The following is a 126,936-nucleotide window of genomic DNA, read 5'->3' as shown; positions in this document are numbered from 1 at the left end:
TTTTTTTGCTCAACGGGTTAGGCTGGAATTTCCTAACAAGGAGACCCTAACTACATCCCTTCCCCTCTTCATTCCTTCCTATTCCCCCCGGATCCCAGCCTGCCTGCGTGTCTGTGTTAGCTTCCTCGGGCTGCCGTAGCAAATTACCATAGACCGGTGGCTTCAAACAGCAGGAATCTATTCTCTCACAGTTCTGGAGGCCAGAAGTGCAAACTCCAAGGGTCGGCAGGGCCACACTCCCTCTGAAGGCTCCAGGGAGAATCCTTCCTGCCTCTTCCTGGTGGCTCCAGGCGTACCTTGGCTTGTGGCCGCATCACCCCAGTCTCTGTGTCTGTCTTCACATCACCTTCTCCCCTGTGTGCCTCTCTCTGTTCTCTCCTCTTCTTATAGGAACATGAGTTCAAATCCAGACCCGTCACTAATTACATCTGCAAAGACCCTATTTCCAAATAATGTCTCATTCACAGCTTCCAGGTGAACCTGAATTCTGAGGGGAAACAATTCAAACGCTACAATGCCCCATTCCTTGCTGTGCCCCCAGGATCCTGGTCCCACCATCCCCAGCCTTCGTCTTCATGCCCTGAGTGCCCCGGCAGTCAAGTCGGTAAGGTCCAGGGTCACTGTGCCTCAAACATCTGATCTCCTATTCCAACGGCTCCTATAAACTACTTAAAAATTCCCAGAATTTATGGGAAAGAGGTGTACATAATACTGATGCTATCCAAAGGTCTAGGAACTGACACCTGCTGCTTTCCCCCCCCCCCTTTGAAGCGGGTCTTTAATATAGCAGAAAGAGTCACTGTTTATAGTAAAGAAAAGAAGCATTTAAAAAGGTCTGCCTTTTAGGGGTTTTGTTTTGTTTTGATTTTTAATTGTGGTAAAATACACATAAAATTTACCATTTTAACCATTTTTAAGTGTCCAGTTTATGCTGGACACTGCTTTATAGCCATCACCACTATCCAAAACCGAAATTTTTTTTCATCGTCCCAAACCGAAATTCTATACCCATGAAACAATAACTTCCCATTCCCCCAACCCCACCCAACCCCTGGCAACCGCATTATACTTTCTGTTTCTATGAACTCCTCTAGGGGGCCTTATGTAAGTGGAACCATATCTCATTTGCTCTTTTGTGACTGGCTTATTTCACTTAGTATAATGTCCTCAAGGTTCATCCATGTTGTACCCTGTGTCAAAATGTCCTTTTTTTTTTTTAAGGCTGACATTCCATTGTTTGGAGAGACCACATTTTGTTTAACCATTCATCCATTGATGCACACTTGGGTTGCTTCCACCTGCTGGCTGTTGTGAATAATGCTGCAAAGAACTTGGGTGTATAAAGATCTCTTTGAGATCCTGCTTTCTGTACTTCTGGGTATATACCCAGATGTGGGACTGCTGGATCTTATAGTAATTCTATGTTTGTTTTTTTGAGAAACAACGAAACTATTTTCCACAGTGGTTGCACCATTTTACATCCCCACCAATAGTGCCCAAGGGTTCCAATTCCTCTGCACCCTCGTCATCACTTATTTTCTGCTTTTTTCACAGTGGCCATCTTCACAGGTGTGAGGGGCACCCACTTCTGTGTGCCTCGAGCTCCGGGGATGCCAGCATGGTGAGTCCTGCAGCCCAAGCTCCAGGTCCGCATGGGGCAGCCTGCACTGAGAACAAACTGGTCTCTGGATGCCCTGGGGAGCTGGCAGTGACCTCTCACCAGGATCCAGGGAAGGTGGCATTTCACAGAACCCACAGGGAACTCAGCGTTTGGAATATGCAGGGCGATGAGAGAATGGTCCCCCTGGGCAGGGGTTTAAGTAACAGACAACCCCAGGAAGTGAGGGCTGCCCAGTCGTGGAGCCAGGAGACCAGCGCCTGGGAGGAGGACATCATGATGGGGGCGGGGAACCACAGCCACTCTTCACTGGCCGCTGCTGGGTGGCAGTTTCTGCGGAGCCCCCATTATCTAGTCAGTCCTCACAACAACCCTGTAGCAGGTATTCCTGTTCTGTAGACATAGGAACAGCATTCGGAGAATTAAACCGTGAATTCTCCCCAGGAGCCTGGATTCACATCCAGCTCTAACCTTCTAAAACCTGTGCTCTTGACTACCATACCAGGCTGACCTCCGTGGGCAGGGAATTCTAGAACTTTTCATTTTAATATCTGACTAAAGGAAAGGTGAAGCCTCAGTTTCAAATCTTACAAAAGGGAAAAAAACCCTACACATAGCAAATGTGCAATTTACAGAATTACTGGCAAAAGCAATCAAGGAGACGTTGAAAGACAAAACTCCGACTGACTTCAGGGGTAACTGGAAGCTCACTGGAAGAGCTCTTAAGCCTTTTTTGGTGCAGAAGAGTCGACAGTTGTAAGCAGTGCTCGTGTCCACGGGAGGCTGTCGAGCACAGGAGTCTGGATGCCGCGTGGCCCTGGTGGGTCCCCGGCCAGAACCACAGCAGGCTGGACAGTCCAGCCGCCCATGCCCCTGCGCTTCCGGTGAAGCCCAGATTTCTGGAGGAAAGGGAGGCCCCATCTCCCCCAGGCAGAGCCCAAGAACTGCTGAATGAGCAGACAAAACATTTTTGGCAACCAAGTCTTTCCCGAGCCGTGCAAACGTTGGGCAAAATCTCAGTTTTGTGTCAATTTACCACAGGGATGAATAACACAACTTTCATCGCTGGCGTTTCCGTTCGCCTCCCCCGGCGGCCTCCAACCCACGCTCCCGGGGGGCCTCGGTGACCCACCCCCCCTCCCTGCTCTGACTCTCTGCTTCTGCATCTCTAAAGACCGAGGAGGCGCTGGATGCGCTTGAAACCCACCTGGCTAGCTCTGCGGGGGTGAGGTCTACTCTGAGGGCTCAGAACGGAGGGACGGTTCCTTTCGTCTTGGAAGGAGGGACCAGAAGCGTGATGAAGAGGAGTGGCTCCAAATACACTTTCTCGTCCGCGGCGCGGGGACGCTGCCAGACGGCGCTTTCGGCCAGGTGCTGCATTTCCCAGCAACCCTTGCGGAGGGGTGGGGCCTGTGGAATGCGGGCGGAAGTGACGTAGGTCCCCCTCAGGGAGGAAGTGGGTATCCCTGCTCTTCCATCCCTACCCTTGCTCCCCTAGAAGACACTCCAAGGCCCAGGACAGGGGACAGCAAACTTTTTCTGTAAAGACAGCAAATATTTTTGGCTGCCAGAACCATACCATTTCTGTCACAGCCACCGCAGGAAAGCCGCCAGAGGATGATGTGAATGAGTGGCTGTGACTGTGTGTCAATAAAACTTTATTCATAACAGCAGATGGTGGGCAGGATTTGGTCCTCCTGCCCCAGAGAGCAGGGGTTGGTGCTCGGCCCTCAACTCACCCACGTTCGTTGTGTTCACCTGGAGACTCAGAGCGTCTGAACTGCTCACGGGTGAAGGATGTGGACGTCACAGGGAGGATGAAGCATCATTCATTTGTTCCTGTATCAAATCTCAGGGGCTGACTTCCGTGCTGGAGACATCTGCCCCACCCTGTCGGAGATGGCCAATAAGACAGTACTTGGGAAGTAAACAAGGCAAGCGGGAGGCCTGGCAACTGATGCACAGGGAACAGGCAGGACAGTGATGCGGACAGTGCCTGGGAGGCGGTGGGGTCCAAGGTAGAGGGGGTCGGGGTGGGCCTCTCTGGGAGAGACATTTGAGCTGAAGCCCAAAGGGTCGGAGAGACCTGGCTGCAGAGAGGGAGCATCCCTCGGGGGAGAGTGACGGCAGAGGCTGAGGCAGACTTCCTGGAGCACAGGAAGGGCCAGCCCAGCAGGAAAGAGGCCTGAAGGGTGGGCAGGAGCCAGAGCGGGTCAGGCCTGGCCCCGGGCTTAATGAGGCCTTTAAACCGTCACCAGGCCACCGTGTAGAGAAAGGCTTATACCAGTGGTTCTCAACTTGAATGCGAACCAGAATGCCTGGAGGCCAGAGCGCTGGCCTCACCCCCAGAGCCTCTGATTCAGTAGGTCTGGGGCAGCCCAGGAATTTACCTTTTGAGAGTATTTCCAGTTGATGCCGATGCTGCGGGTCCAGGGACCACTCTCTGAGAATCACTGGACTTCAGGAAAGCTCGCAGTCACCAGCGAGGCCTTCCCCACCACCCAATCTAGATTGTACCCTCGCCACATTTCCTTCACAGCACGCATCACTCTCCGAATGCTCTGTGTCTCCTGTTCACCTGTTTCCCTCCTCATCTTCCTTCACTTCCTTCACGTAAACCCCTGAGAGCAGAGACCTCATCTGTCTTGTCAACAACAGTGTTTCCAACAGTAAGAGAGTGCACCGCATACCGTAGGTGCTCAGTGGGTATTTCCTGACAAGAAATGAACTGAAGGAGGGTGAGAGCATAAGCTGGTAGCGGGTATTTCTCACGTACCTGCATCCTGTGAGCAGAGGCACGAACTGCTTTTTTGTTGCAGGCTATCCGTCAAGGATGTTTGTACAGCAAACGGCCTTGGAGGAGGGGTAGGAGGCTGGAGGCGTCTCCCTGCAGAGGAAAGGGTGGTTTGGTTATTGTCCAGTAAAATAATGTCACCCCTGGGGCACAGGCTGGGTGTGTTTCTTTACTGCCGATTATAAAACATGCACGTTCCCTGAGCACAGGGCCCCCAGCTGTGGTGCAGACCCACTGCATGGCAGCACCCCCTGAGCCCTCCACGTCGCCCCTGTGGGACCCACGAAGAACCGGTGCCAACACGAAGCTTGTACTAACAGTGTCTTATATTTTCAGGAGTCTAATGCTTTGACATCCGGGGCCTTGCTGACCCCGGAGGGACTGTGCCCTCCCAGGCAGAGCCAATTCCTAGATGTGGTAAGTGACTGTCCTGTGAGTGTGGTTTCCAAATACAAACCAACCAATCCAGAATCCACACCCTGACCACCTCTTTTATGGGGCCCTCACGCACCAGGCCACTGTCCCCTGCCCTAATCACCCAGGGCCATGTACCAGACCACTAGGGTCACGCCTACACCCAGAGCCCATGGAAGTTATTCAAACCAGCCAATCCTAAGCTGCTACCTTGCCTCACTTGTTCCTGCCTGTGGAGGAAAGGCTTCTGCCCGTGGTCCCCTCACTCCCTCTGCCCCGATCAACCCCGGTGCCTCCCCGTGTGGCCCCCAAGGTGTGGTGTGTGCCCCCTCCTCTTGGGACCTGTGAGTAACAAACTGTCTTTTCAGTGGCCGTGGTTTCCCAATCTGTGGGCCTTGCTCTCTCTCAGATATTCTATTAAAAGCCTCTATTTTACAGTCTCGTGCACCTTGCTATGCGACGGGTAATAAATTCCTCTGTCCCTGACCCAGGAATCTTGCGGCATCTGGCATCTGGCATCTGGCAGCCTCCATGAAACTGACAGGCTGCCTTGTGAGCCTGGAAGTAGGCAAGATCTCAGACCCTTCACAGTCCTGACAAGACCCAGGCCTGCACTGCGTGGGTTTCCTAAGAGCTGTGGCGTTGGAAGGAAGACCTAGAAGATCTGGAGGCAAAGGAGACGGCTTCTCCAGCTCCTCCAGAAGGTGGAGGGAGGTTTGAGGCCAGAGGGGATTTTCCAGTCCCCGCTGCGGAGTTCCAGAGCAAGTCCTCTCAGGCTCTAATCCCCCAGGGGGGCTTGTGACAATGCAGCTCTGGTCCCAGAGGTCTGGGCAGAGGCGCGAGATTCTGCAAGCTCCCAGGTATGCCAAGGCTGGGACCACACTTGGAGGCAGGGCTGTACGGACACACCCAACACGAAGACCACGTTTACAGGTGCGCCTGGAGGATGCGGCGCGGAGGACTTTCTCAGGCCCACCGCCTGCACCACCCTGTCCCCTGTTGAATCCTGCTATCCCCCAGCCCACCCCAGCACACACAGCCTCAATTCCGAAGTGTGGATTAATTCAGCAACCACAGTGGGGCGCTGGAGGCTGGGACTCCCAGAGGATCTTAGGAATTTTCTGGAACAGAAGAGGGGCTTCTCAGCATGGCCCTGACCTCCATCCGCTCCTAACATCCCCAGGAGGATTCGCCTCAGGCAACCTCCAGCCTCTCAGAAATCCGGCTGCTGCATCACCCTGCACATAGATGGGGTCCAAGAAACGTTGTTTGAATTAATGAAAACAAACCTATCAATCTGTGTTTGTGTAGCTCCAGGGAACAATTGAAAGAAAAGAAAACTTCCGGTAGAAATAACCACATTTGTTTATGGCCCATTTATTCATTGATCTGCTCTTCAGGAAGCTAGGCATCTCCTATTTTTAGCACCTCCTGGGCACAAGCGTGGGTTTTTCGTTTTCCCTAGAGCTCTCTTAGAAAGTTGACAGCTCTCAGCCTGTAAACTGCAGAGTCCTGGCCTGCATTCAACAGGGGGAAACAGTAGGGCAGCAGCTCAGGATGAGGTCCACCCCAGCCCCCAGGAAATATTCACAAGGCATCTGAAAATTGTAAAGCACTGGAGAATTTAAAGAAGCTTTCATTCAATAAAAAAAATTTTTTTTTAACATTCACAAGGCGAGAAAGGCGGACAAAAGTGGCCGGGAAGTGTCACAGGGCTGTCCCCAAAGCAGCCTTCCAGCCAAAGTGCCAGCTGCTCCGCCTTTGTGGACTCTCTGCCCTCGGAAGCTTCCAGGGAGTCAAGTATAAAGGGCCCTCCTCCGCCCCGCCTGTTCTCTTTCCACTTCCAGAGAGAAGGTGTTAATTCTGGAGCCTCCTCCCTGTATTGCATCTCTGCCAAGCGCCCTGGACCAAATGGCTGTTTATAAGCCACTCCCTGAAAAATTTGGGGCGTGTGAGCCGTGATGAACCCCCATTCTTTTTCTAATACTTTTTTAATTCCTTTTTTTTTTAACTTTTCTCCTGTTTATTCTCTTCTATTATTTATTTTTTTGGCCATGCCATGCAGCATGCGGGATCTTAGTTTCCCAACCAATGCCCACTGCATTGGGAGCGTGGAGTCTTAACCACTGGACCACCAAGGAAGTCCCTGAACCCGCATTCTAAGCCTGTAAAAATATTTGAAAGAGGATGGTCATTGCAACGGGGGTGCTGGGCTACAGAGTTGTCTAACGCTGACCACACCAAGGACTTGGGCAAGTCTTTGAACTCTGTGGGTCTCAATTTCTCTGTGAATGACATGAGAATAACAATTATAGATCCCTCACCACCACCCAGTTATACTCCTGGAACTTGGAAGAGCTACTGCGTAGTCCAAGTGACTAATGTATAGCTTAATCATGCGTGATATCTTTCTAAAATATCCAAACCGGTTGCCATAATTACAGCAGCCGCCTCAAAAATGGGGACAGTGGGATAATCATAATAATTAATAACAGTAATAATACAGCACTAGAACACAGGAGATTTCCAAGGCATTCGTCTTCTTAACGCCTCTGTGAGGACGGGAGGCTGCTAATATATGAAAGCATCGTCATTGTCATCATCACACATCTTTCCAACGCACTGCATATTCTTTCCAAAATTGACAGTCATTTTACCATCTTTCCTCACTCCTGCGAGAAGGGGAAAAACTATTCTTATTTTCTCCAACTAATACTTTTTTTAGACATGAGAATCCAGCAATATTGGGGTAAGGAAATGTAGTGAATTGAATAATGTCCCCTCCCAAAATGCATGTCCAGCCAGAAGCTCTGAATGTGACCTTATATGGAAATAGGGTCTTGCAGAGACGATTAGTTAAGATGAGGTCATCCTTGAGTGGAGTGACCAATGACTGCTGTCCTAATAGGAACAGAAGGAGACACACTAATACACACAGAGGGGAAGGCCATGTGCAGAGGGAAGGGCTGCAAAGCCAGTGAACCCTAGGGACTGCCAGCAGCCACCAGACCCTGGAAGAGACAAAGAAAGATTCTTCCCTAGAGTCTTGGGAGCACAGCCCTGCAAATACCTTGATTAGAACTTCCTGCCTCCAGAACTGTGAGAAAACACATTTTGTTTGTATTTGTACATTTGCTTGTATTTGTTTTAAGCCCTCCAGACTGTGGTACTGCGTTACATCAGCCCTAGGAAACTAACAAGGAAGGGGGACCAGGACCTGGGAGCCAGAAGGCCCAGAAGGGAGCTCATGGAGGCTTTGAGGATGCTCTGGGGCTGCCACTCAGGCACCTGGAGGAGGCTCAGGGCCCCTCTGGTCCCCGCTGATCCATCCAGGAAACAAATGCTATGGGGACCAAGAAAATGCGGCCACGAAGCCAGCTTGATGCCAGTCCTCTCTGCCGGCCCATCCCGTCCGGCCAGCCCACCTTTGCACACACATCTCTGCTTGTACCTGTGGGAGGAGGAGCTTCATCTGACCAATCAGTGAAAGGCCCGTGTGTTCTCCAGCGCTCACTTCAGACCACCGCCTCCTTCCCACAGGAGATGATGGAGACGATTAGGCACGTGTCCCTTCCGCCCGTTCTTCTGCATGTATGCTCTCCCTTTCCTCTCACTCCAACAAGACTGATCAAGAGGACTTTCCACCATTGTTTTCAGATCCTGTGAGTGCCTTAATTGCCAGTCCAAGCCCTTCCTGCTGCTCCATGATCAGGTCTCCACACTGGTCCTCAGCGGCTGCACATCCTCCTCCGCCTTATCTAGGGACTCTGCTTTCTTCATGTATAAAGTATGAAAGATGGTAATGGGTCCTTCCTCACTGCTGCCTTGAAGGCAGCAAGTTCGTGGAACAGGGAACAGGGCACAGAAGGCCCTTTGCACAGTGCCTGGTGCTGCCAGCACTCAGGAAATGCTTCACATCTTTAAGATTCAGTAGGTCAAGGTCAATTGCACAGGCCAGTGGGGGGCAAAACAGCGCCTGAGCTAAGAATCGTTGTTACATTTATAAATAGCTGAAAGCAAATTAAAGAAGAAGAATATTTCGTGACATGTGAAAATTACATGAAATTCAACAGTGTCCATAGGTGAAGTCTTATTGGAGCAGGGCCACGCTTATGTGTCTCTACGTGTCTGTGGCAGTCTTCACTCGTCAGCAGCAGACTTGAATAGTTGTGACAGAGACTGTGTGACTGGCAGGGCTTAAAATATTTACTAGCTGATGCTTTACAGAAGAAGTTTGCTGGTCCCTGGCATGGACTCTGGAGCCAAATTATCTAACTTTAAATCCTAGCTCCACTGTTTCCTAGCTGTGTGATTTGGGGCAAGTTATTTCTCCTCTCTCTGCTCTCATTTCCACATCTCTAAAATGGGCAACAAGTTCTTATTTCAAAATATTATTGTGAGGGCTTCCCTGGTGGCGCAGTGGTTGAGAGTCCGCCTGCCGATGCAGGGGACACGGGTTCGTGCCCCAGTCCAGGAAGATCCCACATGCCGCAGAGCGGCTGGGCCCGTGAGCCATGGCCGCTGAGCCTGAGCTTCCGGTGCCTCCGCAACGGGAGAGGCCACAGCAGTGAGAGGCCCGCGTACCTCAAAAAAAAAAAAAAGAATATATATATATATATATATATATATATATATATATATATATATATATGTGTGTATATATATATATATATATATATATATATATATATTATTGTGAGGATTAGATGAACTACCACTCTAAGGTCTTAGAACAGTGCCTGGCACAGAGAAGTGCTATAGATGGCTTAAGTTACTTTCAGGTCTCCATTTTAACCCTCAGTCTCCCTAAATCCTATACCATCCTACACCCGAGTAAAATGAATAAAAATTCCCAAGCCTTTGTTTTACTTGACACACGGAGGTTCTTTGAACTCATCATTTTCTTCCTTTTTCTTCATTTCCTTCACTTTCCATTATTGCTCCATATGCAAACAGATCCAGGAAACCTTAGCTCAGACTTCTCAAATACCAGCTGGGTTCTGATTTGTTACATTGGAGGAAAAGAATCAGGATTCCCCAGCAGATGCACAGGAGTGTTTTGTTAGGCACACCTGCCACTTCCTTACTCTTCAGTAATAAAGGACATTCTTGCAAGCTCTACAAATCTTGACTTTATTAGCAACACAGAATGATGAGGCATGGATTTCCCGTGTGGACGGGATGTTTTCCCTCTTTCACTGTCAGTGGCTGGGTGACACGTGGAGGAGCCTGGAACAGCTGGAACAGAGGAGGTGGGCATTGATGGTCATCCCCCATCTTCCATGTAATCGGGCTGTGGCTGGACCCACGGCCGCTCCATTGGAAAGCTCCATTCCCCAACCTCCTGTGCAGGTCAGCATGGTCATGTGACCAAGTGCACCCCACTGGGATGCAAACGGAGGTGACAACACACTTCTGAGTCTGCTCCCCCACGCTCTCCACCATCCCAAGAACTGCACACACGCAGATGAGGATGGTTCTCTAAGTGGTGACGAAGCCACAAGATGGACAGAACCCAGGTCCCTGAGCAGCTCTATCACCTTGGACCTCTCATGGAAGGACTTATTTGAGTGAGAATAAATGTCTGTGTTCTTTAAGTCGCTTTGTCACAGCAGCTTAGCTTTTACCCTAACACAAAGGCCCTGCAGCCCACTACCTTCAGGCTACAGAGACAGAGGAGGAAACTGAGAGACTGGATGATCCCCCCACCTTCTCCAACCCCACACTTCGCTGCAGAACCAGGTCTGGAACCAGTCTCTTAATCTGCAGCCCTGTGCTCTGTCCACTTAACACGGGCACGATGTTTGCTCTTCGGAGATGGGACCGTGTCACCTCAGGCCTCTGAATGAATCCACCCAGTTGTTAGCACCTGGTGCCCACGTGCTGCTGGGGAACGGTGCGTCAGTCTGGGTCCAATCAAGAGAGAGAAACGACAGGGTCAGTCAGTGTAAGAATCTACAAACTACAGGTAAAGTGCAATAGCAGAATCAGGCACTATGACAGGGTTGGGTGTGAGGAACTGGCTGGAGAGAAGTAAAGAGAACTCTAAAGAATATATGAGGGGCTTCCCTGGTGGTGCAGTGGTTGAGAGTCCGCCTACCAATGCAGGGGACACAGGTTCGTGCCCCGGTCCGGGAAGATCCCACATGCCGCGGAGCGGCTGGGTCCGTGAGCCATGGCCGCTGAGCCTGCGCGTCCGGAGCCTGTGCTCCGCGACGGGAGAGGCCACAACAGTGAGAGGCCCACGTACCGCAAAAAAAAAAAAAAAAAAAAAAAAAAAAGAATATATGAATAGCAAATGTAAGGGACATTCAGGACCCCCAGGACAGGGACGGGGCACGCAAGGAAAAGCGTTCCCCTTCCCACCGCCAGGGCTGAGATCCGGGTCTCGTCGGCCAGGGCTGATGGAATGGCAGAAAAGTGGCTGTGGTTCTGTGCTGGAAGAACCTGCCAGAAACGAGCCCTCTGGGGAATCGGGGAAAGCTGTTCATGGGAGACATCTCCCTGCTCTGAAACCACCCGAGGGGCTTTGGGGGAAGCTGCCGGCCACACGGAGGATGATTAGCAGGCAACTGCCATGGACATTTAGAGCACATTTATGAATAAGGAAGGATCATCTTTTGCTCATCTTTTTTCTATTTTCTTTAGAGACTTTCAATTTTTTTTAACGAATGTGTAATTCATCTAAAAATACAGCTTAAAAATATACATCCATTTTTAATATGAGATCATTTAAAAAACCCACAAAATCAAGGCTCAGCAGTGTTCATTCATTTATAATTTGGGAGGAACTTTGGTCAGAAACTGCGTTCGTTTTCTATTGCGCATCACCCATGGTCGCAAAGTCAGTGGCTTCAAACGGTCCACGTTCATTATCTTGCTGGTTTCGAGGGTTGGGAGTCCCAGCACAGGCTGGCTGAGTCTCTGCTCACCTGGCAGAGACACCTCGTCGAGGTGTGGGCTGAGGCCGCTGTCTCGTCTGATGCGCGGGGCTCCCTTCCAAACCATCAGGATCATTGACAGAATTCAGTTCCTTGCGGTCATAGGGCTGAGGTCCCCAGTTCTTTACTGGCTGTCAGCAGGAGGTTGCTGTCAACTCCCAGAGGCCACCCTCACCTCCTGAACACCTGGCCCTCTCGTAATGACAGCTGACATCTGAAAGCCAGCAGGGGAATCTCTCTCTAGTCAGCTACCTCTGAGTCTTATATAATGTAAGAGAACCAAGGGAATAAGTATCCGATTGTATTCACAGGTCTACCCACACTCAAGGACATGAGACTATACAGAGATTATAGATTATACGGCGAGTACATACGGGGGTGGGGGTGGGAATCTTGGAAGCCGTCTCAGAATTCTGCCTGCCATGGAGACTCATAGCAAGTCTGAGAAAATCAGAAAATTATCTAGAGCAAATCTAGCTTCTCCCCATTCTAGAAACCTCTCTGATCTTCTAAATGAGCCAAGATTCCCTCACTACTCTTCAACTTCCCCTATCCTCAACCCCTCCCCACCTCTGGAATCCTTACAGGGCTTTCTTCAGCAGAAACAAAGGGGTCTACTGACCGCTTTCTTCAGGGGTCAGTAGGAAACCAAGTCCGGATCTCGCTTTGGACCATTCCAGAGCTCTGTTCCATTTCTGACACCCCCTCTGGACACAGTTGGCCAGAAAAGAGGTCATGGGGCATATCAGCTTCCCAAGGCTGTTGTATCAAATAACCATACCCTGGGGGTGCTTAAAACAACAATAATTTATTCTCTCACAGTTCTGGAAGCTGGAGGTCTAAAATCAAAGTGCTGGCAGGACCATGCTCCCTCTAAAGCCTCTGGAAGGGTTCCGTCCTCACCTCTCCCAGCTCCTGGTGACCCCAGGTGTTCTTGGCTTGTGGCTGCATCGCTCCAGTCTCTGCCTCCACCTTCACAGGTCTTTCTCTCCTGTGTCTCAAATCTCCCTCTGTCTTTCTCTTATAAAAACCCCAGTCATTGGATTTAGGGCCCACCCTAAACCAGGGATGATCTCATCTCAAGATTCTTAGCTACATGTGCAAAGGCCCTTTTGCCAAACGAGACCACATTCACACCTTCCAGGGTTAAGACATGGACATATCTTTTTGGAGGGCCACTATTCAACCGATTGCATGGGGAAACTGATTTAGAAGTCTGGCTATGTCCATTGCAAGGACCAGATATCCCCCTTGGTCTTGCTGGAGCATGGCAGGCGCCTTGATTGGTGAGTCTACTGGAGCTGAGAGCCTAGCCGAGGTGGTGTGCCCCTGGAGAGGCACAGGGCCAGGATCCGAACCGCTTGGGAAGCTGCCGCTCCGCCTGTCCTCTGCACCCCAGCCCCCAGTGCAGAGAGGCTCCACCACACTGGGGCCCGGCAGAGGGAAGGCAGGGAAGCACCAGAGCCCACTGCAGCCTCGCATGAAATGTCCAGCCTCTCTCCTCCTCAGCCGTCACACCCATAGGAGGAGGTTAATAACGGTAACACCCACTTTTTGCGGGTGTTGTTATGAAGATTACATGAGTCAGTGTAGGTAAAGTAGGCAGAATTCTAATCGGCTCCAAAATTCCCACTATACTGGTGAAACTGCCCTGCAGAGACCCCTCTCCTGGAGGGCCTGGCGTGCACTAGGTTAAACTAGCTGAAACTGCCATTCGGGGATGAAAAATGGAGTCTATCATCTGTAACTTGCAGGTTTCAATGGAATGTAAGTATCATGTAACTGTTAGCTACTATTACCACCTACAGCTCTAGACCCCCCTCCTGATGACTCTGCAACCACAGGAAAGGAGAAGGACCTCTCCCGCCCAGCTGCAGGATGAAAAGCTCATGGGAGGCTCTGATTGGCTGAGCTTGGGTCATGTGCCAACACCTTCCACGAATCACCGTAGCCTGGTGAGGTGTTATGATTGGTCTAGCATAGGTCACAGGCATGCCCCTATTGGCTGCATCCCAAGCCCCAAAACATCAATTCTTGTTAATGATTGGTGGATGGATGGATTGCATATATAATACACACACAGGATAAAAACCAAACAGCAGATAAAGTTACACCATGGAAAGTAGGCCACTTCTTCTCAGAAGTTTCTACCAATGCCTTTTGTGTGTGTTAACATTCCAGAAATAATTCATGCGTCTATAAGCAAGCATATGAATGCATAGAGATATAGATACAAATCTCTCGCATCTGTTTTTCACACGAATGATTGTGTGCTGGACGTTTTCCACTTCTTTGACCCTGAGCATTCCTCTCCTTGCTTTGCCCTTTTCCAGAGCCAGAGACACTGATTTCTGTGGCCTGGGGCCTTCCTTGCCCCTGTTTCTGGCTGTGCTTGGCCAACTTAAGGCCCTGGCAGAAGATCAGAGGGTGGGAGGCAAATAGAGAAGGGGATATTTATTCCCCCAGCTGCCACCCTGTGGGGCCCCAAGGCATGGCTACCCCTCTACTGTATCCACAGCTCCTGCCAGGAGCCCTCTCCCCAGCTCCAGCCGTCTCTCTGCGCCCCAGAGGCAGCTGTCCCTCTACCACATAAAGCCGCCACCATGGCTGGCCCAGGGCCCTGCACCCTCCCCCGTGGGTTCCCCTAAACCCTCCCGCACTGGTAAACAGTCTTCTGTGAAGCCCTCCTCTCCAACCCTCTTTGCGTGACCCTATCAGATGGCGCACTCTACACACTTTTCCAATAGAAAATCAAGAAAGGAATTCTCCCCCCATTACTGTCCCCCCCCAAGAGCCACATTCCCCTTCACCTTTTATTTAGAGTAGGGGCTCCCCAGACTCTGAAGTCAGACGGCCAGGGTTTAGTCACAGCTCTGCCATTTTCTACCTGAGTCACCCTGGGCAAGGTACTGTCTGTCCTCACCTGTAAAACACGGGCAATGCTAAGTACCCACTTCCTGCAGTTGGTGTGAGAATTCACTGAGCTGTGAAAAAAACCCGTTAGCACAGGGTCCAGCACTTAGTAGGTGCTGGTTAAATGCTTTCTCATCTAAGCCAGGTTTTACCCCAACCCAAATGTCCCCGAGGCCCCACTGGACAGCCTTTGCCAGGGTTCTTCATATCCTGTCTGGCCATCCTGGTCATGTTGATTCAAACCCGCGTTGGGTTTGGGATGGTAACGGAGTGGAACGTGTGCCCAGAGGGGAGACATTCTCCATCCCAGGTCAGTGCCTCCATCTCAGCGCAGGAAAGTAAGGGACCCCTGCCCCATCTCAATGGGGTTACATACCAGCTGTCCACGAGGCTTCTGGGAGGACCCAGCCATTCTGGGAAAATTTTTCAGTTTACTTTTCCTGTTGGGTCTTCTGACCTCATGAAAAGCCAGCACCAGGGAAATGGGGCAGATGTTAGAAATGCTGGCTGATGTGGGAAAAGTTGAGAGAGACAGGGGCCTGAGAGAGGGGGGCAGGAGGAGGACCTGGGATGACCCTGGCCTCTTACTCCTAGGGCTCAGTCCCCTAGAAAAGGGGTTAATTATATTTTTGCAGCCCACCTCATGGGCTTCTGGAGAGAATCCACTTTGATTACCAAGGAGAATGAATTCTGCAGAGTGACATAATGGAGTTGGGATTTTCCTTAGGGAGTGTCTGAACCGCTTTCATTCCAGACGCTGAGGCACAGAGCCTCAGGTAACCAGGGTTTCAAGGACCTTTGAAAACATTTAAGTCTTGAAAAAAGGTAGAGGCTGCAATTATGGAAATAGAAAAATCAAACTCAGCAAATGATTAATTTATATATTCACTCTTCATTAATTGTTAAATTGAGTATACATCAAATTCTCGCTACATTTGAAAACCATTTGTAAAGCTAGATTTTCTCACGTTACAAGAATTCACAAGTATGTCAGTGACTGCCAGGAAATAAACAGCTAATCGTAAGTTAAATGAGTGATTTGTAGTTAAATCTTTTTTTTTTTTTTGGGCCACGCTGCGCAGCTTGCAGAATCTCAGTTCTGAGACCGGGGATTGAACCCAGGCCATGGCAGTGAAAGCCCAGAGTCCTAACCACTAGGCCATCAGGGGACTCCTGAAGCTAAATCATTTTAAGAACAAAATCACTGGTCCTGCCCAACAGGCTGGGAACTCCCATCCTGCCAGGTGACGGCCTATTTCCAGAATCATCTCTACTTCCACCTTTTCTCTTTCTTATACGTCATGAAGACCACCCGAAAGAAAACCAAACCAAAGCAAACCCAGTTTCTTTAAAGGTGAAAAATACAGAAGCTGACAAATAGGTTGAAAACCAAGTAGTTCGCCAGTTGCACTACAGGGACAGGCATTTCAGTGGGACAGACAGTTTGGAAGTCCTAAGGCCAGAGTCACCTTTGGCTGATTTGAATCTGAGGCTTTTCCAATCCTGTTTTCCCCCAAGCCACTCCCTTGAAATCCAGGGAGAGCAGATTTTTTGCAAACCCACAGCTCACAAATGCCAGGGATTGTTGTTGTTTTCGGAATGCTGCGTCTCCATCATTGTCCAAGTCTCTTTTCTAAGCGACTTTAAGAGGAAACATCTTCTCTGTCTCTCGAGGGGCTGAATCCAGCATCTGCCTCCTCATCCCTCAGCCCCTCACGGTCCGGGCCCTCCTGGACCCCAGCCCAGGCTCCTTCTCTGTCTAGAGCTCCTTAGTTCAAAAATTCCAGTCGCTGGGGCCTCCCTGGTGGCGCAGTGGTTAAGAGTCCGCCTGCCGATGCAGGGGATACGGGTTCGTGCCCCGGTCTGGGAGGATCCCATATGCCGCGGAGCGGCTGGGCCCGTGAGCCATGGCCGCTGGGCCTGCGCGTCCGGAGCCTGTGCTCCGCAACGGGAGAGGCCACAACAGTGAGAGACCCACATACCGCAAAAAGAAAAAAAAAAAAAAAAATTCCAGTCGCTTGACGAGTTGATTTTATCCAACACGTAACGGTACTTGCACCAAAGCTTGTAGTTATTAATTAAACCATCTGAGTGAGTCCTCCAAAGACCATTAACAATCTGATTGAAAGCTAACCTTCCTAAGGCTGTTTTTAAAAAGAAATGACTGCAGGGCATGAAGGAGAATAACGATGATTTAGCTGTGTCACAGTTAAGAGTCCACATCAGCCCGAGGACAGGAAATGGGCTGAGGCCTGCTGTCTGGGTGCCAGGAAGCTGGGCGCCGAGGAGTAGACCATCCGGAGCGGATGCCCAGCAGCACGAGCCTGGATTAGGTGCTGGAACATGATACTTGAGGCTCTCGGCAAAAATGCGACAGAAAAGTGGCTTCCCCTTATGCTTTGTTAATTGCAAAGTTAGTTCACCCTCCACCTTGATGGGGCCCAGCCTTTCTGGGCACTTGGGACCCCAGCGGTGGCAGGCAACCGAGGGGCCCAGCCTCTGAGGGGCTGGAGCCAAGCTGAGAGTGACCCAGAGGAAGACCCTACAGCCTGATGGCGGAGGGACAGGGACACAGCACCATCGTCCGGGTGTGGGATCGGCTTCAGTATCCTTTGCTGGGACATCCTGTGGACCATCGTTAGAGGGATATCCACCTTCAACTCTGCTGATCCAGAGTCAACTCTAAAGAACATTCTGGAAACCCAGCTTGGGTCTGGCTATTGAGATGTGCCTTCACCCTCAGAAACAGAACTTGCATTTTGGTCGCAAATCTCCCCTCCCGACACCCGCTTCCCCCGCCCCGCCCCGCCCCCGCCCCCGCCCCCAGAAGATGACCTATGCGTTCAGGTGGCATCAACTAGACAAAGGCAAGTTCATATTTCTGGGTCAAGTTCTTTTTGTTTGAACTTTAGGACCCTGACAGAACCTGAACTCTGACCAAAACGATTTCGGGGACTGAACATTTTTTGAGGGAACGCCACTTCCCGTTCCACGACAAAGTCATTCTTAAGAAAGATCTGCTTCTTAAGACCAGGGACAAACCCCAGAGCCTGTTCGCCAGCAGGATGGTTTATGGGCACCCACGCTGCAGCAGGAGTCAGTACTTCATTCCGCGTGCCCCCTGCACAGATGCACGCAGAGCCTCCTCCACCACTGACATCCCCACCACGGTCCGTTTCTTCCACTGACACATCCTTATCACCCAGAGGCTACAGCTCACCTGAGAGTCAGTCAGTCTTGGTGGTGTACAGTCCATGGGTTTGGACGTGTAGCCATCATTATAGTATCATACAGAGGATTCTCACTGCCCTGCAAATCCTCTGGGCTCCACCGATTCATCGCCGCACCCCTGCTCCCCGCCCCGCCGGCAGCTACTGATGTTTTTAGTGTCTTCATAGTTTGCCTTTTCCAGAACGTCCCACATACAGCATATAGCCTTTGCAGATAGGCTTCTTTCACTTAGTGATATGCACTTAATGTTCCTTCATGTCTTTTCATGGCTTAATAGCTCATTTCTTTTTAGAGCTGAATAATATTCCATTGTCTGGATGTACCAGAGTTTATCCACTTACCCACTTCATTCTCTTTCATTACTGAAACACATGATTTTTTTTTAACATCTTTATTGGAGTATAATTGCTTTACAGTGTTGTGTTAACACATGATTTTTTGGTAAAGTGAAACAGTACCCCCTGATTTATGTTTTTTGAGTTCAGATGTCCCCATTAGCAAGTTTATTTACAGCAATATTCATCTATTCTCAGTCTTATAAAATTCCACCCAAATGTACCTTCTTGACCTAAGCCAGTTTGGCTGGTCAGCAATCTGATGAGGCTCTCTTGGTGAAGGGGTGTGGCCTCCAGCGACAAGAGGAGGTGCGGGCTCTAGGTCCCCCGGTAGCCACCCCCACTAGACAGTTACAGTGAAAGCAAGTCTCACCCCAAATTCTGCCCAATGGACAGACACTTGTTAGCAAACAGGCCCCAAAGTAGTCATGGGCCCTGCCCCTGTAAGCTTGGGAGGGGCCCACTCTTGGTCCTCAGGCCCCTAGAAGGGCACCTTGTTTAAGCAGCTCTGAGGTCAACTTGGTGACATTCTGATGGCTGTGCACCTGCCTTCCCGCTGGGCCACGCGGCAGGGTCCTCCGGGAAGCAGCAGGCCTGGCTCCTGGGGAGCAACCGCACAGGAGAGGCCCTCTAGTCTCTGACGTGGAGTCTGTTTAGAGACACACGGTCCACTCCAGAGAGCACATTTTTAGAGGGAAATGGAGAAAACGGTGTAACCTCGGGGGGCCAGCCAGAGTGGCAAGGAATCTTCTGCACTGCTGGAGGACGGTCATAGGGGTGGATCCCTGAAGAGCAGGGCAAGCGGAAGTTCATTCAACCTGACTTTTGACACGAACCCGAAAGTCCATTACAGCTTGTTGCTAGTACGACACTTTGTTCTGGGCTTCACCTCGAACATTCCCTACCCAAGACCCGGATCAGTTCTGCTTCAAGGAGCCCCAGCTCCTTTCCGTGGATAGAGGGATTTAAGGACCACACCTGGCTGTTAGGTGTACTCCCCGATGACTGGATGCATTGCTGCTTCTAGGCCTTTCCAATGGACAGGGATGGTGATTTCATACAGATGCTCCAGTTCTAACTCAGGACCACAGGATTCTGACAACCTTATATTTCTTTCTTCATTCCTCCATTCCTGGACAAAAATCCGGGTTCTTACTGACACCAAAATACTCACTTATCCCATTACTACCAACACTGATCACTGAAAACAAGTTGGGATTTCTAACTGTTTTGTAACTTTTGTTGTTACTGTATATTCTACTAGGAATGTTCAAGTGACTTGTTGTAAAGTCACTTGGAATAGTTCCTGAGGTTACACCACCGACTTGAGACACAGCCAAGTTCATTGGTTTCATTTTACTTTCAATTTTCAGGGATTTTTTAAAATGTAATTTTGTTTTATAATTATGTAAAATACGTACAGGATTCCAAAATCAACAAAAAGGGACTTTCAGAGAAGACCAGCTTCAAGCCGCCTCCATCTGTTCCCTCCCGGCCTCCCTCCTATACGTAAACATTTTTTATTTTTTGGTTCAGCTCTTTTTTTTTTTTTTTTTTTGTGGTACGCGGGCCTCTCACTGTTGTGGCCTCTCCCATTGCAGAGCACAGGCTCCGGACACGCAGGCTCAGCAGCCATGGCTCACGGGCCTAGCCGCTCTGCGGCATGTGGGATGTTCCTGGACCGGGGCACGAACCCGTGTTCGCTGCATCGGCAGGCGGACTCTCAACTACTGCGCCACCAGGGAAGCCCTGGTTCACCTTTCATAGGTTCTCTCTTTTTACCTACCTACCTGTCTATTTATATTGGTATTTAGGAAGGCTTGTATTTCTGCTGTAATGATTACCGTATGTATCTCTAGATAATATCCTTAGTCTTTCTTTTCAGTCTCTGTGTGTTGGTTCTCTACAATGATCAGTATTGAAATTGGCTAGAAAACTCTTCTTCCCTCTCCATCCCCCAGATACCTGATATGAATGTTGGTTTACTTCTGGTTAATAATTATATGACAATCAGACAATCAGCTGATTCTTTTCATATAGACCCCCCCAGTCTCCGATATTCGATAGATGTTATGTCCCTGTTCTGTCAGCACGCACAGCCATTATACACGATAGCACATCCCTTATCACCATCATTTAGTCTCAGTTCTATGGAGAAATATACATTCCGTATTCACTGGTCCTTACGTTGACCTCTCCAATCTCTTTGTCTGAAACTCTCTAGCAGCTTCCTCAGGAAGGGTTCATTGGAAAAATATTCCCTGAGGATGCCACTTTGTGGCCTTTATACCTCAACTTTCCTTGTCAGTTCCACGCCCAACTTGGATGGCAGTCTAGCAGTTTGTTCACCCAGGTACCCTGCCGACCTCCAATGGGTCCAGGGACACTCTAGGCAGCTCAGTCCCTGCAAACCCCGCAGGCAGGTCACTCTCCAGAGCTGCCCCCCGCCCCCAGTTCGGGTGGGGAGCCTCTCCCAAGTCCTCCATCCATTCGTGGTACCCCCTTTTCTGTCCCGATAGCAGGCCAACATCTCTTCTCTTTGTCACATGCAAATGTCCTGTGCTGTCTGCCTCACGTGTGCCTACTGAGGTGGCTGATTGTCTGGCTTAAAAAAACACAAAACCGGGGCTTCCCTGGTGGCACAGTGGTTGACAGTCCGCCTGCCGATGCAGGGGACGCAGGTTCGTGCCCTGGTCCGGGAAGATCCCACACGCCGCGGAGCGGCTGGGCGCGTGAGCCATGGCCGCTGAGCCTGCGCGTCTGGAGTCTGTGCTCCGCAACGGGAGAGGCCACAGCAGTGAGAGGCCCACGTACCACAAAAAAGGAAAAAAGAGAAAAAAAACCCCAAAAAACCCACAAAACCCTCTGCGCCTTTGTCGGGTCTGTGTCAGGTGCACGGGATGTCCAAACACAATCTGTGTGTCTTCCTTTGCACACCCCTTCCTTTGCACACCCCTTCCTTTGCATGCCCCTTCCTGCTGCAGTGCTTCCCCTGCACATATCTGGTCACTCCACACGACTTACCACTGCACTCATACAAAACCTAAGGTGTCTTTCCACTTATCCCCGTGCATGGAGGCTTTATGATTAGAAGGAGAAAAATACTTAAATTCTTTGGGGAAATCAAACTTTGAGAAGGTTTAAAGCAACTCAAAAATTGCAAAAGCTCTTAAAACTCCAACTCTGAAAAGTTTCTTGTAATTTTACGAATAGTCTCTCTATATCGTCTGTTCACTGCAAGGGTGACTGTAAGTCCAGGAAAAAGATCATCTCAAATACAGTAGCTTAGTGTCCAGATGAAAAATATACTTCACACCTTTCAGTGCAAAAAATGACACACTTCTTTAGATAACAACTGCATCTCCTAACTTTGGGTTTTCACAAGTCTTTGAACACCGATAAAATTTACTAGCATGGTAACAAATCTGCAGAGAGACAAGCCAAACCAGTCCCAAGCTCTCAGAAAAATAATCTGAGATGTATTCATTGACACTGTCATTTTGAAGACTTTATATCAAGAAAGCAAATAAAGGATCTCAATGCTTATCTCTGTCCAGTGGACCAAGTGCTGGTCCAAGTTGATGGTCCAGTTTGCTTCCCAGCCATGGATGCTCTTCCAGCCCGTGAGTCCTCCAGGCCCTCCTGTCACAGAGAAGACCCAGCTTCGGCGGAAGACTCTCCTCCCAGGGAGCCTTAGGTGTGGCTGCCAGGGAGCAGAGGGCATCTGCCTTCCTGATGCTCAGGAGTTTTGAAAGAAGAAGAGATACGGCTGATTTTAAACTGCCCATTCCCCTTCCTACTCTGCAGCATCCAAACACTGTTTTACTCAGATCATTTCACTGCTATGAATGTTTTGCATTTAAGGTTCTTAGGAGAACACGGTGAAGAATAACCATTAAATAGGGCCCCACGATGCACTGGTCACATTCCATTACAAGAAAAACTCACACTACATATGCATGTGGTTAATGACAAGTTGTATTTGATGCCAAAGTTTTAAAAAGCACTATTTTGACATTAAAATGTGTTCTTCTCTGTATTAATGGCCTATGTCTTCTGAGTTTTCTTTTCGAGGTTTTCTACATTTTCCTCTTTAGAACGAAGAAAATCTGAAAGTCCTATCATGCCATTCTTTCTAGAGTCTCTAAATTAGAAACAGATAAAGACACTTATTAGTAATTTCTTACTGCACACAATACAATTTTTATGGAATACAGTATAATTTATAAGTTTTACCTTAAAAAATTGATCATTTATGGTCTCAAATCAGTAATTCTTGCCTCTAAAAATAAAGCACTCTATTCTCTTTTACAAAAAATGAACATATCTTTCTAGGTGAAAAACTCAGTACTATGTTTGTAGTTTTTTCTTTATTGACAACTCAAATTTTAGTCACTAGTATAACAAAAGTATATTTCTATTTTAAGCGTTGGTCCAGTAAAACTCAAAGGACTGTCTTAAGTCTATGAAACTTTGGCACTGAAAACAGTATATCTTTTGACTTTTTATCTATAGATAAAAGATGGTGAACATTAGTAAATTTCTACTAGCAACTTAGTGGATGTAAAAACACTGAACTGTAACAATGCTGATTTCCCACGTCAGTGCGAAAATGAGAGCTGTCTTGAGGGCTCATATTTAAAAGTAAAAGGAACACAAGTTAGTGTTTCTAAAATATATTTTACCGTAAAAAGGAACCGCCTCTTACGGGCCCAGGGGAGCCACACCTGTGGGAGAGCTTCCCACTGTGGCCGCTTGGCGACGGGCCGGGGAGGATGGGGAGTGGACCAGCCTCTGCGCCGGAGCCGGGGAATCCCGTTACTGTCTGTATTTTCAACCACCAGGTTATAAACCCCGACCTCCCAGCCGGCAGTTAAATGCCCTTCTATTTACCTTCGGCCCCTCCCTGTGGAGGTCGAGCCTACCTCCCCGTTCCTGGGCGTGTGAGCTGTACCCGCGTGGGTAGCTGGAGGCCACACTTCAGCTCCTTTGTCCCCATCACTCCTCGGAAGTCACCGGTGCCAGGGGCACAGTGACCTCTGTGGCCAGCGTAAGGGACAGCTTTGGGGTCTGCCGCTCTGGACGAGGCCCCTCACTGCCCGCCCCTCCCCCAAGCCTCTCCTGGCGTCCGTTCCCCCGCTTCACTCTTCCTGCTCCAGGTCCTCCTTACTCACTGCCCCCGCCTCAAAAAGGCTGGACTCCCGCTGCCCCACCCTTGGTGCTCTCCTCACACTGGGACGCCCGGCGTCCCCCTGGGAGGACCCCAGTCCGGGTCTGAGCTCCCTGACACGCCCTGCAGCCCCCGCCCCGACCCCGCCACAGGCCCATCAACTCACAAGTCCTGCCGCCCCCAGGTCCTTCCTGGGAGAGACACAAACATCCACTCGGGCGGGGGCCACTTGGGCATCCTGGAAGGCTCCCTCCCCTCACTCCTCACCTCCAGTCAGCCACCCAAATCCAGGCAGCACTAAAAAGCCTCTCCCTTCTTTGTCAGCTCTTTTCCAGACCTTGGCAGACGCCTCCTAGCTAGTCCCCTTACACCGGCTGCTCAAGGGGTCTTCTAACCAAAATTCACCGCCACGCTCCCTAAGACCTTCTATGGCTCCCTAGTGCCACCAGACATGACCCGAACTCCTTAGAGGCTTCCGTGTCCCGCCATCTCCACCATCCGTGGGGTGCATCCACCCCTGTCCCCCCAGCACTGCTGCGCGTGCAGACACCACCCCAGGCTGCTGGACCCCCCGCATGGCTGTGCTCCACGCACAGCACGGAAGACGGCTTCACGGAGGGACCCAGGGCGGAAGGTGCGGCCTCATGGGCAGAGCCCCTTAGGGGAGGCCTCGCTGAGCTGAGGACCCTCGGCAGCCGTGCAGATGGGCGGGGTGTCTGAGACCAGGGCAGAGGCCTGGAGTCGGGCGAGCTTTGTCTTCTCCAAACCCAGGGCGGCGTGTGGCTGAAGTGCCGCGGGCGGGAGAGACGCACAGGCAGCGCTCACCAGGCAAACGGAGCGGGTCGGGCAGGGATCAGCCCCTGGGGGAGAGAGGCCGGGAAGGCGTGGCGGGGCCGTGACTCGAGTCATCATTCCCGGGCCGGTGGCCGCCGTCTGGGGAACGGCCGAGCTGGGGAGGTGCAGGCGGGAGAGCCGGTGGGGCCAGAACCAGGGGCAGCAGCGGGTCCCGGGGGAGGGGTCGGGGGGAAGGGTCTTCCGTCGAGGGTCCCCCACGTCTTGTCCTGACCTAGTGGGGGGACGGTCCACAAGCGGGGGAGCAGAACTGCGGAGGGGAAGGTCCGGGGGACATGGAGTTCTGTTGGGACGCGTGCAGCTGACCCACCTACACGGCCGAGGAGAGGGCGAGCGGGCGCTGTGACATCCGAGTGTGGAGGTCAGAGGTCAGACAGGGGCCGCGTGCCAGGAGGGGCTGGGGTCCCCGCGGGAAGGGGACAGGGCTCGGAGGCCGGCCACAGGGAGGGGGACAGGAGAGCTCTGGTCAGTGCGCGAGTGGGAGCCGCTCTGGGGCCTGGTCGGGGACGGCAGCAGGGGCGGGGGGGGGTCCCCCAGGTCAGCGGCTTTAGCAGGACGCCAGGCCCCCCCTCGGGCTCGTCCTCGGTGAGCGGGCGGCACGAGCGGGCGGCACGGGGCGGGGTGGGGGGGTCAGGAAAGAGGAGGCTCAGGGAGGGGCGACCGCTGGCAGCGGGCAGATTCCGCTGGGACGGCCGAGGAGAGGGCCAGGGAGTCGTGGTGTCTGGGGAGACGGGGAGGCCCAGGAGGAGGAAGGAACCGCGGCCGCCAGACGGAGGTCCGAGAGGTCATTGTGCGGGGCCGGCCGCGGTGCGTGGAGAGACGGAGAGAGACGGAGGCGCCGCAGCTTCGAGGGGGAGGGGAGAGGGTGCCAAGTCGGTGGATGACGACGGAGCAGAGGGGAAAAAATGGGAGGACGGGGTCTGGAGGCCCAGTCCGGTGGCGGGTCCTCAAGGGGGTGCGCTTCTGAAGGGAGGAGGGGAGGAAGGGCTTTGGAGGGAGGGACAGGGAGGGCTGAGAGGTCAGCTCCGGGGCGCCCCAGACGCGGGCGGTTGGGGACGGTGGAGGGGGCCGGGCCTGGGTGGTGGTGATGGGCCTGCTGGGCGTGGGCTCTCAGGGGTCAGGCGGCGGGGCTGTCACCGTCACCGTCACCAGCTCCCAGCGCTGGCTCTCTCGTGATCTGAACCCCCGACTACATCCCAGCACAGAGGCAGCACTGGGAGGCCTGGCAGCCTGGGGCGCTGCCCTCTCTTCACGGGCCTCCTCCTCCCGCTTGGCTTGCCTGGAGCAGCACCGCCGCCACCCTTAGAGGGGCGGCCCTCCCCCCGCGTCGCCCCCCTTAGAGGGGTGGCCCTCCCCCCGCGTCCCCCCCAGAGGGGCGGCCCTCCGCCCGCATCCCCCCACTTAGAGGGGTGGCCCTTTCCCCCGTGTCCCCCTCCTTAGAGGGGCGGCCCTTCCCCCGCGTCCCCCCCCTTAGAGGAGCGGCCCTCCCCCCACGTCCCCCCACTTAGAGGGGTGGCCCTCCCCCCGCGTCCCCCCCGCCATACACAGGCAGCAGAGCACGGGGCGGGGGAGGGCAGGGGGCACGGGGTCGCTCCTCACTCACGCCCTCCACCTGCAGGGACCCATTCGGTATTTCATTGTTGAGAAATGGAATTCTTACTTTTGAACATGCCCCGGTTTTAAACCATGTGACATCCCGTGTTTAAGAATCAAGATGCGTTTTGGATACATGTTTCTTAAGGACGGGATAAGTTGTCTCCCTCTTAAGTCTGCAGAGACCGGCACAGCCTCCGGAGGCCCGGGTATCCTCGGCATCACTAAGTGACACCTCGGGGCACAGCGTGTGCCACCTTCCCTTCTACAAAAGGCCGGATTCGCGGGTACCACTTTATCTGAGAGCAGAGAAGAATGGGAAGAAAGAAGTCGTCCCGCCACCGAGACACCTGCGAGCACTTACATGCTGTCCTTCAGAGAGGAGAGGTAGGACTCCGTGTCTGATGCAGGTATATCCCAGTCGAGTCCCGACAGGTAACGGTAGACGTAGGAGAAAGTCTCAAAGGGGATGCGCGCAGGCCCCCCCTTGGGGTCAGCGGTCAGGATCTCACACAGGTGCTTCATCGCAGTGTTCAATGACTAGAAACACCACAAACCAGGTGGAGAAACGGTTACTACGGGGATTCACTAAACTGAAAGGAAAGACAGCAGCAGAATAAACATCTGAGTACATTTTACAGAAGCTCTCTCAAAAGTACGTTCTCGGTGTGAATTAAGAACTAGGGGAATTTATAATTGCCTTAAGAAAGAAAAAGAAAAGGGTTGATCGAGATGTATAGTAATTGGCCTGAAAAAAAATTTGATTCCCAGATTTTATTTATTTATTTATTTATTAAATAGAGTTATTTATTTATTTATTTATTTATTTTTGTTTGGTTGTTTTTTTTTTTTTGCGGTACGTGGGCCTCTCACTGTTGTGGCCTCTCCCGTTGCGGAGCACAGGCTCCAGACGTGCAGGCTCAGCGGCCATGGCTCACGGGCCCAGCCGCTCCATGGCATGTGGGATCTTCCCGGACTGGGGCACGAACCCGTGTCCCCTGCATTGGCAGGCGGACTCTCAACCACTGCGCCACCAGGGAAGCCCTATTTATTTTATTTATTTATTTTTGTCTGCATTGGGTCTTCGTTGCTGCATGCAGGCCTTCTCTAGTTGAGGCGAGCGGGGGCTACTCTTCATTGCAGTGTGTGGGCTTCTCATTGCAGTGGCTTCTCTCACTGCGAAGCATGGGTTCTTGGCATGCGGGCTTCAGTAGTTGTGGCACGTGGGCTCAGTTGTTGTGGCTCACGGGCTCTAGAGTGCAGGCTCAGTACTTGTGGTGCACGGGTTTAGTTGCTCTGCAGCATGTGGGATCTTCCCGGACCAAGGATTGAACCCGTGTCTCCTGCAATGGCAGGCGGATTCTCAACCACTGTGCTACCAGGGAAGCCCCCAGATTTTATTTTATGTTAAATGGGAATGACCCTTACAGCAGAAATTAACACAACACTGTAAATCAACTATACCTTAATAGAAAAAAATCTAATGGGAAAAAAAATAAAAGAATTAAAAAAAATTTTTTTAAATGGGAATGACTTGGGACGTCCCTGGTGGCACTAACATTGAGCGACTGCCACTGCAGGGAGGACAGAGCTCAGACAGCAAGCCTAGGAGACAGACTAGAACCCTCCAGAGAAGCTCCCGTGGGAATGAATCTGGGCTGCACTCACAAGGAGAAACAGCAAGAAAAAACCAGTGGGATGGCTACAGATGACAGTCCCCAGGGGAAAGGTGCAGGTTTAGGGAAAGTTGCACGCAGACCTGCTTGACCAGAACAGTGACTGTGGGGGAAGTACATCCCATGGCCTCAGGGACACGCAAAGGGCTGGAGCCAGCTCTGTGTAAATTTTAAACAACACATTCATTCTCTCTCAGTTTCTGCGGGTCAGGAGCCTCGGCACTGCTTTGCCGGGCCCTCTGTGAGGCTCCAATCAGGTGGCAGCCAGGGTTTGGTTCTCATCCAGAGGCTCGACTGGTGAGGGATCCACTTGCAGCTGCCCTTAGGGAAGGGCAGAACTCACTCCCTGGGGCTGTAGGACTGGAAGGGGGATGGCCTCTTGCTGGCTGTTGGCCGGAGATCCCCCTCAGCTCTGAAAGGCTGCCTGCAGTTCCCGACACAGGGGGTCTCCCTGAGGTCCTCTTACAACACGGCAGCTTGCTTCTTCGAGTGCCAGGAGCTGGACCAGGTTCTCATGGTCAATATCAGAGAAAAATCATCTGTGCTTCCGGCAGCAGGAGGGGAAAGGCAGGGGGACTGAAATGAGGTTCTTGCACAGAAGTTGCAAATGGCTGGCACCCTCCACGTCCCAGGGACGCTCTGAGAGCCTGACTAGGCATCTCATTTACTCGTTATGGTAACCTCATGAGATGAGGCCAAGGGGGCCCAGAGAGGCTGAGTAACTTGTCCCAGGTAAGCCAGCTGGGACGGGACGCAGGCAGCCAACCTCCTGAGCTCGGGCGTGCACATTCCACCACCGCCAACAGTCACTAGGCTGGCTCGGGGAGCGAGTGACAGAGCTTACACGTGTCTGGATTCCAGGCATTCGGCTGGACCATAGGAACACATCTCCCCCATCACCATCAGTGGTGACTCGGGGTGTCTGCAAAGCTACCAGCCATGCCCCACCCCGACCAACAGCCCTGCTGAGACAGAATGCACTGGGGCAGGGTTGGGGCAATGGCGCAGCCCTGACATTAGCCCAACTCTGCGGGCAGAACGATGCTCTAGTTAGAAAAATGACAGCACTCATTTCTCCAAGGACCACCGCCCACGCTGGGCCCCCGAAAGGCTGTCCTGAGGGAAGACTTGGTGAAAACGAAATTGTGTATTTTACTGGCTCCTTGCTTGAAACGTCTCAGGGACACATTGCTACATTAGATGCTGCTGTTTTAGCCCACACAGCGGAGGGCAGTCGTCACGAGGGTGGGACCGTGGGGCCTGGGGCGGTGGGAGGAGGTGGCTGACGAGGAGCCTGCACAGGAGCGCTGGGTGACTGAGGTTCCAGGACTTCCGAGGAAGAGCTATTTAAGGAAAAAACACATCAAAGTGTTCTGGCATCACTTCCCTCTGCAAAGGCGAGATGACATTACCAGTGTTGACGTTTCTGACAAAAAGATTTGCAGCAATTTTTACACCCAAAAGGATTCATGAGGCACCTTGCCTGGTTTGGAGACTTTGTTTCCTACAACAGATTTCTCACTTCCTAGGGTTGTGGGCTGTCAGGCTACTTGCTCACCAGCCACAAGGATGGACCCCTCCCTGGCCAGCGCCCCCTTCTCCAACCGCCTGCCCATTATTCTCTCGTTGGAAATTCGTCCAGGAGGAGGTGGCTGCACTGTATGCAGCCCAGCGTGCACGCCTGAGCTGGATCTCAAATCCAAGTGGAGACGCGTGAGAAACATGGGCGCTGCAGCCTCCTGAGCATCTCCAGCACCAGTTCCGTGGGTTTTTCCAGTTTCAGAATTACAGCTGCTCTCGTGACGACACCATGAGCCACCTCACAGCTCCCACCACGCCCCTTTTAGCTGCAGGAAAATAGCAATGTGGACAATACCCTGACTGACCCTTTGAACAGAGTCAGGACCGTGGGGGTCTCTCTCCTGCCCTGTGGCCTGAGCTCAGGGTCACACAGCAGCACTGACTCCAAATCTCAGTTTTAAAAAGCCTGTGACACAGAATTAAAATGAAAAGGGAGAAGTAACAACTGACACTGCAGAAATACACAGGATCATGAGAGATTACCAGAAGCAACTCTATGCCAATAAAATGGACAACCTAGAAGAAATGGACAGATTCTTAGAAAAGCACAACCTTCCAAGACTGAACCAGGAAGAAATAGAAAATATAAACAGACTAATCACAAGCACTGAAATTGAAACTGTGATTAAAAATCTTCCAACAGGGCTTCCCTGGTGGCACAGTGGTTGAGAGTCCGCCTGCCGATGCAGGGGACCTGGGTTCGTGCCCCGGTCTGGGAGGATCCCACATGCCGCAGAGCGGCTGGGCCCGGCTGCTGGGCCATGGCCGCTGGGCCTGTGCGTCCAGGGCCTGTGCTCTGTGGCGGGAGAGGCCACAGCGGTGGGAGGCCCGCGTACCGCAAAAAAAAAAAAAAAAAAAATCTTCCAACAAACAAAAGCCCAGGACGAGATGGCTTCACAGGCGACTTCTATCAAACATTTAGAGAAGAGCTAACACCTATCCTTCTCAAAATCTTCCAAAATATAGCAGAGGGAGGAACACTGCCAAACTCATTCTACGAGGCCACCATCACCCTGATACCAAAACCAGACAAAGATGTTAAAAAAAAGAAAACTACAGGCCAATATCACTGATGAACATAGATGCAAAAGTCCTCAACAAAATACTAGCAAACAGAATCCAGCAGCACATTAAAAGGATCATACACCATGATCAAGTGGGGTTTACCCCAGGAATGCAGGGATTCTTCAATATACACAAATCAATCAACGTGATACACCATATTAACAAACTGAAGGAGAAAAACCATATGATCATCTCAATAGATGCAGAAAAAGCTTTCAACAAAATTCAACACCCATTTATGATAAAAACTCTCCAGAAAGGAGGCATAGAGGGAACTGACCTCAACATAATAAAGGCCTTTTATGACAAACCCAGGGCCAACATCGTTCTCAATGGTGAAAAACTGAAATCATTTCCACTAAGATCGGGAACAAGACAAGGTTGCCCACTCTCACCACTATGATTCAACATAGTTTTGGAAGTTTTAGCCACGGCAATCAGAGAATAAAAAGAAATAAAAGGAATCCAAACCGGAAAAGAAGTAAAGCTGTCACTGTTTGCAGATGACATGATGCTATACATAGAGAACCCTAAAGATGCTACCAGAAAACTACTAGAGCTAATCAATGAATTTGGTAAAGTAGCAGGATACAAAATTAATACACAGAAATCTCCTGCATTCCTATACACTAATGATGAAAAATCTGAAAGAGAAATTAAGGAAACACTCCCATTTACCACTGCAACAAAAAGAATAAAATACCTAGGAATAAATCTACCTAGGGAGACAAAAGACCTGTATGCAGAAAACTATAAGACACTGATGAAAGAAATTAAAGATGATACAAACAGATGGAGAGATATACCATGTTCTTGGATTGGAAGAATCAACATTGTGAAAATGACTCTACTACCCAAAGCAATCTACAGATTCAATGCAATCCTTATCAAACTACCACTGGCATTTTTCACAGAACTAGAACAAAGAATTTCACAATTTGTATGGAAACACAAAAGACCCCGAATAGCCAAAGCAATCTTGAGAACGAAAAATGGAGCTGGAGGAATCAGGCTCCCTGACTTCAAACTATGCTACAAAGCTACAGTAATCAAGACAGTATGGTACTGGCACAAAAACAGAAATATAGATTGATGGAACAGGATAGAAAGCCCAGAGATAAACCCATGCACATATGGTCACCTTACCTTTGATAAAGGAGGCAAGAATATACAGTGGAGAAAAGACAGCCTCTTCAATAAGTGGTGCTGGGAAAACTGGACAGCTACATGTAAAAGAATGAAATTAGAACACTCCCTAACACCATACACAAAAATAAACTCAAAATGGATTAAACACCTAAATGTAAGGCCAGACACTATAAAGCTCTCAGAGGAAAACATAGGCAGAACACTATGACATAAATCACAGCATGATCCTTTTTGACCCACCTCCTAGAGAAATGGAAATAAAAACAAAAATAAACAAATGGGACCTAAGGAAACTTAAAAGTTTTTGCATAGCAAAGGAAACCATAAGCAAGATGAAAAGACAACCCTCAGAATGGGAGAAAATATTTGCAAATTAAGCAACTGACAAAGGATTAATCTCCAAAATATACAAGGAGCTCATGAGCTCAATATCAAAAAAACAACCCAATCCAAAAGTGGGCAGAAGACCTAAATAGACATTTTTCTAAAGAAGATATACAGATTGCCAAGAAACTTATGAAAGGCCATTCAACATCACTAATCATTAGAGAAATGCAAATCAAAACTACAATGAGGTATCACCTCACACCAGTCAGAATGGCCATCATCAAAAAATCTACAAACAATAAATGCTGGAGAGGGTGTGGAGAAAAGGGAACCCCCTAGCACTGTTGGTGGGAATGTAAATTGACACAGCCACTATGGAAAACACTATGGAGGTTCCTTAAAGAACTAAAAATAGAACTACCATATGACCCAGCAATCCCACTACTGGGCATATACCCTGAGAAAACCATAATTCAAAAAGAGACATGTACCAAAATGTTCATAGCAGCTCTATTTACAATAGCCAGGACATGGAAGCAACCTGAGTGTCCATCGACAGATGAATGGATAAAGAAGATGTGGCACATACATACAATGGAATATTACTCTCCATAAAAAGAAACGAAATTAAGTTATTTCTAGTGAGGTGGGTGGACCTAGAGTCTGCCATACAGAGTGAAGTAAGTCAGAAAGGGAAAAACAAATACCGTATGCTAACACATACATATGGAATCTTAAAAAAAAATGGTTCTGAAGAACCTAGGGTAGGACAGGAATAAAGACACAGACGTAGAGAATGGACTTGAGGATATGGGGAAGGGGAAGCTGGGACAAAGTGAGAGAGTGGCATGGACATATATACACTACCAAATGTAAAATAGATAGCTAGTGGGAAGCAGCCGCATAGCACAGGGAGATCAGCTCGGTGCTTTGTGACCACCTAGAGGGGTGGATAGGGCGGGTGGGAGGGAGGGAGACGCAAGAGGGAGGGGATATGGCGATATATGTATACGTATAGCTGATTCACTTTGTTATACAGCAGAAACTAACACAACAATGTAAAGCAATTATACTCCAATCAAGATGTTAAAAAAAACAAAAATTAAAAAGCCTGCAACCCTTTTCGTTTCCTTATCCTCGCAGCTTTCCTAATTTACAACGTTGTCCTGGGGCTTATGGCCGGTGCCGGAGGGAGACACACATTCTCCGGTTGGCCGGACATGGTGCTGGAGTGAAGCCAGTCCATCAGGCTGAAAGGACGGAGGGAGGGGCTACCAGGCCCAGCAACCGCCGACCCCACCCCCCCTTCCCCACAGAGGAGACGCTCAGCCTGGGGGGCAGTGAGCCCGGGCGCCCACGATCAGCTGCCTCGTCAGCAGAGGCAGCTCCTAAACGTGCCTGCGGCTGGACGCCTGCACTCACGTCAGGGCCACATCTCTGCACTAGCCGCAGGGGTGGGCATCTCAGAATGGGCTCGAGAGGCCCAGCGGGACCCCGAATGGGGGGCCCTGGGGAGAGCGGCCGGGAGCGAGCCAGGTGCTGCCTGCAGCGCACAGGGCATCTCGATGGGTCACAGACAGTGGACTCAACGGGCGGAGTGGACGCCGTGGCGTGGACGGGGCAGCAGGAGTCACTGTGGGGCGTGCGGGCCGAGTGACCAGACTGAAGCTGGGCGCAGGTGCGGGTCTGAGATGTCCAGAGCCAGAGCTGTTGGGAGGCTGACACAAAGATTTCTGGGGTGCGGATCACGTGAGGATATAAAAACGGTATCAGTGGGAAGGCCTAGGAGTTGTTACCCTCTGACACGGTGTCCCAACCTGAGGGCGGCGCGCTCCCTGGGCTACAGGGGCATCCTCAGGGGCCCCTCCGTCCCCCGCGTCTACCGGTAGCGGCATCGCCGGAGCCCGTGGTCTGAGTCCGGATCCTGCCCAACCATCTCCACCTGCGGTGCCGAGCCTCTGCCCACAGCTCGCCACCCTGCGATTCGGAGAACAGGACTGTCCTCCAAGGACTGCTGGGAGGACTAAAGAGAAAACAGACAAAGGGCTCCGAACATTCCCGTGCCTGGTGAGAACCCTAGAAACGCTGGCCGTTCGTAAGCAGTACGTTCTGATGGGAAATTACGTGACACGCGCGTATGCGGGCAGCCGTACACACGGAGGGGCGCTCTCGTGAATGAAGTGCAAAGGCTTTTCAAACCCGAACCAGAGGCAGGCGGGTAGTTCGTCATTACGGGCTTTGTGGCTTTGTCAGTCGCGTGTGGATGCAATGCGGACTTGGGCACAACGTTCTGACATCCCAAAAAAGATCTCCATGCTTAAAAAAACAGATGAAAAATGTTGATCCACCTCTTTAACGCTTAGGATCACTGATGGGGCTGCAGAGACCTAAGGTGAAGGTCACAACACACACTTGTTTTCGCTTCGCTCGGCAAGGCAGAGGTGCCCACAGACACGGCCAGCCCCCGACGCTCCCCCACCCCGTTGGAAGCTTCGATGTGAGAACCAGAGCGGCGCTCGGGGCTTCGAGGATGTACCGGACGTCCCTCCACGGGCAGGGGGCGTCAGGATGCTCGGCGCTCAGGGTGAGGCCCACACAAGGCCACACTGACAAACGTCCGTGGAAGGAAGGAAGGGTGAGCGACGCGTGTGGCCCAGACGTCTGAGGTTCCAGTCTTTGCAGAGAACTCGGTTCACCTGAGTAGAGTGGCTCTGAAGAGCAACTGAAGAGCCACAAGCCGTGAGACGCCATGGAGTGGACGGGGCAGCAGGAGTCGCTACGACACGTCCAGGCAGAGCGACCGGCGTCCCATTTCACAGCAGTCCTGTGTGCGACGAGGGGGACGGCAGTGACCCACGAGAACTTCCTCCTCCTCATCTCGCTTCACTTCTTCATCTGCTCCTTTTTGAAGGTTTTCTTTTTTAAGCATAAAGACAAATGCTAAGATGCCAAACTAGATGAAGAAGCGTCTCCCAGAAGTCACAGCACTGCGCTCCGGGGGCATCTCCAAGCTACCCCGCCAACGCGGGCACTCGGTGCATCAACAAAACAAGTGTCGCCTTGGGCCTGGCTCCTCCTGGCCCCCGTGGACCCAGAGCACGGCTGTTAGCCCTGCACTTGGGGTACGGGGGGTGGGCAGGCCAGGGCAGAGCTGGTACCTCAGGCTGCGAACTTCGCCTGGATATGAAAGTATGAAAGGTTCCTGCTTTGCACAGTGAGAAGGGGGCCACGGCACCAGGAGAGAGTCAGAGGCCAACAGCAAAGACTCCTGGCAGAGGTGGCTTACGCAGGGGACAGGGCAGGGTCCCACGCTGGCTGACGGGGATAAGTGACACGTTCTAGGAAGAATAGAGAAGCGTGCGTGCTGTCACCCTGTCCCTTCCCCAGTAGTCACTTCAGAAAGGAAGCTCCATCCTTAACAAATGTCTCCATCTAGTGTCACACCCCACACACGGTAAGAGGTCTTATCTTGCAAAACAGGCTTGGTTTGGTTTGAAATCTAGTGGCTGATTCTCCTGATTAGGGAGGTAGAAATTACAAAGGTGGATCCCCAAATATGAAATAGTCTAATTTCTCATCATTATAAAAATCTAAATTTCACAACTAAGTTTAGAGGAGCAAACCATAAAATCAAATATTAGTTATTAATTTTATATTATTAAAATCTTGCTTCCAGAGTTCCAGATGAACAAAGCCAAATAAAATTTCCTCCAATGGGGCTTCCCTGGTGGCACAGTGGTTGAGAATCTGCCTGCCAGTGCAGGGGACACGGGTTCAAGCCCTGGTCCGGGAACGTCCCACATGCTGCAGAGCAGCTAAGCCTGTGCGTCACAACTACTGAGCCTGTGTGCCACAACTACTGAGCCCGTGAGCCATAACTACTGAGTCTGCGTGCCTCAACTACTGAATCCCGCGCACCTAGAGCCCGTGCTCCGCAACAAGAGAAGCCACCACCATGAGAAGCCCGCGCGCAGCAACGAAGACCCAACGTAGCCAAAAATAAATAAATAATAAATAAATTTATCTTAAAAAAAATTTCCTCCAATAAAACCCCGCTGGGATTCTCCCTGGTGGCCTCTGAGCCTAGAGGAGGGAACTTGGTCTGAGGTGTCCAGCCCAGGGCTGACCGCTCTCTCTGTGGCTGACCGGAAACACTGCCTGTGGGCAGGTACACAGGAAAAGGGAGCGACCAGCCTAACACCCGACTTTACTGGTGTTTCAGAGGTTTTCGCTGGGACCATTAACAGAACCAGTAAATTGCACTGTATTCACACAGCAGAGGAGATGAATGAACCACAGTGTCTGTAATGATACAGATGAATAAAGAGAAACCTACTTGGGAAAGAAAAAGAGTTCCAGAAGATTAGTAACAACATAAAGTTAAAACCAACTAAAATTAAATGATGTATTTCTTGGGGTCCATCTGGGATCCATGGGAAGCGTGAGACCAGGGGAGCTGATGCTTCAGGTGTGGGCAGCAGGGGGACGGGGTGGAGGTTAGCTGCAGGTGGTTAGTTGTGTCAGTGGTCACGCGAGGTAGTGCTACATAAAGTAATTCTTGAAAGTTTAAACAGAATTAAGGAGGCTGATGCGTGGACCCGAGATGAGGGCACCCCATGAAGTGAGGACTAAGAGTTAGCCAGTTAGGTGCTCTGGGGTCCAAAGACGGAAGGGAGAGGGTAGCAAACTTTGCTGGTCTCTGCAGTAAAGGGAGCTAGCTCTCTTTTCTCAACCCCTTTCTTCACAAACTTAAAGTGGTAACTCTCCCTGCACTTGAGCCCTGTGTCTCACAGGGTGACTCAAATACTAAGGCTAAAGAGAGATTCTAGACTTCCACCCCTCCCTACCACACCCGCCTCCCTTAAGGAACGTCTGTGTCTTCATTCCTTTTTCTTTTTCGTCTTCTTTTTTTTTTTTTTTGGCCGAGCCACCTGGCTTGTGGGATGATCATAATTCCCCAACCAGGGATCAAACCCATGCACCCTGCAGTGGAAGTGTGGACTCTTAACCACTGGACCACCAGGGAATTCTTCATTCCTAAGTTATACTTTTTAACATCAGCAAGGTATCTACAGTATTAGTTACTAATAACAGATTTTAACTAAAATAGAAAGTAATTTTATGCCTCTTTGCACAGATGAGGGCAACATATTATCATTTACCAAGTGACATGTAGTTTAATAAAAGTCACTGATGCATTCTCTTCCAAAAACTAAGCACATTTTAACAGTATCTATATGGTTTGTCTACTGTAAACATCTTTTAAATTGAGGCATTCATAAGTACTTAACTTCTGTAAACTAAAGTAACTATAAGCCTAAAATACAATAAACATATGGAAAAAATTGCCTTTCTAAGACAAGATTACTAAAGTAATGAAAGTGTTCCTTCAGTTACTGAAACACCTAAATTATTTTTAAGCCAGGCCTATGATCACACAGAATTATTAATATGCTATTTATAGGTACGTACCCCACCAAGCATGCTGCATCCAAGTGCTAAAAATTTTATCCCCTCGATCTTGTTTTCGCAAGGATCCAACTGCAAGAGAGCTCTGAATTTTTCTACTGGCAGGCACAGATTTTTCCATTTCTGCTCAAGATCTGCTAATTCCACATATTCCTTGTGGCTACACTGTTTAGAAAACACAGCATGACACAATCTACGTAAGTTTTAAAGCCCCAAGAAGTAATATAACGCTCTTGAAGACTTAAACAGAGCACACATCCCCTTTCAAAGATGAACTCTGAATTCACTGCACCATTAGCCCTGGGGAGGGGAGCGGGGGATGTGTGTGTCTGGGGACAGGGGGTGCACAGGCAGAGAGGGGGGCTGGGAACTAGAGACTGGCAACAAGTTACTTCTCAAGAGAAAAAAGGACTGGGAAACAAACATGGCATAATGTTATGACTTAATAAAATGGACACACAGACATGGCGTACATGATTCTCTATTGTCTGCCTGAAATACTTCACAATACAAATAAAACTTCAATAAATCAAATAAAATCCAACCCTGAAACATGCTAACAGGTAAATCTCAACAGTGAAAATAAATTTATTCCTTCTACTCTTTTAGACAACTTTATGAAAATTGGTAACTCCTGTGCTCTGCTAGCAATATTCTGCGTGAAAGAGGTTTGAGCAAATTTAGCATGTCTTTTCCTGAACTACCCCTTGCAGTGGATATTCGTTTTCCCTTAAACTAGACATGGGAAAATCTAGAAAAACTAGAAATGGGAAAATCTCGTTTCCAGAAGTCACCACACCCCGAAGAGGGACACAGGACTTGGAGATGTATAACGGGGACGAGTCGCTTTAAAACTCAGGGTTATACCACTGATGCTGTTTTTAGCAACACAGCCCAATCATTCAGATAAAATACACTTTCTATGAACTTTCCAAGTGAGATGGTGGGTCTCGAGGGCTCTCAGGAGGGCTGGAAGCCAGACGCCCAAGGGCAATCTGTCTTTCAGATGAAGAAGGTGGCAGATTATCACGTTAGCATAGTTTTTATAAACACATATTTCAAGAAGGAGCTTGCAACTCCCATGTCTAAAATTTCGTATTTTCAGATCTTTTTTTTTAGTCTAGCAGCCTCTTGCATCTTAATTTGGTATTTAAAAGAAATTATATTTCTATATAATCATGAATAGCTATCTTGGGTTCTTTAAACCAGAGGAAGGCCCTGAATCCAAGATTCCTTCTTTGAATAAACCTTGAAGGTTTACTGCAGGGAAAGCGGGGCTTGCATGGACTGTGGAGCTTTTTCTGCGGCGCTTTATCGCAAGTTCAGCTGACTGATAGCAAACTCTTGTACCTGCTTGTGCAAAACTTTAAGAAGTCCTTGAGTCAGGCCTGTGTCTGTTTTCTGAGTGGCCACGGGCATTTCGATTCTGTCTTTTACAGGAAGTGGATCTCCTCTTGACAAAGCTGAAAAATACCTAACAACGACAGACATCTCTGAAGGCTCATCAGCACACAACCAGCCACTAAATTCATGCACTTGTGTCAATGAACCCAGAGGGCGACAGTGATGAGGGAGGACAGTGCTGGGTCCCCTGGCCCAGCTCCTGTCCCGGCTCCTCCGCTCAGCTCTCCGACTTCACCTCCACCTGTGCCTCAGTTTCTCTGTCTGCACAGCATGGACAATGGCAGCCCCGGTCTCAGGGCCCCCATAACAGGTGCTACACTTATCCAGCGAACGCCATCAGTCCTGAGACTGCCAGAGGAGGTGGAGGTCGGGGCCCCGCATGACCGGAGTGCAAGGTCATGGTCCGTCATGCCACTTTGACAGTTGGGGGGGCTTGGCCCTGCTTTTTGAGGGGCTTGATTTCAAGCATCTCTGTGCCTATTCAGCTCTAAGGCACCCGGAGCAGGGAAATCACTGTTTGGCTAAGTCAGGTGCGGACCTCCCCCTACCCTTCACTTTTCCTGCCTGGTTTTGTTTGTTTGTTTGTTTGTTTTAAGTATTTTTTCCCTTAATTGTTCCTTTCTGGGACATGGGTATTACTGCTTAAATTGGGAATAAGCTGGGGCACAGAGACAGTTTGGGGCAACAAGTCAGGAGGGGGTGTACACCTGGGCTCTGGCTGGAGGGGTCAGGGTGCCAGGCAGGGTCCTTCTGCAAAACTCACTCCCCTTGGGCACGTGTCAGCCGGGGCCGGCGGCTGAAGCCACATCATTTGCTGCCCCCATGACTTTACCTCCATCAAAGAAATGACATATCCAGGAAAACAAAACACTAAATCATCCAGGGCCACAGGTAATAATTTAAAAGATATGAGTAATGATGGTTACCAAAGGGGAAATGGTGGGGCGGGGGAGATAAACTAGGAGCTTGGGATTAACATACACACTACTCTATGTAAAACAGATAACCAACAAGGACCTACTGTAGAGCACAGGGAACTCTGCTCAATATTCTGTAATAACCTATACAGGTAAAGAATCTGAAAAAGAATGGATGGATGTATACGTAGAACTGAATCACTTTGCTGTACAGCAGAAACTAACACAACACTGTAAATCAGTTCTACTCCAATAAACTTTTTAAAAAAGATATGAGTAAATAGAGATATCTCTGATGTAACAAAATGTAGATAAATAGGTATTTGTTAGGCTGACAGACGTTTTTATATCTCATCCCTTTCTTCTCTCTCCATTCCTCAAATTCGACTTTGTTTTCATGCTTTTAGGACAAGTCCAGTCATATTTCGTGAATTTAATAGTCTGAGAGAAAGCTAAAAGGCAGGCAGTTAGACAAACGTGGACCTGAAGACCTAAGGGGCCAGGTTGAGGGGGTGCTTCGCTTTGCCATGTTGTTCCTAATTAGGGTTTTCAACGATTTCGCGGACTTTCCTCCTCACCACCCGTCAAACCAATCACCAGGCTCGGCCCAGCTTCTAGAGCAGCGCCCCTTCCCCAGGAAGGCACTGGCAGCGTCTGGAAGCACTTCTGGTTGCCACAAGTTGGGGTGGATGGTGCTTCTGGCACCTGGTGGGGGCAGGTCAGCAGGCCGCTAAGGACCCTCTAATCCACAGGACAGCCCCACACCCCCCAAAGAGATGTCGCTCCAAAGCAGCAATAGAGCCGAGGCGGAGGAAGCCTGCCTGAGCGGCCAGGCCAACTTGTGTCACATGCCCTCGAGTATAAGGTGCACGTGGGCACAAGCCTTCAGGACTCAATGACATAATCATGTACAGCCAATTAGCCACTGCGTCGTGGCAGAGGCTGGGGGTGAGGCTCGTCTGAGAAGCACCCTCCCCGAATGCCTGCTGGAACCTTCCACAGCAGTCACTTCCAGACGCACCCTGGCTTTCTGCTTTGCCTTCTGCTGCTTTTCCCTTCCTGTCGTGGCCCTCGTGTTATACGCTGTTTCCTCTTCCGCCTTGTCTTAACCCCAATCGCTACAAAATCTTTCAAAGACCAATTCACCCTCTTCTCAACGACATCTCTCCCTAACAGATTCTGTTCTGAGAGAGTTGGGACACATGACTAATGCTTGCTTTTCCTCCTAAACTCCAAAACTGCTCTTAAGAGTAATTAGCTGCACGGAACATTCAGAAATTTCTTGATTAAGCCTTTTAAATTAAAGTGAAGCTTAAAATAGTTGTCTCTAAAGTGTTACCAAATATAATGTTCCAAGAAAAAAAGAAAAGATTAAATCTTGGAATGTTTGGTAGAGAACAAATAAACTCTTATGAATCAGTTGTATCTCTTATTTAGTCTTGAATAACGGTTAATACTAGAGGCCACAATTTTGGGCAAGAACCTTGAGAGAGTCTTTCAGAAGCAATAGACAGAAGCATTTGTCAGAAGGCAAAGGGCTGGATTAACCAGTAGCCTCTTGTGGTAGGTGCAATAAGGGCCCCAAAGATATCCTGGTCCTAATCCTGGAAGCTGTGGATCTTCTTTTACACGGTAACAGGGAGTTTGCAGATGTGAGTGAGGGTTTTGAGACGCGAAAATCATCCTGGATTATCTGGATGGTTCCTAAATGCAATCACAAGTGTCCCTAGAAGAGAGAGGCAGCGGTAGATGTGAGGATGCCACAGTATTGGTGATGGAGGTATGCCACGAGCCAAACAATGCAAGGAATGCAGCTCTAGAAGCTGGAAAAGGCAAGGGGAGGGGTCAGACTCTCCCTAGAACCTCCAGAGAGAGCCAAGTCCCACCAATATCTTGACTGTAGCCTGGGGAAACTGATTTTGGACTTTTGACTTCCAGAACTGTAAGAGAATAAATATTTCTTGTTTTAAGCCAACATGTTTGGTGGTTATATGTTAACAGCAGTCGTAAGAAACTAAATTCACTTTGGTCATACGGTTTAGGGGTCAGCAAAATTTGACACGCTAGTTACTAAAAAATATTAAGTTAAATTTATACTGATTCTTGGGACCACAAAATTGAGTTTCTGAGTCAATTTGTTTACTGAAAAAGGACAAAGAGCCTTCCTATAAAATCAACAGGGTTTATTTGAATGGTTCTAAGGTCTGTTGAGTTGTGACTTTTAAATTATTAATGTCTGTTCCTGGAAATGGTTAGAATGTTTGCTGCAAGAAACTGCGAAGGCTCATGTGTTGTGAATTAAGCTGTGCAGAGTTTGACCTTATAGCAGCCTTGGGATGGTTACCCCAACGTGAACCAGCCCTTCTGGTTCCAGTAAACTCAATAGGTACCTAATCCTGGAGGATTCTCTGAAGGCAAGGAACATAATCATAAGATTCCTCCTTGTAAAAATCATTTCACCAGTAAAGAAACTGTGATAGTTTGTAACACAATGCAGAAACATTTTACCCAGTGTAACTGCTTTATAAATTTTACTCTACCTGCATAAATACCACTCTCCAACAATGGAGCTGTCATTGCTTTGTAGATAAGTGAGCATTTTGCAGTAATTTCTGGTCTCGTGGTCAATAAACCATGATGTTTCCTAGATAGATACTTCGGTGTAGATACCACCAATGCTAAAATGAAAGTTTTGCCGGTACCCTAAGTGTCCCGAGCGTTGGACCACTGGTCCAGGAAGGAGGATTCACTAGGCACGACTGGGCACGGGGACGGGCCGGCTCTCCCAGGCGCTGGCCCTGGGGCGCTTACCCCGCGGACCACTGTAGCACGTCGGTGGGCTGGGTGCGGATCGCAGCCTTGGTGAACTGCTTCAGGATGTCTGGCAGTTCCGGGGGAATGTGGATCTGCTGCGCGCAGAACATGGTGTCGGGAAGCGGCATCGCTCTCCGCAGACCAGGACCAAGCTGGGAAGAATCAAGGTGGGCTGAGGAGCGAGAAAGGGCGGGTTGGTCAGCCTGAGGCGCGGGGGAGACGCGACGGCCACGGAGCTCAGGGGCCGGGGTCCCGGGTCCGGAGTTTGGAGCCTGGCGGGGGACAGGGGTCTGGGGCGGGACCGAGGTCCGGGATCCCGAACCAGGTCGGGGTTCCGGGTTTAAACGGGGCCAGGCCTGGCCGCCCGCCTTTCCCCGGGTTTCGGGTGGGGCCGGGGCCAGGGCCCGGCCGGAATCTTAGGTTTGGGGGCGGGCCGACAGGCCGGCTTCGTGAGGCGCGGACGGCCGACGAGGGCTCTTACCGCTCCTCCTCGGGCTCCTTGGAAAATGAGGACCGACCGCCAGTTCTAGCAACGGCCGCGACCTGGCAACTGGAGCGCAAACCGCCGCTACTGCTTCGTAGCGGTATCCAGGCAACCGAGACACGCGCGGGCCCTGCCCCTCTGGCGTCGCGCACGCGCACAGACCCCGAGCCGCAGCCGGCCCGTGGCCAGTGCTGGAGGCGGGGGCGGAACGCGCCTGAGCAGTGTGGCTTCGGCGCCCCCTCTGCCTTAACAGATAGCTCACAGCTGCACGAGCGGAACATTTCCTTTAGGAAAGGGCCTTTTGATAGATTTCCCACTGCCAAATGTGAGCGGCGAATTCACAAACGACCCCACCCCCCTTTCCTTTGCACGGCCTCCGTGAAGCTCTGGAACGAGATTGCCTCGTGTCCTCCAAGGTAGGAAGCCATTAAAGTCCTGGAGGCTGGTGTGTGCGCGCAGCACGGGCCTCCCTGAAGGAATCTGGCCCCTGCCTTCCCAGACTGCTTCGTTATCCTGCACGCGCCCCTATCCGTCTGTCCTAGACGTGTCTGTCCTAGACGTGTCTGACCTCGACGCCTTCGCACGCGCTGTTCCCGTGGCCCAATCGGCACCACTTAGTGAACTCATTGGCAGTTCAAGAGCCACTTAAGAGTTTAGACAGTGGGCAGTTTCCAGCTAAAAGAAGATTCTATTTAACTTGTTTTCCTAAGATAGGACGGTTGAGCCAATCTAATCGGGTCTAGGAGAAAATAAGCTACCTTTTCCGATACAATAGTTTTGGGTCCAAGGGTAGGAGAAACTGTTCCATTCTGGTGGATGCTGACCAGCGCAGCGTACAAGGTGTGAATCCTATCTAGTTTAGGGGTCTCCTGGCTGGCTGCTGCAGCTGCCCTTAACACCCACACTGAATGAAACAGGCCCTGAGACCCACCTCGCCTTGCTCACCTCTCGACACGAAGGTGAAGAACTAGAATGAGCTGTCTCCAGGAGGGGCCAGTGACAAGCCCTCCTTCCTTCCCTAGAAGTATCAAGCCCCAAACACAACTTCTCTACTGGGCAACTTACCTACCAAATGACACACACGTTTCCAAATTAACAGCATTAGCAAAACTGAAAATAGGCACTATTTAATGTTGATGACGATATGGGAAAACGAGGAATCTCATACACTGATGAGTGTTCATTATTACATTTGGGGGCAATTTGGCACTTTAAATATGTTTGATGATTTAGCAGTCTTCTAGGAATTTATCCTACAGAAATACTAGTAAAGTAATATGGACAAAATGTTTACTATAGCATGTAATAAAATGGGTTAACCAATTGCCTTTCAGAAAACTTAAATCATAATCTTATCCACACAATGGAATACAATACAGCTAAAAGTTTTAAATGGGATAGCTACTTATGTACTGACACAAAAAGATACTCAGGGGCTTCCCTGGTGGCGCAGTGGTTAAGAGTCCGCCTGCTGATGCAGGAGACACGGGTTCGTACCCCGGTCCGGGAAGATACCACATGCCACAGAGCGGCTAGGCCCGTAAGCCATGGCCGCTGAGCCTGTGCATCCGGAGCCTGTGCTCCGCAACGGGAGAGGCCACAACAGTGAGAGGCCCGCGTACAGCAAAAAAAAAAAAAAAAAAAAAAAAAGCTCAGAAATATAAAGTGAAAGAAGCCCCCTGCAGAGCAGTCCTGGGCACGTACCACCCGTGTTGATAAGAGCATCAGTGAACGAATGCTTATGCAGAGCAGTCTGGAAGCAAACACCAAGCTACCTCACCTCTGGAGGATGGCTTTCGGGTTTTATTTTAACCATATATACATTATTTTGATTCTGATTCATTCATTTATTTACTTACCCAACAATATTTATAGAACGCCCAATATGTCCCAGGACTGTCCTGGAATACAGTAGTAATCCCCAAATAGTTTTTTTTTTTTTTTTCAATCTCTGGAGCTTACATTCAAGTGAGGGAAAACCATGCAATTATAAACAAGATAGGTAAACTGTACAGTACGTTAATATGAAAGAGAAAAATATAGCAAGAGACAGGAATGCCGAAGTAGCTACAATTTCAGATAGGCCTCCCTAAAAAAGACATTTTAGTATAGAAACGAGGAGATTGGGGAGAGCTTGGAGGAAGAATATTAAGGCATGGCAAACAGCAAATGCAAAGGCCCTGAGGTTTGACCTGTTGTGGAACAGGGGAGGCTGCCTGGAGCACAGTAAACACAGGGGCTGCTGGGCAGAGGGTGTGGACTTGTGAAAAGTTCTGTTCCGACTGCTTCTATCTTCTAAGTGAAACAGGAATAAAAATCATCAGCCCAAAGTCAGCAAGGTGGAGAAGGTGGCACTTTGAGGAAGAGAAGGTGTGAAATGGTCAGTTAAAGACAATGTATGAACATACAATACTTTTTAAAATTGAGGTGTAATTAACATTCAGTAAATTGCACAAATTTAAACTGTACAGTTGGGTACACCCTGACATGTCAAACCAGAACTCCATCAAGGTAGTGAACACATCCGTCACACACATGCGTCCTCTCTGCCCCGTCTCTTCACATGCCTGAGGAATCCCCCCACGTCCCTCCTTGCCGACCCCTACCGCACTGATCTGCTTTCTAGATTGCTGTAGGTTACTCTGTATTTTCTAGAATTCTACATACATGAAAAGCACACAGTACGCTTTGAGTCTACTTCCACTGAGCATCACCATTTGGAGATTTGTCCAAGCTGTATATACAGATAGTGAATTGCTTTCTGTTGCTAAGCAGTATCTCATTATATGGATAATCATTTATCCATTCATCAGTTGATGGGCACGAGGATTGTTTCCAGCTTTGGGTTAGTACAAATAAAGCTACTATGAACACACATGTGTTTAAGTCTTCATACGGACGTACACATTTTCTTTCGGTGAAGAACTAGGAGTGGTAAGTAAACAGGTTTTAACCTTTTACGAGCTGCCCAGCTATTTCCCAAAGTAGTTGTACCATTTTACATTCCCTCCAGCGGGGTATGCGAGTTCCAGCTCCTCCACGTCCTCACACCACGTGGTACGGTATTTTTAGTGTTAGCCATTCTAACGGGTATGAACGGGTATCTCATTGTGGTTTTAATTTGCATTTTACTTATGGCTAACTGTGTTGAACATCTTCTCATGTAATTTGCCATATATATATGTATCTCCATATCCTCTTCAGTGAAGTGTGTTAAATATTTTGCCCATTTTTAAAATGGGCAAATAGGTTTTCTTACTACTGAGTTTAGAGACTTCTTTATTCCGAATGCATTTTATCAGAAATGTTTTGTAAATATTTTCTGCCACTCCGTGGCTTCTCTAAACATCGTATTTCATTGTATCTCATTGTATTTCAAAGAGCAGACAGTCTCAATTTTGATAAAGCCCAATTCATCAAATTTTTCTTCTATGGATTGTGCTTTTGGGGTTATAACCCAAGGTTGAATATGTTCCCCCTGGTCTTCTTCTAGAAGTTATATAGTTTGGGGTTTTAACATTTAGGACTGTAATCCATGAGTTAATTTTTACAACTGTTGAGATACGGATCAGTTTTTAATCTTGTATCTGGACGTCCAGTTACCCCAGCACTATTTGTCTGACTTTTGCACCTTTGTCAAAAAGCAGCTCTCTGTACACGTGTAGGTCTATTTCTGGACTATTCTGCTCCATCACACCACCTTTGGATTTGTGCAGCTAGCAGAAGGGATTGCTCCATTTAAGCAAAGAAAGGAGGGAATGAGTGGGGTTCTCAGGTATGAAGCTTCTTGTCCTAAAGAAAAGTTACTGAACAAACATGGAGAAGCAGAAAGACATGGCACTGTTACATATCTAAAGGAAGAAATTTCAAAAAGATGATTAGACAATGTAAAGTGGGTTACTGCTGTTGACATACAGACAGTTGTAGTGCCATGTGGGACTGAGCAGAAGTAGACTGCAAGAGGGTGAAAGAGGAACTGTGGTGTGGGTGTGTGGGAGGGGTGCCTGTATACACAAAACAGGACTTGAGCACCACCAGGTCATCACAGACTCACCCAAGGTGGGTCCTTTCTCTGTGTTCCTTGTGGCATTTTACTCATACCTACAATGGAAACTTTTGCTCATTTTTTTGTTCTTTTCCATTCTAACTGGGCTCCTTGAAGGCAGACCCCATACCTCATTCTACTACAGTACTAAGTACAGTGCTGGAAACAAAAGAGACACCAAAAAAAATGAGGGTGGGGCTGGGGGTAATTCACCTCCTCAGACCCTCATTTCACTCGTGATGTTGTCTCTGTTCGCAACAAGAGCGGGTGCAGACTGCACGGTGGGAGGAGGGAATTTGTGGCCACTTTCCGAGATTTCACTGTACAATTTCCTTTGCTATAAAGTTCAACTTCACAGATTACACGTGCCCTATGGATCAAATAGCATTTCACCTACCACCACTGCATTTGAAATAAATAAAAATGCACTTGATTTTTAAAAAATCATAGAAAAAGTTTTGAACCTAGAAACAAAAATTAGAAACAGAAGGATCTCTTCACAAAGGGCACTTTAAAAACCTCAAGCAATCCTTTCCTTTTTCTCTGATACATATGATGAGTATGTGAAGTGGACTTTTACTCTATCCAGATCTCCACCTAAAAGACAACCTGGGGAAACTTTACGCTCAGATCTTGCAGTGGAGGTGCAGAGCTGGGTGGCATCCTGCCTGTGGCACAAGAAGGGCTTCGCTCTTCCCAGTGAGGATGGGCTGTAACCACAGAGGAGGGAGAGAGGGGGAAGGTGCGTCTTCTGCAACTACACTTTCAAGTTCCTATTTAGAACGGAGGGGCTATAATCGTATGTAACTTGAGTTTTCTCTTCCATAATTATTATACTTTTAACAATCTGGATTATCTGCCTATGCCAACTAATAATGCACATTTCATAATTCTGAAGCAATCTTGCAACAAAGCAAAAATAAACAAACCAAAAAAACTAGGCTACAACTAACGTTTTTATTCAATTTTTCTCTCAACTCAGAAGGCAACAAACAACCACATAAAAAAGGGAGCACTTTAGAATATATACACATAAAGTTGGTCTGGGTATCTAAGGTATTTCATAGAAAACTAACATCCCAACTAAGTAAATGTGCTATTCATTGAGCTTCTACAACAGTCATTTCTAGGCCTTATGGTCATTACATTTTCATTTAAGGTACTATATTAATTTCATGACTACAAAATGAGGCACTCATACAAAATAGATGGGAATGAAAACAGATGTATCCTGTCTTATCTTTATGTTGTATTAAATGCCAAAGATATTGTTGGGGATTACCTGAAAGAAGCCCTTACTTGTGATGGCTGTTTTAATAAGATTAAAAAAATGACACAGGGCAGTAATGGACTGAAAGGAAAACATCTGATTGAGGGGCATGTTAATTAAGTAAATACAAGGAAGTTAGAGAATCTCCACAAGTGAGGCTTCCAGTAATACCTTTGTGGTAAGACATTTGGTTTCTTCTTGATGGCAACTGAATAGGTAACATTCTAAAGGAGTATTTTAAACATAATCATTTAATTTTACTATATAAAAAACTTATCACAGTAAGTAGAGAGCTTAAAATACTCAATCCTGAAAATGAGAGTAAGTAGCTCACTTGCAACATTTAAAAAAGTGCCAGTGTTCTTATACTGCTGCAACATTCTTCGGAGTGTGTGTGTGTGTGTGTGTGTGTGTGTGTGTGTGTGTGTGTGCAAACGCAATACAATGTAGAAATGTCCAGTGCTTCACTGTTGTTTTAAAAAGTCATCAATTCAACCTAAATTCAAGAATTACACTTTAATAGTAGCATTTTGCCAATACAGAAAGGACATATCATCTAAGATCAAATCATTTGAGAAAAAGTTCTTCTCTATTACTTGAATAAGGGAAAGAAAAAACACAAGACAAGAATCCACAGTAATAACAGTTATATTAAATGTTGAAATAAAAATTACTTTTCATTTACATCTGGAATTGAGATGTCCAATCTCCACTGTTTCTCCAGAGAACAGGAAAAAAAAACCACCTAAAAACATGGAGCTTTTTTAAGGCTAGCTATACACAAACTTCACATTGGCATTTTTCTTCAGTTTTCATCTCAACTGTTAGTACTTAATCGTTTAAAAATCAAACAGAATTTGCTAATAATGAACAACTGCATACTTCATACTATGACCATTTGATAACTGGTCATGTAAAACTAACCCCAAATGTTGATTTGTCTTCAATTTATAAATAGTAAAAATAAAGCAAAAAGGTCTTCTTTCCTAATTAAATTCCTTGAAGACAGTCTTAGCCCAATGTAAAATGAAGCAAAACTACACTATTATTTTTTTTTAATTCTACCTGAAGAAGGGCAGCAATACCAGTACCTTCTGAACTAGAAGTTTTAAATATTTATAAGACCGTTGGTTAATCATAAAATCTTGATGCTACCCAAGTAAATAGTATGCCAGCAAATGCTTTCCTTATGAAAGTATTCACCTTATTGAAAAAAACAGGACAAAGCACAACTGAAAAACCAGGGGAAATCCTTAAGTAAGACAAGATAAAGTTATCTGCCAGTGAAATGGAGGGCAACTTTTTGGCCATTCATATATATATATATATATATATATATATATATATATACACACACACATATATATGTATATTATATGTTGTTTTTTGGGTTTTTTATTTTCTTACAAAATATCTGTAAGATTCACTTAAAATTTTGTAGAATAACAATTTTTAATCTTTTGTGATATCTGCCTAGATCTCTTTCTGGTAAAACAGGTAAGTGTGTTCCAATAACTTTATATCAAGATCTACAAATTCTCTGAAAAATTAAAAAAGAAACTTAAATTAACACAATCAAGTTATATGCCCAATTTGATAATATTTTTCTCCCAAAGAGAACTGATATAGACATACACCATGACAGGTGGCATTATGTTTAAAATGCTCCTAATTTTTACAGTAGGACTAAATTTCTAAGTAAAGGTAGGGCTAGCACAGACCTTATTTCAAATATGAGAAAGGGCTACTACAAAGTGCCAAAAACTGTAACACTGAATCCTATGTCGAGCTTTTTTTTTTTTTTTGATACTGATGTTTTAAAGTAATCACTTACCACTTCAGGAAAAATTGTTGAAATATAAAACAACCAGAACGTGTTGCTTTTGATTTTCATAACTTATGTTTGGCTGACTCTCATATTTTAAAAATTCTCAGATTTAAGCCTATGGGTTTTAATACTCTATGGAAATTCTTTTATGGTTTCTTAAGATCTATGCTGTCCATTTTCTCTGAGAACTAAGTTATCATTCAAAAACAAACACTACCCTTACAATATACCATCACCATTAAAAACGTGGATCACGTGCCCAACCATTCTATTTCTCTAAACTTCTAACTTGAAGCTTTGGTTATAAAGGAAAACCAAGTTTCTAAGTGTTCTGCTTTCTGAGATTTTACAGCACGTTTCCAATGAAATACATTCTGTACTCCTATGTTAAAAGGCCAGCTCAGCCAGCTTCCTTCTGGTCAAATGAAATCAAGTTGGTTTTATTTATAGTTTTATTCTGTAAACAAAAAGCTTTGGAAACTTTGGAGAAATGCACTGCCCCTAATCCTCACCCAATGATGCACTAACCAGCAGGACCAGGGGTTCTAACCCGTCTTCTCTAATGCTGTCAATCTAAGACCACAAACCCCATCTACATTTGACAAACATTTCAGTATGTCCTTATTCCAGGAAGATGCAGTATCACTGGTGATGTTATTCTATAAGATTTACGATCTTGCATGACTTTTGGCCACTGCTGACGAAATGACAGCTGTGTGTGGGAAGAGGGGGCTGGAGGATCTAAGGAAAAATCTTCTTTCGGACTTTTTCTTTTCTCTAAGTACAGACATGCCCCTAACAAGCACAAAAACCCAACTCCCAATGCTGACCACTAGGAATATTAAGTTATCAAAATTAAAAATAATCTCCTCACCTAGCACAAGATACTATACAATATTACAAACACAGACATATGAAAAAAAATCAGGCAGTAGAAAATGTACAACAGCTTTGGTGTTATACAAAATAACTTCCAAAAACGATTGACAGTGAAGCACAAGTTCATGTTTTCTTACCACAGACACTCCACTGTTGATTTCTACTTGTTTCCTTTTACGTTCTTGGTAAGGTCTGAACAGCCAAGACAGAATGTACAGTTCACTCAATAAGAACTGCTAGGAACACCGGGACGTTGCATTCCAAAAGACGTCATTAAAAAGTCTTGCATCTGCACTATGGCTCTGTGGCACATTTCCTGTCAAGATCACAGCAGGTCCAAAATAAAGTGACAACTAGATTTAATAAATTAATATACATTTTGTTTAAAGATGTACAATGCACATTCTGTTTAATCCAAGGTTTTAGGGTATCCAGGAACTTCTATTTACACATATACAGACCTCAGACAGCAACGATGTCAGGAGATGCAGGCAGGGCAGCAGAGCCTCGCACTGCTGCTTGCTGAATGCTGAAAACCCAAGTCACATACCCTTAACTTAAAAAACAACGCTGAGAGATCACTGGGGAAAATCTCCAAAGAGAGAAGTCCACAAAAAAGGACACGTAAAGGCAGGGGAAGGTCAAGGTAGTTGAGACAACCACTTTATTCTTGGGACGACTGTGGAGGTGGCGGAGATGTGCCTTGTTTGCCAGATTTCCGTTCATAGTTCACGAGGCGTTGGCCCACAAGGTACCTAGGTTGTTAAAAACAGGGTGGTTACTCTCTTATGTGATCTTACTTACTAAAACATTCTTTGTTAGAGCAGCCAGTGATACATTTTCTAAAACGTAAGTCAGATCACTTCACTCCCACTTAAAACCCTTCAATAGTTAGGTAGGTAGAAGGGGAGTCTAGAATGAATACTGGCAAAGAGCACAAAAGCAGGCATCTCATAGCAAAGGTATGGATTTATGGGAAGACATGAGAGCAGCACAGGTCAGAAGGCCTCAGATGCTGTGCAGCGGAGTACAGGCTCTGGTCCATAGGTGAGCGGCCCTCATAAACTGACTCTTGGAGGCCAGGGGTAAGTACGGTAGAGTAAACTTATTCAGGGGATTTATCTGTTATGGATCATATCTTACAAAACAGGTAAGTGGACAGATCTGAAGAAATGGACTGGAAATATGATCATCAGAAAGCTGGGTAGGGAGGAGAGTAAAACCTGAAAAGCTCTAGTTATAAAGAAAACGAGAAATCAAAGGACAAAGATTTCAAGGAGGTCGAAGGAAGATGGCACAGAAGTGACTGTACGCAGGTGACTGACGGGAGGGAGGAGGTTACGGTCCAAGGAAGAGTATCAAGTGCTCCTAACCTAGGAGAGGTGACGGCAAAGGGAGCAGGACCGCAGAGACGGAGACAGAAGTGCCTGTGGACGGGATGACAGGGCTGGAGGCCCTCCACCAGGACCTGGCGTCCCCATGATGCCAGCAGGAGCTGGGGGGAGCGGCGGTGATGGGCTGCACGGACCGTGGGGGAAGGGCCCGGAGGCTGACCCGGGAGAACAGTGGGTGACAACGCTGATGCCAACAAGCTGCAGGGGGCGGGGGCGGTGTGGGTGATGGTTTCCAGCGGGCACGGGGACCCACGTGGAGGCGGCAGTGCAGACCAAGACGTGCCCGGCAGGACTTTACACATCTGTGTAAGCGGAGGAGAGTGAGGCCGGCACGTGGCAGGGCTGCCCGGGAGCCGGGGTCTCTGAGGCTCAGTTTGCTCCTCAATAAAGTGAGAACAACAGTCCTTTGATTGCTGTAAGGAACAGAAAGCAGGCAGAAGCCTCGGTAACAAAGGCCTGGCATGTGTGGGGGGCTCCGTGCGGCAACTTTTATTTTTCACCGTGACTTCCTCCACCCTGACTTTCATCGATCACTTTGCTGTCGACATACAGGTCTCATGAGGTCCTCTGGCAGTTTACGCCAAGGAGTTTAACATTTCACTTTTTACAACATTCCACCAGTCCTACTTCTTCATCACGAGCTCGCTGTTTCATCCCTTTGCTTTTTGTCCTCCCGATTCTCTTCCTGAAGTTAATCATCCCTTATTCTTATCCCACTGTCCCCCAACCAACCGGTGTTTTTTCAACTTGTGAGGAATTTGTGAACGCTTTGAACAATGACAACTGAGCAAGATCTGACATGATACTACACACGGCACTGCCTGACACACATGTGATGACAAACCACATCAAGACAGCGAGCACAGAGAGAAAAGCAAGGTGCACTTGCCCCAGACCGAAAAGTAACTCAGGGGCAGGAAACGAGACTCTGACCCCACAGCCAGTTCTACTACCCCAGCAGCCTCTCGTGCCCCCAGCGCACACGCACACACGCACACTTGGCACCTCCTCGGGATCAAGCCCTGTGGCAGGTACTCTGTGGATGTATAATGGTGAACAAGACATGCCCTCTGTCAAGCCCGAGTTCAACGGTTTTCTGCACGAAGCAACGGTGGGGAAAGGTAATAGCGTGCCCTGGGCTGCAGGCAGCTCCCGAGGGTGCGTCTCTTGTGCGCGGTGCCGAAGTGAGGAAAACCGGCTTTCATCGCTGAAAGCCCCTCCCCATTCTTTCGTGGTTGACAGAAGTTAACACTCTGCCTGCCTGAGCGTTCCAGTGTTTATTACCATCAGTAAGTGCTTTGGAGAAGCCCTGAACTCTCTCTAAATTTCATTCTTAAACATATGACTCTCAAAGAGCCCTCAGAGTCAACGAGGTGACCGTATCGTCTGTCACCCAAAGCCGGCACTCACGAGTAAAAGGGGGCGCTGTTAGTAATGACACGCCGGCAGCCTGTGTAAACTGGGACTCTCCCGGGCAAACCAGGATGGGTAGTTACAAACTTACTTCCTCTGTGAGGCGCCATTAAAGCAGAAGAGGCCTCAGCCTTCCATTAGGACATGGAGGGTCAAATGGCTGCTACCCCAGAAGGTGTTTTCCTTGGCTGTTCTCAATTTCTCAGAGGTCAGGTCGCAGAGTTTCCTCAAAACAGAGGGCGCCACAACGCTTCTGCAGTAACCTCACAGCTTCTCTCAGCAATGGTCAGAGTAACCCAATGGCCCTTGGCTGCAAGAAGGGCTTAGGCAGGCACTGCTAATGACTAAAGCAGGCTTCTTATTTTTATCTAAAACTATTTAATATACTGTCAGACCAAAACATTTGAAAACAGACTGAAAATTATTTCAAATGGACATTAAAAACTCTTCCTCCCCAAACCGGTTTCTCCCAGTCTTTTCATCTCTGTAAACGACAACTCCATATTTCCAGTTGCTTGACCCAACCAAGTCCTGATAACCCCCTTTTTCACATTCTACATCCAATCTGTTAGCAAATCCTGTCAATTCTACCTCAAAATACGTCCAGAATCTAAGCACTTTTCCCTCCTGTGATTTATCACATCAGACACAATAATTAAGGAATGAGACATCTTAACAAAAAGCAGCTAGACAAACGAAGTCTAGACTTACTTGTCATTTTTAATATGTTCATAAAGGCGCTTAAACTGGCGGACCTGGAAGGACAAGATTCCCATCAACACCACGACCATCAGTAAAAATGGATAAATCCGCCGGTGGACCAAATTTTGCATTTCTGCAGTAACACCTGGAAAACCAAAAAAGAAAAACTCTAAGTGTATAAAGGATGACAGTGAAATGAAAGTATGTCCTTTTCCTAAGAAGAGGGGAGGGGCGCTTAACTGAAACTCTCCCTGTATGAACTGGAGGGAGGCAAGGAGTGCCGTCAAGCTGGAGCCAGTCCCAGCTAGAGGAGGAGCCTTGTGAACCACTCCGAGGAGCTGGACTGTGTTCTAAAGGCACAGAGGAACCAACAAAAGGATGTCCACCAAAAAGGTGTGACTGAGATTTATTCTTCTGAAAGGTCATCGTGGCCGCAGTGTGGAGAATGAATTAGCGATGGAGAGTTCAAAGCAAGGAAACCAGACAAGAGGCTGCTGAGGTTGAGGTTAAGGTGAGAGCTGATGTTCACCTCAACGTGAGCTGCGGGCAAGGGCTCCAAAGATGAGAGAATGGGTTCCAGAGGTCAGATCAGAGGGACCTGGAACCCAGCTGAGTATGAAGAGCAGAGAGCCTCAGGTGACACGGGTGACCTTCAAGGTTTCTGACTTATACACCTTGTTGGATGATAATGCTAGTAAGTGACAGAGGGAATTCAATAGAAGCAAAAGATTTGGAGGGGAAAACTTTGTGCTTATAATTTTGAACATATTGCTGGCTTTAAGGTCGTGTGAGGATTCTTCAGTACATAGCTGATAATGTCTAGATGTTAAAGTGGCACAAATTAGCATCTCCTCTTTGGTTTTTCTTTTATGCTAAAGGACGTTTTTTAGGTGTCAATACTTTCTCACCTGCCTAGGGGAAAAAACTGTACCAAAGTGTTTTATGATCCTCGTCTTGCCCTAACTAGTGAAATCTAAGAAAAACAGTCTTTTAAAATCATTGTTTTAGCTGGATTTATATTTACAATAAAGCATTTGGAGCCAGGCAACCTCTGATACCATAAGTGACAAGAATGGAATGATGTGAATAAAGGTGCTCTCTCAAGCTCTCAGCCAGCATTACCCACCAAGTAAAGGAACGACGCCGGACGCGATGACATAAGGTACACAAAGGGAAAGCAAGAGCACAGAGATCACTGGTGCTGCCAGTTTCCGAATGATATACTGAAGGTCAATGTTCCGGATGCCATTTGCGTAAACCTGAAACATAGGGGTAAAAAATGAGAGTAAGGATACAAGACAAATTCCTCCAGGTTAACAGAGCAATCTCTGCTGAATTCAAGCACAGGGAGCTGGATCTACCAGCCCAAAAGATTCAAACTTGCTATTTTTTCAGAAGTCAAGGCAAATTCTGGAACACAAAAACATAAGTATGGTGTCCACAAGTTTTTAAAGAAGTGCATTTACTTCCTTACACTTTGCAGTTAACTCTGCTAAGAGATAAAATAATAAGATGCTAATAATTACACTAGCCTTGTGCTATACGATACCAGACGGCATCCAATAATATTAGTTGAAGACTATGTAACTTGAAGTAACTTCATACATAAATTGTGTAAGAGTGACCTGTGTTACTACTCAAGATTGCATTCATTTTATCTGACTATAAGAAAACCTTATAAACAGGAAGCATGTTTCTAAAAAGCCTGTATAAATCACATTTCAACAAATCGAAAGGTATTTAATGGAACAATTTAGTATGAAAGAACTCTACAGTGAATTTTTTTTTTTAATTCAAGAATTTCTAAAATATTTCATCTCGGGGCCTCCCTGGTGGCGCAAGTGGTTGAGAGTCCGCCTGCCGATGCAGGGGATACGGGTTCGTGCCCCGGTCTGGGAAGGATCCCATATGCCGCGGAGCGGCTGGGCCCGTGAGCCATGGCCGCTGAGCCTGCGCGTCCGGAGCCTGCGCGTCCGGAGCCTGTGCTCCGCAACGGGGGAGGCCACAACAGTGAGAGGCCCGCATACCGCAAAAAAAATAAAAAATAAAAAATAAAAAAAATAAAAAAAATAAAATATTTCATCTCATCTAGGAAATTCTACGGGATAGTACTGCAGAGGAAAGAATGGATGGAAGTGGGGAAATCTTGGGAATAATGGAAAATAAAGATGGTATACAGAAGGGGACGAAACAGCAGAGCGTTGTTTGTGTTTTTCCCCCAGCACTTCAACCTCTCCTGGCCCACAGTCACACAGTGTGGTGCAACTCCAATCCCCGGGTCCCTCGGAAGTGGGCCAGAAATTTCAAGGTGAATGACAAACAGGCTTACTGCTCCACAGGTCCCCTTCTGACCCCCCCAAACCCTTTTAACCCGAATGCATTTAAATTAATGCAGCAAGGCATCCCGGTGTTTGTCAATCATTTTACTTAAACTTAGACACGTGTATGAGAAAGAACGCATCAGAGAGCAAAATATTATAGAGGTCAACAGTGTTTCACAGCCCCCAGCTGTAACCACACGCTTATTCTCCACAAGGGTCAGAGTCTTACCTGGAAACTCTGGAGTGGACGGCTCTGTACTCCTATCGGGCATGGACATGCTGCCACGCAGCCCGCAATCCATCTCACTTCAGAATCAGCCCGCACTTGAGAGATGCATGCAAACACACACCAACTCCCTGGCTCTCCCCACCCTCACAAATCTCCAGGTACAGAAATTTTTGGATGAGTTTCCTGTGCGTACTGGGCTGAGAACTACTGTCTTTACTTCCTGTACATCAAGGAGGTATACCTTCAGTGCTACAAAACTGTAACACCTTATTAATTTGATGCTGCCCTAAGGACAAGAGGGTTGTCCGTACGTCCATTCGTTAGGTAACTAAAACTTAAAAGAAATAAGGACCGAAGTCTACTATGTTGGTTACTTTGGAAGAAATCTTCCTAAAATGAATTATCCTACTTCCTAGCCTTATTATCAAAGTACAGAAGTACCATCTATTTTTTTCAAGGTTATCACCTCAGTGACCAAATTATGTGATAGCTCCACAACACAAAACTGCCTTAGGTGTTACGTAGCTAAAATATTCCCAAAGAGCTCTGCTTTTCTAAATCTATTTTTTCCTGACATTTTCTTTATTTATTGCCTTGAACAATAAGCTCTTTTCCTTACTACAGGCTTACAAAACTGACTACCAAGCCTTCATCAGAACTCCTGCTCTAAAAAAACAGCACATATGCTAAATTTTGCCTTTACTTTAGTCAGGGTTCTAGGTACTTTAAGATACTGGTTAACTTTCAGATAAGGGAAGTGTTAAGAGTAGCTGATGAAAATTCATGGTGATAAGAGTAAACTGACTTTCTCCTTAAAAAAAAAAAGTTACATATGCTCATTAAAGAAAATGTATAAAACTTAGAAAAGTGGGAACGTGGAAAATAAAGAGTCCCATAAGCCGAACTCGCTTACCTGCTCAATTACAGTTTTCAGCCACCACTGAGGACCCATCAATGTTATAGCTGCAATGATTTTGGCATGCAGGACTCCAAGTGCCCAGTCCTAGGATAATAAAAATCATTTAACAGATTTTTGTTTGTTTTTAGCAATAAACCCAGCACAGAGGCTATTTCTTGCATTATTAACTTCAAAACAAAAATTCTGTTGGATTAGTAACAATTTTACAGAAGAATAAATATGCTGGAAAATCCAGGGAATTTTTCCCCCAGCAGCTCAAGTTCAGTGTTTCTATCAAAACTCATTCTTGTGTCTTTCAAAAAAAAAAAAAAAAAAAAAAAATCTACATTATTTTCCCAAGAGAACTAAGAAAAGTGTTTAATGGACATCTGAACAAGCAAATAAATAAAACAGTGCCCTGATTTTACTTCATCAAATCATCCTTGGGCTGCTTTCCCGGTTGGGCTCCTGAAGGCTCAGAGCGCTTCCAGCGGGTGCGCTCGCAGTTCTGCTGAGCTGTTACTAGGACCTCCCCAGTCACACCAAGCTCCCCGCTGTGCCCCTGGCCTGCCCACCCCACTATCCACCAGGCGGCCAAGGGATCACCACTCCCACTGCCCAAGTGATCTCTTAAAGTGCAAGTCAGATCATTTGAGACCTCCCTGCTTACAACCCTGCACACAGCACACAGCGTCCTTCATAACCTGTTCTGTTTATCTTAAAAATATATATATACATGTATGTTTTAAAAATATCAAGTAACATTTAAATCTATTCTTACATTAAACTGAAACCTTTCCAGAGAAGGCTGGAGTCCTCTGTGACCACCAGCCCAAATCCTGATCCCTCCCCAGCAATAACCACTGCTAACATTTGGTATGTACCTTCCAAGTTTGTTTCCTTATGTACCAATCTATGTCTATACATGTATGTCCCATAGGAAATATGTAGTATCAGTTTTATATGGATTTTGCTCATACTGTTCTGTTCCGATTTTCTGGTTTGGTTGGTTGGTCTTCCAAAACATCTTCAAATAGGGTGGGAGGCTGATGCATGCACTGAATTCTTGCATAACCTCAAATATCACTCTTCATCCTGACAGACGAATGGGTGAATGACATTTTTTCTAGGTATAGGAAGGCTGGGTTTTGTCCCTTTTATCTCAGTGGTCTCTAAATGCCCTTCTGCCTTATGGTTTCAGTGCTATAAAGTCCACTGCCAGTATGCTTTTTTTTTGAAGCTTGTGATTTAATTCAGAAATTTTACCAAGATGTGCCCAAATGCGTTTTTCTCATCAATTTTCTTTTCACCAAACCTGATGAGGTCCTTCAACCTACAGATCAGTTCTTTCTTCAATTCAGTTAAAAATGTCTATTTTTGTTTCAATGTTGTCTCCTATTTTTGTTTCAATGTTACTTCATATTTTTGCATTGTAGAACCCTTATTATGGCCATATTAAGTCTCCTGGGTGTATCCTCCAAGACTCTTCCTCTCCCCTCAATTTCCTATTCTTCAGTTTTGCTCTGTGCATCAGTCTTCCAGGCCTCCAATCTGACTAGCCACATCTTTAATTCATTTACTGAATTTGTTTGAAATCCACGCTATGTAACATCATGACGATTTCACTCTGTTTTATGGCTGCTGTTGTGCGTGCATGCCCACATACCCCTGTGTTTTTATTCTTCTATTTGAATGCTCACGGCTCTGCAAGCAGTTCTCCGTCACCGGGCATGTGTTCTGATGGCTCTGCCTGGCGTTCCTTTCTGTGGCTGCTGGGCCCCCCTTACATAAAACGTGTTATTTTTCTCTGTTGACTCAATGTGGTTCAGAGGCTCAGATTGAGAATATTCTAAAGGGCTGCAAAAGGATCTTTAGCCTGTCAGACCTCTGGGATAGCAAGCCAACAATTCCCAAATAAGAACATGGAGAAATCCTCCTTGCTTTTTCTCTATCCTTCCAGGCTCATAAGCAGGGAAGATTCAACCCAACAACTCGCTTTCTCTTGGCCTCTGCGAGTCCAGAAGGTACCCAAGTGAGGTTAATGTTCACCTGAGGAGGTCCACAGATCACTGAGGTTCCAGCTCTTTCAGGATCCACTGCTTTCCAGTCCTTTCCCACAAAAAAAGACATACCACACTAGCTCCTCTGCTAGAATTAAAAAAGAGTCCAGCCTCCCATAGGTCTGTAGTCACTTGACGCAGGAAAGGCAAGCAGCTTGGAGTCAGGGATGGACAAAAAGCAAGCTGTTCTCTCAAACTTTGGGATTTTATCCAGAATATTAAGGATACCATGCTGCACACTCTGTTTGCAACTTGTGCTTTTCCCCTACTCAAAAACACGTCAGGGCTTCCCTGGTGGCACAGTGGTTGAGAGTCTGCCTGCCGATGCAGGGGACACGGGTTCGTGCCCTGGTCCAGGAAGATCCCACATGCCGCGGAGCGGCTGGGCTGGTGAGCCATGGCCGCTGAGCCTGCGCGTCCAGAGCCTGTGCTCCGCAACGGGAGAGGCCACAACAGTGAGAGGCCCCGCGTACCGCAAAAAAAAAAAAAAAAAAAGAAACAAACAAACAAACAAACAAAAAAACACGTCTGAGAGCTATCTATATCAAAACATATAGCAAAACAAAAATACAAACAAGCAAAGAAACACACAGCTCTACTTCCTTCTTTTTAACTGCAGCACTGGATTCAAAAGCAAAGATATATCACATTTTATTTAGTCATTCTCTATTGATGGACATCTGGGTTGCTTCTAATTTTTTGACATGGTAAAAAATTATATAACAGCAGAACAACCCTGTTCATGTCTCCTGCACACATGTAAATGTTTCTTTGCAGGATATTCTGAAAAGTGAAAACTGATGGGTCATAACATATAAGCATTCTTAAAACTGAATAATTTCAAATAATTCTCCAAGGTCACAATGTTGGGCACTGTCCAGACCACCAGGAACACAAGTGTGAGTGAACAAGCTGCGTCACTGCTCAATGCAGTGAGGGAGAACAGACAGCGTGGGGAAGTTGGAGCCCTTATAAGAGTGTTAGAAAAGGGTTGTTACAGTTCCCTGGCTCGTGTGAGGTGACTTGGGGAGGATTTAAGGGAGCAGGGCTTTGCTCTATTCCAGATGCTACTTAGAAAGTACAGGTAACCTATAACTGGGTATCGTAATCAATCTTACCCAGAAGAAGGGACAGGCTGGGGCTAATCCAACTGTAGTTGGAAACAAAGGAGCAGCCAATCACGTCAGCCAGGGTACTGGCACGTTGGGGCATTTTTGTGGTTTGGACAATACTCATGTTTTGCCTGCGTTCAGACATGATTATGGAGGGGTCTTGAGTCTGTCTCGATCCATCATGGTCACAGAGTGGCCTTGTGTGATGCTGATGCTCTGTCAATTGTTCACACTCAGCAGGAGGCCTAGCTCCTGGACCTCCGGGGCTGTTTTGCTCTTTTTCAGTGCCTCGTACTGCACAGCCTCAGGAGGCGTATACCATCTGTTTGCCGCATCTGCAGTGACCACCTGGGTTACGGTAGCATCTGCCTGACCCCTCCCCTATAAAGTTGTGTTTCCCTTTGAGGTAGCAAGTAATCTGTAAGGTGACATTCTGTCACCATGCAAACAACCACTTCTGCATTGTAGTGGCATAACAACACGACTGCAAATCCTTCTCCCATGGAGTGGTAGGGGTCTACATCCCCTTCCCTTAAATCCAGGCCAACCAGTGACTTGCTCATACCCAGCAGAATGTAGTGAAGAGCAACGCTGCAGGACTTCTGAGAAGAGGTCATAAAAAGTGATACAGCGTCTGCCTTGTTTGTAAGAAGCCCAAGCGCCTGGAGGCTACCAAGCTGTAAAAAAGCTCAAGTACATCCAGGGGCTCCAGCCAATAGCCCAGATAAGGTGCAACCAATAACCAGCACCAACCCTCACACAGGAGTGATGACGTCTCCAAATGATGCCAGCTAATAAGGCTGTCAAATCACACTCAGCCACGGAGCCTTCCCAGATGAGACTCCAGATAACATGAAACAGACACAAGCCAATATACCCTGTCTTAATATCTGATCCACAGATTCTGTGGACAAAATACATGGTTGTTTTATGCCAGTAAGCTGGAGCTGCAAGGTAACTTGCTATCGCAGCACAGTAGCTAAAGACCCATCCACTTTCACCTGAGGGGTTCAGAATCCACTGACAATCCTTAGAATCAATTATTTTGTTAATTATTGCAAAACAGTAAATTTCCTAATTAATTGTCAATTCTTCTACCTTTATTGCTGGCACTATTCTGTGAAAAATAGCCTTACTTCAATCACTGATGCGATTAGCCTACACTGCACTGCAGCTCCTGCAGAACGGCGTCGTCTCTGCTTCACGACTCCCCTTCCTTGCTCCCTTTCACTCCGACTCTAACCTGTGAGCACACCGGATGAGAGGAGGTCCCCGGTATAGTACACTCTGCCTCACTCCAAGGGCTGCCCACGAGCTCCCTCCTGGAATACACTTCTTCCTTTCTCACCCACTCCTCTGCACTCTATCGTGCTGTCCTAGACATTATCTCCTGCAGAAGACGGCACCTGAAGCCCCCAAGCTGGGCAGATGCCTCTCCCACACGATGCTGCGCTTCTTGTGCTTGCCCCGATCACAGCACAGTCACCGTCTTTCCCACCAGCCTTTAAGGTCCCCAAGAAGTTCCTGCATTAGCCTCATTTCCATCTCAGTTATACGGTGCAGGGTTTGGATGTACATTAAAGCATTCAAGTAAATATCTGCTGTGAGATGAAGCTTATGGGGGTTCTTCATCTGGAAAGTAGAGGATAATTTTCATTGCTGAAAAATTCATCATAATCTACTAAAAGGAGATTTTTAAAACAAGGCTGAAAAGCCTTTGAATGACTGAAGTCAATACCTAGCTCTTTCCCCTAATACCTCTTAAAAACTTGAGATCTATGATGTTAACTTCAGGCTCTAAGTATGACAGAAAAGTTAACTTTCTTTTTCCGTGAGCATTTTAAGGCCTTCGCTGTGACCTGCATAGGTTCCCTCAGAATGCTCTTTTTAATAAGCCTGTGACTTTGTGGGAAAAAATCCTGCAGTTTTTCAAAAGGGTAAGTTATTGCTTCAAGTCTCAAAGCCAAAAGGAGCAAGATATCTCACCCTAACTAAAAGTGAAAAGTTCAACACGTTAGTTTGTATCTTTAAACACTGGTGAAGCCTATAGTGACATTTTAAACCTATAAAGTAAGGTATTTTTTTTTTTTTTTTTTTTTTTTTTTTTTGCGGTATGCGGGCCTCTCACTGTTGTGGCCTCCCCCGTTGCGGAGCACAGGCTCCGGACGCGCAGGCTCAGCGGCCATGGCTCACGGGCCCAGCCGCTCCGCGGCATATGGGATCCTCCCAGACCGGGGCACGAACCCGTATCCCCTGCATCGGCAGGCGGACTCTCAACCACTTGCGCCACCAGGGAGGCCCTAAAGTAAGGTATTTTAAAGGTGTTGAATAACCTGCATATTTCAAAAGCTAAAATGCATTATCTAATCGATTTTATAAGAGTTCCTACAATAGAAAAAATTAAGGAGTCTTCTTAAACAAACTGCTTAAAATCACTTTTAAACAATTAAGAATTTTTCTGATTCCAAATACATAAAGAAATATCATGAGCAAAAGACACACACTTACCTGCCATGGGTAAAAAAGAGGAGTCTGATCCAAAGGGACCCTCAGGGGGGCAACAATAACCAGCTCAAACAGAAGCCCCAGAAGAAGTGGGACGACTCCAGCCAGCAGCACCGCAACTATCACGGTCTTCATTATCTATCAGGGAATGAAAAGCCTTGTCATTAGAGACTCTATGACTTTTAAGCCAAGCTCTTTATCTCATGTGGAAATTTACTCTTCTTTGACCTGATGCCTAACAGAACGAATATATACCTTAAACAACTTACATTTTATGTTACATGTTTAAATGAAATCTGAATGTGTAACTATAAAAACTCAAGCTGTAACGAAAACATGAAATTACTATGCATTGTTGCTACAAAATTATAGGAAATTCGTTTTATTACATATATTAATCAGGTGGCTTTGCTGCTTTTCTCAACCTCAGTCTCAGGAGTAGGTTTCTGTTTGTCCATGAAAAACTACTGGTTGTCCCAGGCCCCTGATCCAGTGGTGGTCCACCCACAGGCTGACCTGTGACCCCTGAAGTGGACTGGTATAGTTGAAGGGCTCTGCATAACCCCAGTTAAGGTAATTAACCAAGTTGATCAAATTAGCTCCCCTGAGAACAGTACAGTCCAACAGAACTTACTATGATGACAGAAATGTCCTACATCTGTGTTGTGCAGTATGGTAGCCATTAGCCACAGGGCTACTCTATTAACACAGCTCTAGAATTTGGACAAAGTGGCAAAATGAAAATGAAGTAGACACAAAGAGAAGAGATAACATTCAAGAGCCACTATGAAATCCTGACAAAGAAATCAGTTTTTTAAGTGGCCTTGATGTCCCTTTTTCTTAAGGTAGCCTCAGTGAGTACATCCATTTCAACAGCAAGAGATTAAAATGGTGTGCATTAAGTCGCAGTACCTACTTCTTTACATGGCAATATGATATGGAAGAATATCAAATGAAAAGTGGTACTAGCTAGTTTCTGTATTTTAAATACAGGTAAGTGTCTCATCTCATGGATTACAGAACAATCAACTCCCTCCATTCTTAATATACAATTAATCTCCTATGTTTTTCTTTCAACACTAATATTAAATACCTATTAAACTTTCAGTGAAATCAAGATATAAATTCAGATACCAGAGTTGATTATACAGATGAAAAGGCATAAAGCAGTGACGTAAACATATTTACCAGTCATAGCCAACGTTATGATCAATCAGTAAATTACCACACCTGGACAATCATCTTGCAGTGACAATTTTTCCTCACCTTTGTGACAATTAAGTTCTTTATTGAGAGTAATAATTCCCATTACTTACTACACTTTCACACTAGCCAAGACATTCTTGAATAACAACAGACTATAATTAAAGGACTCCCATTTATGTGAAAAACACTGACTTAATCCTGAAGTCAAGATTTTGTATTAAAATTTTTTTTTTCAACCAGATTTTAGAAAAAGTATCATTAAAGGAAATTTCTACTTAAACAAATTGATTTTAAATTCTACAGGATATCTTATTACTCAAGGGACTTACCGGATCAGTTAATAGCATGATTTCCTTTTAACCCTCCAATACATCTGACTATGTTTCTCAGAATGAACCAGAAAACTACTGTCTTAAAGGAACACTCTTTCTAATTCAAAAAAATCAACTCTCTTGACTCTATCGACACAGTGAAGAAACAAAAGTGAAAGAAGATTAAAAGAAATTACTGGAAAAATATTCACGACCCCTGTCAGACAAGATCAGTCTTTATTAGGAAAACCTACCATAAGGGACCACTCCTTAACCTTCTGGAAGATCACTCTGCGTCCCTGTGGCATCCACGCCACCAGCACTGTCACCGCCCTGATGGTTAGCCAGCAAACATAGAGACCACAAGCAGCTGTGTAGAGCTCATGGATTTTGGCAGTCCCCGTCCAAAATGACATTAACCAACGGCCAGCAAATACTGAAAATAGAAAAGCTGATACATGAGAAACGGAGTCACGTAAAGAGAACTCTAATCTTGACGTCAATGTTGTACTACTAGTAGTTTCAAAAATTTCAGTCATTTTAAGTGATTATTAAAAACACATCACATTTTGATATAACAGTGTCTTTGTTAAAAGCAAACAAACAAAATAAAAACAAAACCCCCCAAATTCAAAAGAATGTAATTATTTGACTAAGATACAACCAGACCACAGGAAGTCACCGGGGATGAGCTCTCCTGTGACATGCATTCTGACTTGCCAGGCCAATTACTTGTTCTTTGGGGACTGAAACGACTTGAGGGGGGTGTTATTTTTATTGTCTGTATCATCAAATGAAATCATTATGCACATAATACGCCAAAAATGGAAAATTTACTTTCTATTATTTGTGTTGTCAATACTTTTAACATTTAGGAACATTACAAATAATTTAGAGTAACTTTCTTTCAATTGGGTCATTCATTAAGATAGAAAACTAATCAGAAGTGGGCACATTAACAAAGAATACCACACTAATTTTTCTTAGGAAAAAAATTAAGATCTAAATATAATGAAACTTAGGAAACATGTGAAAGTTGTCTAAGGGATTGCCTCACACAAAGAGTCATTACAAATCAACTCCACAATGTACCCACAAAAATCTAACTATCAGGCAAGATCATTTCTATGGTAACTTTCTTTACATGGTTACTTATCTTAATCAGGCTGGAGAGAAAAGGAAGACCCCATTTCCAGTGTCTTCTTCTCCTTAATACAGCACTTATCTGTTACCTTTCAGTGTCTACAAGGAACCAGTGGCTGTGCTGAACATGTTCTATACATTTTCTCATTAATCCTCCCAACAACCCTGCCAGCAGCAATGACCTCCACTCTGAAGACTAAGAAACCGAGGCTCAGCAACAGAACCTTGCCCAGGAAGGTCACACAGGGGAGGAGGCTGAGTGTGAGCTCCTGTCTACAGGGCAGAGCTCATGCTCTTGATGGCGGACCCACACTGCCTGCAGTCAAGCTAAACCACCCAACAGTCAGGTTTACAGGCCACAGAGCTGGTAACGTTACACACCTCTGTGCCATCTCACAGACAGCTTGGATATGAAGATAACTCATTTTTTGAAGACAAATACATGTTAAGTATTTATCTACATGAAATAAACACACGTGCATGTTAAAGATATAAAAATACCACTGATAATTCAGTAAAAATGTCTAGCATTCTGTATATACATATTTCTACTCCAAGATTTTTTGTTGTTCTTTTTTGGTTGGTTTTAAAAAATTTAGGGCTTCCCTGGTGGCACAGTGGTTGGGAAATCCACCTGCCAATGCAGGGGACATGGGTTCGAGCCCTGGTCCGGGAAGATCCCACATGCCATGGAGCAACTAAGCCCGTGAGCCACAACTACTGAGCCTGTGCTCTAGAGCCCATGTGCCACAACTACTGGAACCCGTGCTCTGCAACAAGAGGCCACCGCAATGAAAAGCCTGTGCAGCAATGACGACGCAACACAGCCAAAAATAAAATAGAAAAAAAAAATTTAAAGGCTGCTTTTCATTCCGCACTTCACATACTTCTAAAGTGTTTTTGAGAGGTCAGGGCTAGTTTCTAGTTTGCAGTAACTTAACATTAGCTAAAATGCAGCTACAAGAAAGTAACCTATGGGGAAAACAGCATCCTCACCACCTTAAATATGTACTATGACAAAAGCATTTCTATGATTAAACATAACTGCATTCCTTCCACTAGATGGTGGGACTGGATTAACAGGGAAATATTTACTTAACAATCTTTAATGAAATTAATGTACCTGTATTGCCAAATTCAAGCACTAAAAACTAGGTTTCCCTCTTTTGTTAACTTTTTAATATTTCTGATAAAAACATGAAAATGGATCATAAAAAGCACAAATGTAAAGCTGTCCAAAGTTCAAAAACTGAGTTTTCTCAACAATATGTTTACTACACTGCACCCAATGGTTAACTAGACTTTGTCTTTTTAACAGCTGAGGTCTGAGTAGTGAACTTAAGAGCAAAGTTCTCACGGTCAAAAATCATTGTGCAGAAAGAGTGAAAAACAAAACAACTTTATTTTTACCAGTTTAAGGTGAATCACAACTCTTACGAATTAGAAAAATTTTTTTTTAAGAAACCTCACTTGAAATTAACTAGCTGCTCTTCCCCAGCCTTAGCCCTCATGGGAAAACTCAAGTATTTAATACAAATTTGATTTATAAAGTTATACTGAGTTAGTGCTATAATCAAGACACTAACTCCATAGCATGTACAGGCTTGATAAGACCTGAAAATTATCTTCCACTTAATGATTATTTAAGTGGCTAACACATATCGGTATGATTGAGAATCTTCTGGCTTGCTATAAACACTAACTAGGAGGATGGGGGGGCAGCAAGCTGTTTCTGACACTTTGTCACTGGCTTTGGACTCCACCCCCATTTACCCCTGACCTCTGCAGAAGATGACAAACTACTATATTCATCGACAGCTTCTTACTTGTTAGATGAAGAAACCCTGTTTAGCTGAAATTTAGCGATTAGTATTTACGATACTAATGATAGTATTTATGATACTATTATTTATGATAGTATTTATGACAGTATTTATGATAGTATTTATCATACTATTTATGATAGTATTTATGATACTAATGATACTATGATACTAATGATACTATGATACAGGTGATAAAGGGAAACAGCCTGGCTTCATAAAGGTCTCTAACAACAGCATGCAGTGGACTGGAAAGATAATTACATAATGAAGGCAAACATAATTAACATCAAAACACTGGCTTGAAAAAAATGACTTAAGCCACCCAGATGAGTTTTTTTTAAATGCATACATTTTTATTTTAAAATGCTGAAAAATTTTTTATAAAAAAAAAGTTCATGAAAAATTTCAACATATACCCAAGCAGAGAAAATCCTATAATAAAATCCTTTGTACTCAATCACCCAGTTTCAAAAATTATCAATTCATAGCCAATCTTAACACACTTCTATAGTTTTGCCTACTTCCCCACCCCCAGAACGCTATGAAGCAAATCCCAGACAACAGATGACTTTTTGAGGACCCAGACTGCGGTAAGAACATGTCTCTATACAGTGAGTGACCACAAGTACTTCACTCCCAAAAATGAATCATAAATTGTATACTGACTCTGTCCCCCTCTGCTCCAACACAAACGAGTCCAATGAAGTGTAGAGCCCTAGACAGAACAGTATCCCATAGTCAATAAAAATGAGGGGATAACTACTTCAAGTTTATGTGTGATGAAAGATCACGTGTCAGCAAGACATACCCTTTTAAAACAAAGCACCTTTTCACGATGTCATTAGCCGAGAGCTAGGATAACCTCGTACCTGGTAGAGTAAGGCAGATGAGGCTGGCGATCAGCAAGGTTATACACATGAAGACAATCAACAAAAATATCTGGAAGGCAAAACACAGCCGTGCGTCAACAGGATTCATCTGTGCTCAATGCATTTTATGACACCCCTCAAAGAATCAACACTATTCTCCCAGTAAAAATGATCTGCCTATATTTGTATTTCAAGGATTCCTTCCATTTCACATAAAAAGGAAATTTTCATTTTAGGTAATATTAACTATAATTTTGGCCGAAAGGAAACCGTGCCCACTTTCGTATCATCAGATACATCAGCAAGTACCAATATATTTTCAATCAGAGGGCACAAAAGTAAAACGTAATCAGCTTCAAATTTCCCTATTAATTAAAACTAACAATATTTGCTTATTTTTATCACATTCTCAAAAACAACTTCTCATGAAAGGAAAGCTTACTCCCTATCCAATTAGAACTTTCCGTGCTAATGGACATGTCCACTCCTGCGCTGCCCGACGCAGGAGCCACCGGCACAAGTGACCTGGGGTCACCGTGAACGAGGAAACGAGGTTTAAAGTCGGTTTACTTTGAGCGTGCGTGTTGTCTACAGGGAATGGGCCTTCGCGTCTTTGTTCAGTCTCACTGAGGTATAAACGACCAATAAACTGAAATACATGTAAAGTGTTCAATGTGATTTGATACATGTAAACACCGTGAAGGGATTCCACCATCAAGGTGATTAACACATCCATCACCCCACAGATTTACAAACTGTATTTATTTTTAATTAAGTTTAAAAGTAAACAGCCGTTGTAGCTAGAGCTGGTGGCTGCTAGACTGAGAAGTGCAGATAAAAAGGAAATACACTGAGACAAGAGGGAAGTGGCTACCCTGGACAGAAAGACAAAGTGCTGCTTGCCTTGACCTGACTAAGCCCAAAGGGCAGAGCTCCAGCAGGAAGACTGGAAAGCACTGACGATAACACTCCAAGAGGGGGCTGGAGCCTTGGTCAGCATTCGCCGCCTGAGAAACCCCTTAGTGATTCTCTCTCTAAGCTAGGCCAGAAGTACCTTCTGCTTAGAAAATACCTTTTGTCAATCCGAAAGCCTCAAGTCTCACAGCTCCACCCCCATCTCTGACAGCGCCCTCCCCAGCTCCTGCAGCTCGCCTGCACCTCCCACCCCCTACTCCACACATTCACCTCCCTGCAGTTCCATACCTACCATGGCTAACCTGCCTCTTGTCCTGACACAGGCCTGGAATGCCCTTCCCAGTTCCCATTTTTTAATCTGCCTGACCCCAAACTTTAAAGACTTAAAGGTATCAACTCCTCCATAAAGCTTCCTGAACAACTTTCAAAAACGTGTTTTGCGGAGCAAGAAGTGAGCAATCATATGACATGCTACTAATATAGTAAGTGGGGTGAGGACTAACACCTGGCCATTGAATCTAACCCCATGAAGGTCACTAGTGACCCTTGACAGGAACAGTTTTGGTGGAGTTTGGGGGTAAGTCTTGCTGAGCCAGGTACTTCCTTAACCAATCTGGTCTTCAGTTTGATCAGATGTAAACAAGAGATTATTACTCAGACCTTGAAGCACTGGGATTAATACTCCAAGGATTAAAGAGAGGTAAACACTAAAAGGCCCCCTCCAGTTCCTGACACACAGGTGAAATGAATCAGGAATGGCAACTTCTCATTTGATCTAGGGTCTTCTATCTTGTTCCTTTCCAACAGCAGGGACCAACAGCACATGGACCCCCAACTCCACGGCTCACATCTAAAATTCGATCAGCTTATCCGACATTTACATATATTATGCGTTGCAGAATGAGAGGCCTGAAATGTGGGTTCTTGTCAGGAGACTGCAAGATGCGTCTACACAGAGGATCATATACTAACAGCGCCGATAACAGCAGAAAAACTCCTCAACAGACGTTGGAAAGCTCGACCCCTGCTAAGTCGGGGCAGCACCTACCCTGAGTGGGAAATGCGGGGGCCGGCGGTAAGGCTGGAAGCCAACAGGCCCGCCCTGCTGGAGGATGGCTTGGTGGGCCGCATGCAGGCCTTCCCCCACCACGGGGAGGGCGTTGTTGTTTCGAGCGTGCTGGTTATTGTTAGCCTGCTGGTTTGCACTGTTCTCGTTGTCCTCCTGGTCTCCCAACAAATAGGAATGAAGATCCCTGTGTAAACATGGCATCAGTGAACATGCTCACCTCAGATCAGAATAAAACAGCAGACGCGAGACTTCCTTTCTTGATACTTATACTTAGGGGAGAAACTGTACGAGTGGGATCTATGCATAGCACAACTATTATCTCCATCAGCCCTAAAGGTTGCTGCGTGCTTCAAATTAGACCTTCCCAAACATAAAGTTCATTAACAGACAGAATGCCCATTCAATCTAGTTTATGTGTTCTTCAGCCAGTATCTGAGAAGAATCAGTAACTGAAAAAGAAAAAGAAAAAAAAAAAGTGTGCAATGCCCAAGATACTCTATGTGAAGAATTTTAGGGAAAAAACTATCAACTCCTTTTTCTCTCTGTAGATGACTACTGTGTCTACTGTAACATGCAGCTCGACTAAAACATCAAGCCACAAATCAGTTAAGGCACAAATGAGATGGGGGGGAAGGAGGGGGCTCACGGTAGGGCACTGAGCTGTTAGAGAAGGATGAATGTTCAAATACAACCAAATGCATACAGGCATCCCGTGGAGATACTGTGGGTCTAGTTGCAGACCACTGCAATAAAGCGAGTATTGCAGTAAAGCAATCAAGTTTTGTGGTTTCCGAGTGCATACAAAAGTCATGTTTATACTATACTGTCATCTATTAAGTGTGCAGTAGCATTATGTCTTTAAAAACAAGGTATATGCCTTAATTTAAAAATACTTTATTGCTAAAAAATGCTAACAATTATCTGACAATGCAAGGTTGCCACAAACCTTCAATTTGTAAAAAATACAGTATCTGTGAAGCACAATAAAAGAAAGTATGCCTATACTTCACATTAAGGTATCTACAGGATGCCACATATTTTCTGAAAAAATGTTTAAACTACCGAGATTAAACTTCTAAATAAGTATATAATATATGAAGCTTGAAAAAACATAAATGCATCATGCTGACTAAATGACTGAGAAACCAAATCTGAGAAGAGCTCACTTATCAGGTTAGGATTTCTAAAATAAGGGTAAGTTGGTTTGTTTTTAATGCACTGAGAAGTATTTTATTTTTTACCCTGTGTAATGAAATGAAAGAACCTGGGCCAGCAGCAACCCTCTGTGAGAGGGTAAAAAACATGTACACATTTCTCCATAAAAGGATACACAATGATTAGAAAAATCAGAAAAATTTAAAACTTTAATAAGCTTTAAACAATACACCTGCAGATAACACTAAATTGTCTCTTATTAAAACTAACTTTTCCTGAGCAGGGCATACTTTTTCAGAAAGGTTATTAAACTGAGACAAATGACACACGTACGAGTCACCTGCCTGTACTTACAGCAAGTATCCAGCAGTAACAGTCCACGCTCGCACCAGTCCCTTCAGCCACTGCCGCGTGTGTCCCTGTTCAAGTAACGCTGGTAAGACAACTTGAAGCAGAAGCAGCTCAAGGGACAGTTCACTCACTGGAGCATCACTGAGAGTTACGAAAAGCCATAATTTACGATGTGAATTCGATTTTCCCTTATAACTGTATCATATTAGACATTTAATGGAATGACAGCAAAACTCCTTGAAGAGTCACATGAACTCAGTGTCTTTATCACCTCATCTCCATTCTTCCTTGAAGAACAAGGAACATCCCTCAAACATCACCAGAACTGCTCCCAACAAGGGCTGCATGACCTTGGTGGTGTCAAGGTGACGGCCAGGTCCTGGTCCTCGCCTCGCATGCTGTCTTAGTAGCTATCACACACCTGGTCGCTCATGCTCCTCAGAACACTTTCTCCGTGAACACCTTTCCAAGACACGCTGAATGCGACCTCCTGTGGCTTCAAACAGCGCCTTTCTGTAAATTTCTATATGCTGCTCAGACACCTTCCCTAATTCCTAACTTATACATCCCAAGTGCCAACTCAACGTCTCCCAGCACACACGAGACATCTTAAGTTGATCGTGTTCAATATCCAATTCCCACTCTTCCCTTTAAATCCTGCTCTTCCACTACCTTCCTCATCCTAGTAAATGGCAACTCCATCCTTCCAGGTGCTCAGGACAGATACTGAGATCCTTGACTGCCTTTCTTCACCCGACATTCAAACAAGCCAGAGAATCCTACTGACTGTACCCTAATACCCAGAATCTAACCACATCTCATGACCTCCACTGCCACTTCCTCCCTCTCAGCCACCCTCGTCTCCCACGGGGATCACGGCATCACCCCTAGCTGCCCTCCTGCTCCGGCCCTGGCCATCCCAACCCTGGCTCTTGTCACAGCCTCCAGAGTGATCCCTGTGAAACCTCTGTCAGACCACTCCTCTGCTCAACCTTTCCAAGAACCCCCCAAATCACTCAAGTTAAAGCCAAAATGCTTACTTACAATGGTTTACAAGGCTCTCTAGGACCTGGCTTTCCATGACTGCTCTGACCTCACAGCCAACTACTCTCCTCCTTTTACTGCAGCCAAACTGGTCTCCCTGCTGCTCCTCAAACAGACCTCAGGCCACTGCATGTGCCCGCCTCCCCTGCAAGGACACTCTGCCTTCAGGGCTTCACACAGCTCACTCCCTCATGCCCTCCTCCTTCAGGGCCTTCCTCACCTGTCACCTCCTCAGGTCCTCACTAATCACTTCCTTGCTTCGTTTTTTCCCATAGCACTTATGACCCTTTGACATATTATGTATTTTATCTATTTTATTGGCTGTCTCCCCAACTGAAATATAAGCTCCACAAGGGCACAGATTTTTCTTGATTGTTTTGTTCACTGTTACATCCCTTGTACATAGAAAAGAACCTGTTATATAATGGGCCCTCAATTTTGCTGAATGGAAGAACAGACTAAACACTGTTACAAAAACTCAGCTAAAATTCTAGGTATAAAGAACTACCAAAAAATGGGTCTACTCCAACAATATATAAAGCCAGAAACTGTGCTTCCTGGTTCTCACTGTGACGATCCAAATATATAAGGAGAGAGAACCGACTTTCTCTAGGTAGGGAAAAACTCAGAATAAAACCTCGGTTTGGATTTTGACGAAAGACAGCAGAAGCATGCCAGGCAAACACGGGGAAGAAGGTCATTCCAAAGAGAGAGGGAAAGACCAGGAGCAGCTAGGCATTTATGGGGAGGCTCAATGGAGGCTGAGCGTGGCTGGAGAGGAGAACTCACGTCAGACAACGCTGGACAAGATGCTCGAGAGGCAGTATGAGATGCCGAGCCTTGGATGTCATTCTAAATGACCCAGGTATTATCGTGTACATTACGGAGGAAGAGGCAGGTGTGTTAAGGATGGATTATAAATGGGAAAAAAACAGGAAGGCCTAAACTAAGGTATTAAGTGGTAAATCATGTTGACTTAGACAAGAGACTGTAAAAAGAATTAGAACTGACAAGATTTAAAGACTAATTACAAGTAAATTTGAGGAAGAAATCCAATTTGCCTGGCATATTTAGGTGACGGAAGGGATGAGGCAAATCACTGAAAAAGAGATTATAGGAGGAATGGTGGAGACTAGGTTTCCAGGTTACTTAAGTCTTTAAATCAAAAAAAGATTTTCCATTTATAAGCCATATAGCCTATTTTAATCTACAATTAAATGTATATCTATGGCTACATTACTTATGATGTGCTTTTCACACAAAGATGATGCTACCAGGTATCTCTCATTAGGAATGTTAAACATTTCAATGCTAAACAAAGGCACACTTCATTTGCAGAAAAGTCAGTCCTTCTTTGGAACATGTAACTGCTAAACTAACATTTATGTGATTTAGAACATGGTAAAATTTAGTTATCAGATGATTTCTAATATCTGTAAGAAATGCATGTTTTAAATAAATGTACTCTGAATATCAAATCCCTACCAGAGTTAAATTAGTAAAGCTTCCGAATTTCAACAACTTACCTATAGAGCATGACATTGTATGGAAGAAAATTAGGCAGCAGACTCTTAATTATCCGTATAGGTAGCCAAAGCATCAGGAGTACAATGGAGCCAAAGACAATCTGCAGCAAGAAAAAGGGCAGGGGACCACTGTAATCACTGTAAGTCTGAGAGACAGGCAGACTTCTGGACGTACACATCCAACACACAATCCAAGTCTATATGCGCCCAGGCTGCTGAGTGTTCTCATTCAGCACTACTTGGCTTACTCTATGTGGAGACTGCATACCTGGGACAGCTGCTCCTCTCTCTCTAGGACACGAAGGCTCAAACAGGAGCCACAAAGGATAATCACTGCATGGTATGTGAAAAGAGAGCTAGAAACTCATACTGAAGGATCAAAATTGCCTGCATCTTAATAAACCACCTGTAACAATAAGACATGACTCACACTAATGACTACAAAAGTTTCCAAAGAACACACATCACTGCTTTTAGAAGTTTATCTTGGAAAAACTTAGATTTAACTAGGTAATTTCTTCTTCCAGGCAGGGAAGTAACTTTGAGTTGCTTCTGTTAAGAGTTTAATTTAGAAGCTATTAACAAGTCTCCATTGCTTCAATGCAAATTAAATGTAATTCAGAGACCCATAATTTGGCAATCAATTATACTACTAAAGAACCAAAAGGCATTTTTGTTTATTACATTTTGTTTTCATCAAAGTAACCAATAAAACAGCTATCTGATAACCAACTTCTACAGGCTTAGATAAACTTAATTCAATCCACTCTACCAGTCCTCCTGACCAAAAAAAAAAAAAAAAAAATCTAAAGGGTAGCCCATTTTACTTCAAAAACAAAAAAAGTATGCTTACCACTGACAAAATAAATCTTCGGAGATGCCTATAAATAGGCAAGTGAATCATTTCTTGTACTGGATTAAAATCTGGATCATTCAAATTCCTTAGAAACCATAAGACACCAGGTCGAAGTACCTGCAAATATATTTTAAATGCTATAAATACTTACCAATGTCTTCAGGCTCTATATACGAGCTAAAACATTAATAGAGAAATAAGCTCTTAAAATTATTTTGGCATCTTATAAAATGGGCCCTAGAAAATTCATACAGTTTTCCTGGGAAAAGAAGTTCCTAAATCAGAATCTTTATTAAAACTATCCCGGGGCCTCCCTGGTGGCGCAAGTGGTTGAGAGTCCGCCTGCCGATGCAGGGGATACGGGTTCGTGCCCCGGTCTGGGAGGATCCCATATGCCGCGGAGCGGCTGGGCCCGTGAGCCATGGCCGCTGAGCCTGCGCGTCCGGAGCCTGCGCGTCCGGAGCCTGTGCTCCGCAACGGGGGAGGCCACAACAGTGAGAGGCCCGCATACCGCAAAAAAAAAAAAAAAAAAAACTATCCTGTGTTTGATGTCCTTTGATGCTTTTAATCATTCAGTGGAAAAATTTAAGTACAATTTGTCAAGAAATCTAAGTCTCCAAGATGAAAAATAAGTTTTGTTTGGTTTTTTGGCCTCGCCACGTGGGCAAGAGGGATCTTAGTTCCCTCATCAGGGATCGAACCTATGCCTCCTGCAGTGGCGGCACAGAGTCTCAACCACTGGACTGCCAGGGAAGTCTCGAAAAGTAAGTATTTTTATAAAAATCATCACTATATTGTATAATCTGGAAAGGATTAGGTTACAATTTATAAGTGTCCTAAACGGAAGATGTGATTTCAGTCTCACACTTCCTGAAAAGAGTTATATTCATTAAACAACCTTCAGTTTCTCAGTATCTTCATTTTACCATCGACATCTTTTCCCCTTGCTCAGTAGGAAGCATCAACCCTAGAGGCTATGGGCGATGGGCAATGAATGGGTCTGGGGATTAGTTCTGGGTGGCTCACTCACTGAGCTACCCTGTATAAAAAGCATCTCATCTGCTCAAATTCTACTTCTCCACCTTCCAAACAAAGGGGTTATTATATGTGAGCTTTAAGGTTCAATCTAACTCTAAAATACTAGGATTCTGTATCAACAAAAAACCACCACATTGATAAAATGAAAAAATTCAGTATAAAATACTTAATCACTGAACAATGCAATTTAGAGGTCAGGTATAATTACAATTTAAAAAACACATTATTAATGTAGTCTCAATCACTAATTTCAAAACAAGGATACAAGCTTTGTTTGCAAACAGAATTTACTGAACTTATACTGTATGATTCAGGAGAATATTTTGGCCCCCAGGCTCATCCCCAACTCCTCAAATCTCTCAAAGAGCAAAGTAACCAAGAACTGCATTAAGCCTTTGTGCTTCTGTATCCCATTCACACTGTATTAGTCGTCAGCCTGCTCCTTTGGGCCCTGCACATCTCCATCACCACTCTCAATGGAGTAAGCTGACTTGTTCCGTGGCTGTATCCCTTCCCAGGATGCAAAAATCAAGGAGAGTGGAGACTGTGTCTCTGTTTCTCACTATTACCCCAGCATACAGCACAGTGTCTGGCACAGAGTGAGCGTGCAGGACTATCTGGGGAAGGGATGCACAGAGGAAAGTACACGTATCAGAAGTACTCAAGTTTTATACTTCATTTTGCAGCAGATGACTAAGCATGAGATGTATACTAGTCAAATACTGACCCTGTTTTCACTGCCCCCGAATCAGTAAGGACTGTAATCTGAAAACAGGATTAGTAGTAGAAGTACCCATCTGGTGAGTGGACCAGAATCGTAAAGGACCCTCACTACAATTCTATACTTTAGGTGTCTGCTTCAAGACCATTTTACATATTTGATCCTGCAAAACCATACCCTTTGGTTATTTCCAGCATTAAATGTCCCTGGATGAAGTCCAAGACAGGCTCACATCACATAAAGTTCCAAGAATATGTATTTGAGGATGGTTAAAATATATACTAAGTAAAACAAGTGTTTTTATTTAATTTTTATCCCTCAGTCTATTCATCTTTCAAACTCAAAACTAATTAGACAGAAATAATAAAACTTATCAATTTTTGAGACAAATTACTAAAAAACAGTTTAAAGCAATTGAGCCAAACTAGGCTATTAGCTGTTCCCTCTTAGAATAAAATAACAGAGAAAATGATTTAGCTAGGAAATCATCATAGCCTTTAAGGCATGACTTGTGGTTAAGGCAAAAGTCCTTTTCATAAATGTACAGTGTTGGAACTTCCCGGTAGAACTTACCTCTCTCAGTAACAGAATGAAGGAGGCAAAGTAGAACACATATACCATTCCCACCAGCCAATGCAGAAACATGGTAGTACCTGGAGCCGACTGAAAGCTCAGTTCTCGATCTTTCAGAGTGGCATCAAACATTTCCTAAATCAAAACAGTACACGTGAGAGAGATTTGTACTGATTACATCTGCTGAATTAATATCTTCATATTCTAGGAAGTGAATGAATCACAATGCATGTAGATTCTGATGTTTCTAGAATTACAGTTCTCTTAAAGCCATTTCATCGTATCACAGAAAATACAAATGATATAGGTTGGATACCATTTCAAAGATGTATATGACACTTCAGAAATTTTACAGAGGCAATACTGATAAACCAGTTGGTGAATAAGAACTTTACCAATATTGTTATTGTGAAAGAACCATTTTTGGTTAACATAATACTTTCCTTTCTTGGTTACAGGTATGAATTCATGACAAGTTTTAATAGTAAGGTATGGGAGAAAATGTTATCTCAGAACCAAAGGCAGCTTTTCTACATTTGAATTTTATTGAAAAGTAAAAAAAGTGGACTTCCCTGGTGGCGCAGTGGTTAAGGATCCGCCTGCCAATGCAGGAGACATGGGTTCAATCCCTGGTCCGGGAAGATCCCACATGCCACGGAGTAACTAAACCCGTGCGCCACAACTATGGACGGAGACTGCGCTCTGCAACTACTGAGCCCGTGTGCCGCAACTACTGAAGCCCACCTTCTTGTGCTGCGCAACAAGAGAAGCCACCGCAATGAGAAGCCCATGCACCACAACCAAGAGTAGCACCGCTCTCTGCAACTAGAGAAAGCCCACACGCAGCAATGAAGACCCAATGCAGCCAAAAATAAATTAATTAATTAAAAAAGAAAAGAAAAAACTGATGATCACTGACAGTCATTAAAGATTTTAATCAAGACTGAACACCTTAGTTAAAACAAATGGTTAGATTGAATTAATTACTACAAAGGCAGTCTTCTTTTCAGATTACTCTTTTTCGGTTTTGTTTTTTTTTTCCTTTGCACCACACGGTGCTGCCTGCGGAAGTTCCCCGACCAAGGACTGAACTCAGGCCACAGCAGTGAAAGCACCCAGTCCTAACCAACAGACCACAAGGACCTCCCTCGAATTACTCTTTTTATACACAACATCTTGGCATCTTCATAAAACTCAAAAGAGTTAAACGAGGAAGAGAACTCTCCACTGGTTATCAGGAAGGTTCCAGTCAAAATACTCTAACATCAGAAATGTGCACAGAGCCTCACACAAATCAGGTACTCAGGAAAAATTAGGAACATTAAGACTCTACAATGATACATTCTCAGAAAAAAACAAACTATTATCAAATATTGACTTTACATTAAAGGAACCCACCCTAAAGACCACTTTTTAAAAAGCCTTTAAATTATTAGATTGTATGACAATGAATAATAAACTCACCAGGGAACAGATATCCAGCCACCAGCCACAAATGAGAGGGAACACTCCAATTTCTACCACCACTAACAAAGAGACCTTAAGTAAAAACAAAGGTCATCAATATCACCCAAATGGGGAGAAATTGTTTCCAGTCTTAAGTTATAACAGGAATTACCTTCACAACAATATAGCAGACTCCCAGCAAGCGACGAGACCTATGAAATTTAACAAGAGTTGCCAAGCCCTACAGCATGTAGTCAAGGAAAACCTAAACATTTAAAGAAAGATACAGAAAAACAACAAGGTCCTACTGTATACAGCACAGAGAAACATATTCAATATCCTATGATAAACCATAATGGAAAAGAATATTAAAGAAAAGAATGTATACATTTGTATAACTGAATCACTTTGCTGTACAGCAGAAATGAACACATTATAAATCAACTATACTGCAATAAAAAATTTTATTTAATTAAAAAAAGAAAGATACAGTGAAACAGGTAACTATTTAGGTAACAGTTAATATTATCTGACAGACAGAATTTATTTATTCTATATTTTTTCTGCTCTCATCCTCACTACAAATACCCTCAACTTCTACTAAAAGGACAAGTGGAGAGAAATAGTTTTGTCATTAATAAGAACAACCCTTGGGTAAGCATAATAACATTACTGAACACTAAGCTGGTTCATTAAAGGATACATGACAAATTATCAGTGTTATTGCTAGAAGTATATACCCAACTATGGTCGTGATTAGGCCTTCAAAATGGGATGCTTGGACCTAGAAATAAGAAAATAAATAAACAAAATGTAATTTCACCACATGGCCTACACCCCAGTTTAACAATGTTTATTAAACAATCCAAGTAGACTAAATGTGAACTATCTCAGGAATTCGTAACTAAAAAACAACTATAAAATCCCCTCTGGATGACACCTCTGCAAAGCAGATTCTCCCATGGGCTGCTACTTATTACGAAAAGATGAGGAAAAATTAAAGAATAACACTTTACTCAAGCAGACAAAATAATAAGAGTAGAGTGAATTAAATTTTACAAAAGTAAGAAAAAAGATGTAACCGCCTGCACTTCAGTCCATTCTGAAGCGGACCCGCTAAAGGCTGAGCGCTGAAAACAGCAGCACAGAGTCCAAGCCATCCTCTGGCCAAGGTACATCTTAGCCACCCTATCTCCTAACCACAATGTTTCAGTTTCCCTTGCTCGCCAAATCTGTGTCATTATCAACTTACAAAGAGTTAACAGTTTGGATAGTGACATACACTGCCCAAGATACCATCACCTTTTGGTTCCTGAATTTCAGGTAGCAAGTGGTGACAGTTTATAAAGTCAAAATTTATCAAAGCATTTATCTGAACTTTCCAAGTTCTTGCATTCAACTAGTGAGAATTTGGAGAGCTGTATTAAGTATCAGAACATGTCTCTTTGCCATTTCAGAAACTTCAGAATGTGATCTCTCAGGATTCACATATACAAATTGACCAGAATATTCCAGCTATGTCATCTTTTCTTAAAAGACTAAATCTTTCTGGGGACCCCCCAAAATTGTAGTAGTTGTCCATCCAAATATTTATCTAATTCTGAAAAACAGCAATAACATGTCAAAATTAAAGCAAATTTCTTTAGAAAACACCACAGTCCATCATTCCAACACAGATCAACATTTTAAAAAATTGATTAATATATCATTACCTGTCTGAATTCACTATGGGGCAACTAGGGAAAAGGGAGAGAAAGGAGCACACAGGCTAACGGAGCAGGTCAAAAATCAGCCTGTAAGAAAACTTTCCCACAGTATGTCTCTGGCCTGCCCAACAGGAAGGAAGACTGCATCGTGGGGCTCAGAGAACATCTTCCACAGCTGACAACATGCCCTACTACGTCTTAGGCCACTTCTGGCTTAGAAGAGGTGAACGAGATGGTGCTGGATAACTATTCCTTCGTATAAGGCAGACTGAGAAATGACGTAACTCTTTACAATATTATTACTTAGTCAATATATATCAAATTTGGGGTAATTAATAAAATTAAGTTTGCAAAAGTATCATACTCACGTGTTCTTCAAATCCCAAACCAACAAGGGAGAAGTGGCCAATGTGGTAAGGGCAAAATGCTAAAAGGGGGGGAAAACCTCAATGAAAACTTCAAAATCACGACAATGAACACTCCTAGTACCAACCCCACTAAAAGGAACAAAGGCTTCTTGGAGAAATGGAAGATCTCAGAACCAAAAATGTACTGTCTGTGACATTCTCTATAACCAGAGAACAAAAAATTTACCAAGCTCCTAATAAACTCATGGTGAAAGGACATAAGAACTATTGTGAAAACAGTCTCACAGGCCTGTGGAAAGAGAAGAAGATATGAGCATACAAAAAAAAAACCCCAAAACAAACCCCAAAACTGATGAAAACACACTGAATACATACAGTGAAGAAGATATGAGCATCCAAAAAACAACAACAAAAAGAAAACTGATGAAAACACACTGAATACATACAAATTCATGAGTTCATAATACTCAAAAAAGGGAAAGCCAAAAACAAAAACCACAAAAGGAAAAAAGCAACATAATAGAAAACACTTTCATCACGAAGGGAAGTAGTTAGAACATCAATTCCTTATCCTGAAAACTAATAATTAAAGGAAAAGAACTGCAAATCTGTCCTGCTTCTTCCAAACAAACAAATTCAGGTTAACTAAATAGTTCTAGCTGATAAGATCAAGCTCTTCTTTACAGAAAAGCCAGTCAATAAATGCATAAAGATGACAGAATTTGAAAATCACCATTTTGTAATACCTAATAAAAATAAATTAATTCAGGCAAGTATCAATGGATAATATAAACATATTCATTCGGTAAAATGTTGATGGCACACTAGATATTTGCATAATACTAAAATACCACCTCCCACAGATTACTTTCTGATGTTTAAAAGGAAAAATGAAACCTAACAATAGAGGCTTCAAGATACTATCACCTGAACCACAGACAAAGGTGGATAACCAGATATCATGTACCTCCTGATATGTCATAATAATAGGCAAAGCATGACCAGTGAAAATTCTGTCCCAGAAGTACTGAACCTGAATCTAATCAGGCCTCAGATTTAACTTCCAGTTTAAAGGAAATACGGAGACAAAGGAACAAGGTAGCAGAATCAACAGGAAGTCATCGGAAGAAAGTAGAAAGTGAGACACGTAGAAGACAGCTGACCTAGTGTCATCAACAAATCAATGGCAAAATAGGGTAGGGGCAGATGAGGGGAGCAAATAAAAAATATTCTAGATCTGAAAAACTTAAGATTTAACAACCAAAAGTAACAGTAAACTACCAGGTATAAGATAGGCTCAAGGATGTACCGTACAACAAAGGGAATACAGCCAATATTTTGTAGTAACTGTAAATGGAAAGTAACCTTTAAAAATTGTAAAACAATTAAAAAAAATGTTTTAATTACTGTAGGTTTAAAAAAATTTCAATATCTGGGTAAGGTAGACCTCCCTCAATATACTTCTTTCAAAATCTCCTCGACTATTCTCAGCTGTTTTAAAAGTAGATGAACTTTAGTGCAATTTAATGAATTTTTTTTGTCCAAAACTGAAAAAAAAAGGTAACAGGTAGACCTTATTTGAATTCTCATTCAAACAAAGCAACTATAAAATGATATTTAAGGAGACAATCTAGAATTTTTAATATGATCTATTATTAGGTAATATTCAATTCTGGTAATTTTGTAAAGTGTGATGATATTCTGGTTAAACAAGAAAATAGCCTTAAGACAGGAATAAAGACGCAGATGTAGAGAACAGACCTGAGGACACGGGGAGGGGGAAGAGTAAGCTGGGACAAAGTGAGAGAGTGGCATGGACATATATACACTACCAAATGTAAAACAGAGAGCTAGTGGGAAGCAGCCACATAGCACAGGGAGATCAGCTCGGTGCTTTGTGTCCACCTAGAGGGGTGGGATAGGGAGGGTGGGAGGGAGACGCAAGAGGGAGGAGGTGTGGGGATATATGTATATGTATAACTGATTCACTTTGTTATACAGCAGAAACTAACACAACAATGTAAACCAATTATACTCCAATAAAGATGTTTAAAAGAAAAAATAAAATAGCCTTAAAATTTTCATATGAAGAATTTTGATAGTCTCTTTTCCTCAAGTCTTTCTTTCCATGTTAATATAACTGTAATTCATTCTCAGTAATAAAATTTGATTACCTTTTTTTATGGCAAAAATAACTCAACAGTATAGATTATTAGGAAAGGGGAGAGGGAGACTCCATCATCAAGACCAAAGTCAGAGTGAATCTATAGGGATCTGGCTGCCGAACCTTTTTGACCACGTATTCGTAAGTAGAAATTGTTTTTAACAGGTATTCCCAATACACTTGAATTTCTTTATAAATGATACACATATACTATTTGATTAACATATTATGTGTATTGTGAAGCACAAGAAAATTTTAAAGTGTGCGAGGTAACTATATGCAGAATTTTTCCTATTTTATTCTCACACCCAACTCTGAGGACGACTCAGGGAGGCCCTTGGGAAAGGCAAATGTTCAAATTTCAACTCTTTCTATATCTACATATTAACCTGAAGCACCAAGTTAAACAATCAATTTCTATCCCGTTACACAGAAACTACTAGATAGGTGCCCTGACATTAAGGTCGGTTCCTTAGGATTGTTCCCTTCCACTAAGACTGCAGCACCGTGAGGTGTTCTTTCTGCAAAGTTAATACACGACCACAAGGGTCCACAAATGCCAGCGGAAACTGCGGGAAAGCAACCCAAGCAGGAAGGAGACACGAGCGTTGCGTAATCCCAATGACTACGTTCATCTGAAAGGAAAAGCATATGCCTAAAACGAGGAAAACCTCTGGTTTCATTTCAAAAGATCCTAAGGATAATGTGCATACTAAAACAAAAAATATGTTTTTCATAGTAGAAGCTTAGGAAGTTGGATTAGAAAAAAATGTACTTAGTTGAGATTTGCTGTATATAAACAAGAGTTCTTATTTCTATAATTCATGCTTTAAAGGTGACTTATTCCTTCAAACATTAATTTAGCACGAAGCTTTTCTTGCAAGAACCAAGACTAAAGTCTATATAGATCATTTTTTCCTCTCAAGGAAAATTTGGTCAAGATGAAAAGAGTTTCACACTCTATATATCAATGATTTTACATAATGAGAAATAAATGCAGAATAATCTGCAGACACATTTTCACCCCCATATGCAAGGGAAAACAACAAAGAATGGGCTTCCTGTTAATTTGCACCATCTTAAATATCTACTAAAAATTAAGAATGAATGGAACTTTTAAAAGATATTGTGTTTCATTCAACAAGATACAGATAAATTTCTTTTGCTCTTTTATAGATAATACTCAGAAAACATTTTTTTTGGTCTCATCTTTGATCTACTTATTCAGTGTCTTCTTTGATCATATGGCTTCCTATTGAAGACAACTGTTTCCTGATGAAAACACTGCTTTCTAGTCCCTAACACAGAGCAAATAACTTGGAATTTAGTGGAAGAAACTTGGAAAATACTCCCCTTTCTTAGGAGTAATTCATATGCACTAAGGAAGGAATTTCTCAGAGATATTCCCTATACAGAGATCTGCAGCCTGAGGTCTCTCCATGAGGCACCGAGAGTACAGTCTAACAATAACCCAGTTCTACCCGACTCCACCTTGAGGAACGGAATTCTAAAATCGTGGTTTACTCAACGGTTTCCCTTACCTTTCCCCAAAGCAGAAAAACCTGTCAGCTACATCTCGACCCTGCCTTCCTTACTCTCATGACTCCCAATGGGAGGGACTCTTAGTGTTGTCGCAGAATCCGCATAGCTACAGCTGTTAAGGTGTTTGGAAGTAAACTTTGCTGGAATCTGGTTCTGAGGGGAACTACAGTTTCCTCAAGCCTATATCCATCTCTGTGACAGATCCCGAGCCAAGGCCTCTGGTAAGGCCTTGGTCAGGATTTTAACAGATGAAAACAAGATCTTCTGCCATAGGGAAGAACACACAGATAATCAGCACAAAATGAATTCCACATGTGAAATATTATATATTCTCAAGTCAGTGTAAAATTGGCTTCTACAAAGAGAGACAGAAATGCGCAACAGAAGCAAAGTTGGTAAATAACCATAGTCAATGTTGCTTAGGAAAGAAAGTAACTGTATACCTGGGGTCTTCCTATACCAGATGACTGTCTAAAACTGTTTCATATATTCCTAAGTTGAAAAACAAAACAAAACCTGTAACAAGATTCCTAGAAAGCTAAACTCCTACCATAATACCATAAATAAAAGCATAAACGCCACTTACCAAAAACAAGAATGAACAGTGTGTTTAAAGACACCACCCAGAAGACATGTTCCTAAAGAAAAAGAGCATTAATAAAACATATTCATCTCCTATTTATGTTTAATCCATTTATTTAGTTATAAGACTGAAATTTTTACTATAATTTTGAGATTTTGTTCAGAAATTATGTGTAACTTCATTTTTCATTAGATAGCTCATAAAACTAAACCTAATGAAACTTAAAGTTCATCATGTCCACATGAAAAAAAAAACAAAGAAATCAATCCATAAACATTTCCTCTTCAGAAATTAATAATCTACCACAAACTACACAGATTCTCACAAATAATCGCCAGGTTTCATTTAAGTCATATGACACTAAAAAATTCTAAATAAAGAAAAATTTGAAAACCACATTATTTGTGAACAACGTAACAATGTAGACTGCACAGCACTTCTTTCAGTGTCCAGTGTGTTCTCATGCCTTCTTTAAGGTCACCTGATCTTCTCTGGTCCCTTCTGTCCCCATGGCTTTCTTTGTTCGAGTCTCAGAATATGCGCTCTCACCTGGCCACTGACACACTCCACACTTAGGTACCACCGCCTCCAACATGAGGCCCACCCATCTATTCCTCCACGTGTGCTCAGTCACGCTCCACGCTGACCATCGGGACACCCAAGCCCGTTTGCCCAGGCCCACTACCTCCCCCCACAATCAAGTTAAATGATCCTTCCAAGGGGGCCATGGAGAAAGATTTTCACGAATCTTAACATGGTAAGATTTTCTTTTGAGAAAGGTTATTCTAATCAGGTTCCCAATTTGCCACAAATCCAAGTGGCAAGAGGATGATAGGTTTGTTTAAGAGAGGACTACTACTGTACATTCCTACTTAGCATGTGGGCTCATATCACTTGAATTTTTCAGCTTCTCTGCCTTAAGGGCTCCCAAACTGTCCTTATCCTCAATATCTTTTGTGCCTCAACCTCTAGTTATCTTCCATAAAAATTCCCCGCTGACAACGCCCCTCTGCTAAGAAAGGCCTAAGCCCTCTTCTATGTCTCTCGTGTCCTATACACACTGTTTGTCAGAGTCTTTACCTAAAGTTCCTTGTTTACATGTTCATTTCTCTCTACTAAACTATAAAGAGTCTTTGAGAACAGGTACCCTATTTCATTCATTTCTGAATCATCCAGTAACTATCACAGCTGGCACATGGTACATATTAAATAATTTGCAACAAATGCATGAAGTCATCCTGTGGTTTTTTTCTAAAAATTAGAATGGATTTGAGTTAACACCACTGCCTCAACGACTTCTATCACTCATCTATGAGGGACTGATAAAGGACAGAAATCAGTATATACCCAAATAATACCTTCTATACTGATTATACTCAAGCCTTGAATAGGAGCTCACTAATATCACATTCTTACTAATCTGTGAATTATCATCAGATACATTCCTCAAAATCCTAACACTGCTAACCTCAACTTCCTATTCTGGCCTGAGGAGCCAGCCTGAAGAGGAAGCCAACACTGTGGACAGCAGAGGAGACAGACGGAAATTATCTGACTCTTCAATGACATTGCTGAGCCCCCGGATCAAGCACACCTGAAGCCTATCCTTCCTCTGGACTTCCTCCTGTGTTACTGGTTTGGTCAGCTGCGGTTTGGCTACCTGCAGCCAAAGTCATCTTGATTCTTAAAGCTATTTAAAACTCCCAAACGGCAAGTGATTTTGTATTACAGAACCTGAAAAGAGCATCATTTCTCCTTAAAGAACAAGTTCATTAAAGAACTGTTCTTCACCATACAGCTGTACTCTTTATTATTAAGGTAAAGATAGGAGAGGCGCAACAAACGGGGCTCTCTCTGTGAACAACGCAAAACTGCGCTGTTTTCACCAGTTCAGGCATTAAACATTGCAAGGTGGGACTTTCTTTTTTTTTTAATCATTTTTTTAAAATTCTTATTATTTATTTTATTTATTTATTTTTGGCTGCACTGGGTCTTCGTTGCTGTGTGAGGGCTTTCTCTAGTTGTGGCGAGCGGGGGCTACTCTTCGTTGTGGTGCACAGGCTTCTCTTGTTGCAGAGCATGGGCTCTAGGCGTGCAGGCTTCAGTAGTTGTGGCACACGGGCTCAGTAGTTGTGGCTCATGGACTCTAGAGCGCAGGCTCAGTAGTTGTGGCGCACGGGCTTAGTTGCTCCACGGCATGTGGGATATTCCTGGACCAGGGCTCGAACCTGTGTCCCCTGCAATGGCAGGTGGATTCTTAACCACGGCGCCACCAGGGAAGTCCCACAAGGTGGGACTTTAAAAGAAGGCCAAGTATTCTTAACTACCATCAACTTTGAATTTCATTTTCTAAAAATCAAATATGTTTAATAATTTCCTTTGTAAATAATATTACCTTTATGCTTTGCCAGTTATTTTCAATGTACAAGACAGGCTTTCTTCAACATATTAAGTAATCAAAAATCACAGGGCATTTTGACCTTTAATATAAAAAGCCAGAACATATTGTAAATCTGAAATCACTGAATCACTAAGACAAATAATTAAGTCGCAATTCTGTTATTAAAAAAGATTAGCTTGGACTTCCCTGGTGGCGCAGTGGTTAAGAATCCGCCTGCCAGGGCCTCCCTGGTGGCGCAAGTGGTTGAGAGTCCGCCTGCCGATGCAGGGGATGCGGGTTCGTGCCCCGGTCTGGGAGGATCCCATGTGCCACGGAGCGGCTGGGCCCGTGAGCCATGGCCGCTAAGCCTGCGCGTCCGGAGCCTGCGTGTCCGGAGCCTGTGCTCCGCGACGGGGGAGGCCACAACAGTGAGAGGCCCGCATACCGCAAAAAAAAAAAAAAAAAAGAATCCGCCTGCCAATGCAGGGGACATAGGTTCGAGCCCTGGTCCGGGAAGATCCCACATGCCGCGGAGCAACTAAGCCCGTGCACCACAACTACTGAGCCTGCGCTCTAGAGCCCATAAGCCACAACTACTGAGCCCATGTGCCACAACTACTGAAGTCCTCATGCCTAGAGCCCATGCTCCGCAACCAGAGAAGCCACCACAGTGAGAAGTCCACGCACCGCAACAAAGAGCAGCCCCTGCTCGCCGCAACTAGAGAAAGCCCACGCACAGCAATGAAGATCCAACGCAGCCAAAAATAAATAAAATAAATAAATTAGAAAAAAAAAAGATTAGCTTTACTTACTAGAAAAACGAGTGATCCATCAAGTCCTAGCATCTAAAATAAATAATATACATTAATTTAAGATGCAACAGGATTTTTTATTCTATTTATGAAAAAAGCTCATTTTCCTTTCAATATTTTTAAACATAATATTTACCCACTACTTTCCAATACAGCCTATCATTTTCAGAGAGTGAAAAACTTCTGTTCATGCGAGTTTTATATTTTGAATCTTCTTTTAATCCAAATCATATGATTATAAAGTTAAAATTTTCCATCTTGGGTTTCAACTCATTGATATGGAGCCAGTCAAGATTTCATGATACAACAGTATTACTTTGTCAACTGAAGCATCAGAATAATACTTAAATTTAAATTGTTACTTCATTTTCAAAAGTCCACAATTTCAAGTTAAAGATTTTGTAAGTGGAGCAAGGTTTGTATCAAAGGCCAGAAGACAGAAAAAGGTATCAACAGACCTTTATTATAATATTTTTAGTATTTTCATCACAAATAATACATTACTTAATTTTCCCTAGAAATCAAAGTTCTGGTAATTGTTTTCATTAAATGTAACTGGAAAATTAGTGTATACATCTAAATATGGTCAACTTTAAGACATGTTAGGATTAAAACACTAGGATACTTGACAGAAAGAAGTCTCACTCACTCTCTCCCATGTAAGCTCTTCTGCAGCTCGGTCCCACTCTAAAGCATTCCAGTTCATGTCGTCTGGAAATATAATTGTAGTTTAGAGATTACTGATAGAACTTGAATTATAAATAAATATACTCTTTTAATTTGGTGTTTTGTAACTGTTGTTGAGAAGGTAAACCACACTTAAAATTTTTCCAAACTGAGTATTTGCTTGTTAGGCAATTTTTTAAAAACATAAATAAATACAACATATAAAATAAGATGATTCTAGATTGTGATAAGTGCTAGAAAGGAAATAAGCAGGGTTATGTGAAACTGAGGAATTCAACAGCTCTGAATCAAGAATGAATATGGTGGGTTTGAGAAAAGTAAAGAAGTCAGGGGACTAGAATTCTCTGGGTGAGGAGGAGGGTGGCAGAAGATGCAGTACGACAGACAGACAGGGATCAGATCATACAAGAGGAATGGGAAGCCTGAATTTTGTTTTGTTCTTTAACATAATGGGGAGATAACTGACAGATTTTAAGGGAAGAGAGCAGTACAAACACTATGTGGAGTGAGAATGGAAGAAGGAAGACCAGGCAGGACCTACTGCATTAGACAAACAGAAGGAAACAGGGGCCAGCACTAGGGTACAGGAGCCGCAGTCTCAGAGCCTTTGAACATACACCCACCTCTCCCTGCAAAGGCCCCCTGCTGCCATCACACGACTGGCTTCTTCTCATCCTTCACGTCTCAGCTCAAATATCACTTCCTCTGAGCTACCTGGGGAACCTTATTTAAAACAGGTCTCTCCTCAGTAGCATCCTCAGAGCAACATGCACATTTACCACAATGTGTAATAACAAACTTGTTCACTTGGATATTTCTACTTCATCACTAGACCAGAAACTCCATGAAGGCAGGGACCTGGTGTTTGAGTGCCTGGCACACAAGAAACACTCAGGTATCAGCAGTGATAAGTGGACCCAGTGACAGTGCAGTGCTTGACAGGAAAACTCTGGGGCCAGAGGAAAGAAAAGAAGGTGGTGACCTACTGACAGCTGACTGGCAGGCTGGTCTCAGAAGTTCTTTACCACTCTGGAGCTACACTGTCAGAAAATGAGAAACTGGTTTCTTTGGGTGCTATCTGGCCTGCAGAGTACACTTTAAGAATTCTTCTTTGATAATAAAAGTTGTACTGACTCAATAAAAATGGCAAAGGAATAAGATAAAACTGTATCAAGTTCCATTTTAAAAAAAACAGGATCTAGGGCTTTCCTGGTGGCGCAGTAGCTGAGAGTCCGCCTGCCGATGCAGGGGACACGGGTTCGTGCCCCAGTCCGGGAAGATCCCACATGCCGCGGAGCGGCTGGGCCCGTGAGCCATGGCCGCTGAGCCTGCGCGTCCAGAGCCCGTGCTCCGCAACGGGAGACGCCACAACAGTGAGAGGCCCGCGTACCGCAAAAAACAAACAAACAAACAAACAAAAACAGGATCTATTCCAACTTACAAATAATTTCTTCCTATCCATCCTATAAAAAGTCCTGTGTAAAGTAGAATTTTATTTTATCTCATCTAATCTTATCTTATTTTATGGCCGCACCATGTGGCACTGTGGGATCTTAGTTCCCCAAAGAGGGATTGAACCCGTGCCCCCTGCAGTGGAAGCTCAGAGTCTTAACCACTGCACCGCTAGGGGAGTCCCTAAAGTACAACTGTAAAACTCAAAATGTGCCCTGCTTCATAGAAAAAAAAAAAGTATGCATATGTATATCCATAAATACAAGTCTGCCAAAATAAAGTAAAAACAGGTTAGAAACAAACTTCAAACCCATTAAATTTTGAAAACTCCAATGCTCCCCAAGGTGAGCTGGGAATGGACTCATGGTCACAAAGGAAGGGTGAGCACATGCCGGCGGCCATTACCTTGCGCCCCATTGTTGGCATCAGCTGCATCTTCCCCGCCCGCGTCGTCTTCCTCCTCATTCTCCTCCTCCTCCTCTTCTGCCTGGTCATCCTGGGCTGCAGGGTTTTCCCCCACCACTGCGTTCTCAGCTGGTGGGTTAGCAGGCTGGTCGGGGGCAACATTTTCAGCTCCATTTCCTCCTGCTGGAGCCTAAAATGACAGAGGAGACCAGAAATTTGGCTAACTTGCCTCAGTTCTGCTCTACTTTCAAATAGCACCCTCCCTTCTAAAAAAAAAAAAAAAAAAAACTAGCAAACAGACACAAACTCTTATTAAAATTCCAAAAAAAACCCACCTCTCAAGGGCATTTCCTCTAAATGTATCTGAATTTGGATCAACTTGGTATATAAGAACATAAACTCATTTAACAGTGTACATATTCATTCAATATAATTTAGAGATTAACATTTCACAAAGCTTTACAGAAAATAGGTTAACAAATCTGGCTATCTTGAATACATCATTCCATAATCCTTCTTTATAAGGCATCTCTTGTCTTTACTGACCACTTCAGGGATGAAAATATATTTATGTATCTGTTTACACACATACTGATATATAACTTAATTCTCAGTTATCAGTTCACACTTGAGGAAAGGTTTCTCATTTCTGCTCAGGAGGGTAAGCCTGTCCATATGAACTTTTATCAGTTTCCACAAGCACGCTTCTCTAGCTCTTCCTAAATTCTGCTACCTACCAAATGCAAAGACCTAGTTGTAGTTAATTAAAACACTGAACTCCTATGGAGTTAATGAAGATTCTAAAAGAACTGTGTTAAAATGCTTCAAAATATGAGGTACAATGATGAAAGTATTAACACTAGGTAAAAACTTGCTTAATAGTCCCATTTTTCATATGTGTGGTTTTCAAAGGCGAAGTACTCTTAATTCTGTAGAAAAAAGGGTATGGCAGAATTTGATGAAATCAATCTTCACACTAAAAAAAGCCAAAGGTCCTTAAATGAAAAATTAAGTCCTTAAGTATCATTAAGTATTATTTTGAATTAATTTTATAGTCAATTTTTTCATAATAAAATTTTACAAAGGGCAAATTGTTTTTGTATTGTAAGTAGCCAGTTTGGTTTTTTGTTTTTTTTTTTTTTACATTTTCAACCCTATTAATTTCTCAGTAAACAAGATAATAAAAATCATTTATCCTATCTTCCTCTTCTTAATGTCTCTAGCAGACACTCTTGTATCTGAGCATGTCATCTCATAAATAAAAAGTAAAACTGTACAAGACTGCTATCAACAGTACTCCAATTTTTCTACTTTTGGTAGTGTTTCTACTAAAAGCAACAAAGGTGAGGCATTTTACACATGAAGAAACTAATGAACAAAGAGGGTGAGGGGGCTTCCTGAATGTTATGCAGCATGTCAGAAGCCCATGCAGGTGGTTTGTCTATTAACTGCCAGGCCGGCAGCACGCTGCTAACCCAGGCAAAGGGAATGAAAGGGCGTGCAGTATACCCCCAGTACTGCTCCCAGTCTCGCTAGAAAACTAAGAGGCAAGGTAACAACAGCATTCTTTTGATTTTTCACATCTCCTTTAATCTTCTCCCAAACGTTGTCACTGTCCTGCTTTGCAATGAGGGACACGGGAGTCAAGGGTTTGGGTCCTAGAGGGTGACAATAATTCTTATGTCCTACCCAAATAAAATGAATTTGGGGCTAGAGGGAGTTACCTCATTCTGGTGATGCCCAGCAGCATTGAAGGGCGGAGCAGCGTGCTCCAGCCAGATCGGGGCTCCCCCGTGGACTATCTGCTCTCGCAGCCACACCAGGCTGATGAACGCACACAATGTGCACGTCACCACAAAACAACCCTGCAAACAATCCGCCAACAAATTGTCCCTATTAAAAAAAAAAAAAAAAAAGTATATAGAATGACTCCAAAGAACACTTAAAATTAAGAAACCAAAGGTAACGACATTCACTTTACATAAAAAGCTCAGAAAGAACAAGAAAAGTAAGTCATAACTTTCTGGTGAAAAATCAGTCTCTCAAAAAGAATTATTTCCGAGGATGGTGGCAATTTATGTATCTTATAAGCTGGCCAAATATGTTTATTTATATATTTGTATTGTATGTGTTCATATTATAGAAAGCAAAGAATAACATCAGAACTACATAAATCGGCTATCCAGCCTCTCTTTGAACATAGCTGAGAAAAAGGAAGGCAGCAAGCAAAAAACTGAAAGTAGCCAAATACTTGACAAAGGTCAAGTATTAAATACATGTAATTTCCTAAAGATACATGACTCTGTCCAACCCTTACTAAGAATATCCTTATCCTTAGTTTATACACAAGTTTAACCAACTTAGTTAGCTGATACTTAAACCCATGAAAATGAACACAATCAGCAAATCAGAAAGGTGGAGAAGGGCCTCTAGAAAGGCCTAAAGACAACATAAAGGAAGGCTGAGAGATACACAGTACACAATGCATGAGGCCAAGAAGCCTGTGGTACATTTTACAAAGGCCTCATTTAGAACGCAGATTAAATTTTGATGCCAACTGCAAATACACCAAAAGTGTATTAGTTTCTCAACAAATCCAGACAGATCAAGTATGGTTCGCATGAAAATACACGGAGTATAATAATACTGAAGACCTCTTTGTTCTTTTCCTCTCTGAAGGAGCATATCCTTCCCCGGTCTATGTCTGATTTCAGAGTAATTCAAAGGCAACTCAAGAATCTTGGTAGCCTTTGGAAAATTCACTACCATAATGGACGTTTTTCCCTCCATGGAGAACTTAAGGAAGGGTCAATTTGGGAGACCTCGGCCTGGTAGCTCCAAACTGAACTAATGTGGCCCTCAGGTGTTAGCTGGAATATACGTTAATCAAAAGAGGAATACTAATCACCCGCTTGCTAAGGACCCCTCCAGGCCATTAAAATTTTGATAGGTTGGGACTAAAATACCCACTTCTCTACTCCTTCCTTGTCATCAGCAATAAGAACAGCAACTGCTTATTGTCGATTTTATTGTAGATTTTTTAATGGTGACAAACCCTTTGTAGAATCCCTTCCTTTTCCTTCACACCTTGAATTTGGGCTGATTTGTGAACTGTCTGGACCAGAAGCGCATTTCCTGAGTTCTAAAGCCTAGAAGAGAGCTTTCAGGTGAGCTTCCACTCTCACCCCTTTAGAATGCTGCCCTGAGGCCACCACGTAAAGAAGCCCCACTAGCCTTCTGAAGATGAGAAGCCATATGGAAGAGCCAAGGTACCCCATCTTAGACTACCCAACCCCAGTGACACACATGCATAATGGAGGCGAGCCCAACAGAAAAATGGATCAGCTGAGCCCAGCCCAAACTGCTAACCCCCAGAATTATGAGCAAATAAAATGTTTGTTGTTTTAAGCCACTAAGTTTTAGGGGCAGCATGTTTTGCAGCAATAGTTAACTGATAGACTGCCTAGAGATGCTGAGGAACTGAGCTACAGTTAGCAGCTGCTAAGATATTAAGAAATTTTAAGTAAAATTTCAGAAAATGGATTCTGTAGAGAAAAATGAAGCATTACTCAGAAAAAAATAAGTGACTTACTTATAAGTGCTTTCAGAAAAACTGGCTCAATTCTTCAAATTCTAAAAGGCAGCATGAGATGACAAAAGCAACCCACGCTTACAATTTCTTTCCACTATCCCCACCAAGCTTTCAGCATTCTTCCCATGTCAGTGAGGAAGCTCATGAAGGCAACTCAGGTATGGCCCACTAACCAATCAGGTCACAGAGAAAAGGAGAGCCTGCCAACCTAAGACAAGCAACAGCTCTGAGTTTTGGTGGTAATTCTGCTATGTATTAACATAGTGCTCAAAATTCACATATAGTTTTTACGTGTATTTGTGAATTTAATCTTTGAACAGCCCACCCAAATCCCTGAGGCATGAGCTTCCTCATTTTACAGATGAGGAAACAGGGGTTCAGAACTGTCCAGTGATTTGCCCAAGGTCACCAAAAAGTTGCAGATGCAGCAACTTTTTAATTCCAATATCAGGGCTCCTTCTGTTACAACCAGCTACCTCTTTGCATCACCTAAGTGATCACACTTGCCAAACAACCAGATGTTTAATGGTTCTGCCAACAAGAAGTAAAGGTGGTAGGCAAGTAAAATACTGCCTTACTTGAGACTAAAATACTAAATTTTCACTGACATGGCTTCTATAAACACCTGTTTTTCACAAAGCCAAAGCCTACCAATTTAAGCTTTGGTAAACATTAACATATTTAGCCACTTAAAACAGAAACCATTAAAGAAGTAACACACCCCCACTTTACTGAACAGCACAGATGGGACCTCAAGTCACCTCTTCTAAACAACTGAGATACTGACTGGCTGCTACACGGCTCTCTCACAAATTACAATGATAAACACAACTCTAGCCTCACACTAAATGGAACAAGACTGCCCTGTTTGAAACAGTTCTTTTATTAGTTCATAGATATTAAAATATAACTTCCATCACTCTTATCAATCACCCCTTGCTTTCTTCTGACCTCCCTCGCTACTTCTAATATGTGCCTTTATGTCGTATACGATTCCTAAATGAAAGCCGGAGATGAGCTACATCGTATACGTGGAGACGTATGAATGACACTTCAGCCAAGACTGATTTTTCTTGCCTCTGTACTAAGACTGTGTTCTGGGTGGCTGATGTAAAAATCTCATGTCCAAAAATAGTAACGCTGTCCTACTTGTTTCACTGAATCACTTCATAGAAGGTCAATATTTTCATACAAAGGGTTACCTTATTACACTATTTCTAAATTCTCAAGTGTGTCAAATTACTGCTTCTCCTTTTGATGAGGGCCACAGCCATTAGTGCCCTGTTTTCAAGATCCTTGTCTACTTATAAACGTTACTTCGAAAGCTGCTGTAATGTAAATAAAGTTCAAGTTCAAAACCTTTTATCTTATCTATTCCCTATACTGCCAAAGAAACACATAAGTTAAATAACTTGCCTGTTCTATCCAAAAACAGGTAAAACTATCAAGTAGGAAAACCAAGTTGCAAGCACATCTAATATTTCTAAGTATTTTCAGCCACAATTCAAAATAATGATGCAGACACAAGAGACTTAAAAGACCTCCTCCTTGATTTCTTTTCTATCAGAAATGTAACATGCTCTCCTGCTCTCTTCTATTGCCATTTGGCTTATTTTTATAATATATTCCGCATGCTTCTGTTCTAAAAGACAGTCTTATATTGTTCTTTGCCTTTACTGACATAGGGATCAGAAACCTAAGGTCAACTGGGTACAAAAGAAGATTTTAGCAAACAGAGGTGCAATCTTTTGCAAGCTTAATATTCTAATGATCTTGATACTGTTAATCATTTACAGCATTTCTAACATCAATAATTTTGAAAACACATATATGTCTTTCCCAAGAAACTGCCATTACAAAGCTTTATATCAAACTAAAATACAGTAAAACCACCACAGTGAACAAGTTTTTACAGTCCATCTCCTAACAATCACAAAAAACATTTAAAAAAGAAATTTGACTTCAAATGTCTGTGTTGTTAAAAACGCATGTTTAAATGAACTCCGGTCATATCACTATATGGAACAGTACATTTCTCGCACTACACGACAGCTTATTTAACTAGCTGTCCCACCGTTACCAAACTGTCCTTTAAGATGGGTATGTTTTAAAACATCATTTATGTGTGTCAGCTACTTCCACTGTCGCTGTAACTTTAGAATAGGTAACAAACATAAGGTATTATTTGTCCTTGGAATAGAAGGACTTTTCAAGTTACAACAAACACAAGTATGCAGAAGGAAAAATGAGCACCATTCACAATGTGCAGCCTTCCACCACCACGAGGTTCAGTACTTACGTGGACAGCATGTCTAGCGGCAGTGTCAGTAGGGAGCTCACAGAGCCAGTAAACAAGCACTTGTAGATGCGGCCTACCAAGAAAGGGCATGATGGCACACAGTCACAACTCTCATCGTAACTCATACAGTCGCTCAACTAAACAGAGATAAAGTGGAACACTGCGAACGCCACTGAAATAAACATTTAGTCTTTGCCAGGTTGAGCCTCATAATACTAAAGTTAAAGAAAAAAGAGTCAAGCATTAAAAATAGTGACAGTAGGGCTTCCCTGGTGGCGCAGTGGTTGAGAGTCCGCCTTCCAGTGCAGGGGACGCGGGTTCGTGCCCCGGTCCAGGAGGATCCCACATGCCGCAGAGCGGCTGGGCCCGTGAGCCATGGCTGCTGAGCCTGCGCGTCCAGAGCCTGTGCTCCGCAACGGGAGGGGCCACAGCAGTGAGAGGCCCGCGTACCGCAAAAAAAAAAAAAAAAAAAAAAAAATAGTGACAGTAAAGAATAAATGTTACACAATAATGTTTAAAGTTTTGATTCTCTCTAGATTTACTTACTTGCTTTTATTAAATGCGCTTAGATGTTTGAAGAGGGGGGGACCAATCTCAAGAAAATATCTCCAAAATTATAATACAGAGTATTTTCTTTAACCTAGAATTCTAAACTTCACTGAGTCTGCTCATGAAAATAAAGTTTGGGGGGGGTACACATTTTTGACATTAAGAGGACTTTTCAGTAGAGTACATGCTTCAGTGCTATGAACAGCAAACTAACAACCAATTTTTGACAAACAGATTCAAGGGTCCTCAAAAGGACAAAATCTTAAATCTGGCCATGAAGGGAAAAGATGAAGTAAGGGCAAATACACAGCCATCCCCTTATCCTCTTAGTCAGAAAAGGCAGAAACAGATTTGGAAATGAGGCCCAAAAGCTGAGGTTTTCTTTCAAACCAGTACTTGTGTATTAGTTTAAGCACTTCCTATATAGCCTTGTACCAAAAATTTACAGTGACTTCAATGGCTGTTTTCAAATGCCAAGTCAAAATGGAAAGACAGGAAAAGATTTTCTGTGACAGAAATTACTTACATATATGTATAAAACATTCAAAGCAAGTATGCTTGTAAAAGCAACAAACAGCCAATTGTCTGTAGATAAGAAAACAGACTCATAAATTAAAGTCCTCCTTACTAGCGTGCTTAAAAATAAGGTAGCTCAACACATTCCTACAGGAAAAGACAGCCACGGGTACATTGCTAACTTAAAGAAAGAAGTTACAGAATGTGTAGTGGGTGACATAATTTAGATTTTAGTTGTGTGTGAGTGTGTGTAAACAAGTCAGAACAGAAATAAAGCTTGCTACCTGTTACTTAAATCCTCAAAGTTCTTACTTAATTTTTGACTACTTGATCTACTGATTTCAGAGAAGTGTTAGTCTTCCACTACAACTATGAATGTTTTACATATTCTAAGTCCTGTTTGCTGGTGCATAGAAATTCTTAAGTTTTCTTAGTGGACTATGCCTTTTATTAATATGAAATAAAATGCTGTTCCTCATTTAAAGTGTTTCATCTTGAATAATATCTGGCTGGTGAATACTGTTCCTGCGTTTTGTCAGCCTTTGTTAACAAATCCCTCTAGCATTAACCTGGGCTGTTTCGTACTTATCTCTTGTAGCAGAACACTTTATACATACACAGTTACGAGGCTCTATCTAAACCCTATGATCACGGATATTGCAATCTTATCTTTTCTTCTCTTTTACTCCCGTTCCTCAGCCCTCCCCCTTCTTGTCTTTCCTGTCTTTTGTCAGACTTTACAAATTTTACTCACTGTTTCCTATTCCCGCTCCCTAGGATGAAAACTTATCATCTTATTTCTATTCTCCTAACAGTTACTTAAATTTAAGTTTTGTTACTTTTTTATTAAGATAAAATTTACATAAATATTAAGTGTGTCTGGGTGAATTTTTATATTAGTATATATCCAAGTAACTGCCACCCAGATAAGATTCTCAACATTCCTAGCTCCCCAGAAGGCTCCTTCAAGACCCATTTCAGTCAGTATCTCCAGCAAATGGTAACCACTATTCTGATCTCTATCACCATAGATCAATTTGGCCTATTTTAAAATTTCACATAAATGCAATCCTACAATCCATACTCTTTTGTGCCTGGCTTCTTTTTCTCAAAGAAGCGAAGTTTATCCATGTTAGTCTATGTCGCGTCCGCCAGCTCCTTTTTCACCACTATGTAGTATTCCATGATAGGGGTAAGCCACACTGTTATCCATTCTACTGTTGATAGTTGTTTGGTTGGTTCCAGTTTTAAACTACTATTATCAAAGCTGCAGTGACGACACTGTTACACACGTGTCTTGTAGTGGACACAAGGCTCTTATTCCTGTTACCAACATTCCCAGAAACAGAACTGCTGGATCGTAAGGTATTTATAATATTTACCACTGATAGAGAACATCAAAAAGCTTTCCAAAGTGGCTATACTCTATATACACTTACTATCAATGTACGCATGTTGCAGATGCTCCACATCCTAAGAAGGATTTGGCACTGTCTTTTCTTTTAATTTCAGCCATTCTTCTGAGTATGTAGCAGCATCTTCTTGTGCATTTCCCTGACGACTAATGATACTGAGCACCTCGTCATGTGTTTATTGGCTATTTAATCTTCTTTCCAGCAACATCTGTTCAAATCTGCTGTTCACTTTTTAACTGGCTTGTCTTCCTTTTTCTTACTGATTTATATAGTTCTTTATATATCGTGGATACAAGTCCTTTGCTGGATATGTGTATTGCAAATACCGTCTCTCACTCTGTAGCTTGCCTTTCTCTCTCAAAGGTATCTGAGCATGAATTAAAGTTCTTAATTTTAATTAAGTTAAATTTCTCAGTATTTTCTTTTATGGTTGTTCTCCTATACTTTCTTTTAGAAGTTGTTTGGTTTTAATGTTCACATTCAGGTTTATGACCATCTAAAGTTAACTTGTGTCAGGTGGGAGGTAATGGTATGGGGTCCTTGCTCCACACGCCCGTCCAGCTGATGCTGTACCATTTACTGAAAAGACCATCTTTCCTCCCCTGAACAGCAGTGGCACCTTTGCTGTTAATCCCCTTTGCTAGTTCCGGACTCTACTTGGTTACTCCTGTATTTTTAATGCATAATTACACTGTATTTTCCTGTTTTATCTAAAGCACCTATAATTTCACCACAAATAAGACAACCTAAAAAGCTCTCAATTCTATCCTCCCCTCACAATTTCTCTCGTTAAGATCATCTAGAATTTTAGTTTCCAATTGATACCTAAAAAATTATTAATTATTGTAGACTAACAACAATTATGATTTAGCTATAAGAAGCACTTGTTTCTTTTTCTCTGGAGCTCACACCTTTCCCTGTCTTTGATTCCTTGCTCGTTTTAGTAAAATATATTCTCAAACACTTTTTTCTTAAATAATTTGAGGTAGTAAGCTTTCCAAGTCCTTGCACCTATTGAAATGTCTGTATTTTGTCCTTCTATCTGAGAATAATAAGATTTTGGGTTCAAAAATTTTGCCATATGTTGACTATTCTACTGTCTTCTAACATTCAATGTTGCTGACTTTAAGTCTGATGCCAGTCTGATTTTCATGATTTTGTAGGATAATCTGAAAGCATAACATCTATACACCACCTTATTCAGCACTGGAAAACTTCAGAATGTGTCTAGGATTGTCTTTTTCCTTTTCCAGTCAGCTCTCTCCCTTTCAATCTCTTTTACCCTCTGGAACTACTTACTAGACAGATACTGAAAGAATCGGATGGAGCCTCCATCTCTCAAATTTTTTCCCTCATACTTGCAACTTCTTGTCTCTGAGTTACATCCTGGAGAACTCCTTGCTCAATCTTCTAGCTCACTAATTCACTCAAGTGAATAGTACCTATTCTGCTACTTTCATAAGAGTTTCATTTTTATAACTGACTGAGTTTATTTTACTTTATTTTAAGGAGACATGAGGATATTATTATACTTATTTAAAAATCTTGTTTGTGGTTAACTCTAAAGAATCCTATCTATATACTCTGGCACCATATACTATCGACCCCTCTCCATGTCTTTAAGAACACAAAGAACCTAAAAAGAATCAACTAAGAGTTAGTATACCAATCTCCCAAAGAGCCTCCTATATTTGAAAGATATGCTTCCCAATTATTCAGCACCATTAGATATGTGTTTTTTAAAAGGGGCTAACAAAAAAAATCTCAAAAGAACCCATCTTTTGTCATCCTTGAAAGCTCTAATAAACTTCAAGGAATAAAATTCAATTTCTTTCTAATTATGTTTGATTTTGCTTTTTCAATTCTTCCATGAACTTTCATTATTAGCCTCTGTATGCTGTGTTTTTCTTTCCCACATTCATTCAAGAAACTGACCTGTTAAAAAATGGTTTTTAATTCAGGTGAATAATGTTTCCTAAATGAGGTTTTCCTAATACATGACATTATAATATCAAATAATTAAATATCATTCGAACAAAACTATGCCATATTACTTTATAATATTAAATAGTTGTGCAATGTTTAAATAACTCCAGCCACAGAAGAATGAATACTCACATGCTGTAAGAGGAACAACTCCCAACCATGCAAAGGCCACAAGTGTATAATGAAACCAGTATCGTATTGCAGTGCCGATACTTGTAACCAGTCCAGCAAATATGTCTTGGATTGGAAGCCGCGAAGGCATATCTGGGGAATAAACTATAAGGGGAAAACGTTCACATAATTTCATGAAGATTCAAACAGGTTATTTTCTAGGCAGGTAGCACTATCTTAACTTTCAACATTTGCAATTGCACTTAAATATTTTTTCCTGTAAGAAAAATGAATCAAATAATCGCAATAAAATACTACATTTACCCAGAAGTCATTTATGAGAGCAAATCACGTAAGAAATGTAGAAACAGGCCTCTGAGCAGGAAAAAAGATTCAAGAGAAGTACACATCCCTCACTCATAGCCAGGAACTTTATGTAAGGCTAATTTACACATATTTCAGCATTCAAACCCTGTAATTATCTGGTTTCTCAAATTATAAAAGATCACATAAAGCAAACAGGAGCAAAAGGTGAAGCTGACAGATGTCATCAAGAAAGAACCCTCCCCCCATGCCAGCCTCAGAAAGAGCACTCAAAATGCACAACAATCTGCAGCAGAGCCACTTCCTGTAAGATCGAACAGCCCACTGACATCTGTTAGCCACTCCCCACCCCATTTTAGCACAATAATCAACATTCCAAATGGTAAGTTAAGGGCTTCCCACTTCTCTGCAAAGTGTGGTTCAATACTCAGAAAAAGAGGTTCTGCCACAGGTAATACTGTGATTTATAAGAAATACATATCTGGTCGTTCAGGTGACCAAAATATATTTCTCATATACGTTTGGTCTTCGTCCACAGGTCCTGGCTCATAGGTCCTGAAACCCTAGGAATTTTCTAAGCCATAAAGGTGTCTTTTGTTATGTTAATGAGATGACTTTTGACCCTGTCTGGGGCGGGGGTGGGGAGAAAGAGGAGGGCTTGAGTTTTCCAAGGGAGCCAACCAAGTAATTAGAGGGTTGGAACTTTCAGCTCCACCCTTCAGACCTCTGGGGAGGAGCGAGGGACTGAAGGTAGAACCAATCGCCAAGAGTCAACGATTTAATCAATCACGCCAGTGTAATGAGGCCTTCATAAAAACCCGAAAGGCCTCAGGTTCGGAGAGAAACTGGTGAAAACAAGTAGATCTGGGGAAAACGGTGCAGTTTCCCTTCCCACATACCCTACCTTATGCATCTCTTCAATCTGGCTGTTCCTGAATTATATCCTTTTATAATAAACTGATGATCTAATAAGTAAAATGTTTCTCTGAGTTCTATGAGCCACTCTAGCAAATTAATCAAACCAAGAAAGGGGTCATTGGGAACCCCTGATTTAAAGTCAGTGGGTCAGAAAGTCAAAAGCAGAAGTAACAGCCTGGGTTTGCGACTAGCATCTGCAGGGGGTTGAGGGGTGCCAGTCCTCTAAGGATGGAGCCCTCAACCTGTGGAATGGAATGCTGTCTTGGAGCAGACAGTATGAGAAGTGGGTTAAACTGCAGGACACCCAGCTGGTGTCCTGCAGAACTGCTCACTGGTGTAGGGAAAACCACCCCACAAACATGTTGGAATTGGTACCAGACCCTATGTACACACGTTTTAGAAAGATTTCCTTTGTAAATGGTTCCAGTGAAAACCACTGCTCTACCACAGGTTTCTCAGAAAGAACATACAGAAGGAATAAAGGCCTCTTTCTCCAATAAGGCCGAAACAAACAGCTATGATAAATAAAGTCTTAAAATCAGTGATCTGAAATTTATGAAAGCACTATTACAAAACTGTTCACAGCTATAGACACAAAAGGAGTGAAGTAACAAATAGCAACTTTTTACAACACACCCACAAAGATCAGTACTTTAAGAGGATTTTTTGATATACAGGAGCTAGTCATTAAACCAGTAATAAAGAGAGCACATGACTGTCAAATGAAAACTAAAAGGTACAAACACAAGCTTTTATTGGCCTCAGAATAAAGAAGCTCACGTGAGTATTTCTTATCAATCAAACTTCATGAAGATATTCAATTATTTAGTCTTGCAGTTTGCAATAAACCTCAAGCTGTACAGTTTTTATGCCCTACAGAAAATTAAAGACTACAAAATAACAGAATTGACATTTTTTGAGCACAGTGAATACAAAGCTTCAAAAGTGAAACTGTAATGATTTTAATTATATACACTCATCACATAAAGACAAAGTAAAACTAACACTAATTTACAGAATTTACACTCAGCAGCTCCAGATGCTTACAACAAACAAAAACTAAGGCATAAAAATATCTCTGGGGGAGGGGGAGAGCAATTTACTAGGATCCCAGAATGAAAATGTGCTTCAAATTATTGATAACTTGCCAGTATAAACCTCTACTTATTTAAGATGAACAATATTAAGTATCAGTCAATAGGTAAAGGAGTTATAAATATATATAAATATAATTAGAATTTAAAGATCTGCAAAATATTTACCATAAGCCTACAAAATACTGGGCTTAAAAAGCCTTATTTTAAAAAAGTGAATTAAGTATTTGTCTTTATTATTCCAACCAACATAATTTAAATTCAACATAATTTAAACTCAAAAGATGTCCCAAATTTGAACAGGGATGGCATATTTGACAAATTCAAGGCATCAATAATTTTTCTGGGTAAATAATGGTATTATAGCTGTATTTTTTTTAAAAAACCATTACTCTTTAGAGATACATGCTAAAATATGTACAGATGAAATCATAAATGATGGGATTTGCTTTAATAAGGATGGAGAGGTGCGAACAAGAGCTTAGGGAATGACATGTAAAGGCTATGAGTTGAAAATGGATGAAACTGAGTGATGGATACATACAGGCTCATTATACCTTTGTACACGTTTGAACTTGTCTAAAAGAAAAAAGAAATATTCCACAAATTTAATCACGTGTGTGTGATGTGTTAAAAGCTAACGTGTGGTGTGTTAAAAGCTGACGTGTAGTTTTTAAAAGTATTTTCCAAAATGTTACAGCAATACTTTCTATTACCATAAAAGACAAATTAAGCTGAACACAGTTGCTTTAAAACTGTTTAAACACCTTTATGTGGCCAGTTATAACCTAGAAATGCAGTGAAAACTTCGAAAGAACTTACTTGGTGTGAAAGCAAATCTGTGCTTGCATAATTCACAGTATTCTTTTCGACTGTGTTTCAGCCACTGAACTAAGCTGCAATTACAAATACATTCATAAGTATAGTGTTTATAACAAAAAAACTTTTAAGGTTTCATTGAAAACTAATATTGCTTTACTAAAATTTTACATATCAAAGAACTTTTACAATTTTAAATTTAGAAAGTCCTGAACTTTTTATCATTGATGCCCTCTAAGAGTACAGAATTATAACAGATAAAGATAAAAACGACATGCATTTCCTCTATTAAAAAGCAGTTTCGGGCCTCCCTGGTGGCGCAGTGGTTGGGAGTCCGCCTGCCGATGCAGGGGATACGGGTTCGTGCCCCGGTCCGGGAAGATCCCACATGCTGCGGAGCGGCTGGGCCCGTGAGCCATGGCCGCTGGGCCTGCGCGTCCGGAGCCTGTGCTCCGCAGCGGGAGAGGCCACGACAGTGAGAGGCCCGCGTACCGCAAAAAGAAAAAAAAAAAAAAAGCAGTTTCAAGGGGCTTCCCTGGTGGCGCAGCAGTTAAGAGTCTGCCTGCCAATGCAGGGGACACGGGTTCGTGCCCCGGTCTGGGAGGATCCCACATGCCATGGAGCGGCTGGGCCCGTGAGCCATGGCTGCTGAGCCTGCGCGTCCGGAGCCTGTGCCCCGCAACGGGAGAGGCCACAACAGTGAGAGGCCCGCATACCGGAAAAAAAAAAAAAAAAGCAGTTTCAATTAACTGAACAATTAACTAATCAAAGTAAATTATAACGTCCTCAAAGATAACTGAATATAGAAGAATCTCCAAGCATCAACATCAGTTCTAATATTGCTCTAAGGATACGGCTACCTGGTGGCTAGGTCTATCACTAATTGGCTGGCTGTGTGACATAGAACAAGTTACTTAACCTTTCAATGCTTCAGTTCCCTCACCTGAATAATCATAAAATCATAATCATACTCCACGTTGCAGTTTTGTTGTAAGGATTAAATGAGTTAAAATGTATACAACCACTGAGTTATTACCTTACACAAAGCATTTCCTAAATGTAAACTATAATCATGCCAAGCAAAACTAGAACACCATAACACTTCCCATGAACATAAGCTCTCCGTGGTAGAAATAAACAAATGGGTACTCACGTGCATCTGAAAGACAATATACCAAAATGACATGGCATGGTAATAAGAAATACGGGTAATTTCCAAATTTTCACAATAAAAATTTTAAAGAAATAACTAGTTACAGAGAAAGTTCATTGAAGCAGTATCCCTTATTATATAGATGACAGTAAAGCTCAGCCATAAAAATTTTCTAAAAGGATGACTCACCATTCTTGATGGATAAACTTAATACTGCCAGTACACACACAAGGATGATAAAGAGGTTTCTCAGGTGTTCCTTCTGACCGACACACTCTACATATGTCTATTAATGAAAAAGAAAAATTGAATTATCTTTGGTTATAACTTTTTAAAAAATAATAGGCCACCAAAAACTAAAATACTGCATGTTAAAGCAAGACTCTATCACTAGGTAAAACATTAATCAACATCATGGAGAACTAAAAAGTGTGATCAGGATGATAATATAGTATATCTGAAACTTAAAAATTTTCTATTATATAAAAAGGTAAACTGTTCCTTTGTATGAGAGCTTTGTAAATAAATTAAAATTGAAAATAATGGAAACCCTGGTTTTATTTGAAACTGTACTTTCTCATAACTAACAGATTGTAGATAGAAATATGCAAGATCACTTCACCATTCCTGTCCTAACAGTTTAAAGTCTAAAGTCCTACGTCCGGTCCTAAGTTTAAACTTCACAAAAACACATCGAAACAGCAGAGTGGCCCTAAAGGGAGAGACAGACAGGAACAGACATACACCCGATAGAGTGTGGAGGGGGCACCCCAAGACCACGAAGGCCAGAGAGAGGCGAGCCAGAGGCCACCTTAAGCAGAAACTACGGAAGCTCAGGGCTACAGGTCGGCCACCAAAGGGCAGCAGCTCTTCCTTCACTCCCTCCACCCCCCGCCCCAAGTGATTCTCATGGCACTACTGTCAGTCTCGCCTGGGGTGGCGGGTGACATACAGATGTCCGAAAGCTATCCCTCAAGCTCGCTTGCTCAGTCCTTAAAGCGGTCTTTCCGCAGGATCACCTACCGAAACCTGGTTGCAATTTTCATTTAGACCATCTTCTCGGCGATCCACCAAGACCAAATGCCAACCCCAAGTGGGCAATCTGAGGGGCGATGGGCAGTATGAACAACGGGCAGGGACTTAATGCAAGCTTCTGATCTACTCTCTTACAGGGAGTTCCTCATTAATGAGGAATAATTGCAACCCAGAGCCCAGCACTAATGGATTTAATAATGAATCCCCAGCACCTGTCAGACTGGGATACGCACATGTTGAGAAGCGTGGCGCAGTTACGGCCCCTTAAGAGCATCACAGACTTGTGATTGCTCAATCCTGGGTGGCTAAGCAATATCTGTCGAAGTTAGGGATATCAAGCCCTGGGGGTAACCTAAGTGGTGAGCACACTAGTCTCCCCGGTTATCAATGAGCCAGACAAATCGCTCCAGCAACACAGAAAGGCCACGCACCACCACCCACGGAAGAGGTATCAAAGTGCCAATCCTGTCTGTGATGGAGTCGCGTTAAGGTTGTCCAGCTTGAGTCAAATTAAGCGCAGACCACACCGCTGTGCCTTCAAATTTCAGCTCTGGAACCAGATGCTCCAGCTACCACCAGCCGAAGGGCTTTGGTTGCCCATAAGCTTCCAGCAATAAGCTGCCGGCACATTACCGGAAATAACGAGGGCAGTCGGCATTGTTTATGGTCAGAACAACATGGGATCAGAATCTCTTCAAACCTCCCATTTTCACCTTCATCCTTAAGTAATGAAAACATCCATGGCAAAAGCTTTCACTCTGGTCGGTCTTGCATCAGTCTAAGACTTTGAGCTCTAGCGGTGCAGTACGAGCATCCCAGCCATCCCGTCTAATCGCCCTCCACAATCAAATTCCAACACAAACAAAACAGAATCACGCTCCCATTCCAGGATTTCCAGCAGCAGTGTGCAGGCAGCTCGCGCCTGCTTGGAGTACTTTAATTTCTTCAAGTGCACACTTCAGCCCACGGACACTCGGCTAGGAGCCAGGAGGGCACCGAGAAGCAGGGGGTAGGGATAGGGACGGAGGCTCCCCATCCGCAGACCCGCGCGGCAGATCACACAGCATTTTAACTGCACCGAACTCAATACCCTGCCACTGAAGCTGGGGATTACCTCAGCTGCCGGTACCAGATTTGCCACACAATAGATCTGCCTTAAAGGATTTTAAGTGGACTCATTCCAATTACCGGACCTCGAAAGTGTCCAGCGTTGTTTTTCATCACTGCCTCCCCACCCTCGGGTCGCGAGTGGTAAATCTGCTACCTTCCTAGGTTGGAGTAGTCGATTACCAGGCTTCCTCTATGGAATCGAATCCAGATTTCCCATCACCCGAATTCCCAGTCACAGTGGTTGCCATGGTACGCAAAACGGCTCCTTAACAGGGCCACAGAATGTGCAATCCTGGTCATCTAGAATCATCAGAGCAGAGCTGCTGATGCCCACAGGCATGGATCAGTTCTAGAATTACCACAGTTCTGCAGGTAGGAGCCAAACAAGCGCTCAAAGTCATTCTCAACGTCAGGGTGTCTAAGCCAGAAGTGCTTAGACGGCCGTGGGTTAACTTTAGCAACAGGCCTGTGCTGCTGCAGGATCAACCCTCAGGGTGGGCTTGAGTGCGAGTGTGGGGGGGCAGCTGCAGTCATAGGGCAAAGCGGTTCCACCTCATCCTGTCTCCCCGGCCAGGTCTCAGGCAGCTGCAGGAGCAGAAAGTAGGGCACAGGAGCCACAGCGCGGCAAGAGGTGTCCCGTAAGCAAGACACAGTGCAGAGGGAAGCGGCAAGGGACACCACTGGGCTTACACGAACGAGGGTCACCACGAGGGTCGCCACGTCACCCTCCACCAACATGGTGACTGCTCAGCCACCAGTTATGCGGCGATGGACTGGGGTGGGGCAGGGACAGCCTTTGTGGGCACACCTCGGCTAGCGGGATGCTGGGACAAACACTGGAACAGTATCAACACGGGTGTGAACGCCGGGAGCCTCCTACACAGGGACCAGCCCCACAAGGTGACCTAGCCCTGTGTGGCGCAGGGAGCCGCGGCAAGGACGTCACAGTGGGAGGCTGAGGGATGTGCCCACCCGCAGGAGGCACCACGTCTCCCCACACTCCCACAGCACGGCCGCGAGGGGCAGGTGGGGTTGGGTGGGGTGGGGCTGGACAGACAGCACCTCCACTAGCAGGGCAGAGAAACACGTGAATACGACCAGACACCGATCTTCAGTAGACTCCATCCTTCTGAAGGACCAATAAACAGAAAACTAAGCAAACACAACAAATCTAAATCAGGGCCCAGAGCTCTGCTCGACAGTCTAAAGTACAGGACTGGACTCACCTTGCCCTGCAAGGCCTAAACTATTTTCGCCATAACAGTAAGAGTGTTTTACCTCTCATTGTCTTGCCAGTGTACAGTGGAGTTTTCCAGAGGCTACATGAGACACCTGTTGGAATGCAGATGCCTCCCATTAAGCCAGACATTTAAGAGGTATGTAAATATAAAACAAATCCACTTTTCTCACCAATGTTTTGGGTTTGGAATATACAGTTACTTTCATGAAAAAAATTTTATATTAACACATAATGGGTGTTAAGTGAATCAATATTTCTAAATCTTTTTATTCTCTTATACGGCAAATAAAAGCTCTTCTGAATCTTTTAGAAGAATTTACAGGGATCCTGAGACCAAAAGAGTTTGAGAACCACTGCTCTATCGTAGTGATATGTTTAGGTATGCTGATAGATAGACAGATAGATTTTGCTCACAGAACACCTGAAAAAAATCAGAAAATAACTATGGCTCTCTCAAAATACACATATGCATAAAATTATCATTATTGTATCAGGGACTTCACAAGCTCCACTGATTATAAAAGGAAAAGGAAAGGGAAGGGAACATTAGACTTCTGAATCACTTTGTTTTAGAACCACGGATATCTTTTACATAATAATAAAAGTGGAAATCATATAATAATCAAAATGCAAAATAAACCAAAAACAAATCAAACAAGTGAACCTGTGTATATCAAGCTTAATCACAGAAAATAATTACTTTAGACTTTAAAACATGATCATATATCCCCAAATAGGCTATATCCAAAGACAGAAGGAACTATAAAGAAATCCTAAAGAGAATTCAGTAATCTTCATGTTAATAATAATAATATTGATAGTTACTTTAAAACTTGGAGGATAAAGACAATAAGTATGATACTGGTATTGTGGTTATTTGTTTTAAAAAAATTATCTCTTAGAATACATAAGTATTCATGGATGAAAAGATATAGTATCCGGCATTTCCTTTAAAACAATCCAGCAGAAGTGTGGGGAGGCAAGAGGGAAAGGGTTGAGATAAAAGAATTATCAACCATATGCTTGTGTATGTTGAATCCAGATGCTGGTTATTGGAAGTTTATTACATTAATCTATTTGTGAGAGTTTGAAATTTTGTATAATGAAACAAAAAGAAACAATCAAAGGTTAACATGCAATTTGTAAATATCATAGCTGAACTTTCACTTTACTAACACTACCAAGTCCTATTTATTTGTTTGTTTATTTATTTATTTATGGCTGCGTTGGGTCTTCATTGCTGCACGCTGTCTTTCTCTAGCCACGGCTAGCGGGGGCTACTCTCCGTTGCGGTGCACGGGCTTCTCATTGCGGTGGCTTCTCTTGCTGTGAAGCACAGGCTCTAGAGCACAGCCTCGGTAGTTGTAGCGCACGGGCTTAGTTGCTTGGCGGCGTGTGGGATCTTCCCAGACCAGGGCTCGAACCCGTGTCCCCTGCACTGGCAGGCGGATTCTTAACCACTGTGCCACCAGGGAAGCCCACCAAGTCCAATTTTATCAGTGAAGTTCTTTAGTAGGAGGTCTTTGCATGTGGTTTATTTAACTTAACATACACACACAAATGTGAAAACTCATGTTAGCAATTTTCCTATTTCACTGACCATGTTTTTTCAAATGTGTTAAAACTTTCACTGGCTATATCTTCATCAGGGAAAGAAAGCAAAATAAGATCTAAATAATCTGTCTCAACATTCCTAAAAGCCTACTGCTATGCAACCAACAACCCATTTCTAACTCAAAACCATTTCATCTAAATGACTCTAATACAGAATTTGGTCCAAGAAACAACATCACAAATCTCTTTTGCAGTACTGACTCTTGTTTTTCCCCACATGATGAAGCTGCGACTGAGTTTTGCTCAAGAGTACTTTATGTATAAATATTTCCATAAATGGAAAGGCAAAGATTGTTGCTATAAATCAACCAGAATGGTGATATGCCTCAGCTATAAAACTCTTCAAGGCAAACGCTCAGCTGTCTAGCAGGCCCCAAGCCACACTTGATTCGGTGTGGCTTATCCACCCCTCGCAGGGAAATGGAGGTCAGGAAAAGCTACCTAAGAGATAGGCTGCCACTGTCATTGCTCTATATCCTCAACTCAATTTCCTTAGCTAGTCCGTGTGCATGGAGTAGAAGCAATGGAAGGTTCTTCCCTGCCAATCTATATTCCAGGAGAAAAATCTGAAACAAGGCACAGGTATATAAAGGTCATAGTTAAACATTTATTCGGGAAGAATACATAAGAAACTATTAACAGTTGCTACTTTGGGGGGATCAGGGTTGGGGGAAAGAAGTTCTTTCCTTATTTCATAAGTGTATGCTGCCTACAGTGCAGGTGTACCTCGGCATCCATGGATGGATTGCTTCCAAGAGCCCCCATGTATCCCAAAACTCCAGGGCACTCAAGTCCCATAGTTGGCCCTCCACATCTGCAGGTTCTGTCCACATCCACGGATTCAAGCAAATTCAGATGAAAATTCTGATCTGCAGTTGGCTGAATTTACAGATGTGACATCCACGAATGGGGTGGGGGCCAACACCATATAAGTACTGGAAAAAATCCGCATATAAGTGGACCCAAATAGCTCAAACCAGTGTTGTTGAAGGATCAACTGTATATATTTGTGTAGTATTTTGCTAGTATCTTACTTAAAATTAATAGTTTCCTATATACTTATGTTCAAAGACATGTACAAGAATGTTCATAGCAGCTCTATTCATAATGCCTCCAAAATGGAAACTACCCAAATTGCCTAAATTTGGCAAATAAATTTGGATAAATAAATTTCGGTATATTCACATAATTTAATATAATACTTCATGGCAAAAAGAATAAACCGACCAAAACCACAAACCACAATTTGGATTTATCTCACAAAACGATGTTGAGTGATAAAGAACCCCAGACACAAAGAGTACCTACTCCTATACAATTCCAGATGTAAAAAAATTCAGAAACATGTAAAACACATATCATTTAGAAAATAAGGATAAAGTTTCGCTCTAGAGAAAGACAGCAATAAAGACTAGAAGACAAATGAAAATTCTAGACCAAGATGAAACAGTACGAGTTTTCTGCCTACTCCTCCTGCCAAAGACAGCTAAAAACCCAGGATATTATATACAAAAACAAACATAAGAAGACTCTAAAAGGCGAAGAGAAGGCAGATCAGCAAAAGAAGCTGAGATGCCAAGGAACCAAAAGGCAGTGAGTTCTCTGGATTTATGTTTTGCCTCAAGTATCCTGGACTGGAGGCTGAGGGGGAGAAGCTGGCTAGCTAGAAACACCAATGAGAACAGACAAAAAAAATTCCGCCCAAAAGCTTGCTCTCTCTCTAGCCAAAGGACCAGGGAAGGGCAACTCGGCAAGACAGAAAACTTTAGACAGTAACTACTGCTGTACCCCAGCCAAACAGTACAAGAAAAAAATTCGACCCTACCAGCACCTCTGACAGTCAAGAACAAGTGGGGAGTAGACCTAAGATTAGCGAACTCTATTTCTAATCCTAGCCCGACTATATTATCAAGCAAGTTAAGAAGAAAATGAGGATTTAAAACCTAACCCCCAATTCCAAAAGACAACTTTTTGACTTTATCATACACACCCTGGTTATGTGATCAAGTTTCCTTGACTGTTTTATTTTTTCATAATTTAATGTCAATATCCTATATATATCTACTATCTACCACTCCAAATTTATAATTTTCTTCCTTTTGAACAGTAGATTTGCTCCCTCTAATGAAACACATTACTGAAATATAAGGGTAAAAATAACTAGTACAACAGCTAAGTAAGAAGTAGTTTTATTACTAGTGAAGCTGAATATTTCCACATTTTGCCATGTTCTCTTTGTGAACTATCTATTCAAATTCTTCGTCCAGCTTACTAATTGGGGTCTTAACAATAAGAAAATAGTCCAAAAAAATTCAGCAAAGGATTTGAACAGATACTTCAGCAAAGAAGGTCTACAAATGGAAACAATGCTGACTCATTAAGGAAATGCAAATTAAAAACACAATTTAAGATGCCGATGACTGTACAACAATGTGCTTATATTTAATGCCATTGAATCAGACACTTAAAAATGGTTAGAATGGTAAATTTTGTTATGTAAATTTTACATTAACAACAAAGTTTAAACCACAGTAAGATTACCACTACATACCTATTAAAATAACAAAAATAAAAACATATATACTCTTACCATACACCCAGCAATCCTATTCCTAGGTATTTAACCTAGTAAAATGAAAACTCATGTTTGCACGAAAACCTATGTGAATTTCATTAATAATTCTCCCAGACTGGAAACAACCAACCCAAGCATTCCACAACTGGGGAATGGATAACTGTGACACATCCCTACAACAGAATACTACTCAGCAATAAAAATGAACAAACTGCTGATACAGGCAACAATGTGACTATATCTTAAATGCATTATGTTAAACTGAAAGAAGCCAGACTCAAACAGCTACATACTGTTTAATTCCACTTATGACATTCTGGAAAAAACAAAACTATACAGACAGAAACAGATCTGTGGTTGCGAGGGTCTGGGGGTGGAGCTGACCATAAAAAGACACGAAGTTATTTTGGGGAGTGAAAGAACTATTCTATATCTTTATTGTGGTGGCTACATGACTATATGCATTTGTCAAAAACTCACAGACATTAAACAAGGAAAACTTTAAATACACTTTAATTTTAATAAAATCATGTTTTCTACAGTACTAGTGTCTAAACAGACGTAGAAAAAAAGAACAAATGAGAAAAGGTAACGACATGAAAAAAAATTAGTTCCCTCTCTAAAATGTGTTCTAATGAAGTTGTAGATTGAAATATATCCCAATGAGCACATTTACTTCACCGGCCAGGTAGGAATTAATGTTACTAGGGACTGTGGAAATCATCAGCATTGGTCATCAAATACTTTTGGCATTCTACTTTCTGGGTATGTGGCAGTACTGCACTTCCCTGTCACCTCTGAAATTATACCTGAACATGTGACTTGCTTTAGTCAATGGAATATGAGTTATAAGTGATGTGCCATCACTTCTGGATAGACGTCTTTGGGCACCAATAAACACAATCCATCACACTGCATTTTCTTGCCTCAATGATTGTGGAATCATGTGCTAAGCCATGGTCTCCAATCTATATCTCCAAGTGACCAGCATTATTAGCAGGAGAATCTCTCCCCAGCCACACTGGACGTGATGTCAGTGAGAAACTTAAAGCAACCTTCTGTTGCTCAGGTTTGGGGGAAGTTTGTGACTAAGACATAAATTAGCCTATCCTGTTTTATAAAAGATCTTAGCTGCTTCACAAAACAAAAACTAAAACAAGCACAACCACCACCAACACAGAAAGTCAAAGAAAACTCTTTTCGCCATCTTTCTGTGCTACCGCAATGGTGTGCATGAATGACCTGGCTGATGCTCTCAAGAGCATTAACAATGCTGAAAAGAGAGACAAACGCCAGGTTCTTGTCAGACCATGCTCCAAAATCATCTGGTTTCTAACCGTAATGATGAAGCATGCTTACACTGGCAAATTTCAAATCACTGATGATCACAGAGCTGGGAAAATTATTGTGAACCTCACAGGCAAGTTAAACAAGCATGAAGTGATCAGGCACAGATTTGAAGTGCAACTCAAAGATCTAGAAAAATGTCAAAATAACCTACTTCCATTCTTCTAGCTTGGTTTCACTGTACTGACAACCTCAGCTGGCACGAGGACCATGAAGAAACAAGACAAAAACACATAGGAGAGAAATCCTGGAATTTTTTTCCTAGGAGTATATAACAATGTGCAAATAAAATGCCTCAATGGAGAAAGGGGGGGGGGGAGTCAAAGAAAAAATAATCTATTTTGTTTACTAGGATCAATCCCACCACCCAAAACCTCAAGAGAACAAGGCCAAGGGTACAGAAGGAGAGTGCAGTCTACAAAAGGTGCAGCCTGAGGCCCTTCACTAAAAATGATATAATGTTCTGTGGTGGAGTAAGACTCCACCAAATTTACATGCAGTAAAATTAAAAATCTTGCTCAGGCCAAAGTAAAATCAATGCACTCTGCTGGTTATGAATGCAAACTTACCTAGAACAATAAATCAAAGCTCTTCCTGGTTTTCAAGGGCAAATTTCTTCTGTTAAATCCTATGGCAACTTTTGTTGCTTTATTTGAATACTTAGTGTTTTCACAAAGCATACCTTTTAGAAGTTCCTAGCACAGTACCTAGCTCAGTAAAGTTTTTTTTGAATGAAATCTTCAAGTCCTTAGTGACTGAAGATGGAGACAGCCCATGAGATGAAAGGGAGGGTGAACACCCAACAGTGTGAGAGGTTATCAAGTTGGTGCCAGATGGGGAAGTCAACACCCACTCAAGGCTAGCCCATCCCGTTAGTTTTCTTAGCCAAAAATCCAGTTCACCAAATATATTCTAAGTATCTACTATGAGACAAAATGCAAAACAACTCTTAAAGCTTTGGGTACATCTTAACTCTTAAGCCACTGTCTATCCTGAAAGTTGTTTCACATAAGGTTTCAAAATGTTTCCACTTTCCTTCTGGTGATAAACTAGTGATACTTTAATAAACAAAGGGTTTAATACCCTTTATTTTTTACAACAGATGACACTTACAGAACATGTGAGGAGACAGTACAGCGCTCCCCCGTACACAGTACCCAGCATCCCCTCTTATCAACATCCGACATTAGGATGGTAGTTCTACTACACTTAATGAACCCGCAATGACATACTATCATTAACTGAAGTCAACCGTTTATTCAGATTTCCTTGATCTTTACCTAATGTCATTTTCTGTTCCAGAATCCACATTACATTGAGTTGTCACGTCTCCTTAGGCGTCTCTTGGCTCTGGCAGTGTCTCACACTTGCCTTGTTTTTGATGACTTTGATTCTTTTTTTAATTAATTAGTTTATTTTTTGTGTGCGTTGCATCTTCGTTGCTGCACGAGGGCTTTCTCTAGTTGCAGTGAGCAGGGGTTACTCTTTGTTGCGGTGTGCAGGCTTCTCATTGCGGTGGTTTATCTTTGTTGCGGAGCACAGGCTCTAGGCACGCAGGCTTCAGTAGTTGTGGCACATGGGCTCAGTAGTTGTGGCTCGCGGGCTCTAGAGCGCAGGCTCAGTAGTTGTGGCCACGGGCATAGTTGCTCCGTGGCCTGTGGGATCCTTCCAGACTAGGGCTCGAACCCCTGTCCCCTGCATTGGCAGGCAGATTCTTAACCACTGTACCACCAGGGAAGTCCCCAGAATTGGTCTGATGTTTTTGCTCATGATTAGAGTGGGGCTATGGGTTCTGGGGAGGAAAATCACATAGGTAAAGTGCCATTTCATCACAGAATATGAACGGTACATTATCAACATGATTTTTATGACTGTTAATGGTGACCTTGATTCACCTGGTTGCAGTAACAAAGGATTTTTAACAGCTGATTATCAACAAAAATTTTATAATTAGTAGCTACGATTACAATAAACATATTAAAAAAATACATTATTAAAAAGTATTATTCAAAATATCTGTGGATAACCTATACTGCTAAAACCAGAAATGTGGCTACATAAATTGTGGTACATTCACTACACAAATGTCTATAGTCCCTTAAAAATAGCAAATATAACAGTTATATGACAATATGGAAATATGCATAATGTCAAGTAAACAAAGCAGGAATAAAAAAAATGAATACATACTGTTCTTACAACAAGGTAAAAACCCAAAACAGCCTAAAAGAGAAAATACAAAAAATGATAGCCATTATATTGGTTAGATGAGAACATGGGTGATTTCCTTCCCCTGTTTTCCCAAAGTTTCTACTGTTTCATTGCTACTTTCACAATTACAAGAAAAAGAAATTTTTAACTGCTAAAATTCTGTGAAAAACACTTCCTTTTTGACTGTGAAAGTATACCTATTTTTTTTAACATGGATTTGGTAATTAGGTCTTGAAAACATACATTTAAATTCCAAATCTCCATATATCCCAATTCTCCATATATCCCAAAGCTTAGTTATTTCTTTTCTCTCCAGATTACTGATCATTACAAAACTAACATTCACCTATACTATTGCTCCTGGAAGCCTGAAAACTACATCTGCCTTGCTGACTAGGCTTGAGTCACATGCTTTCAATGAGAAGCTCTTCCGTGGGAACATAAGATGGAGGGAAGGAGTAAAGCCATTTCCTACTTCTGGCTCTAAAAACAGCAGCGGCAGCTAACTGCAGGTCCTGTGGACTCCTGCAGTAGTTACAGAGCTCGTGCTGAGGATTTTGCCAGCAGTGGGCAAATGCAAATTCAGCAGCACAGGCAATAACTCCCAGGTTTTAGCAGGAGTGTGCCAAGTATCAATGTACTGAATATTTCCTCTGAGCTCCAAATTTATCCTTCAGTACAACCTGTTCAGTGATAAGAGACTGGACTCTTTTAAACAGTTTTTAAAAATAAATTTGTCGGTAGAGGGTGCTGGAGGGACAACACAGGAGGACTGGAGCACTCCTTGCTCCCGCTGCACTGTCAGTAGGTTTGCTTTAGTAACCAACTTCTCACAGCCCTACTGACAACAGCTCAACACACTCCAGGCCTTGAGCCCACGGTGGTACCCTAACTCTGTCTGCACGCCTACTCATCAACCTTGAGTCTCCTGCGTCCACCCTGGAGGGCTGTTTCCTGCTCACCCAGAAACTGTGGACTCGCTCTGGCTTGGACAACTCCGTACTTCTCCAACGAGGTCTGAACCACAGCTGTGAGGAGGGGCCCTCACCCCTCCCCCGTCTGTCCCTACTTGGACATTTTCCCTCAGGCCCAGAGTACCCTTTATGGTAGTCCTTACATCTTTATCATTATTCTCTAATCCTAGGTTAACAATTCTTTCAACTTCCTCTAGTTAAGTTACTGTGTTTTCTGCCTCCTCACTGGATCCAAAGTGCAAAGGAAAAAGAAGATTTAAAGAAGAACCAAGTGGAAATTTTAGGTGAAAAATACAGAGTGTGGACTCACTCCTGGACTCAGGCTCAACAGCAGTGTTTGTCTCAAGAAAAAGCACTTGTATTATTCTTTGGAGCTACCAGCTGAACTAACTGCTTCCCCACCCCCACCCCCCACGAAACACCATTTTTACTATGGAAAAAAACAAAACAACAACAAAATGACAAACAACAGTTATTCAGACAGATTCGGGTATTCGGCAGGCATTGTGTCACAAAAGAATGAAGTGAGCCTAAGAACCAAGCAAAACACTGACAATATTTGCTGCCACTGACAAAATAAAACTTTCAAGCAAATATTAGTATTTTAGAAAACCTACATCCACCACAATAAGAACGACAGCTTCTCCAATACCTAAAGCCCTTTTGAGATAAGTGGTGACGTTAATGAATGTGACTTTTATGTTACACAGGAAAATGTGTCAAGATTTGGAAGATTTGCATAACTTGATCTAACAGCTACCAAATGATCAATACATGAGGTTACAAAGCCATGCATGAGTAAAAGACAACAGATTTTTAAAGACAGTTTTACTGAGGAATAACGGATCCAATAAAATACGCTTACTTAGAGGATATCACTTGATATCGCTTGACACTGGTAAAACTGTCACCACAATCAAGATAATGAACACATCCATCACCACCAAAATTAACTCATGCCCCTTTGTAATCCACCTTCATCTCATCCTTCTCTCACCCATCTTGTTCCCTCCCAACTAACTGTTCTCCATAGCACGTATAACCATCTCGTCATGCCACATAATTTACTACGTGTTTACTTTCTGTCCTCCCCTCCTCCTCTACCAAGCCGAAAACAAGAACATAGGCTCTATGAAAGAAGGGATTTTGTCTATTTTGTTACCAGCCTAGCCCAAGTGCATAAAATAGTGCCTGGCTAGTTAACAGGTGCTCAATAAACACTTGTCAAATAAGTGCATGTATGCTTGCCCGTAAGCATGCCAAAGCAGTGAAAGTTGATCTGTGGCAAGAAGAATGAAGCAGGCATTACTGGAAGCAGAGATGAAAGACCATGTGGTTCTAGAAAGACAGTAACTAGCTGTCTGGTTCTGACAACTTCTTATCCTTTTAACTCATTACTTCCAATGTTTTGGCAGTCCATAAAAATAGGCTGGTAAGATTTTATTACATTCTGCTAGTGTGAGCAGTAATCTAGAAAAATGAAAAAGAAAAACGTCAGCTCTATATACCACTGGGCTGAAATGAGAGCACACTACTATGGCAAAACGTTTAGTATCTTAATGAGAGTTTCATACATCAATACTTGCAACATTTATTCCAATGTTGCAGTGCTTTTACTTTAAAAAAATGTATATCCTTGAGCAAAGAACAGATTTTTTTTGAAACTGAAAAATATCAGTGCTTTGCAGGATCAGACTCCTAATCGATAAAATGAGGAAGATCTAAGACCTCCTCAAGCTCTGAAGTTCAAATATTTGATAATAGAGAGCAGTTTACCTAACAGAACTTCTTTCAAAATCGGAGTCAATCCTTTTACACCCTGCCCCTGCCTTACCAACTAAGTTTACATAATATTCTAAATGCTTTGTTGTCATTTCAACAACTTTTCATTTCATCTTCACTAGGAGTAGATTCTGTCTCAAGAAACCACTTTCTTTGCTCATCCATAAAAAGCAACTCCTCAGCTGTTAAAATTTTATCATGAGATTACAGAATTCAGTCACATCTCCAGGCTCCACTTCTAATTCTATTTTTCTTGCTATTTGTACCACATCTGCAGTTACTTCCTCCACTGAAGTCCTGAACCCCTCAAAATCACCCATGTCGGTTGGAGTCAACTTCCAAACCCCTATTAATGTTGATATTTTTGCCTCTTCCCATCAATCACAAATGTTCTTTTTTTTGAATTTTATTTATTTTTTTATTGAAGTATAGTTGATTTACAATGTTGTGTCAGAATCACAAATGTTCTTAATGGCATCTAGCATGGTGAATCCTTTCCAGAATGTTTTCAATTTACTTTGTCCAGATCCATCAGAGGAATCATTATCTATGGCAGCTATAGCCTTATGAAATGTATTTCCTAAATAATAAGACTTGAAAGTTGAAATTACTTCTTGATCCATGGGCTACAGAATGGGTGTTGTGTTTGCAGGCATGAAAACAACACTCATCTTGTTGTACATCTCCATCACAGCTCTTGGGTGACCAGGTACATTGTCAATAAGCAATAATATTTTGAAAGGAACCGTCTTTTTTTCTGAGCAGTAGGTCTCAACAGTGGGTTTAAGATATTCAGTAAACCGTGTTGTAAACAGATGTGCTGTCATCTAGGCTTTGTTGTTCCATCTACAGAACACAGGCAGAGTAGATTAAAAATAATTCTTAAGCGCCCTAGGATTTTTGGAATGGTAAATGAGCAATGGCTTCAGCTTCAAGTCACTAGCTACATTAGCCCCAGCAAGAATCAGCCCGTCCTTTGAAGCTCTGAAGCCAGGCACTGACGTCTCCTCTCTAGCTATGAAAGTCCTAGGTGGCATCTGCTTCAAATATAAGGCTGTTTCATCTACACTGAAAATCTATTTCTCAGTGTGACCACCAAGAATTATCTCAGCTGGATCTTCTGGATAACTTGCTGCAGCTTCTACGTCAGTACTTGCTGCTTCACTTTGCACTTTGGTGTTATGGAGACAACTTCTTTCCTTAAACCTCATGAACCAAGCGCTGCTAGCTTTAAACTTTTCTTCTGCAGCTTCCTCAACTTTCTCAGCCTTCTCAGAATTGAAGAGAGTTAGAGCCTTGCTCTGGATTAGGCTTTGGCTTTAGGGACTGTTGTGGCTGGTTTGATCTTCTCTCCAGACAACTAAAACTTTCTCTATATAAGCAATATGGCTGTTTCTTATCATCCATGTGTTCACTGCAGGAACTCTTTTAACTTTTTTCAAGAACTTTTCCCTTACATTCACAACTTGGCTAACTGGTGCAAAAGGCCTAGCTTTCAGCCTATCTCGGATTTCAACATGCTTTCCTCACTTATCTTACTTACCTCTAACTTTTGATTTAAAGTGAGAGATATGTGACTCTTCCTTTCACTTGAACACTTAGAGATCATTACAGTTTTTTTTTTTTTTTTTTTTTTTTTTTTTGCTGTACGCGGGCCTCTCACTGTTGTGGCCTCTCCCGTTGCGGAGCACAGGCTCCGGATGCGCAGGCTCAGCGGCCGTGGCTCACGGGCCCAGCCGCTCCGCGGCATATGGGATCCTCCCAGACCGGGGCACGAACCCGTATCCCCTGCATCGGCAGGCGGACTCTCAACCACTGCGCCACCAGGGAGGCCCCATTACAGTTATTAAATGGCCTAATTTCAGTATTGTTGGGCCTCAGGGAATAGGGAGGCCCCCAAGGAGAAAAAAAAGAAACGAGAACAGCAGTTGGTGGAGCAGTGAGAATACACACATTTATCTATTAAGTTCACTGTCTTTGTGGGCACAGTTCATGGTGTCCCAAAACAATTACAACAGTAAATCACAGATCACCATAACAAATATAATAATAATGAAAAAATCTGAAATATTTAAAAGAATTACTAAGATGTGACACAGAGACATGAAGTGGGCAAATGCTTCAGGAAAAATGGCACCTATAGACTTACTCAATGCAGGGTTGCCACAAACTCTCAATTTGTAAAATAAATTAATATCTGCAAAGCTCAATAAAATGAACACAATAAAACAAGGCATGGCTCTATTATGAGAATGGATTATAAAACTGTTGATTTTACAAAAATAAAACAATACACTGAACACTTTAGAGATCTTTAATAGCTAGCAAACACAAAATATGAAGGGTCAAAATCCACCTGGCAAACAACCAATTTTCATATAGAATTCAGTCTTGTTTACTACAAATAGGAAACATTCTGAGCATTATAACATCATATATGGTACCATTAGAGGAAAGCAACATGCAATTTTTAAAAGAGATGGAAGAGCTTAACAATCTCTTTGCAGGTTGGTATTTCAGATTTCTGTTTGCTCAGATTAACATATTAAAAAATAGATAAGTAAACAACATCATCAGTGTTTTTAACGAGTGATAAAATTTTAAGATTTTTAAATTTTTTATTTTCTTTATGTTTAGCCTCATTTCCCAAGTCTCCTACCAAAAAAAAAAGTTTCTTTTATAATCAAAAACCCAATTGCATTTTTTAATTTAAGAAATAACCTGTAATAACTCATTTAGCAAATAGAAGTTGTTTCCAAGCTTTTTGGTGTCTTCACTTTGTCATTTTTATCCTGAAATCTTCTGTAATCCTCCCTTTCCTTCCAGCATTTTTTCAAGTTAAATTTACATTAACTTTGACAATTTCAGAAGACTTCCAATTTGGAATTTTGCAAAATTAGGCATGAGCAGTATTAAAATTCACTATCATTTCATGACTAACAGTGTCATAAAACAAATGCAAAGTAAAGCTTTGTCAAATTATGTAGATGATTCACCTTATAAAAGGAGTGACAAAAATACAGTCATCTCAACACTGGACACTGGGTATCCACTTATAAATTTAACCACGGAGGGCTTCCCTGGTGGTGCAGTGGTTGAGAGTCCGCCTGCCGATGCAGGGGATACGGGTTCGTGCCCCGGTCTGGGAAGATCCCACATGCCGCGGAGAGGCTGGGCCCGTGAGCCATGGCCGCTGGGCCTGTGCGTCCGGAGCCTGTGCTCCGCAATGGGGGAGGCCACAACAGTGAGAGGCCCGCGTAAAGCAAAAAAAAAAAAAAAAAAAAAAAAAAAAAAATTTAACCACGGAGTCTGACAGACCTGAGTTGGAATCTTGCCTCTGACATCTGTTACCTGTATGACCTTGGGCAAGTTACTTAATCATACTAACCCTCAGTTTCCTCATCTGTAAAAAGGGAATGGTGCCTACCTAACAGTCTTAGGAGAGTTAAATGAGATGTGTATAAAATGTTTAGTGAAGTACATGCCATCCATCAAGTCCTCAGTAAATGTCAGTTATTTCAATAGAGAACAGTGCTCAAGTCAGTAAATAAATATCATTTGTACGCACCCTGACTGAGGGGGGTGGGCAGTGCACTAGAAGCACTCAGAAAATATTTCTTTCATGGTTCCAGCTTTGCGATTCTGCAATTCCTGAATCACCACTATCATACCATAAGTGTATGCAATTACTAAGTGCCTAAGCTCAAAGAATGGGAATTTAATAAACCATGCCAGTATATATCAATTGATAAATCAATAAACACATGCATTACTAGACTGAGTCATTAAAATTTGAATCCAAAAGGATGTATGGATGTAGATGGAAATTTACACACTAGGACCACCTGTCAAAAGAAAGTAATTCCTAACCTCCTCAGCAGTTTCACTTTACTATTTTTTCCAAAGGAGTCTCCTGTGGTGATTACCTTTCACTCACGGCACATAATAAAAACAACTGAGCCATAATGAAAGGAAAACTGTGTCATCAGGATACCTAGGTTCAAATCTTTCTCTTACTAGGGTGTGAAACTTGGACAAACTATTAAACTAACTTCCACACCTATAAAAGATAATAATACCTACCTACTCCATAGGGATCTTAGATCAAATGTGAAGGCATGTAACTATGCTTTGTAAACTGTCAAGTATAACATGCAAATATCATTACAGTTGAGGCTCTTCCTATCGAAGGAAAGACTTCTTTAAAAAAAATGATAAACTGATCCCCTCCACGCATCACATATACAGACAACATCAAACTTTTCATCACCCATTACTGCACACCACGACAGTCCCCAACGATCTTCATCTAAAATCATCAAAATCGCAACCCGTAAGGTTGCAAGACGCTTATCATATCCCCACATAATAAACCCAAAGCATAAATGTATCTTCATCGATAACCTCAACAACAGGAAAGCGATTAGGAATTTCCTCTATAGACTCACGAAATTATTCCATAAACTCTAAAAAGATAAAACTGCTTAAAAACAACCTAACTACCTTCGCCGGATCAGCAAATGCGTTTCACTAGTCACAGATGTTCAGTCATGTCTTCACTTCTGTATTCAGTTCATAAGAGTCAGCTTGTTCCAGAACAGCCACATCCAAAACACACGCACTCAAAAGCAAAACAGACACACAAAACTCTGCTTATTGGTGCCAGAGACTAAGCACAAAATAAACTACACCGAAACAAAGAGCCTTCCTGCTTCGAATAACCCCGGTGGCCCTGCCTCTGCCTCGCTTAGTAAACAAACTACTAGGGGCCACGCAAGCAGAGGGCAAGGTTTTTAAATACGGGGTCAGTTCCACTCCACCAGGCCGTCACCTGGCGGGGTATTTTTCGCGAAGTTTCAGTCAACAAAGAAGTTTTATCGTGAAAGGGTCGGGCCCGGAGAGCGAGGGGCAAAGCGACATAAAGAAAGACAAAACCGAGTGGGGGAGGGGCGTGGAAAACGCCCCCAGACTTCGTGCAGCGACCACGGCGCCGTCCCCCCACCCCGGGACTGGCGGGACAGAGGGGGCGGGGAGCCACGCCGGCCGCGGCCACTGCAGCCCGACACCCCCGGCCCAGGGCAGGGGTCCTGCTCTCTGCGCGCGCGCGCGGGCGAGAAACGGCCGGGGGCGCCGAGGGGTCACCTACTGCTCCCTGCCGCCCCTCGAGTCCGCCGCTCGGCGGGCAAACGGCCCGGGCGCCGGCCCCGCCGCGATCCCGCCCGCTGGGTCCCGCCGCCGTCCCCGCGCGCCCCCGCCCCGAGACGAGGCGCCCCCGCCGCTCCGCCCGGGCCTCGCCGCCTGCCTCGAGCGCCGCGGACCGGGCGCGGGCCCGGCCCGAACCCGGGAGCCAGAGCAAGGGCGCGGGCGCCCCCGGCTTACCTTCCTCGGCGGTGTCCATCTTGTCTGGGGCGGGGGGGGGGAGCGGCGGTGACGCAGCCGCCAAGCTCCCGCGGCGGAGGCCGGAGCCTTCCGGCCGGGGCGGAGGGAAGGGAGGAGGGAGGAGGGAGCGGAGCCGGGCCCGGGCAGGTGCGTTGCTCAGGTGCGAAAGAGGAAGCCAGAGGAAGGAAAGAGGGGGACAGGGTGAGGGAGAAAGGCAGACAGAAAGCGGGCGAGAGAGGGGAGGGGGAGGGGCGGGGAAGGCCGAGGGGAGAGGCCTGGGCGGGGCGCGGAGGCGGAAGGGGCGGGGCGCGTCAACGACAGGTGCCGTCACTTCCGGCGGCGGCCGCCGCAGCCGCGGCGCCTTTCTCGGTGGTTGGCGGCCCCGGGGGCGTTGCGGCGCCCCTTGCGGACAGTGTGTGGCTACTTTCGTGGGCGGCGGGCTGCGCGGGCAATGGGGCTGAAACCTTAGAAGGAGCTGAGTTCTAATGACCCCGAGGGAGGCGACAAAGAAGGCGCAGAGCTAAGGGAGGAGAGCAGCGGGAGCGAGCTCCTGACGGCGAGGTGGCGAGCCCAGCGCCGGCCGGGCGCGGTGCAGACAAAGGCGGGTCTCAGGGCTGAAGAGTTAGTTACCTGGGCGCCTGTGAAAATACAAGTTTGGCGCCCCCCCCTCTCCCGCCCCGAGATTCTGGTGCCGCGTGTTTGGAGTCGGCCCAGGGATATGCATTTTTGTTCCGCACGCGGGCACTTCTGATGCACGTTTTGAGGAAGTACTGAAATATCACTGAAATTAAGAAGGCAAGCTCTAACTCTACCACACACCCTCCCAGGGAAACTTCTTCATTTAACTGGAAGGACTGCTTCAATAACCTGCTTAGGCTGGAGGCTGCAATACCCTCCTCTAAGGGAAATCGGTTCAGATACGGACAGGGCTTGATAACACTGCGTGTCGGACGCTTATCTGGCCGGAGCTAAATTGCTTCCGACTGAGCTCTGCTTCCATCCGTACAGCACCTGTCCTCACTGTAATCCCTGGCTTTTTGTCTAAATGAAGAACTATGCAGAAAATAACAAGTTAGAAAGATCACCACTTTTAGAATCGCCTGAGTAGAACCAAAGGTGTCTCTAATCCCAAGGAAATCTATTTTAAAGAATATGCGGATGACTTGCATATAGATTAGATATATGGTACATTGAGGAGCGCTAGCAATCTCTTTTCCATCTGTGTGAGTGACGGAGTTGGGAAGACGCGCTCCCCCAAGCTCATCAATCAGAATGAGACTTAGAATAAAAGTAACGAAGTGGAATCCTCAGAAGAGAGAGCAGCCCTTGAAGACGGATGTCA

General features: G+C 44.0%; 2 protein-coding genes and 1 pseudogene across 4 annotated transcripts; 1 reads left to right on the top strand and 2 right to left on the bottom strand.

Annotated features, from left to right (window-relative positions):
- Positions 1-22,261: 22,261 nt before the first annotated feature.
- On the bottom strand, positions 22,262-42,841 carry ROPN1L (rhophilin associated tail protein 1 like). Its single transcript, XM_060091585.1, has 6 exons — positions 42,745-42,841; positions 42,261-42,435; positions 38,479-38,602; positions 37,132-37,293; positions 26,226-26,401; positions 22,262-22,390 (listed from the first exon to the last, which is right to left on the bottom strand). Exons 2-6 carry the CDS (start codon positions 42,389-42,391, stop codon positions 22,294-22,296), a joined length of 690 nt encoding a protein of 229 aa, XP_059947568.1. The 5' UTR covers positions 42,392-42,435; positions 42,745-42,841; the 3' UTR covers positions 22,262-22,293.
- A 4,889-nt stretch (positions 42,842-47,730) lies between these two features.
- Positions 47,731-125,834, bottom strand: MARCHF6 (membrane associated ring-CH-type finger 6). 3 transcript variants are annotated; one of them, XM_060092726.1, is made up of 26 exons: positions 125,595-125,834; positions 106,517-106,613; positions 105,178-105,251; positions 102,041-102,184; positions 97,443-97,515; positions 93,276-93,444; positions 91,552-91,741; positions 89,657-89,718; positions 89,008-89,040; positions 85,819-85,870; positions 81,527-81,585; positions 80,156-80,236; positions 79,625-79,693; positions 79,471-79,545; positions 78,007-78,141; positions 75,672-75,791; positions 74,819-74,919; positions 72,252-72,389; positions 70,722-70,926; positions 68,759-68,828; positions 65,175-65,371; positions 63,407-63,541; positions 57,742-57,831; positions 55,405-55,537; positions 54,288-54,423; positions 47,731-51,524 (listed from the first exon to the last, which is right to left on the bottom strand). In XM_060092726.1, the coding sequence occupies exons 1-26, from the start codon at positions 125,611-125,613 to the stop codon at positions 51,434-51,436; spliced, it is 2,748 nt and encodes a 915-aa protein (XP_059948709.1). In that variant the 5' UTR covers positions 125,614-125,834; the 3' UTR covers positions 47,731-51,433. The 3 variants fall into 3 exon arrangements, with proteins under 3 accessions (XP_059948709.1, XP_059948708.1, XP_059948710.1); XM_060092725.1 differs by lacking the exon at positions 125,595-125,834 and adding an exon at positions 116,529-116,736; XM_060092727.1 differs by lacking the exon at positions 125,595-125,834 and adding an exon at positions 116,529-116,732 and having other exon boundaries at positions 65,175-65,356.
- LOC132487229 (small ribosomal subunit protein uS8-like) lies at positions 115,126-115,523 on the top strand (annotated as a pseudogene).
- Positions 125,835-126,936: the final 1,102 nt, after the last annotated feature.

The sequence above is a fragment of the Mesoplodon densirostris genome, chromosome 3 (genome assembly GCF_025265405.1).
Source record: "Mesoplodon densirostris isolate mMesDen1 chromosome 3, mMesDen1 primary haplotype, whole genome shotgun sequence".
Lineage (NCBI taxonomy): Eukaryota > Metazoa > Chordata > Mammalia > Artiodactyla > Ziphiidae > Mesoplodon > Mesoplodon densirostris.
This window is presented reverse-complemented; position numbering and strand designations above follow the sequence as displayed.

Coding starts and splice junctions, on each gene's coding strand:
- ROPN1L (XM_060091585.1), bottom strand. CDS start 42,391: ATGCCGCTTCCCGACACCATGTTCTGCGCGCAGCAGATCCACATTCCC. Junction 37,294..38,478: donor TTAAAGTTTTGCACAAGCAG/GTACAAGAGTTT, acceptor TTTTCTAAACAG/TGTAGCCACAAGGAATATGT. Junction 26,402..37,131: donor GATGCAGCATGCTTGGTGGG/GTACGTACCTAT, acceptor TGGTGTTTCTAG/TCATTGAACACTGCGATGAA.
- MARCHF6 (XM_060092725.1), bottom strand. CDS start 116,559: ATGTGGATTCTGGAACAGAAAATGACATTAG. Junction 105,252..106,516: donor AAGTTTATCCATCAAGAATG/GTGAGTCATCCT, acceptor TTGTAATTGCAG/CTTAGTTCAGTGGCTGAAAC. Junction 102,185..105,177: donor CAGATTTGCTTTCACACCAA/GTAAGTTCTTTC, acceptor TTCCCCTTATAG/TTTATTCCCCAGATATGCCT.